The 132,351-nt window shown below is 51.1% G+C and overlaps 6 protein-coding genes across 9 annotated transcripts; 4 read left to right on the top strand and 2 right to left on the bottom strand.

Moving 5' to 3' along the window:
- The first annotated feature begins 273 nt into the window (after nucleotides 1-273).
- PDRG1 (p53 and DNA damage regulated 1) lies at nucleotides 274-7,492 on the top strand. The gene is made up of 5 exons (XM_047771368.1): nucleotides 274-458; nucleotides 2,005-2,080; nucleotides 3,086-3,160; nucleotides 5,195-5,275; nucleotides 5,844-7,492. Exons 1-5 carry the CDS (start codon nucleotides 372-374, stop codon nucleotides 5,924-5,926), a joined length of 402 nt encoding a protein of 133 aa, XP_047627324.1. The 5' UTR covers nucleotides 274-371; the 3' UTR covers nucleotides 5,927-7,492.
- Nucleotides 7,260-60,039, bottom strand: TTLL9 (tubulin tyrosine ligase like 9). Its single transcript, XM_047771367.1, has 15 exons — nucleotides 59,948-60,039; nucleotides 57,068-57,111; nucleotides 48,921-49,013; nucleotides 46,148-46,259; nucleotides 45,006-45,191; nucleotides 32,395-32,463; nucleotides 31,444-31,518; nucleotides 29,796-29,886; nucleotides 28,195-28,235; nucleotides 27,251-27,338; nucleotides 18,880-18,938; nucleotides 17,731-17,927; nucleotides 15,684-15,797; nucleotides 14,386-14,510; nucleotides 7,260-8,607 (listed from the first exon to the last, which is right to left on the bottom strand). Exons 1-15 carry the CDS (start codon nucleotides 59,960-59,962, stop codon nucleotides 8,531-8,533), a joined length of 1,386 nt encoding a protein of 461 aa, XP_047627323.1. The 5' UTR covers nucleotides 59,963-60,039; the 3' UTR covers nucleotides 7,260-8,530.
- Nucleotides 60,040-67,789: 7,750 nt separating this feature from the next.
- On the top strand, nucleotides 67,790-77,209 carry LOC125122702 (dual specificity protein phosphatase 15). The gene is made up of 7 exons (XM_047771373.1): nucleotides 67,790-68,051; nucleotides 68,798-68,831; nucleotides 70,334-70,416; nucleotides 73,226-73,275; nucleotides 74,130-74,204; nucleotides 75,557-75,728; nucleotides 76,585-77,209. The coding sequence occupies exons 1-7, from the start codon at nucleotides 68,031-68,033 to the stop codon at nucleotides 76,855-76,857; spliced, it is 708 nt and encodes a 235-aa protein (XP_047627329.1). The 5' UTR covers nucleotides 67,790-68,030; the 3' UTR covers nucleotides 76,858-77,209.
- A 2,970-nt stretch (nucleotides 77,210-80,179) lies between these two features.
- Nucleotides 80,180-91,326, top strand: LOC125122701 (interferon regulatory factor 4-like). Of its 4 annotated transcripts, none has more exons than XM_047771369.1 (9): nucleotides 80,180-80,664; nucleotides 82,442-82,534; nucleotides 86,446-86,635; nucleotides 86,970-87,067; nucleotides 87,888-87,999; nucleotides 88,118-88,183; nucleotides 88,967-89,329; nucleotides 89,873-89,991; nucleotides 90,221-91,326. In XM_047771369.1, exons 1-9 carry the CDS (start codon nucleotides 80,491-80,493, stop codon nucleotides 90,311-90,313), a joined length of 1,308 nt encoding a protein of 435 aa, XP_047627325.1. In that variant the 5' UTR covers nucleotides 80,180-80,490; the 3' UTR covers nucleotides 90,314-91,326. The 4 variants fall into 4 exon arrangements, with proteins under 4 accessions (XP_047627325.1, XP_047627326.1, XP_047627328.1 ...); XM_047771372.1 differs by lacking the exon at nucleotides 82,442-82,534 and adding an exon at nucleotides 82,855-82,942 and having other exon boundaries at nucleotides 80,633-80,664; XM_047771371.1 differs by lacking the exon at nucleotides 80,180-80,664 and adding an exon at nucleotides 82,855-82,942.
- A 295-nt stretch (nucleotides 91,327-91,621) lies between these two features.
- FOXS1 (forkhead box S1) lies at nucleotides 91,622-94,370 on the top strand. Its single transcript, XM_047771374.1, has one exon. The coding sequence runs from the start codon at nucleotides 93,126-93,128 to the stop codon at nucleotides 94,116-94,118; it is 993 nt and encodes a 330-aa protein (XP_047627330.1). The 5' UTR covers nucleotides 91,622-93,125; the 3' UTR covers nucleotides 94,119-94,370.
- Nucleotides 94,371-104,620: 10,250 nt separating this feature from the next.
- On the bottom strand, nucleotides 104,621-117,998 carry MYLK2 (myosin light chain kinase 2). The gene is made up of 12 exons (XM_047771375.1): nucleotides 117,680-117,998; nucleotides 116,723-117,200; nucleotides 115,558-115,859; nucleotides 113,657-113,762; nucleotides 112,704-112,797; nucleotides 111,978-112,087; nucleotides 111,740-111,881; nucleotides 108,274-108,344; nucleotides 108,035-108,163; nucleotides 107,399-107,551; nucleotides 107,138-107,270; nucleotides 104,621-105,559 (listed from the first exon to the last, which is right to left on the bottom strand). Exons 1-12 carry the CDS (start codon nucleotides 117,729-117,731, stop codon nucleotides 105,479-105,481), a joined length of 1,851 nt encoding a protein of 616 aa, XP_047627331.1. The 5' UTR covers nucleotides 117,732-117,998; the 3' UTR covers nucleotides 104,621-105,478.
- Between the last annotated feature and the right edge of the window lie 14,353 nt (nucleotides 117,999-132,351).

Below are 132,351 nucleotides of genomic sequence, written 5' to 3' on the forward strand. Positions count from 1 at the left end.
AAGAACTATACGAAGGGAGGGAGAGGTTAGGAGACATCATAGCGTATACAGCAGAAACTGGCACAACACTGTAAGTCAACTATAATTTTAAAAAATTTTTTTAAGTAAAAAAAAAAAAAAGCAGCAGCATAGCCGACCATGTTCCCTTGGCCTGCAGGGGGCGCTCTAACCCCGCCCCCAAAGCTAGGCCCCGCCTCTCGCGTTCAGCTAACGCGCTTGCGTTGGAGCCTGCGCGCCACCGTTCTTCTTTCAACTGCGCGTGCGCGCCGGAAGCCCCGTCAGAGCTGCGCGTGCGCAGGCAAAGCTAGAGCCGGGCTGTGGCGGAGCTTGTTAAGAGTCGCGGCAGAGCAGAGTCGGGGCTGGAGCGCACTATGCTGTCGCCCGAAGCGGAGCGGGTGCTGCGGTACCTAGTGGAGGTGGAGGAGCTCGCCGAAGAGGTTCTGGCGGACAAACGGCAGGTAGGAGGCTGATCCGCGAGGCTGGGACCCGGGTTCGGAGGTTGGGGCCTGGTGGCGAGCGCCTAGGGAAGCGCAAGGTGCGGAATCGCTCCAGCTCAGGCTCTCCAGGAGGTGACCTAGGCTTTTAGGCCAATGGCCGTGACGACAGGCTGGGCGGCTGTGAGATTATGTGGGTTAAATGAAGCGCCGCGCTTCATTCTGCATGTATTACACGGGGGCCTCCCTGTGCTAGGCATTCCGTCTCTTCCATCCTTTCTCTGCTCCCTTGCCCTACCTTCCCGATCCCGACCTATCACCCCTTTGGGCATTTGATTGATCTGAACCCCTCTTTCAAAATGCGGTTCCTGGGCTCTCTCCCTGAGCTGGGCTGCACCGCCCCAATTCACACTCTGAGTGGAGAAGAGAAACAGAAAAGAGGCCTGAGTGGTCTTGGGATCACGCAGGGATGGGGATGTGGGAGGAGCGTGGGGCCCTTGCCTTGGAAAGCCATGCAGACCTGCCCTGGGAGTTTGGGTTTGGTACTAATAAAGATGCAAAGGCTTTGAAAAGAGTTCATGGGGAGAAGAAGAATGATCTAATGGATTTAGGGTTTGAAAGATCCCTTTGGCTGCTCTGTAGAGAAGAGAATATAAGGGGCCAGGGACTAGTGAGGGGCCATTGCCATGGGTGGGGTGAGGGATGGCTTTGAGCCAAGGTGGTGGTGTTGGGTCAGAAATATATTTTGGAGATGGACTTAGGCTTCCATGATCATTAGGTATAGGGGTGAGGGAGTGGGAGAAATCAAGAAAGATTCATGACTCTTCATCTCCAGTTAGAAAGATTGAATGGTTGGTCCCTCAGGTACTTAGTGAGAATGGGAAGACTTGGGGAAGAGCCTGTCAAACACTGCCTCAAGGTATGCTGGATGGTAAATAGCAGTTTAAAGTTTATTGGGTCCTTACTGTGGGTCAAGTACTGTGCTGACCTACTTAGTTCCTGGGTTCATAACCGATGAGGTGTATACTGTTCCTATCTCCATTTTTCAGAGAAGTGAAATAACACAGCTTAGAGTGGGCAGCACCAATCAAACCTGAGTATTCAGCTCCTTCAGGCAGTGTACTGTACCACTTCCTCACTTCCTTAGTAGCTATTGTGCTGTTATCCCCATCTCAGTGCCCCCACTCTGCTGTTCTGGTGTAATATTGCTGGGTTTCTTGTGGTACTAGGTGAGAATCAGCTGGAGGAGCTTGTCCAGGGAGTGGTTTTCACTCCCCTGGTGATTCTGAAATGCCCTAAAGTTTAAGAACTGGTGCTCCAGTGGATAATAAAAAAACAAATTGTTTGGTCCTGAAACATTTTTCCTGGGAAGACACCTGCACAAAGCATTGTCTTGAAGGACCTGGCAGCTAAGTGGGGGAAGGAATACCTTCACACAGCAGGGCATTGGAATTAACCTAGCAGTGATGCCCTGGTTTTGTTTCTGTTCGGTTTTAACAGCTCTGGTCTGTTGGGAGTACAGGCCCGGGTAAAAGGTGGCTGAGTTCCTTCATGCCCCTGTGCTTTTCAGATTGTGGACCTGGACACCAAAAGGAATCGGAACCGGGAGGGCCTGAGGGCCCTGCAGAAGGATCTCAGCCTCTCTGGTAAGCCAAGACTTCCTCACTGCAGCCCAGGAGGCCTGTTCACTTTTCTTTCTAAGGCCTTTGACTTAGCCCTGATAGAGACCAGGCAGGAGGCCAGAGGTGTGTGACACAGCCCATGGAGATGAGGAGACAGTATCCCAGTTCAGACCTGGACTGTGGCTCAGGATTTTAGCCACTCACCTCAGAGACAGGTTGTTAGCTGCTGGCTTATGAGTGACGGCATTGGAAAAGTGCTGGGGGCTATAAAAACAGTACAGTTTCTGCCCTTGTGCACGCACCTAAAGATGGGTTAAACAGCATAAATACAGAAGTGAAAGTCGTGAGAAAGCTGAAGAAGGAATTGGACATGGGCTTGGTATTGGAGAAGGGGATGTGGCTCCTTAGATGAGGCCAGGTGTTGTGACATAGCGTGTGATGAGGCTGGAGAGATGGGCAGAGGCCAGGCCGTAATGAAGGGCCTTGGGGCCAAGAGTTTAAAGTGCACTTGCTTCTGGCCTCACGAGAGTAAAAGCCTGTGGACGCTCCCCTGTCCTTTCCTCTCCCCTCCCCCTCACTCATAACTCCACCCTCCTGGTCTCCCCTGCTGTTGCTGACACCCCGGCACACCACTGATCTTTGCTGTTCCTCATTCCTCTGCCTGGCTCGCTCTTTCTCCGGATGTCTGCAGAGCTCACGCCCTCACTTCAGGTCTCTGCCCAAATGTCACATCATCAGCGAGGCCTTCCCAGACTGCCTGGTATCAGTGACAAGCCCCTCCCTCCTTTGGCGTTCCCCATCTCTCTTACCCTGCTTTATTTTCCTCGCCGAAACTTGTCAGGGTCTGACAAGTCATATTTCTGTTGAGTATCTTTACTTTTTTGTTAATTTCCTCTCCTCCACTATAACATAAGCTATGAGGGCAGGAGCTTTGTCCTGTTCTTCTGTGTGCTCAACCTCTAAAGCAATGCCTAGCAGATAGCAGGCACTTAAAAACATTTGTTGAAAGAATGACTGTTGCCATTTCAGAAGATGTGATGGTTTGCTTCGGGAACATGTTTATCAAGATGCCTCACCCAGAGACGAAAGAAATGATTGAGAAAGGTAAGGCCTCCTGGGCACGAGGACACCCCCCCCACCTCCCCCAGCCTTGGTCTTAACCCAGAGCTGAGAGTCAGGCTTTGGGCAGCTTGATGAGAGGTGGCAGTGTGTATTTTAATCCTTACTCTGCCACTGTGAGTTATTTCCTCATCTCTAAAAGGGGTCACGTGTGTGTAGCACAGTTGTTATGAAGTTGAGATAAAACAGTGCCTAGCACAGTGCTTGTTTATCAGTGAGGAACAAGTTGAACTGCAAATAACAGAATCTCACAAATTGAGGCTTAAGGAAATAGGGTTCTTTTTTTTCCTTATTTTTAAGGTAGAGGGCTTTCTCCATATATGGCCCTGCCTTCTTTTTTTTTTTTTGGTGGGGGGGGGGTTGTTTTGTTTTCTTTTTAGGGCTGCACCCTCAAGATGTGGAAGTTCCCAGGCTAGGGGTCAAATTGGAACTACAGCTGTTGGTCTATGCCACAGCTACAGCAGCGTGGGATCCGAGCCACGTCTGCGACCTACATCAACACAGCTCTCATCAGTGCCAAATCTTTAACCCTTGAGCAAGGCAGGGATGGAACCCACATCCTCATGGATCCTAGTTGGGTTCGTTACCGCTGAGCCACAGTGGGAACTCCCCTGCTTTCTATTTCGGAAATAAGGCCATCCTCCTCAGGGACTTCTGCTGATACCTCATTGGCCAGAACTAAGGCCCACGGCCACCCATAGCTGCCAGGGAGCCTAGCAGAGGAGCTTTGCTTTCTCACATCCCCTGCAATAGTGACTGGGTTGAAAATGGAGGTTTGGGGAGAGTGAACCTCTAGGATGTGCCACAGCCTGGGTACACACCTCATGATACTCAAATTTCACAACCACAATCCTGGAGGCTCCTTGGAGAAGCATCGTAAATGCCAAAGGTCAGGCTGCAAATGGTTCCTTGTCTGGGCAGGATACACATGTTCCCGCCCCCTGCGAAAACATGTGGGCCAGGAGGACCAGCAAGGTTGCCTCTGTCCCTGAGGACAGGGTGTCTGTCCCTGTTGAAATTCTAGCAAAGGAAACTAGGTCAGTTCGGAGGAGATGCTTCCAGCCGTCCCACTGAAAAACATACACTGATGTCATGGTTATAAAACTAAGAGCTGTCATTGCACGAGGGTAGAGGCTGGAGGCCAGGTAGACTGAACGTTCAGAGGGCATGGCCTGCCTGGGCTCAGGGTTGGGTCCTTGGCTCTCTTGGTCGAGATGTGATCTTGTCACTAACCCAGGGGGTTCCGAGACATCATCATCTCTGCTTCTCAGGCATGGACGCAGGCTAAACAAGCTTGTGCAAGACTGTGGTTACTCATTTACAACAAGAACCCGAACCACTGCCCAGGCCAGAAGGCTCGGCTGGTCAGGGCTTTCCCCCACCCCCATCGGAAGAATGAAAGTCTGTGGGGGAAGACAAGCTGGCCAGAATGAGCGAGTGAAAACAGAGCAGGTGGGGTTGGTTGGGTGGCGCCAGCTGGTTGCACTTCTCACAATGCATCTGCCTTCTGGTGCGGTCCATGCGCTAAGATGGCCTTGTCTTCACTAGCGTGGATTGGGCTGAACGTTCAGGTCGCAGTTACCACAATCCTGCCTTTGTGAAAACTCCTCCCCTTGCTGGAGGTGGGTCCATAAAATTCTCAGCTACCTGTTTTCCATCCATCTTAGGGTAGGCTGGGTCTATGTTCTTTTTGTTCCTAACATTTGCATTTTCCATAATTTCACTTTGGGAGGATGACCTAAAATCCTGGGGTTGCCTTCCCCATCCTCTGGCCAGGGTCCTTTGTGTAATGAAAACAAGGTGACCCTCGAGTCCCGAGGCTGGTGTGCTCATCCCTGGTCTGGGCCCACTCAGTGTCCCTTCTCTAGCCTTTGGTTTCTTCCTCAAGTGGTCTCCGAGACCCCCTTTTCCTTCCCGCATGCTGAGACCTCGTGCTCTCAGGGGGGTTGGGCGGAGGCTGGCATCCTTGAATCTGTCTGTAGTATAACCTCATCTTGTTTGCCATTCTCATTTTTTCAGATCAGGACCATCTGAATAAAGAAATAGAGAGACTCCGGAAACAACTTAAAGTGAAGGTCAACCGCCTCTTTGAAGCCCAAGGTATTGGCCTGGGGGCTGGGGCTGGAGACTGGGAGGGGAAACCACCATCAACACGGACTTGGAAGGCAGGGCTGGGCAGGGAGCCCCTGCAGGTGGGCAGTGGCCCAGACGGCCCGGAGTGGTACTGAGTCTGTGGGCTGTGGGCAGGGTTGTCTTGAGCTGTCCAGAGACGGAATGGGCAGGAAGTTTGTGGGGTCTTACTCCTGTCGCAGGTTTTTTTCCAGGCGCCAGGAGTGGCCTGGGGTATCTCACATTTCATGCCAGGCTGCAGTGTGGGGGACCCGGGTAGCTCTGACTGAGGGTCAGAAGGTCTCCGTCAGGCGGCCCAGGTTAGAGGTGAATTTCTAGGGAAACCTAACCACTCCGGATTGGTCACAGTTCAGCAGACATCTCAAGGTTCCTGGGCAGCACTCATGACCCTGCAGGTTCTTGGTGACTAAGGAGTGGAAGTCAATGCGTGTCGTTCCGTGTGTTGTAGAATTTGAGGCCCGTCTCTGTCAGACCTCCAGGGCCAGTAGTTTGGACAACAGGAGGCCCGGCTGTCTGATGAGTTGTCTTCTCCCCCTAGGCAAACCGGAGCTGAAGGGTTTTAACTTGAGCCCCCTCAACCAGGATGAGCTTAAAGCTCTCAAGGTCATCTTGAAAGGATGAAACTTAAGAACCAAGATGGGGGACCTAAGACCAGCCCGCCCCCCACTCCCCACCCTGGGATGGTGGAAGACCCAGGACTCTCCAGCTTTGAAACCTGCAAGTGCAGGATCTGCCCTGCAAGGGGACAGGTGTGAATCTGGCCATAGCCCCCGTACGAAGCTTCTTTGTCTGTAGCACTTGGCTACTTGGTGATGACAGGAGGGAACCCTCAGCCTGCCAGTATCTGCCGGGCCTGACCGCTGGGGCTGGATGGACACAAGACGCATTGACAGGCCCTGGCGGCCACCAGTAGGTGGGTGGGGGCAGTGCCCATGGGGGTGTGAGAATGACTGCATCAGGCACTTCTCAACAACAGCCTGCTGTTAGCTGGGCCTGGCAGGGCAGAAGAGTGGGAGCGTCATTCCGGCATTCCTCTCAGAAAGGGGGAGACACATTTCCAAGCAGCGTGTGTAACGGAATTGGATAAAGCAGGAGGCTCACAGGTGGCTTCTGAATGAAGGACAGACTCTAGGGGCTCCGTGGTTCCCCAGAGCCATCTGTGGGGCAGATACCAGCCCCCCACCTCCATCCCGGCCACCTCCACTTTGGCCCGTTTTCCTGCTTGCCCCCAGGACAGAGCCCAGAGTGATGCTGCTTCTCAACCCGTTGCGGCTGCTCTTTAGTCAGGAAGGCCTTGCAGAGTCCTGCACTGCTGCTCCGTTGTCCAAGATGCACCCCCACCGGTTCTGAAAGCAGGTCTGGGCCAGTGCTGCTCACAGTTCCCTTCCGCCTTCAGGGTCTATGACCCTATGGTGAATGTGCCCTGAGAGGTGGCGTTTGTGTGCCTGGGTCTCAGTAAATGTTACCGAAATGAATGAATAGCAGCTGCTAGTGTTCACTTCGTTTGGTCCTCAGTTGAGGGCCTGCCACTCCGTTTAGGGTGCCGTCTACGGAGGGGCAGTGATTCCTTCTTGAAATGATGTCAGGATTAGACAGGCAGAAACAGCAGATGATGGTGAAACCGAAAGGGCACTCCATGTGGGTCCAGCCACTAGTTATATGGGGACACAGGCTGGCATGGTCTTAGGTTTTCTTGAATCTAGAAATTGGATTTTTAAGTTGAGTTTTCTGTTTTTTAACTATTGCTGATTAATTCAGAAACTTTTTTAAAGCTTGGGTATTGGCCAAACAAAATGCTTTACATAAGCTTTTTGGTCCGGACCTATGATTTTGCCTTCTCTTAAGATTTCGTAGTAGAAACTTCTAGGTTTTCCCCATGATATCCCTAAGTAGGCAGGTGGACTTGGAAACTAAATGTCCACAATAGACTTAAGACATTAAGAATTCTAAACAGTGGAATACTATACAGCTGTATTCAAGGATGAAGACACTTTGAGCATTGCTTTTGAACAAACTTCAAGATACAGTACAGTGAGAAGCAAGGACAATGACTAATAAGCTCGTAATTTGTGTGCAAACAATGAATGTGGTTCCCTCAGAATAGAAACTGCATGTTTGGGACACAAGGGTGCGAGGGGACATGTTGCTGTTATAGTGCATATTTTTAAATAAAAACATAAAAAAGCAGAGAGTTGTGTCATTTACTTTGGAAGATACTGTCTGGTGTGACTGCCTGGCTCACAGTTGCTCTGTCTGCATGTTACCTCTGCCTCTGTGGCCCTGTGGATGCAAGGCCTGTCAGATTCTTTCTCCTAGAGACTTGGAACCCATGCCTGGGGTTGCTGGGACTTGCCCCACTCAGAGGCTTGGAGGGAAGTCCCCACACTGGAGGCAGGAGGCCCTCGTAAGCCAAGAGGAGGTGTAGGAATGTGGAAAATGCATTTTTACTTGTGCCTGACTCCCCAAGCCTTCTCTTTGCCTGCCAGCTCAAGGCTTTCTGGGCTAAAGAGCTTGGCTCCCAGACTCAAACAGGAAGGCCGAGAGAGACACCTAGGTCACCCAGCTGACTTAGAGAAGCTCACATTTGCAGAGACCCTCACCAAGCAGCTCTGCCTTCCTGATCCTTACCTTGTCCACCTGAGAAATGGGGATGCTCTGGCTCACTGGTTTTAGGTGGTTGGGGGCGCTCAGTGGGTTCCCCAGACAAGGATGGCAGGATGTGATTGGAGCTCAGTCCTTCCCCAAACCTGCAGTAAATGCACAATCTAGTAACCGCTTGCTTTGCAAATGCAGCTTGCGACGAGTTCCCTTGCTCCTGAAGGATCCCTGGCCCCCTGAGAGACCTCAGAAGGTCAAAGCCAGGGAGACTTGGCCGACAGCACCCTCTGAGCCAAGCCTGGAGCCTAAAGATTCTCTGAAAGGGGTCTGTTCCTTTATTAGATATAATCTCTCAGGGGCAGCAGAACTTGCTGCATTTGTCCTCATTGAGCCTGATCGCCAAGCCAGCCAATCTGTCGAGGTTAAAATCTATCCAGTCCCGGAGATAGGCTCTCTGCTGGGGCAAGATGCCCAGGGTGGGGTGGGGGCATCCAGGGGGACGGCAGCAAGCACCTGCCAGGCCGGAGGGAGAGAGGCGAGTGCTTGGAGGTGCTGCTGTGCTGGAAACTGGGAGCAGAGCAAGGACTGGTTCGGCACCTTCAGGGTTTCTCCCCTCCGCATTGGGGATTAGTTGGAAGCTTTCTTCTGGCCTTGAAGGGAGCGGAACAGCTGCCTCAGCTGTTTTTTCCGATCGTTGACACAACCTGCAAGCAAAGTGGAGTGTTGGCTGCGCTGGCCTGTCCCTGGTAGAGGGGGCTTGGTGGTAGGGGAGGGGGGTGGCCTGTCCCTGGTAGAGGGGGCTTAGGGGGATGGGGGAGCCTATGCTCCTGCTCCCTGGTGGGAGGAGAGCAGAAGCCACGCAACCACGGATGGCCTGTGGTTTGCATCCTGGCTCCACTCCTGACCGCCATGGCCCTCAGGCAGGTCATTTACCTCTTTGAGCCTCAGGTTCCTCATCTGTAAGACAGGTACCGGCTTTAGGGGATGAATGTTAGGATCATCAAAAGATGGTAACATTCACTGGGGGCTTAGCTCCAGCCCGGGCTGCCTCAGGTATGGAACGTGGATTAACTTATTGAACCTTCCCAGGAACCACGTGTACAAGAGAGAACTGAGGCTCAGAGAGGGTAAGTAACTTGTTCCAAATCACACAGTAAGCAGCAGGACTGAGGCTGGAGCCCAGGCTATCTAGTCCTAGAGGCCAAGCTCTTTACCCTTATCCCACATTGCCTGGCTTTGCTCAGTGAAAATCGAAAATGCATTTAAAGCTGGCACAGTGCCTGGCACCTAACTGGCTTTTCCCTTCCCTCCCTTTCTTCCCAAACCCAAACCCATGGGTCAGGCACATCCAGCTAAGAGATGAATTGTCTCCACAAGTCGCCCCTGCTCTCGTGGAAGTGTATCCCAGGTAGTCCATGCTGAGAGCCTGATGTGACCTCCTCTCTGAGCACGTTCAGCGCTCCTAAGACCCCATCAATCCCGCTGCGCCATAGCGGGACCTCCTCTGAGCACGCTCAGCGTTTCACACTTCCTTTTGCTCGCAGAGCTGATCCCTGAGGCAACTCCATGGTCATTTAATCTTGTGCCATGCACACTGATGGCACTCATGAATACTGACTGCATGACTGAATCCCCAAGGGCACACAGCTAGTGACCTGGAGATATCTGCCATCTTTCTCAGCACGGCAGAGCCCCAGCCCTGCCTCCTAGGCACTCAGCAGCCGTCAAGGCTTCACTGAGCTGAGAGCCCACGAAATGCATCCCCAGGGTTTTTCCAAAATGAGTTCCATGCAACCCTGGCTTTAATTCTAATTAGCTCGTTCATAACTCCCAAGCCTTTGCGTCCAATGCAAATCTCTTCTTGGAATTCTAGACTCATCTCTGAGCTCATCTGTTGATCTTTTCACCAGGGGATCTCCCGACACATCTTTAACTCATTTCATCAGTATTCTTCCCACCCCCAGCCAGCTCTTCTTGTATTCACCACCACTGGCCCAAATACTCAATTGCAGACTTAGGAATTATTCTAGAGACTTCTGAAACAGTGGCTCTCAATGTAGGTAGTGCTTTAGAATCATCTGGGAGCTTTCAAAAATACTGATGTCCAGACCAACTGAATCTATCTCTGAAAGGCATTGTTTTTTGTCTGTTTTTGTTTTTGTTTTTGTTTTTGCCTTTTAGAGTCGCCCCCGTGGCATATGAAAGTTCCCAAGATGGGGTCAAATCTACGCTATAGCTGCTGGTGTACACCACAGCCACAGCAATGCCAGATCTGAGCCTCATCTGCAACCTATACCACAGGTCAAGGCAATGCAGGATCCTTAACCCCCTGAGCAAGGCCAGGGATCAAACCGGCGTCCTCATGGCTGCTAGTCGGATTTGTTACCTCTGAGCCACAATGGGAACTCTCAGCATTGGTATTTTTTAATGCTCCTACAGATTCCGATATCCAGCCAAGGTGGAGAATCGCTGCTCTAAATCCTTGCTACTCAAACAGGGTCTGGCAGCATTGACATCTGAGGTAGACAGTTAGCAAAGGCAGCTTGCACCACCTCTCTGCAAAGGGACTTTGCCACTCCTCCCATCAGGAGGTGGAGTCTATTTCCTCGCCCCCTGAGTCTGGGCTGGACTAGCTTTGGCTCATGTGTGGCAGAATGACACTGGGATTTTCTAAGCTTAGGCCTCAAGAGACTTCGTTAAGTCTTCTCTCGCCTTCTCAGAACCCTGAGACTGCCCTGTGAAGACCCTGGGGCAGGACTGCTGGAGGATGAGTGGCCCCCTGGCAAGAGAGGCACTGACAGTGTCAACCACCACACATGTGAATGAGGCTCTCCTAGGCCATCGTGTCTCAGCAAATCCATCAGGTGCCTGCAACCCTAGAGCGATTCCAGGCAACACCTGAAGAATCATAAGCAAAGAAGTGAGTCGTTTTAAGCCACGAGGTTTGGGGAGGGTTTGTTACACAACAGTAGTTAACTAATAGGGCATTGTGTGGGAGCTTTTTAGATATGCAGACTCTTAGCCTCCGCTCTAGACCTACTGAATCATAACTTCATTTTAACAAGATTCCCAGGTGATTGCACAGCTTGAAAGCACTGAATAGTCACTGCATAGTCACCCTCCAACAATACAGTGTGGCAGCCACTAGGGGTCTGTTGTGGGAAAACCATTCACAAACCTCCTCTCCTTTGCCTTCCTCAAGGCAGCATATTTGACTTCCTAGGCTTCCCTAAGGCTCAGATGCCCATGTGACCCAGTTCTGGCAGGTGACATGTCAGCAGAAGTGCCTGACAGAACATCCATTTTGGAATAAAGAGTCAAAGCTTGAAGGAAAGTCTTTGGCCTTTGGGCCTTCCTGTTTCTTCCTGCCTGGAACAAAGACATGGTGTCTGGAGTTGGAGCAGCCATTTTGTAGCCATGAAGCAACAAGCATGCTTACAGAGGCAACACACTGAGTGTAGCAAAGCAGAAAGAAGAAAGAGCTGGGTCCTCGGGCATTGTCCAGCCATTGTGTCCAGTCCTGTGTGATCTACTCAATGACTTCCTATGGCTCAAGACAAATCAGTTCCTCTCTATATAACTATTAGTTGGCTTGTTAGTTGCTTGCAGCCAAACCCAATTCCAAATCATGTCAAATCCTAAAACATACTTAAAATTTCTTTTCATCAAAAAAGAAGGAAAAAATGCCACAAACAACATTGAAAAAGCAAAATGAGGGAGTTCCCATTGTGGGTCAGTGGGTTAAGAACCCAGCTAATATCCATGAGGTTGCAGGTTCAATCCCAGATTCTGCATTGCTGTGGCTGTGGTATAGGCCAGCAGCTACAGTTCTGATTCCTGGGAACTTCCATATGTCTCAGGTGCGGCCCTAAAAAGCATTAAAAAAAATAATAATAATTTAAAAAAAAGCAAAATGAGGGTGCTCCCTGGTGGCACAGTGGGTTGGGGATCCAGTGTTGCTGTTGCTTCTGTGGCTTTGGTTGCTGCTTTGGTGTGGGTCCAATTCCTGGCCCAGAACTTCTGCATGCCATGGGCACAGGCAAAAAACAAACAAACAAACAAACAAAAAGAGCAGGAGTTCCCATCGTGGCGCAGTGGTTAACAAATCCGACTAGGAACCATGAGGTTGCGGGTTCGGTCCCTGCCCTTGCTCAGTGGGTTAACGATCCGGCGTTGCCGTGAGCTGTGGTGTAGGTTGCAGATGCGGCTCGGATCCCGAGTTGCTGTGGCTCTGGCGTAGGCGGGTGGCTACAGCTCCTTTTCGACCCCTAGCCTGGGAATCTCCATATGCCACGGGAGCAGCCCAAGAAATGGCAAAAAGACAAAAAAAAAAAAAAAGAGCAAAATGGCAAGCTCAGGAAAATGTTTACAATAAGTTTGACAGAGGAATAATATCCTCAATATATTAATATCTAAGGCCTTTATAAATTTAGTAAACTGCAAGCCCATTGAAAAATAGACAAAGGCATAGACAGCTTACGAAAGAAGAAATGCAAATTTTAAATCTAAAACCTCATCCGTAATCAATGGAATGCGCAGAAAACAAGTCAATGTTTTTACCTATCAAGCTGGCAAAGGATTTTATTGTTGTTGTTTTCAATTCAGAGCTGGTAAATTTGTGTAATCTTTCTAGAAAGCAATTTGACTGTAATGAGTCCCTCCTTTTGACCCAGTAACTCAATTCCTAGGAATCTGTCCTAAAGAAACAGCCAGAGTTTCAGCTGAGATGTATGTGAGAGGAGGTTCTCACAGTATTATTTATACAAGTGCAAAATTGAAATCATGCCAAGGGCTCAATTATATGAGATTGGTTTCATAAATTTGGGAATATTTTGCAGCCGTGGGTAATTTTTTCAACGGGGCCAGCTTGCCAAGCATTCAGGTTTTGCAGATTAGAGTTCAAGTCCCGGCTCACCCCTTATAACCAAGACCATCAGCATGTTATGTAACATCTGGAGACCATTTCCTCATCCTGCAATAAGAAAAGCTGCCTAAAAATGAAATGAGATAACATATATAAAATAGTTAGCCTGGACCTGGCCATAAAGTGGCCAAAAGAGAAGCTCTTGCTAATATCGTTGAATGAGATGGAAAATGCCATGTGGAAAAGTTAGACTCAAGGCTCCAGCCCACTGCCAATTTCGTAAAAGAAAAAGGATGAATATATGCATTTTTGAAAACCTGGAAGGAAATACACCAGATTGTTAAAGATGGTTATGTCTGGATGTTTTTTTATTTCCTTCTTTAGTTTTCAAATATCCTACAATGAGTGTGAAAAAAAAATCTCTTTTTTCCTTTTGCGGCCCCAAGCTCGGCATATGGAAGTTCCTGGGCCAGGGATTGACTCTGAGCCACAGGTGAGCAACGCTGGATCCTTAACCCACTGCTCTGGGCTGGGGTTTGAACCCACACCTCTACAGAGGCAACACTGGATCCTTAACCCACTGTGCCATGGCGGGAACTCTGAAAAATTTTTAGTCAGGGAAATTTTTCACCTTTTAAAAGCCAATTTTTTTTTTTTTTTGTCTTTTGTTGTTGTTGTTGTTGTTGTTGTTGCCATTTCTTGGGCCGCTCCCGTGGCATATGGAGGTTCCCAGGCTAGGGGTCGAAAAGGAGCTGTAGCCACCCGCCTACGCCAGAGCCACAGCAACGCGGGATCCGAGCCACGTCTGCAACCTACACCACAGCTCATGGCAACGCCGGATCGTTAACCCACTGAGCAAGGGCAGAGACCGAACCCGCAACCTCATGGTTCCTAGTCGGATTCGTTAACCACTGCGCCACGACGGGAACTCCTAAAAGCCAATTTTAAAGTCAAGGCCTGAGGTCTTTAATTTCTCTTAACAACATACTATGTTTTTGCTTGTTTGCCACCTCAGCCTTTGAAGTCCACCTCCTAACAGATTAATTAATAATATCTCTATGTGCTGGGGAGTATTTTAGGCATATACTGAGATAGAAAATGTTTAATCTGTTTTACGGATGAGGAACAGAGAGGTTGAGTAGAAAATATTCAATCTGTTTTACAAATGAGGAACGGAGAGCTTGAGTCCCTTGCCCAAGGTCACACAGCTGGTAAACTGTAAATGAAATTATTATTATTTGTCTTTTTAGGGCTGCACCCATGGCATATGGAGGTTCCCAGGCTAGGGGTCCATTCGGAGCTACAGACACCGACCTACACCACAGCTGCAGTAACTCGGGATTTGAGCCACATCTGCGACCTACACCACAGCTCACGGCAATGCTGGATCCTTAACTCAGAGGTCAAACCTGCGTCTTCATGGATACTAGCTGGGGCCAGGGATTGAATCCGCATCCTCATGGATACTAGTCAGGTTCGTTAACCACTGAGCCACGGTGGGAACTCCAATGTCAATCAAATTAAAACAGTCTCACCGCTGTGCCAAGCTACCGCTTAGACTGCTGGGCGGCTCCCATGACTCAAAGCCAGCGCCCACTCCCCACCTGGCCCCACATACCAAGGTGCGTGTTGGTCACAAAGTTCCCCATTCCTGACAAGTCGGGAGCTCCCTCTTCTCTGCTGACAGGGCCATCATTCCACATGAGGTCAAAGCCTCCCACTCGCTTCTCCCGTCCTGTGAGTCTGCATGGGCAGGAGACAGAAACGGTTAATGAAGGTGTGCCTGGTGGGGGCTAATACTCAAGCCAGGTCCCTGACCCCCCCACACCCTCTGGACCCACCCTGTCAGAGTACCTTCTTTTGTCCATCCATTCACCGGCCGTGTCCCAGGCGCCCACACAGGCCTCCCTCAAAAGGGGTCATCCCCCATTTGTTCCCAGACTCCCTCAGTAATGTGCACCTACTTGCATTTTCTGATTTAAAGTCTGCTGTCATTCCCAGACCACAGACTCTATGAAGGCAGGGACTAGATCTGTCGTGCCCTTTACTGTGTCCCCAGTGTCTGGCTCATATCAGAGACTCAAATGATTGTCGAATGAATAAGTGATGCTGCATAGAGTGGGCACTTGAGGTTCTGCCACTTAGCATCCATTTCACCTTCTTTTAGCCTAAGGTTTCCTGGGTTTTTCCTTTGAAAACTAGACTCCCTCTCTCACTCTCCTGGCTCGGGGGGGTTGACACTGCCCTCTGGGAAGTGGGCACAAGACTGGCCTGGTCAATCAGAGCCACAGTGACTGGTTCAGGGATGGGCATGTGACTCAATCCCCACCAATGAGCAATGAGAGTCAGCCCTCAAACTTTCGCTGAAATGATTGGGAAAAAAACTAATGCAGAGGAAAGAGATGAGGAAGAGGAAAGTGAGAACAGACCAACCAACCAACACCGCCTGAGCCATTCCTGAAGCCAAGCTCTGAGTCTTTCCATTATATACACATTGTTATATCAATAAATAGCCTCTTATTGACATTTTATAGACAACTTCTAGATGTTTTACAATAAATTATCCTGGTAAATTAATCTAACAACACTGAGAAGTAGATAGATGTGAAGCCTCCCCTTTTACAGATGAGGAAACTGAGGCCTAGAGAGGTGAAGTGACTGGTTCAGGGTCCCACAGTCAGGAAATGTTGAGGAAATCCTGCTGGACCGAATCTCAGCTCAGAAAGCTGTAGCTGGCACTACGCTGCCCGGACAGGGCTGAGTCCCTGGGCCAGGATCCAACCTCGTGGGGACCTCTCAGTTTCTCCATCTGTAGAATGGGGGGAGGGCAGGGGTGGGCAGAGCCTCCGAGGGCCTGAATTCTCTGTCTTTCTAATGGGAGCCCAGAGAGTCAGGTACGAGGATGCCCTCCCCCACCGGGCCTCCATGTCCACGACATGCAGGGTATCTTCCAGGAGGCAGGTCTTGAGCACGTAGTCCTCCTGGCTGCTGGCTGTCAGGGATGGGGACGCATTGACCTCCAGGAGCCACCTGGGGAGGGAGGGGAGAGGAGGGTCTTAGGTTACCTGGTCCCTGGGGGCCTCAGAATCTCACTGAGGTCAGCTCTCTCTCCACACTTCCATCTGAAGAAAGCTTTCAGTGACTAAAACTTTTGAAAACAACCATCACAAACTTGAAATCCCCACTGGGGCCCTGCGGTGACTTAAATGAGGCAAGTTGGTGAGGCTAAGACGTTGTTGCCCTCGAGCTCGTTACTGCTTTTCCTTCTTCCAAAAGGTCTGTGAGTGCAAGAAAAACTTTCCTTTCCCAGCTCAAGTTTGCCTATAAATGGCAACAGGGCTGCCATGCCCAGGGCTGGGCAGTAGGGGGGGAAGGGCGGAGCCTGTGGTGGGCTGGAAGGAGGCTTCCATGTGTACAAGGGCAGTCGTGGCAGCTCTGGGAGGGAGCTGGCCCTGGGAATGTGAGCCCAGAATTTCGAGATCCTCTGAGTCTTTCAGAATAGCCAAATCCAGATTTTTGTATAAACATCTACCAGTGATCAGACCTGCAGTGTATGTAGCACAGAGAATTCTACCCATAGATTCTGTGATGATCTATGAAGGAAAAGAATCTGAGAGGGAATGGATATGTGTATATGTCTGACTGGATCACTTTGTCGTACAGTGGAAATTATCACAGCCAAACTTTAAAAAAAAGAAGGAAAAAAAAAAAAACAACCAACCGAGGTCCCGTTGTGGCTCAGAAGGTTAAGAACCTGACTAGAATACACGAGCATGCAGGTTTGATCCCTGGCCTTACTCAGTGGCTTACGGATCCGGCATTGCCGCAAACTGTGGCATAAGATGCAGCTGCGGCTCAGATCCGGTGTTACTGTGGCTGTGGTGTAGGCTGGCAGCTGCGGCTCAGATCTGGTATTGCTGTGGCTGTGGCCTGCAGCTGCAGCTCTAATTTGACCCCTAGCCTGGGAACTTCCATATGCCCAGGTAGTGCCTTTAAAAAAAAAGGAAGGAAGGAAGGAAGAAAAAAGAAAACCAACAAACCAAACACAAACATTCTGAAAGCCAAACTCAAAGTGTCTGCAGGCCAAAAGCAGTCCAAGGGCCTCCAGCCTTTGAACTCTTGCTTTGTGCAACCCTGTCATTTTACAGACAGGAACCTGGGGCACAGACAGGGGGAGGGCTCACCCAGCAAGGCCGTGGGCAACTAGGGCCTCCTTTCCACTATCTTCTGCCTCCTGCCAAGCCTGTTCCTCCCATCGACGTCCACTTTAATGCCTATGGCACATCTTGCATCCCAGGGGCAAAGGAGAGAGATCTGCTGGTGCTGGGCCCCTGTTTTTTCTTGAACTTGGGTCCAACTTAGGTTTTTCTCAACGGCTCCTACACCTGGCTCCGAAAGCCCCTCAGCAGATGTACAGTGACCCTGGGGGGGTAGTTGGGTCCAGGAGCCACTGTGCTGGTGGGAGCAGCTCAGCCCAGGAACGTGGACACTGAGCCTGGCTTGGCCTTGACTTATTTAACTGCATGACCTCAAGCTGCCTGGACAACCCCACTGGGCTTCTGTGCCCTGTTATATCGGGTGAGGGCCATCACTGTGTCCCCTGCCAGCTCAGGCTTGTTCTGCTCATCTGCCCAATCTCCTCGTGGGCACTGTGGGAGGGTACCAAATTCTCGACAGGGATCCGCATGGTAACAGTAGGCCCGTACATGGCACTTGGCATCCTCAAAGCACCAGGACTAACAGAGGGAAGGCTTCTTGCCTGGAATGAGGATGGTGGGGGGGGATCTTTGCTGCAGCAGGTGCTTAGGAAAGGCCTCGGTGCCAGGCATGGGGCTCCACGCCTCATTTCAAGCCTCTAGGCACAGGGACCACTTTCGAGGCAGGCAAGCTGAGGTGCAGAGAAAGGACGTGTGTCCAGCTAGGAAGCAGCAGAGCTGAGGTCACACCCCAGCAGGCCACTCACGGCTTGAGGTCCTGGTCGATGAGGATGTCATAGCCATAGAGTTCAAAGCAGTGCTTGTCGCTGATGATCACCTTCTGCACGCTCTGCAGGCTCCTGATGAAGATGTTGTCCATGTCGCTGAAGAGCGTCTCCACGGCCTCGGGCCCGTGCTTGGACGCCAGGTACTGCCGGAAGCGCTGCAGCATCCACTTGCAGCCCTGGGGCCCCCATAGCCGGGTTGGGAGAGGGAGCCTCCGTCACCCCGGACCTGGCCTGCCAGGACCCTCACTTACTGTCAGCACAGCCCTTAGGTTTGGACAAGAGGGTCCCAGCCCTGATCCTGTGATTAAGAGAAGCCCCCGTGGGGCCCTCCCTGGGGAGCCGAGATTCTGCAGGCCCAAGGGGACGCATCCACACAGAGCCTGCGCCTCTCTCTCTAGAGCATGGCCTGGCTAGCCACCCCACCTCTCTGGAAGTCCCTGCCCGAGTGTCCCGCACAGGCCTCTTCCCTGGGCCTGCCCTCCTGACGACAGACTGCACTGGCCAGGTGTGCACCCCAAGGCTCAAGGAATGACCAACAGGTTGCCGTCTTGGGTGAGTGTATGCGTGTGTGCATGCGTGTGTGTGTGTGTGTGTGTATACGTTTGCAGGAGGCCCCCACGGTGTGGGGTGGAGCTGGGGACCATCTCTCCCTGTGCTCCTCTGTTCTGGCTTTTAACTCTGAGAAACCTGAGTGTCCTAAACATGAACCTGGCCTTACAGCTGAAAGAAAGAGAGAGAGAGAGGGAGGGAGGAAGGAAGAAAGATGATAGATAACAGATGATGGATGATAAATAGATACATAATAGATGATAAATAGATAATAGATGATAGATGATAAATAGAAAATAGATGATAGATAATAGATGATAAATGGATGGATAGAGATAAAGAGTCTAAAATATAAGAAGATACAACACATTTTGTTAAAGCCTCTGATAGTTTGATTTGTAACTTTTAAATACTTAGACGCAGGCTGTGTGGGCCTCTATTTGTACTCTTGCCCTGGGCCCTGAAATGGGGTGATCCGACCTGGCTGGAGAACTGTCCTGGGCTCCCTGGCACCTCGCGTCCCCACTCAGCCCAGGTCCGGGAGGTTGTACCTGGAGGGCGGAAGCCCAGCTTCCTCACCTTCTTTGGGTGGTAGTCAGGAGATGTCTTTTGCACGGCGACGTTGGTGAGGTGAACATCTAGCAGAGGTTCGTGGTCAAGGGCCAGAGCAGACAAGAAGGGTGAGTCCTGCTCCATGAGACCCCCAGGGAGCAAACTGCGACCCTTGCTTGGGACTCAATGGGGGGCAGGCTGCAAAGCAGCCCAGCGGTCATGTGGTGGGGGAGGGCTTTGGAGTAAGATGGGCTCAAGTCCAAATCATGCCATCTGTCTTTACTGGCTGTGGGCGCTCTGAACCTGTTTCTCCAGCTATTAAGTAGCGACACAGGGTAGTATATCAACCTCCCAGGTGAGCTGGAAGATCAGATAAGAGGCTGTGTAGAAACACCTCGTACAGTGCCCAGCATGGCTGATATTATTAGATTAGGGTTTTTCCACTCAAGAGGAGAGAATCCTTTCTGACAAGTAGAGCGACCAAGTAGAGACATTCTGAGGACATTCTGAGCTCTCCATCACTAGGGGGCCTCAGGCTGGGTGGCCACTTTGTGGCACTATCAGAGAAGTGACCCAGCACTGGGGTGGGGTCAAGATGGCCTTTGAAGTCCCAGCGCCGAGAGTCTGCCTTATGGTAGCATCGCCATCAGCAGCACGTTGCCACTTACGGATGCTTACCCGATCATCTCATTTGTCCCCCAATCATTCCCATCTCACAGAAGAGACCGTCCAGCCTCAGAGAAGTTAAGAGTAGCCCCTCATGGTACATTCCCCCTGCCCCCGCATGGCTAAGCAAGAGGGATCCCCCGACCTCGTGAAGTGACAAGAAGTAGCTTGCTGAAGACTTGCTGGGATACTTCATAGCAGGGGAGGTAGAGGCCCTAGGTCACTGACCCAAGTCTAAGTCCCCTAAAATGTATGTTTCTCCATGTTTGTGGCATCTCAGACAAGGCGGTGTGGCTTCAGCCTCTCCAGAGAAGGTGAGTGTCCTCATTAAGCACTGTTTTCCTAGAAGGTCTTCTTCAGAGCTTTGCGACAACTTTTTTCCCTCGCATTTGTCTGAGAGTTTTTCTGCCTTACTTCCGAAAGAAGAAGCACATAACAAACCACTAAATAGGAAGAGAGCCCTTACATTTCTGGTCAATCGATTTTCAAAAAGGGTGCCAAGGAGTTCCTGTTGTGACTCAGTGGGTTAAGAAGGACATAGTGTCCCTGAGGATGTGGGTTCGATCCCTGGCCTCACTCAGTGGGTTAAGGATCTAGCATTGCTGCAAGATGTGGGGTACACATGCAGCTTGGATCCGGTGTTGCTGTGACTGTGGCTAGACCACAGCCACAGCAGCTCTGATTAGACCCCTAGCCCTGGAACTTCCATATGCCGTAGGTGAGGCCACAAAAAGGAAAAGAGTGCCAAGGCAATTCAGTGGCAGGAAGCATAGACTTTTCAACAAATGGGGTGGGGATGCCTGGATATCATGTGTGAAATATTGAAATTAAACCCTTTCCTCACACCATGGACAGAAATTAACTCCTCATGGACCATGGGACCGAAATACAAAAGCCAAAACTATAAAGCGCTTAGAGTAAAATTTGGAATAAGTCTTTGTCACTTTGTGTTAGGCAGAGCTTCTTATAGGTGACACCAAAAACACGGGTGACAAAGGAAAAGGTAAATTTAAAACTTCTGTGCTTCAAAGACATTATGAAGAAAATGAAAATATGGGGCAAGAAGATTTTTAGGGCAGTGAAAATACTCTGTATGATACAGTAATGATGGATACATGTCATTACACATTTATCCAAGCCCATGTAAACTATGGACTTGGGGTGCTTATGTTGTATTAATGTAGGTTCATCAATTGCAGCAGATTTACCACTCTGGGGATTGGTGTTGATAACGGGGGAGGCTATGTGTGTGTGGGCACAGGGCCTGGGGTCTGTGGAAAATCTCTGTACCCTCTTCTCAGTTTTGCTGTGAACCTAAAACTGTTCTAAAAAAAAAAATGCCCTATAAAAAAAAAAAAAGGACAAACCACAGAATGAAAGAAAATATTTGTAAATCATGTATCTGATAAGAGAGCAGTATTAAAAATACATTTAGGGAGTTTCCATTGTGGCTCAGCAGGTTAAGAACTCAACTAGTATCCATGAGGATGCGGGTTCAATCCCTGGCCTCGCTTAGTGGGTTAAGGATCCGGCATTGCTGCAAGCTGCAGCATAGCATAGGTCACAGATGCAGCTTGGATCTGGCGTCACTGTAGGCCGGCAGTTGAAGCTCCGATTCGACCCCCAGCCAGGGAACTTCCAAATGCTACAGGTTCGGCCATAAGACAGACAAACAAACAGACAAACACACAAAAACATTAAGAAACTCACAACTCAACAATAAAAAAGACAACCCAATAAAAAAATGGGCAAAGACTTTGAGTAGAAATTTTTCCAAAGATTTACAAATGGCCAAGAAGCCCACGAAAAAGATGCTTAATATCATTCACTACCAGGAAAACGCAAATTGAAACCACTTCACATCGACTAGGGTGGCTAAAATAAAAAAGGACAGATAATAACAAGTGTTGAAGAGGATGTGGAGCAAATGGAAATCTCATACCATGCTGGTGGGACTGTAAAACAGTGCGGAGCTTTGGGTAATAGCCTACTGGGTCCTCAAAATGTCAAATATAGAATTACTATGTGACCAGCAATTCCACTCCTAGGATATACCCAAGAGAAATGAAAACATATATTCACACAAAAACCTGTACACAGTATTCACGGCAGCATTATTCCTAACAGTCAAAAAGTGGAAATAACCCAAATGTGCATTAACCAACAATGGATAAATAAAATGTGCTATATCCATACAATGGAATATTGCTTGGCAATAAAAAGGAATGACATACCGATACATGTGACCACATGGTTGAACTTTGAAAGCGTTATGCTTAATAAAAGAAAAAAAGATACAAAAGACCACATGTTGTATGAATCCATTTATGTGAAATGTCCAGAACAGGCAAATAGAGAGAGACGAAAGTGGTTGATAGAGCTGGGAGGGGGGATTGCAGGGAAATGGGAAATGACACCTAATGAGTACGGGCTATCTTTTAGGGGATGGTGAAAATGTTCTCAAGCCGATTGTGGTGATGGGCAAGTGGCGATGATAAGAACCACTGGGTTATATGCTTTAACTGGTGAACGATGCGCTATGTGACTATGTCGCAATACAACGGTTTTTTAAAAAAGAGAAAAGGAGGATGTCCAGACCAAGGAAGCTACTGGCTTGAAGAGGGGAACTCGCTCCTTCGGATGGAGGAAGGACCCACATTTCTCCTCCCCACAGGCAAATGCCTGTGGGGAGGAGAAACCGGGGACTTTCCTAGTTTCGGAGAAGCAGCGGATAAAAGAGGAGACTGGGTGACTTGGTCTGCTGACCTCAGAGCCTCCTCTCTCCACAGATGGACCTGAAACCAAGTTCCAATGGATCAAAGAGCTAAGTGGCAAAAAGAAAACTCAGTGTGAGCAAACAACTGAACCAGTCCCTAGTTAAGTGGAACTGATGAGCTGTGAAAACTTCGGGGGGTAAAGAATTTTCTTAGCTTAGCAACGATGGCAGAAATCACAGAGGAAATCAGTGGACACAGCCAACTCTATGAAAAGGAAATTAAGCAGACGTCAAGGCAAAAATGAATGGCGGACATGATCAGAGAAGAGATTTGTAATGAATATGACAGGCTAACGTTTTGTCACAAGACGATTCTGCATGAATTGTTAACAATAAAATTTTATGACACTAATAGATAAATAGATAAAGGATAGGAAAACATGAAAGAGAAAATATCACTCTAAAAGACCATCTGGGAATGTGCCCAAAGTGTCTAGTAATAAGAGATACACAATTGTAAAGGGATGTAAATGGGGGGGAAATGCAAATTGGAAGAGATGCAAGTTCTAAGACAAGAATCTGCTTCCCCATCAAGTCAGTTGCATTTTTAAAATCTTTTTATTAAAAAACAAATGACCAAAAAACTCAGAATTCCTGTCAAGGCTCAGCGATAATGAATCCGACTAGCATCCATGAGAACTCGGGTTTGATCCCTGGCCCGGCTCAGTGGGTTAGGGGATCCGGGGTTGCTGTGAACTGTAGTGTAGGTCGCAGAGGCAGCTCTGATTTGACCCCTAGCCTGGGAACATCCATAGGCCGTGGGCTTGGCCAAAAAAAAAGAAAGAAAGAAAGAAAACCCACAGAATAGTTATAAGAATAGTATAATGAATGTCCATATATGCTCCACCTACATGTGCCCCCTGTTTCAGAAACATCCTATTAAATAGATTGGCCCCAGTACTGGGCATCTGGGGTGAAATGGGACCTGTCAATGGCAGGGTGAAAACATAAATCTTCCAGAGAGCAATCCGGGAGTTCCTGTTGAGGCTCAGTGGTTAACGAACCCAACTAGCATTCATGAGGACTTGGGTGGGATCCCTGGACTGGCTCACCAGGTTAACAATCTGGCGTTGCCATGAGCTGTGGTATAGGTCGCAGATGCGGCTTGGATCCTGCATTGCTGTGGCTGTGGCGTAGGCCAGCAGCTGTAGCTCCAATTCAACCCCTAGCCTGGGAACCTCCATATACCTACCCGAGGTGCAGCCCTAAAGAGGCCAAAAAACAAAAACAAAAACAAAACAGAGAGCAATCTGGCCTCATGGCCTTAACACAGTGTTTATGCTTCTGTGACATCATACAAAGAAAGAAAATGTTTACTGTAGTAAAAGATTTGTGTAAAAATGTTTCTTTGCAGCATTAAATTCCATAATAGGAAGAAACTGACTACTTTCCAATGCCTGCTGCCCAGAGGACTAGTAAACTAGTTAATCTACTCATTAGATTTGTATGCTTTGTAACTAAAAAAAAAATGTTTATAAGGAAAATACTTTTGTAATGGTCAGGGAAAAAGAAGTTTTATTTATGCAATGGGATCGCTCATATATAAAAGGCAAAACAACAAGAAAAAAATCTGGGAAGAAATACATCAAGAGTTAGTAGTTATTCCTAGAGAAGTGTGACTAGAAAAGGTTTTTTTTCCTCCCCCCCTTGTACATTTCTGCATTTTCTGATTTGTCTTTAAAGAGCTATACTGCGGTGTACTTTTATTACAAAGCCCAGGTCCTTTAAATGTTCCATTGTCTTTATTATGAAAGTAATGCCTATCAGTTGTAAGAACAACCCATAATATAGAGAAATGTGTGAAGCTGAAAATAAGTGTTTCCTGGAGTTCCTGTCGTGGCTCAGTGGTTAAAGAATCCAACTTGGAACCATGAGGTTTCGGGTTTGATCCCTGGCCTCTCTCAGTAGGTTAAGGATCTGGAGTTGCCGTGAGCTGTGGTGTAGGTCGCAGACATACCTCGGATCCAGCGTTGCTGTGGCTCTGGTGTAGGCCTGTGGCTACTGCTCCGATTCGACCCCTAGCCTGGGCACCTCCATATGCTGCAGAAGCAGTCCTAGAAATGGCAAAAAGACAAAAAAAGAAAAAAGAAAAAAAAAGAAAGAAAGTGTTTCCTGACCTGATTCTAATCCTCTGCATTTTTCAGAGTTAATAGATGGGTGACTATCCTTTCACACTTTCTTCTAAACAGGAACACACTTCCCTCAAAGCAAAAATGGGCTTATAAGCATCCTAGTTCTATCACAGATACATTTCCATGACATCCCAACACACCTTGTTGTATTCAACAGCGACTCGGGGTCATTCATGGAAATGCTTTCTATTCATCTCACTGACTCTCCAGGGTGGGTTAAGCTGTTTCTGCTTGTTTACTATTACAATGTTGCAGTGAATATTTTTGTATTTGGGTATAGGCATGTATATATTTGAATAATTGTGTGTAAACTATATATATGTATCATACATATTTATTTAAAATCAGGTTTAAAATATATTATTATACATTATTATTTTGTGATCCAAAGTTGCGTTATTATTTAGGGGTTTTGTTGTTGTTGTTGTTTGTCTTTGGCCTTGCCTGTGGCATGCAGAAGTTCCCAGGCCCGGGATCGAACTCACGCCACAGCTTCGACCTGAACCACAGCAGGGACAATGTTGGATCCTGAACTCACCGCAGTACCAGGGAAATCCCAAGAGTTGGTTTAGTATTTTAAAAGTTGGCATGTACTATCTGAAGCAATTATGGTAAAATATTAATATCTGCTAAATCTGGAGGGTAGATGAATAGATTTCTGTTAGTCTTTTCTGCAGTTTCCTATAGAATTTAAATATTTCAATATTTAAAAATTAAAAATAATTAAAAGAAGTGGAAAATTATTTATATGCGCTCACTGTGAAAACAGAAAAGCCTCATTAAACAGAAGCTAGACCTGGGAGAGGCCTTTGTTTAATAAGGCACCGTGGTGTCTGGAGATAAGCAAACACTTTTAAATGGGGGCAGGGGGACCCCTAACATGTACTGAGTAGTCCCTCTGGGTTAGGCACTGAGGCTTTACATGCATCATTTAATTTTAATAAAAAATGAGGTGGCAAAAAATGAAACTAAAATAAATTTGGGAGTTCCCGTCATGGCTCAGTGGTTAACAAACCCGACTGGTATCCATGAGGTTGCAGGTTTGATCCCTGGCCTCGCTCAGTGGGTTGGGGATCCGGCGTTGCCGTGAGCTGTGGTGTAGGTTGCAGATGCGGCTCGGATCCCGCACTGCTGTGGCTCTGGTGTAGGCTGGAGACTACAGCTCCAATTCGACCCCTAGCCTGGGAACCTCCATATGCCGTGGGAAGCAGCCCTGGAAAAGGCAAAAAGCCAAAAAGCCAAAAAGCCAAAAAAAAAAAAAAAGAAAGAAACTCTGAAGCTGGCTAAGTAGAAAAACAAATTGTAGAAAATACTCAGGAGGGCCTAGGCCCATTCTAACATGGAGGGAATGCAAATATATCAGCTTGGGCAGATACTTAATTGAATGATGAAATTAAGGCAGAGCCATGTGAAATGGCTAAAAGCACCAGCTGGGTTGCCCAAGCCAGAAGCTTGGCAGCATTGCTTGCCATTTCCATCTCTCCCATGTGCAGGTAATCTCGTTCTGCTGATTTATCTCCTAAATATTTCTGGATTGTCTACCCCTTTTCCTCTAATGCTCAGATCTAAAAGTCGAGAACAATTTTTTTTTTTTTTGTCTTTTTAAGGCCGCACCCATGGCATACAGAAGTTCCCAGGCTTGGGGGCGAAACGGAGCTGCAGCTGCCGGCCTATATCACAGCCACATCAATGCCTGATCCGAGCTGCGTCTGCAACCCTTACCACAGCTCATGGCAACACCTGATCCTTAACCCACTGAACAAGGCCAAGGATCGAACCTGTGTCCTCATGGATACTAGTCAGGTTTGTTACCACTGAGCCATGATGGGAACTCCTAAAAGTCAAAAACAATTTTTGAGGTGTATATTTTAACCAGATGATACATTCACATGGTACAGGTCGCAGTGTGGTTGGGGGAGGGACGGACTGGGGCTTTGAGACTGGCATGTGCACACTGAGGTATATGGAATGACTGGCCAACGGGGACCTGCTCTATAGCACAGAGAACTCTACTCAATATTCTGTGATAATCTATGTGGAAAAAGAATCTGAAAGAGAGTGGGTGGGTGTCCATGTATAACTGACTCACTTTGATGTAGAGCAGAAATTGTCACAACCTCGTAAATCAACTACACTTCAATAAGACGTTAAAAATAAAAAAATTAAAATGTATATTAGGAATATCTCCTTCCCACCCCATTCCCCACCCACCCATTTCTCCCCCAAAGGCAAATTCTATCTCCAGAATTTATCCTGTTGGATGAAATCCCCGAAGGGAATTACTAGGTCAGAGGACCTATGCATTTGTCTTTTGATAGGCATCTGCCAGATTGCCTCCTAAGTGGCTGTACCAGCTCACACTCCACCAGCAAGGTATGCAGTCCCTCGGCCTCGCCAATATAGTGTGTTATCAACTTTTTAATATCTGCCAATTTGCTTGGTGTAAAGGGCATTGTATTCAAGGGAACGAGTGAGCCAACGACTAGGCACATAAAAGGATGCAAACATTCTCCAAAGAGGCTCAAAGAGTCCAATCCTATGAACATGGATCAATGTGAAATGATCATCAAGCAGAGAAGCTTGGAGTGGAGTTGCTCTGAGCAGAGCAGAGATGCTCCCTCGGATCACTGGGGGATCCGCCCCCACCCAGGACTGAAAGGGACCAGGTCTGCTGTGATCACAGCTGTATCTCCTGTGGCCAGACCAGAGCTGGGCCCTCAGCAAACATCTGTGGAATGAATGAGTTCTCTCTGGACCAGCCAGGGGACATGCTGGGGCAGGCTGCATGGGGGATGCTGGGGGTGGGGAGTGGCTCCCAGGATACACTGGTCGTCGATGCTGTTCAGTGTGAAGCGGGTGTTGGAGAATCGGGCGAAGCCATCCCGGTATAACCAGGCCCGCAGTGGGATGTACTGGGTGGAGGCGGGAATGGAGAGAAAAGGGTAGGAGGATCACTACCGGCACTTTCGCACCTCCGAGCTTTTGCACCTGCTCTTCCCCCAACTGGAAAGTTCTGCCTTCTTTCCCACATCAAGCAGCCTTCAAGAATCTGCTCAATCTTCAGCTTCCTTTGTTTGATCCCCGGGGGGTGGGGATGGGGGCGGGGAGATGCAGAAGGGGACAAAATTCATCGGCCTCTTCTCTGCTCCACCAGGTGTAACATCTGCCCGCTCGGGGTGTGTACGTGTTTCCCATCAGACGGAAAGCTCCAGGAGGGCAGGGGCCGAGCCCGTCCCAGACAGCCCCATATCCTGTATCCAGCATAGGTTTTGCGCCAGGAAGGTTTAAGTGTTGGTCGAATGCATGGGTGGAGGGAGTATAGCAATTTCTTGGCTGAGAGTAGGCCGTCTGGATCTGAATCCCAGCTCTGCCCCTCCCCAGCTGTGTGAGCTCAGGCAAGTCACTCAACCCCTCTGATCTGTCTTCTCATCTATAAAATGAGGCTAATCAAAGAACCCTGGTTATTAGGAGGACTGAATGAGATAAAACCTGCTGAATTCTGGACCTGGTACTTAGTAGGCGCTCAATAAATGCTGGCTGTGCTCATCATGGATGACTGAATGAATAAGGAAGGAAGGCAGAGGGACAATTCAGATTCTGGGGCCTTGAGATGGCAAAGCTTGAGTCTGTTTACCCAACCCCGGACTCTCCCAGGTAGGTAAAACCAGACAACTAACACAGGTGCCCCCAGAATGGCTTCTGCCCCCATCCCTGGTCCAGCTGCCCCTTCCCCACCTCTGGAGGAGGGGGCCTGTCTTGGTCACTCACCGACATCACCAGCACGTAGACACGCAGGTCAAACTTCCGGCCTGTCAGCCAAGAAAAGAATGAATCAGTATAACAAATATTGATTGTGTTGCGGCCACTGTACTAGGTTTGGGGGATCGAGCAGTAGACAGGCAGACGTGAAACCCAATAAAACCACAGGAGGCCTCGGGTGGGAGGAGCTGAGTGAGCAGAGGCCCCAAGGGGAAGAAAGAGCTGGTCCAACGGCAGAGCAGGAGACCAAGCCAGTGAGGTCGACAGGGGCCAGGTCAGGTGCAATTTGGGGATTTTGTTCTACCAACTATGGAAAGCTACTGAAGGGTGTCTGATCCCTCTGGCGACTGTGTTTGGAGTGGAGTGAAGGGGACCAGAACAGCGGGCATCAGTGAGGAGGCTGGCACGGTTGTCCCAGAGGGAGAGGACAGTGGCCAGAACTGGGATGGAAGGGACCAGGCAGATGCAGGAGCTGTGTGGGAGCTTGATGAAGAACCGGATGGGGGAGGGGAAAAGAGGGCGGACCCAGAACAGTCTCCCGCTGCCAGCTCAGCTGCCAGGGCTGGAGGGGCTGTGTCCCCAGGTGAGGAGGCTGGGGGATGCGCCAGTTGGTGTGACAAAGACAAGGGCTGGACGTTAGTCCTGTTGGATTTAAGTTACCGAGGGCGGCCTGAGAGGGCGTGTCACAGGCTTCGGGGCATCGGGGTCTGGGGTGCGGCGGGACAAGGTCTCTGCTGAAGACAAAAAGCTGGGAGACAATGGATCTGGATCATGTTCCAAGCCATGAGAAAGGAGGGGCTCACTGGGAGAAGAGACCCAAGGACTGCCCCCGGGGAAGGACATTGCCCCAGGAGGTGACAGGAGGCAAGTGACATTGAAGCTATTCCTTGAGGGCCCTTCAGAGCGCGGGCCCCTCTCAGACAAGACCCTCCCGAGTCACGCCCCTCCTCCCTTGCAGCCTGCGGTGTCTGTACTTCTCAGCCCCGTGCAGGAACCGCAGAGGTAGAGACAGCCTGGGGAAATCCAGGAAGGCTTCGTGGAGGAGGCTGGTTCCACCTCAGGCCCTTGGCCCTTGCAGCATCCTCTCCCTCCAAATCTACCCACAGGTGACTCCTAGTTGAAATTCAGGTTCAGCTCATGCAAGTCACCTCCACAGAGAGGCCCTCCCTCAGGTTCTGCCTGATTGACTTCATAACACCCACACACACACCCGCTCCCCGCTGTGTGGAACCATCTTGCTTTGTTTCCAGTTTACTGCCGTCTGCTCCTCTGGGGTGTGAGAGAGCAGGGTGGGCAGCCAGCACCGAGGATGGTGGTTGGCACGAGTAGGTTCTTTAAGTGTTTTTTAGATAAACGCGTGCAGGAGTTGGTTCTTACAGAAGGAAGAGGATTTTAGTGAACCAGGAAGGGAGAGGGAAGGCCATGCTGGGCAGAGGGATCCCTGGGGGCAATGGCTAGAAGGTGTGGGCATGCAGGATGGAGCGCCACCATCTTTTCACCCCTTCACACCCCATGTCAGGCTGAGCCCACAATGGGCTGCTAATTGAGGTTTGTTGATTGACCAACTGACCGTTCTGTGGAAGGGCAGGGAGCAGAGACAGCCATCGTACCTCCTATCAGGTAGGGATTTTCAATGTAACGCTGAGCTACATAGTTCTCCACTGGAATTTCATCTTTCTGATCTTCAGAGCTTCTTGTGTCCTAGTTGTGATAATAATTGTTGTTAACATTTTTGAGCATTTCCTGTGTATGAGGCATTGTGGTAGGCACCCTACTTGAGGTCCTTAAATCAACCCTGTCAAGAAAGTACTATTGTTGAAGTCAGCCGTATAATGAGACACCAACATCCAGTGCTTCCACTGACATGTGGAATCTGAAAAAAGGACAGACGGAACTTCTTTGCAGAACAGATGCTGACTCACAGGCATTGAAAAACTTATGGTCTCTGGAGGAGACAGTTTGGGGGGTGGGGGAATGTGCCTGGGGTGGGGGGATGTGCCTGGGCTGTGGGATAGAAATCCTGTAAAATCAGATTGTTATGATCATTATACAACTACAGATGTGATAAATGCATTTGAGTAATAAAAAATTAAAAAAAAAGAAAGTATTATTGTTTCCCCCATTTTACAAATAAGAAACTAAAGCACAGAGAGAGGGAGTAACTTGCCCAAGGTCACACAGCCAATCAGTAATATAACTGGAGAGTGGACCTATAAGGGCTAGAACTTGGGCATTTAACCTCTAGATCTGTGTTGCCCAAAAGGGCAGCCACTGGCCACATTTGACTATATATATTTATATTTAAATTGATTAAAAGGAAGTGACGTTACATGAGATGACATGGATAAACCTTGAAGGCTTCATGCTAAGTGAAATAAGCCAGACATAAAAAGACAAAAATTATATGATTCCACTTATTTGAGGTATCTACAGTAGTGAAATTCATAGAAACAGAAAGCAGAAGGGTGGTTGCCAGGGGCTGGGGCAGGGGGGCAGAAAGAGGTTAGCGTTTCATGGACACGGGTGTCAGTTGGAAAAGATGAAAAAGTTTTGGAGATGGACAGTGGTAATTGTTGCACAAAGCTATGAAGGTACTTAATGCCATTGAATTGGACACTTAACTATGATTACGCTTGCAAATTCTATGTATACTTTACCACAATAGAAAAGGAAATAAATGAAAAATTCAATCTTTTAGTCACACTAGCCTCATTTCAATGTCGGACATCAACATGTCGCTAGGGGTCAAGGCATCGGAGACCACAGGTGTGTGACATTTCACCACTGTAGAAAGTTCCACAGGTCAGGGTGCCTGGAGCACCACCCAGGCCCCCAAACACATTCCTTTCCTTTCTCTACCTGCTAATCCTTTGCAAACCAGCCCAGCTCAGGAAGAACAGCCATGTTCCTTCTCTGTCTCTGTCTCTGTCTCTGTCTCTGTCTCTCTCTCTCTCACACACACACACACACACACACACACACACACACACAGTACCTCACCACCTGCGAAGCTCTTCCCCACCCATTGTCTCCTTCCCAGTAACTTTGCGAAGAAATCAAGACCCAAAGGCAAATGTCACACACTTAGTGAGGTCACGCACCAGCCAGTGGCCGTGAGCACTGGAACTCAGGGCTTCCGGGCTCAAGCACAGAACTTTCTACACCTACCATCACCCCACCCTCAAGCGGCTTCAGGATGAAGGCAGGATCAAAGCTCTTCTCTTTCTGGGACTTGGATCATCCCCCATCTATACTCACGTGGCTGCCAGAGGGGTTGATGGCGCTCCGGGAGGGCTGGGCCTCCAAGCTGGTGAGCTTCTTCCCAGCGGTGCCCTGACAGTTTCAAGGGAGGAACAGGGGACACATGGCAGAGAGAGGAGATTCCTTTATTAAGCACCTGTGAGCTGCTGGTGCAACAGGTGCTGGTGGAGGATGAGTTCTGCCATCCTGCTCCTCACACCCACCTGGCACCATGATCATCTCTAAGGCTCAGAGGGGTTCGGCAGTTTCCCCACGACCATACAGCTGCTGAGTGGCAGAAGCAGGATGGGAGCGGGGATTTCTACTGAGCCTGTTCTTGGGACAAGAGTGGGTTTGGGGGAGGGAGGGAGGGAGCTGCTTCAGGCTCAGTTGAGGACCTAGAAGAAGACTTAGCCAAACTCTGCAGCCAGGTGAGCAGGAGGCCCCGGAAAAGAACGACTACTATTCTCTTTGGCACGTTAACTCACTGCATCCTCAGGGGTACTATTACTATCCCATATATGAAGTCACAAAGAGGTGAAATGACTTGCCCAAGGTCACACACTTATTAAGTGGCAAAGTCAAGGGGTTTTTTTGTTTGTTTTTGTTTTTTGTCTTTTTAGGGCCACACCTGCAGCATATGGAAGTTCCCAGGGTAGGGGTTGAAGCTACAGCTGCCAGTCTACACCACAGCCACAGTGGCACAGGATCCAAGCTGCATCTGCGACCTACACCACAGCTTGTGGCAACAATGGATCCTTAACCCACTGAGCGAGGCCAGGGATTGAACCTGCAACCTCATGGATACCAGTCGGGTTCTTAATCTGCTGAGCCACAATGGGAACTCCAAAGTCAGGGGTTTTGGGTCCAGAGACCTTTGCACATGGGCAGGCCTGTGGGCAGAGCTCTCTGCCAACTTCTGGTCCCTGAAAGGGCAAGAGAGGGAAGAGGTGGGAGAGACGAGCTCACCTTTCTCCAGTCCATGATGTCCTTAAGCCTCCGGAAAAGGAAAATGCCCTTCCCCTGTGACCGGGCTACCTGGGGTTGGGGGTGAGGGCAGAAAGGTTGGCTCTCAGCTCTGTGTGATTCCCCGTTGGGCCCTGGGCTGGGGCCCCTCCCCAGCATTTCTCTGTCTCCATCTCCCCCATGGGCCCCCAGCTCTCCCTGGAGGAATGGCCTAGCCCAGCCCTGGAGGGGCTGGGATGGCAAAGGTGCTATAAGCCTGGTGGGAGGGAGAGAGAGAAGTGAGGAGGAAAGTGAGAGACAACTTGGCTCATGAAGGCACACAATTGCATGAATAATACAAAGGGGCAGACAATTAAAAAACCATTTCTAACAGTCCTGGGAACATATCATCCAATTCTTTTTTTGGAAATCAATTTGCCTTCCTAATTAGATTTTACTTCAGCTAATACTGAAATCAGTCTGCCTTTACTGAATCCCAGCATGGATAATTCAAAGCTTCATGGAGTCTAGGGGCTAGAGGAATCTTTAATATCATGCAGAGCAGCCAGAAACCCAGGCATTGCTCCCTCGGGGAGATCGTTCTGCACCGATCACCCGCTGGCCTTGCATATTCATGGTGCCAGAGGGCTCACTGCCCTCCCTCCCCCACCCCGACAGCCCACTCCCGTGCAGATTAGCTCTATTAAGCAGTCATCCAAAAGGTATATATTAGGTGCCTATTGTGTGCTTAGCTTCATGCTATACCAGGAACACAGACCTCATGGAGCTTCCACAGCCTAACCTGTGTTGAGCTAAAATCTGCCTGCCTGATTCTGGCCTGTAGGGCCTCCTAGAACAAATCTGATTCCTGGGCTCCAGAACGGCCCTTTGTTATCCACAAGCACTGAACAGCTCCCCTGAGTCATCTTTCTCCAGCATAAAGGCACCCAGCCTGTGCAAACTCGTCTTTCCCTCTCATCGCCTCTGAGCATGGCCTGGCTGGTCAAAGCAAGGCTTTCTGCACAACGTGAGGCAGGTGGAGCCATCAGGCAGGGCTATACAGGTTGTCCACTGCCAGAAGGGCTCCCAGTCCTGGGCGCGGTGGGAAGTGAAACCCGGCCCTCCTCTGCCCACTTGCGCACTCTGGTTCAGGGTGGCCTGTGCCCAGAAGATGGGGTGCCCAGAAGACTGGAGCACTGGCAGTGGTACAGGGGCAGCCACACGTACACGGCTGTTTTGGACAGCAACTACTCAGTGTGCATCAAGGGCTTCCAACAGTGCACAGGCCCTTCACGAGAGAAGAGAGATGACCCAGTGTCAGCAATGAAGCGCACTGACTTCATTAAATTTCAGGAAACACACACAAAAACCCCAGTATGATAGCACTGCACACTCCCTGGGAATGGCTACAGTTAAAGGCAGACACTACCAAGTGTTGGCGAGGAGGTGGAGGAACTGGTGCAGTTCATGCACTGCATTGTGTGGAGCAGCCTCTACTCAAGCTGAGCATAGGCACCACTGTGACCCAGTAATTCCTTTCCAAGGTCACAGAAACACATGAACATGGGCACCCACGACATGGATGGGAACACCCAAGCAGCAGGATTCATAATAGCTCCAACCTCGAAACCCTCCAATGGATAAATATTCTCTCAATGGAATAGTATACAGCAGTGATTATTAAGTTTATAATTACCCACCTCAGGATGGATGAATCATATGAACCTAATGTTAAGAGAGACCCGATGTAGCTGTACTGCAGGATTCCAATTATATAAAGTCCAAAAATAGACAGAAGGAAGCTACGCCATTGGTAACTGGGGCTAGGGCACTGGAAGGGTTCTGTGTGTAATCTTGGGTGCTGGTGTTCGCTTTGTGAAAGTTCTTCAAGCTGTACCCTTAAAATCAGAGCTGTTTCTGTCTTATCAAACTTAAAAATTTTAGGTTCTTGAAGAACAAACTTGTGGCTGCCAAGGGGGAGGGGGAGAGAAGGGGATGGATTGGGATTTTGGGGTTAATAGATGCAAACCAGGAGTTCCCGCCATGGCGCAGTGGTTAACAAATCCAACTAGGAACCATGAGGTTGCGGGTTCGGTCCCTGCCCTTGCTCAGTGGGTTAACGATCCGGCGTTGCCCTGAGCTGTGGTGTAGGTTGCAGACGAGGCTTGGATCCTGCATTGCTGTGGCTCTGGCATAGGCCGGTGGCTACAGCTCCGATTCGACCCCTAGCCTGGGAACCTCCATATGCTGCGAGAGCTGCCCAAAGAAATAGCAAAAAAAAAAAGGAGTTCCCATCGTGGCGCAGTGGTTAACGAATGCGACTAGGAACCATGAGGTTGCGGGTTCGGTCCCTGCCCTTGCTCAGTGGGCTAACAATCCGGCATTGCCCTGAGCTGTGGTGTAGGTTGCAGACGCGGCTCGGATCCCGCGTTGCTGTGGCTCTGGCGTAGGCCGGTGGCTACAGCTCCGATTCGACCCCTGGCCTGGGAACCTCCATATGCCGAGGGAGCGGCCCAAGAAATAGCTAGAAAGACAACAACAACAACAACAACAAAACAAAACAAAAAAAGAAATAGCAAAAAAAGACCAAAAAAAAGAGAGATGCAAACCATTGCCTTTGGAATGGATAAGCAATGAGGTCCTGCTGTATAGCCCTGGGCTCTAGTCACTTATGATGGAGCATGACGGAGGATAATGGGAGACAAAGATTGTACATATGTATGTGTGACTGGGTCACTTTGCTGTACAGATGAAAATTGACAGAACACTGTAAACCAGCTATGATGGGGGAAAAAAATCACTTAAAAATTAAAAAAATAAAATTTTAAGTTCATATCTTTCAATGGAGACTTCTTTTGGTTGACTTCCCTGTAGCCACTCCACTGCCTTTTCTTCCTGGCTGGCAAAGCCCACCTCTCAGGATGTGGAGGCTGGAAAGACCAGATACTTGTTTTCCCAGCCTCCCTTGCAACTAATGGAAACCACGTTACCTGTTTCGGCCAATGAGACCTAAGGAGATATCTTCCAGGGGCTTCAAGGAAAGAATTTCATCCTAATTAAAAATTTTAAGGTTGGGGAGTTCCCGTTGTGCCTCAGAGGGTTAAGAACATGTCATAGTGTCTGTGAGGATTCAGATTCAATCCCTGGCCTCTCTCAGTGGGTTAAGGATCAGGTGCTGCTGCAACTGAAGCACAAGTTGCAGAAGTGGCTTGATGCTGCTCTGGCTGTGATACAGACCAGCAACGCAGCTCCGATTTAACCCCTAGCCTGGGAACTTTCACATGCTGCAGGTGCAGCTGTTAAAAAAAAAAAAAATAGGGTTGGGGAGAGATTGAGGGGTCAGGGGAAAGAGAGAGAAAAATGCCTGCCCCTCGTTTGAATGCTATGTCTGAGGAGGTGATACTTGCAACTACTGTGGCCATCTCACATTGGTAAGGTGACAGGTTTGACGACAGAAAGCCAACACACTGAGGGTGCAGAGGGGACAGAGAAGAAGCCTGGCCTTTTTTTTTCTTTTTAACTGCACCCATGGCGTGCAGAAGTTCTTGGGCCAGGGATCAAACCCACGCCACAGTGGTGACCCGAGCTGCAGCAGTGACAACACCGGATCCTTAACCTGATGAGCCACAAGAAAATTCCCAAGCCTGAGCCTTTAATGGCACCGTGGAGCACATCCCCAAACCCACAGCTGCCTACCTCCAGCTTTTTGTTTCTAGGATAATGAAAAGCTTTTATTGTTTAAAGTCTTGTTAGTCACTGACATGCCTGTTCTGGGAGATGCACTCTTAAGGAAATAATCCTCAAGAGTGGAAAATAAACTTCCTGCTTAGTGACATATCAGAGTTGTTAAGACTGGAAATCACCTACTATCTGGCTCTGGCAGACTCATTTCCAAGCGCAGTCTCAACCCTATTCCCAGTCCCATATGTTTTCCATGGCCTTGCTACCCCTCACCTTCCGCCAAGAGTTCAAGTCACTGACCCTTCCCCTTGAATCTGGGTGAGGCTTTAGGACTGTCTCGAGGAATCATGTACAGCAGAAGTGATGCTGTGTGAATTTCAATGCTGGATCATCAAAGGCAATACAGCTTCCACGCGGCTTTCTCTTTGGGGATAGTCACCCTTGGAACCCAGCCACCATGCTGTGAGGAAGCTCAGGTCACATGGAGAGGCCCACGTGGAGGGCAGCTGAGCCTTCCAGCCCTCAACCCTGGCTGAGCTCCCAGGCAACAGCCAGCACCAACTTGCCAGCAGAGCTATAGCCAGCCAGCTTGGCAGCAAATCAATCCTCCAGCCTTTGGTAAAGCCTCCCTGGTAGATGCTGGGGCAACAATGAGCCTCCCCTGTCAAGTGCTGCCCAAGCTGGAGGCTTATGAGCCAAATAAATAAGAGATGCTTGTCATTTCAAGCCCCTGAGTTTCAGGACATAGCTACAGAAACAAAACTTTAGGGGATGGTTCCTAATAATGGTAATATTAGCAGCTAACACTTCTCAACTATTTCCTATTACCAAGCACACATGCCTCATTAAAGCTTAAAAAAGGATTTACACACATTGCCTCATTAAAGCTTTAAAAAAAAAACCCTGTGGAGTTCCCATTGTGGTTTGGCAGATTAAGAACCTGACATAGTGTCCTTGAGGATGCAGGTTCGATCCCTGGCCTTGCTCAGGTTAAGGATCCGATATTGCTGCAAGCTGCATAGGTTGCAAATGTGGCTTGGATCCAGAGTCCCCATGGCTGTGGTGTAAACCGCAGCTGCAGCTCTGATTCATCCTCTACCCTGGGAACTTCTAAATGCTGCACATGCAGCCTTAAAAAAGGAAGAAAAAAAAAAAAACCCTGTACAAAGCCATTATTTATTATTATTATTATTATTATTTTTTGTCTCTTTAGGGCCACACCTGTACCATATGAAAGTTTCTAGGCTAGGGATCCAGTCGGAGCTGCAGCTTCGGTTTACACCACAGCCACAGCAATGTGGGATCTAAGCCTCATCTGTGACCTACACCAGAGCTCATCGCAACTCCGGATCCCTAACCCACTGAGCAAGGCTAGGAATCGAACCTGCATCCTCCTGGATACTAGTCAGGTTTGATACCGCTGAGCCACCACAGGAAGAACTCCCTGAAGGCATTAATTTTATCTCCACTTTGCAGCCAAAGAAACCAAGGAACAGAGAGATCAAGCACTCTGCTCAAAGTTACCCAGCCAGTAATCAGGTGACAAATCCAGTTTGGTTAAATCTGTGTTTCACAAGCTTGGGGCTCCTACAGCTCCTGCAAAGCACCAGGGAAATGCACAGAATCACGTGATCAACATGGTGTTTATCTCTGGGAGCATTGATCTTACTTGATAATTCAGGAGGAAAACTTTTATATTATTTTTATTAAAAGATCCGTTATTAATCAGAAAACAATATGAGTGGATTATTCAAATGAACCACACGTTCATTTTGCACCACCCATGGCCACTCACAGCCCTCGACCCCTTGCCTTGCCCAGGGGGGCCATTCTTTATGGGGCATTCACTGGATGCAGCAGATGTGGTTGGTGGTCTCCCCCCAGCAACCATTCCCTTTTTTCCCTGCCAATGGAGCCCCACCTGGGTCTCCTCTTCCCAGTGACCTGGCCCTCTGGGGAGGTCTGAGCACTCACAGTGGTCTGATGGCCCTGCCATGTGATGAGTTCAGGCCTGAGCCAGCAGGACGCCAGGGGAAATCCGCAGCAGGGACTTCTGGGAATTTGTGTGTCTTCCACAAAAGGGCCACAAGATTGGAGTATTCCCTTATTCCTGTGGCAGGTGGAGATGTGAGAGGTGAACCAGAGCTGCAGCAGCCTCGTTGTAACTAAGAGGAACGGTCAGCCCACCGTGCTGGGAATTGATGATGCTGCTGAGCTGCCCAGTGAAGCATCCCTGGAGTCGACTGTCATCATCAAAGGAAATTCCCTGGGGTCTGTACACTTGGATAAGAAAACATTTTTCATCTTTATTTTCATTAACCCCTGACCAGATTTTCGCATTTCCTTCCATTAAGAATGCAGGCGAGAAATTTTAATAATCTTACCCACGCCTGTGACTTTGCTCTCCAAAGACATCACAGTTATTTTCATATCACATTACAACTGTTGCTGATCTCTAGCTCCAAATACTGTTTATACTCATTCTGACCTTGAAATGATGGTAACTATTGGGCCTGCTGTTAGACTTCTCTTTAATTGTTAATGAAAAGCACATATATTCCTACGGCATAAAGAATGTTTTAATAGTCTGCGGTGACTGTGAGAAAGCACCCGCAGGGCTCTAACTGCAGGAGAGTGGCTGACAGAGTGCCAGCTGCTGCGGCTGAAAACCAGCCCTGCTTGCCAGGCCAATGACAGGGACACGAAGGCTGACCCCCTCCTGACAGCGAGGGGGTTGGGAGGCCTCAGCCTGGCCTCAATGATCTTCCCTTGGGCCTCAGGGCCAGTTAGAACCTTCCACCCACACTTCCTGCCCTATCTCCCTCACCAGGGTGCCACTTGGTGGTGAGACGGCTCCCCCAGCCTCCTCCCAGCTCCCTCCCGCTTGCCTCCGGGAAATAACTCTGGCCCTGGTGAGTCTTGTCTTGGCATCTGTCTCTCAGAGGACTCAGACTAACAGCTCGTAACTGTTTTTCAACCTAGTTTCTTTCTTTCTTTTTTTTTTTTTTCCCCGCTTTTTAGGGCCGTACTCCCTGCATATGGAGGTTCCCAGGCTAGGGGTCGAATCGGAGTTACAGCTGCAGGCCTAGGGCACAGCCACAGCAATGTGGGATCTGAGCCACGTCTGCGATCTACACCATTGCTCCTAGAAACGCTGGATCCCCAACCCACTGAGAGAGGCCAGGGATCAAACCCACAGCCTCCTGGATCCTAGTTGGGTTCATTAAATGCTGAGCCACAAAGGAAACTCCAACCTAGTTGCTTCCTTATATAATCTAACATACTTTATTTTATGCTGGGGAGTTCTCTGCTGTGGTGCAATGGGATCAGCCATGTCTTGGGAGCGCCGGGACACAGGTTTGATCCCCAGCTGGGTGCAGTGGGTTAAGGATCTGGTATTGCCACAGCTGTGGCTTAGGATGCAGCTGCGGCTCCAATCTGATCCCTGGCCTGGGAACTCCACATGCCATGGGGCAGCCAAAAGGGAAAGAACAAGAAAAACAAATTCCCAAAAACCCCACTATTCTGTGATGGGGTCCCCACATTTCACCGGATGCCAAAGAGGCACGAGAAGAGTTCAGAGCCCTTGCCTTCCTGTTTGCGCTACTGTGAGTTGGGTTTTCTGTTATCTGCTTTCCAAAACACACCAGTTCTTAAGAGATTTCAAGTGAAAAGGTGTGAGAAGGAGTCCCCGTTGTGGTGCAGTGGTTAACGAATCCGACTAGGAACCATGAGCTTGCGGGTTCGATCCCTGCCCTTGCTCAGTGGGTTAACGATCTGGCGTTGCCATGAGCTGTGGTGTAGGTTGCAGATGCGGCTCAGATCCCGCGTTGCTGTGGCTCTGGCGTAGGCCAGTGGCTACAGCTCCTATTCGACCCCTGGCCTGGGAACCTCCATATGCCGTGGGTGCGGCCCAAGAAATAGCAACAACAACAACAACAACAAAGGTGTGAGAAGCTGGGGTTGGGGCAACCTGGTATATGAGAAGGTTAAACCTTGGCACTTCCTGTCCTGCAGTTTGGACAGAGGCTCCCAAAGCCCAGAACAGCCCATGGTTCCCAGGAAGCTCACAGCCCTGGGTGAAGTGTGACAGCAGCTCTGCAGTCACACAGAGAGACTGACAGACAAGCCAGGACCCCGGGAGCCCAGCAAGGGAGGCTGGAGAAGCGAGCATGGTCCTAGGATCTGGGTCCCGTCCAATTCCCTGCCAATCCGGAGCGCCTGGGCTGGTGGCAGGGCAGCACACTGAAATGGAAAAAAAATGTTTGGATTGAGGCGATGTTTACACTAGTCTGGTGGTGTGGGAAGAGAGGTCCCTTTAGGGTGGCACGAAGGGGATGACACTGCTTGCTCCCTTCTGAGTCCAACTCCACTCCCTCTTTCCAGAACTGTTTTGCTGCCACCGAAGAGGAAGGGGCAGGCGTGGCAGGCCCTGGGGAACCATGCAGAGAGGACATCTGAGGGAAACCTGGAGATTATTGTACTAAGTGAGGTTGGTCGGACAGTGAAAAAAAAAACAAAAAAAAACACCATGTGATATCACTTGTATGTGGACTCTTTTAGATACAAATGAACTTGCTGCAGAACAGAAATAGACTCATAGGCTTTGAAAGCAAACTTATAGTCCCCAAAGGGGACAGGTGGAGGGAAGGAGGGATGGACTAGGGGGTTTGGGCCCGGCATGTGCACACTATCATATATGGAAAGGCTGGCCGACAGGGACCTGCTGTAGAGCACAGAGAACGCTGCCCAACATTCTGTGATCATCTATATGGGAAAAGAATCGGAGAAAGAGGGATGTGTGTATTGAACTGAATCACTTTGTTGTACAGCAGAAATGATCACAACATTGTAAACCAATTACGCTGCAATAAAAATTTTAAAAACGAAGGAAAAAAAAGACATCTGAGGGAAAAGGCAGGCCAGTGGCTGCCTCGGCTGGCCCCGCCGTGGCAATTATGTGAAAACCCTTGTGTGTGGCTGGACAAGGACCGACTGGGTCACAAAGACAGGCCCTGTGGGAAAGCAGAGGGATTTGGAGGGCTTGTCCCTCCATTTTCCAAGTTTAGGGCAACGTCCTATTTTTTACCATTTCCCCACACCAAGAGGAATCCAAACAACAGGACTCCAGAACTAACGATTGAGCCCAGTGGGTCTCAGAGTGTGGTACCCAGACCAGCAGCATCCTCGTGACCCCTGGTAAGATGGTCCATTTTATGTGTCAACTTGGCTGGTCAGTGGTGCCCAGCCATTTGGTCAAACACTCATCTAGTTGCTGTTGTGAAGATATTTTATAAATAAATGTGATTAACATGAGTAAACTTCAAGTAAAGGGAATCACTCTGGAGGAGGTAGGTGAGCTTCAGCCAATCGGGTGAGGGCTTAAGAGCAAACACTGAGGTTTCTGGAAAAAGAAACTATCCTGCCTGAAGACTGTAAAAGGGGAAGCCTGCCTGAGTTTTCTGCCCCCACAGATTTCAGACTTGCCAGTCCCCTCGAAATCACAGGAGCCAATTCCTTACACACACACAGACACACACACACACACACACACACACACACACACAGACTCACAGACACAGACACACAGACACCCTAATGGTTCTAGTTCCCTGGACAGCCCTGATGGGAATTTGTTAGAAATGCAGATTCTCAGGCCCCACACGACTGCATCTGATCTCTGGGGGTGGGTGCTTGAAGGCCTCCAGAAAATTCTCAGGTTTGAGAATTACTCCTCTCTAGTCTCACTCCTCAAAGTGTTGTCCGTGGACCAGCCCCAAAGGCATCACCGGGAGCTGGTTAGACAGGCGGATGCTCAGGCTCCACCCAGACCTGCTGAATCAGGCTCCGAATTCTAACCAGCTTCCTGAGGATTTGTGAGCGCATTCAAATTGGAAAGCCTGAGCCCATGCTTCCCAGGGGCAGGAGGAAGAGACGGTGTTGCCCGGACTCTTGGAAATACCAATAAAAAGGGTCAGTCATTGGGCACCTAAGTGCCAAGCCCTTTACACAGGGTGTGTAATTCATGAACACAACGTGTACACATTTTTTTTTTCCTTTTTAGGGCCACGCCTACACCATACGGAAGTTCCCAGGCTAGGGGTCGAATCGGAGCTGCAGCCACAGCAACGCAGGATCTGAGCCGCGTCTGCAACCTACACCACAGCTCACGGCATCACCGGATCCTTAACCCACTGAGCAAGGGCAGGGATTGAACTTGCATCCTCATGGATACTAGTCCCTTGAGCCAAGACAGGAACTCCACAATGTGTATAAATTCACTGAATTCTCTCACAACCCTGTGTGGTAGGTATGCCTGTAAATGTCACTTGACGGATGAGGAAATGGAGTGAGAGGAGTTGAGTAACCTGTTGAGGGTCATGCAGCTTGTAAGTGGCGGATCACCCACACCCCGCACAGGGCGCCTCAGGGATTCAAGAGTGAAAACGCTAATACAAGCGCGCGCACGCACTCACACACACACACACACACACACAGGCACACAGGCACACATGCGCACACACACACACACAGCCAAGATTCCTCCTCCTAATTACAGCTGTCATTGTGTCTGCCGCTAACAAAGGCCGGGGGCTGGGAAAGGAACAACTTAATATGCAATTGCTTGTTCTCAATTAGCACAAATTACCACTTGTCTGAGAAGAGGATGCTGGGAGTTGGAATCCGCCCTGGGTTGCCCTGTTTGTCTGCCTAACCCCCTTCAGAGCCCATCCCATTGGCTTCCTGCCTTCCCGGGAAGGGGACATAAGCCTTCCAGCAGGCCTCGTGGGGTGACATCAGGAGGCCTGGATAAACCTCAGCTCAGTCCCCTTTGGGAGCATCCATTGTTTTCCATGAGTTCCCTCCTCCACACACTTGTGTTTTGACTAAATCAGCCAACACTGGTGGGTCTCCAGCTCCACAGAGGAGCTGCTCCCACCCTCACCAACCTTCCCGGGGCCCGGCACGTTCCCAAGCCTGGAAACTACTAGGGGCTTTGGATGATGCCATTCAGGGCTATGGTGGTGTTGTCGTAAGAGACTGGCCCTGGCATGAGGCAGGGCTAAGGGGTTGGCAGGTGCTCTGCCACTCTTGCCCCTCCACTTAGTTTCCTTCTTTCTTTCTTCCTTTCTTCTTTCTTTTCTTTCTTCTTTCTTTCTTTCTTTCTTTCTTTCTTTCTTTCTTTCTTTCCTTCCTTCCTTCCTTCCTTCCTTCCTTCCTTCCTTCCTTCCTTCCTTCCTTCCTTCCTTCCTTCCTTCCTTCTTTCTTTCTTTCTTTCTTTCTTTCTTTCTTTCTTTCTTTCTTTCTTTCGCTTTTTTAGGGCTGTGCTCACGGCATATGGAGCATATGGAGGTTCCCAGGCTAGGGGTCAAATCAAGGCCAGGGTTCAAACCTACATTCTCGTGGATACTAGTCAGAGTCATTTCGGCTGAGCCACGACAGGGCCAGGAACTCCCTCCATTCAGTTTCTTGATGGCCCAAGGGCTCTCTCCAGATGCAAGGCCTTCGTGCATGCAGTTCCCTCTTCCTGGAATGCTCTTCCCTATCTCTGCCCTTCTTCAGGCCAACTCCTCTGCCTCCTTCAGGTTGAAGCTCAGTACTAATTCTTGTAACAACAATTATCATTCATTGCTATACCATAACTCATTTAGTCACACAACATTATCCCCTAGGTACTGCAGTTACTCTCTTTGCAGATGGGGAAACCGGGGCCCAGAGAAGTTAAGTAATCTGCCTGAGGTCACCCAGGTACAGCTAACATTTGACCAAGGGGTTTGGCCTCAGAGCCACTCTCTCACTTCTGTAGAGAAGACTGCTCACAGGCTGGGGAAATCCTCTTGATGTTTCCTCTGCTGACACCATTCTCTTTGTTAACACTCGGCACAACTGTGACCATACATGTATCCTCTGCACCTTGTCTGCCCTGGAGGAGGGCAGAGACCCATGTCTGACTTGCTGAGAGCTATAGCCCCGCCATCTAGCTCTGTGCCTGGCACATGGCAAGTGCTCAGTAAGTATTTGGGGGATGCTCAAATAAATAGGACTCAGGCTCCTCATCTTTAAAATGGGGCTGGTAGGAGTTCCCATTGTGGCACAACGGAAACGAATCTGATGAGTATCCATGAGGATGCAGGTTTGATCCCTGGCCTTGCTCAGTGGGTTAAGGATCCGGCATTGCTGTGAGCTGTGGTGTAGGTCAAAGACACAGCCCAGATCTGGCATTGCTGCAGCTCTGATTTGACCCCTAGCCTGGGAACCTCCATATGCCACCAGTGCGGCCCTAAAAAGACAAAAATAAATAAAATAAAATAAATAAAATAAAATAAAATGGAACTGTTAATACCTCCTCCTAAGGACCATTATGAGAACTGTAAAAACTTCCCACGGCCTGGCCATTGTTTTCATTCATAGCAAAAAGAGAGGCTCTGGAGTTCTCGTTATGGCTCAGGGGGTTAAGAACCGGACTAGTATCCATGAGGATGTGGGTGTGATCCCTGGCCTCACTCAGTGGGTTAAGGATCCGGCATTGCTGTGAGCTGTGGTGTAGGTCGCAGACATGGCTCAGATCCTGCGTTGCTATGGCTTTGGTGGAGGCCAGCAGCCACAGTTCCAGTGCAACCCCCAACCCCAGGAACTTCCATATGCCATGGGTGCGGCCCTAAAAAGAGAAAAGAGAGAGAGAGAGAGGCTCTGGATTCCCTTCCTTGGTGTCCTGAGGATCACTCGTTTATCTAGTGAACACTTTTGAGCACCTACTACGTACCAGCAGTCATAGGTGCTGGGTTCACACACTGCAGAGAAGAGGAGGTGATGTCAGCACTTTAGGGAAAGGCAGATGGTGCATCTAAGCCTGAATTCCCAGGCAGAGTCCTGTCCTGAGATGTGCGAGAGGAGGAGCCCTGCTCTGGGGCCCCGGACATCCCCCCGCCACGCCCCCCACACCGGGCACTCACAGGCTTCATGATCCAGGTGATTCCCGGGTTTTTGCGAAACTCCTCTACAAACAGGTGGTACTCGCATGGCATCTCAAAGGTTTTGGGGAAGAAGTCACACTTGGCTGCCTCCAGCTTTCCTGCCTCACGTTCCAGCTGTTTCCGGAACCGCTTCAGGTTCTTTACCATGTAGTTCTTGCGGGTCAGCTGGGCGGCACAAGGGCAGGCAGGCTGTTGGCGTGTGTGACCACTGCCTTGCTCCACCTCCAACTCCAGCCATCCCACCGGCTGCATCCCCTGCAACCCCCATTCTTTGTATGGTAAGAGTGAAAGTAACTTGTACTGAGAGCCTGCTATTCGGTAATTATCCCCACGTTACAGGTGAGGAAACTGAGGCAAGGCAATGTTGTCGGTTGCCCGGAGCTCTCCAGCCTACAGGCGGCACAGCCAGCATTTGATTCGGGCCTGTCTGACTTCAAAGTCCTTGTTTCTAACTGCTAAGCTGTGCTAATCTTTTTTCCTTGGTGGAGGGTGGGGTGTGAAGGACCAAAAAAATAGCTTCACTGCTTTGCCAGGCAAAGGAGGCCACAGCTGGCTAATGCCCTAAAGACATTGCCCTCCCTTGGGAGAGATTAGGAAGTGGTTTTATAGTTTGGAGTGGAAAATAGGGCCACAGATAAGGATCAGGGTAGATGCAAGCTTGTATTCTTCAAAGCTGGTGTTTAATGGTCCCGGGACTGGTCCTGGTGGTCCTCCTCCTTTCTGCACTAAACTTTTAAAAATCTCCCACCAGTGGCCTCTCCAGCCCCATCTTTGTGGTCTGACTCCTCCCAGACCTCCCTCCCACCTCCAGGCTCCAAACAGGTCCACCTGCCTCACCCCGATATCCCATAATCCCTCAAACATCCTGCTCCTTCCGCCTTTGCACCGGAAACCAGCCAGCCCACGACCTCAACCCCCAGCCCAAGATGGCCTGTTCGTTAGGCCTTAGATCCTTACCCCCTCGCCTTATTCAGCTCATCATATATCTAGGTCACATATACCCCACCTGGCCTGACCCCCAAATTCCCTTACACTTTTCCATGCTGGTTTGTACTCCCAAACCAGCACCTACTTGTGGCTACACCCAGTCCCCTTGTCCCCCTCCCCTGCTCCCAGCTCACCTCGTAGTGGTTTCGGAAGTGGCTGATCCGCACATGCTCATCCATGTAGGTGTGGTCGAAGTTCTCCCGGAGCCAGCTGACGTCACACCAGTAGAAATCCCACTCCCCTTCACTGGGGGCCGGGGTGGGACAAAAGTCATGCCCTGAGACCCTCAGCATGCTGGGGGGGGGGGGGTTCTGCCTCCCCCTCCCACCTGCCCCTAAGGTGCAGCTGAGAGGGAAGCAGCAGGGTGCCCATCAGGAGTCTCAAGGAAGTGTCCCTGGGCCACCTACTGCTCACAATGTGCTTTGTGACGCTGGAGTGAAAACTACAGAAATGTGCCTATAAAAATCCAGCTGCTGGCTTCCTTTGAACGATCAGCAGATCTGACCATCCTGAGCCCAGATGCCTCCCAGCACCCACCACCCTAGGGCACACCCTCTCCAGATCACAGTCCCTACCATGTATGGCCTGTGACAATTGGCCAACTCTGGAAGCATCCACGTAGGCACCCCTGAGCCCACATTACTGAGCAATGGAATTAGGTAACTTTATAAACTTTCCCCAGTTTAAAAAGCCCTCCTCTCACTGAATCCTCAGAGCAGCTCCCGAAGTGACTAACATCATGCCTGGAGCCCTAAGACAGCGACAGCCTTGCTCACGGAGGAACCAGCAGCCTCAGGATTCACACCCAAGCCTGCACGACTCCAAATTCAGACCCTGTCCTTCACCATCAGGCCAGAGAGGGGGACAGGAAACCAGACCGATCTACCAAATCCAGACACCACAGAGCTGTGGTGCACAGAAGAGGTGCTTGAAAAAGGCGTGACAGGGGAGCTCTCATTGTGGCTCAGCAGGCTAAGAACCTGACATAGTGTTGGGTTTGGTCCCTGGCTTTGCTCAGTGGGTTAAGGATCTGGTCTTGCTGAAAAGCTGTGGCACAGGCTGCAGATGCAGCTCGGGTCCCACATTGCCATTGCCGTGGCTATGGTGTAGGCTGGCAGGTGCAACTGCTGATTTGATCCCTAGCCCAGGAACTTCCATATGCCGCAGGTGCAGCCATAGTAGCTGCCATCATCAGCATCATCATCTCTGTAATATGCCCCCAAAGCACCCAAGAAAGGACCCTGCCATCTTAAATGACCCGTACTACAGCTTGCCATCAACAGCCAATTCCTAATTTTTCTTGTGGGACGATTTATTCAAACTCTGTCTCCCCTGCTAGGCTCCAGCACCAGGCAGCAGGCATCATGGATTCAAGGAACTCATTTGTTCCTTCATTTACTGAGAGGCTGCTGGGACAGGGAGGATGAGCCTGGGACTCACAGACAGCCAGACAAGGTGCAAACTCTAGCTCAAGTCCTTACTAGGTGAATGACCTCCAACACGGTATTTTGTGTGTGTGTGTGTGTCTTTTTAGGGCCAATCCAGCATAAGGAAGTTCCCAGACTAGGGGTTGAATCATAGCTACAGCGGCCAGCCACAGCAACGCCAGATCCAAGCCATGTCTGTGACCTCACTACAGCAACTCCGGATCCTCAACCCACTGATCAAGGCCAGGGATCAAACCTGTGTCCTCATGGATACTAGTCAGGTTCATTTCTGCTGAGCCACAACGGGAACTCTCAACATGGTTTTTCTTTTTGTTTTTTTCACTTAGTGTGTCCAGTTTTTTCATCAGGAAAATGGGGAGGATAATAGCACCTACTGGAAGGTTTTCTGGAATGATTTAAAGAGGTCATGCTTGTAAATTGCTGAAGAGTGTCTAGCAGGCTTAGCTATTGTCAGGTAACAAATACTGACTGAGCAGCATGGCAGGGCAGCTGGTTGCCCTTAGCCCTCATACCTCTGCTCCCTCTGTAACAGAATCCCCAGTGTTTCCCCAGGAAAAATATAGTCTACATTTTCCAGAATAAAGACAACATTTTCCTAGATTCTCTTGCAGCTAGATATGGCCACAGGGCTAAGTTTTAGCTAATGAATGTGAGGGACTTCTGGGTTGTGTCTTTCGAAGGTAGGACATACTTTTCCTTGTCTCCTTCCTACCTCCTGCTGCTTGGAATGTGGATGCAAGGCTGGAGCTCCACTTCAGACCATGAGGACGAGGGACTTACTCAAAGGAGAGCAGAGTGGAAAGATGGAAGCAGATGGGTCCCACGTTTCCATATCATCTCTAAGCCTCCTATAACTGGACTCCAGTGGGAGGGATAAATAAACTTCTAGCCTGTTGAAGCCTCTTTGATTTTGGGTCTTTCTTACAAGCTTCCAAATCTTAACCCTAGTATTAGCACCTACCGTGTGCCAGGGATGGCATGCCTGCTCATCTCAGTATTCCCAGAACCCAACACGGGAAAGAAAAGGTAGGCTTAGGGGTCATATAACTTGTTCAAAGTCAAAGAACTAGTAAGTAGCGAGGACCTGCCATCACCAGATTTATCCAGCAGGTCTGTGACAGCTGCGTAGAGAGCTATAGGACCCTGGCTGTGGAAGAGTCAAACTGAACTGAGTTTGAATTCTACTCTGACACTCACATGCTATGTGACCTTAAACGACTGACTTAATATCTCTGAACATAATTATATCTTGCTGGATGGTTGTAAGGCTTAAATAAGACAGAGATGGCATTCAGCAATGCACCTGACACATTGTGAATGCTAAATAAATGTTGGCCCCTCTCACAGTCAGACCGAGACAAGTCCCTGTGGCCACCAAGGGAACTAGGAGAAAAACAAAGGGTGAGCAAGACCTGTGAGACAAAGGGAAGGAGAGATGAGGCTTGGGGGTGTGTCTTACTCCTTCACTTCCACCCATCCTGGCCTGTTGCGAAGGACGTCCATGAGAGTATTCATGAGAGTGGTCTTGAACCGGATTGATGCTCTCTGCTCTCTGCAAGACAAGGCAACAGAACGCTTGCTCAGAATCAACTCTTTTCCTAGGATGGTCCAGAGTAAAAAGAGAAAGGAAGAAAGGTCAAGTCGCATACCTGGAAATGCCAAAATCTAGAATTACTGAATTTCAGAATTTAGCATCACAGCATGAAACCCTTAAAATAATCAAATTGAGAACTACAGAATCTTTGAATCATTGAAAAATAATAGCAACCATTTTCTTCATTGCCTCCTATGTGCAGACATGGTCTGGTTGCTTTACATAGGCCATGGCTAATCCTTAAATGTAAGTGCTTGCAAATCCCCCTTTCTGTCACTCATTTGAGAAGATGGAGTGGATATACTTTTCCATCTCCCTCCTACTAGTCCAACTAAAACCCCAGGACGTTAGATATAAAACAAACATAAGAAGACCACGAAGGAGTTCCCGTTGTGGCAGAGCGGAAATGAATCCGACTAGTAACCATGAGGTTGCTGGTTTGATCCCTGGCCTTGATCAGTGGGTTGAGGATCTGGTGTTGCTGTGAGCTGTGGTGCAGGTCGCAGATGCAGCTCAGATCCCGCATTGCCATGACTGTGGCATAGGCCAGCAGCTGTAGCTCTGATTCAATCCCTAGCCTGGGAACCTCCATGTGCCACAGGTGCAGCCCTAAAAAGACGAAAAACAAAAACAACAAAACAAAACAAAACAAAACAAAAAAACCCAACCACATTTGAAGAACATATAAAGAACACAGGAAGAAAGCAAAGATGTCCACTCTCACTACTCTTATTCAACATAGAACTAGAAGTTCTAGCCAGTGCAATCAGGCAAGAAAGGGGATACAGATCAGACAGGAAGAAAGAAAACTGTCTCTTTTTGCAGATGACTATGTAAAAATTCCTAGAGAATCGAAAAAACAACTCACAAAGTAAAAGGTGAGTTCAGTGAGATTATAGGATATAAAGAAAACATACCAAATGCAATTACATTTCTATATATTATCAATGAACACATAAACACTAAAATTAAAATGCAATTTACAATTACATTTATTTTATTTTAATTGTCTTCTTAGGGCTGCACCTGTGGCATATGGAAGTCCCCAGGCTAGGGGTCAAATTGGAGCTGGCCGACACCATAGCCATAGCAACGCTAGATCTGAGCTGTGTCTGCAACCTATACAGCAGCTCATGACAACAACAGATCTTTTAACCCACTGAGTGGGGTCAGGGATCGAAGCTGCCTCCTCATGGATACTAGTTGGGTTTGTTACCACTGAGCCACCTTGGGAACACCTACAATTACTTTTTAAAAGAGGAATAATTAGGAGCAAATCTAACAACGCAAGTGCAGGACTTAGGTACTGGAAACTACAAAATGCAAATGCAAAAAATCAAAGAAGATCTAGATAAACTGAGAATCCTACCATGTCGATGGAATGAAAGACACTGCAGAGTAGAGATGTCAATTCTCCTCACATTGGTGTGCAGATTTAATGTGATTCTTGGGATCAAAATCCTAGTAAGGTTTTTTGGAAGATATAAATAAGATAATTCTAAAATGTATATGGAAAGGCAAAGATATTAGAACTGGAATATCTAAAATGATTTTGAAAAAATAAAATGCAACCAATTTCAAAACATCATGTAGCGTTGCCGTGAGCTGTGGTGTAGGTTGCAGACGTGGCTCGCATCCCGCATTGCTGTGGCTCTGGCATAGGCTGGCGGCTACAGCTCCGATTCAACCCCTAGCCCGGGAACCTCCATATGCCGCAGGAGCGGCCAAAGAAATGGAAAAAAAAAAAAGGCCAAAAAAAAGAGAAAAAAACATCGTGTAGCTACAGTAATCAAGACTGTGTGGTATTGGCAGAGAGACATAGACCAAAGGAACAGAACAAAGAACCAAGAGATAGACCCACACAAATATGTCCAACTGAATTTTGACAAATGAACAAAAGCAATTCAATGGAGGAAGAATAGCCTTTTCAATAAATAGTGCTGGAGCAATTGGGTATGCATGTGCAAAAAATGAACCTAGGCTTAAACCTCATATTTTATACAAGAACTCACTCAAAATAGGAGTTCCCATTGTGGCTCGGCAGTACCGAACCTGACTAGTATCCATGAAGATACGGGTTTGATCCCTGGCCTCATTCAGTGGGTTAAGGATCTGGTGTTGCTGTGACCTGTGTGGTAGGTTGCAGACAAAGCTCGGATCCCATGTTGCCATGACTGTGGCGTAGGTCTGCAGCTGCAGCTCCGATTCGACCCCTAACCTGGGAATTTCCATATGCCGTGGGTGTGGCACTAAAAAGACAAAAAACTAAGTATGCAACTGCTACATAGCCCATCAATTGTAAACCTGAGCATTTATACCAGTGAAAGGAAAACTAATGCGCAAGCCCATACTTGAATATTTATGACAAATTTACTGATACTAGACCCAAACTGGGAACAACTCAGATGACCTTCAACAGGTGAATGGTTAAGCACATGATGGTATAAACACTCCATGGAATATTAGTCAGCAATAAAAGGGAATGAACTGTTTATACACTTGACAATCAGATGTATCTCTAGAGAATTATGCTGAGCGAAAAAGGCTAATCCCAAAAGGTTAGTATGTATTGCATGATTCCATTATAAAACTCTTTGAAATGACAAAATTATTAACATGGAGAACAGATTCGCAGTTGTTGGCAGTTAAGGATAGGGTACTTTGGGAAGGGGAGGGAGGGAAGTTGGGCGGGGAAGCGAAGGTGGCTATAAAAGGCACTATGAGGGAGCCTTGTGGTGATGGAGGTATTGCATATTTTGACTCTATCAGTGTCAATATCCTGGTGGGACACTGTGCTATAGCTTTATTCCATGTTACCATTGGGGTGAACTGGGTAAAGGGCATGTGAAATCACTCTGTATTACTTCTTACAACTGCATATGAATCCACAATTAAAAATTCAATTTTTAGGAGTTCCCGTTGCGGCTCAGAGGTAATGAACCTAACTAGTATCCATGAGGATGTGGATTTGATCCCTGATCTTGCTCAGTGAGTTAAGAATCCAGCATAGCTGTGAGCTGCAATGTAGGTTGCAGACACATCTTGAACATGGGTGTTGCCGTGGCTGTGGTGTGGTCCGGCAGCTGCAGCTCTGATTTGACTCCTAGCCTGGGAACCTCCACACGCCGTGGGAGAGCCCCTAAAAAAAATTATTGCCAAAAAATGCTAACCATCGTCTAAGCCCATAGTGAGTTGTTGCAGTAACATAAAAGATCGCTGATCTCAGATTACCACAATAAATAATAATAAGGAAAAGGTATGAAGTATTGTGAGAATTACCAAAATGTGACAGACATGAAGGGAAAAATGATGTTGGAAAAATGGCACCAAGACTTGGTTGATGCAGGGTTGTCACAAACCTTCAATTTGGAAAATATCTATGAAGAGCAATAAAGCAAAGCACAATAAAATGAGGTTTGCCTGCACATGTGCACACACACACAAACACGCACACATATATATGTGTGTGTGTGTGTGTGTACACACACATACACACCCACACACATATGTGTGGGTGTGGATGTGTGAGGGTGTGGAATTTTTTGGTTTTCACTATTTTTATACACAATATTCAGAATGCAAAATAAAAGTATAAGACATTCAATAATAGAGCAGAAAAACGTAGTGTGTAATCAAGAGGAAAGACAGCCAAACTAGGTAACCCCATAAACAACTTGTAATTATTGGATAAGGACTTTAAACAGATATTGTAAATGTGTTAAATAAAACACATCAAAAGGTGGATATAATGAGTAAATATATGATTTATTGTGGAAAAGACACTGAAATTCAAAAAAAAGAAAAAAAAAACCAAAATGGAAGACTCTAGAACTGAAAACTATAATGTCGGCTATTGAAAGTTCATAGGATGAGCTTAACTGGTGACTGGACCGTTGTTTAAGAAAGGATAGTGGAGTTCCCGTCGTGGCGCAGTGGTTAACGAATCCGACTAGGAACCATGAGGTTTCGGGTTCGGTCCCTGCCCTTGCTCAGTGGGTTAACGATCCGGCGTTGCCATGAGCTGTGGTGTAGGTTGCAGACGCGGCTCGGATGTTGTGTTGCTGTGGCTCTGGCGTGGGCCGGTGGCTACAGCTCCGATTCAACCCCTAGCCTGGGAACCTCCATGTGCCGCGGGAGCGGCCCAAGAAATAGCAACAACAACAACAATAACAACAAAAAAGACAAAAAAAAAAAAGAAAGGATAGTGATGTTAGTCAAAGGGTACCAATTTCCAGTTATAAGAGGAATAAATTCTGAGGACCTAATTCCAGCATGGTGACTATACTATATGATACACTCAAAAGTTGCTAAGAGAATTGATACAACAAAAACAAAATTGTAATCACATGAGGCGAAGGCTGTGTTAACTAACCTGATTATGTAACGAGTGTGTTATTGCTTTTCAAATGAATTAAGAATTTTTTAAAAATTTATCACCTAAAATATCTAATATGGTGAATGTTGATGAGTATAAGCCACAGAACCAAAAATTAGAGACCACAATAATTTTTAAATTGTAAAGGATTCCGAGCTCAAAATTCAAAAACTACCACTCGAAAGTATTGAAGTATTTAAACTTAATCCAAAGCAATCAAGAGACACAGCTTCAGGAGTTTCCGTTGTGGCGCAGTGGTTAACGAATCTGACTAGGAACCATGAGGTTGCGGGTTCGGTCCCTGCCCTTGCTCAGTGGGTTAACGATCTGGCGTTGCTGTGAGCTGTGGTGTAGGCTGCAGACGCGCCTCGGATCTCGTGTTGCTGTGGCTCTGGCGTAGGCCGGAGACTACAGCTCCGATTGGACCCCTAGCCTGGGAACCTCCATATGCCTCTAGAAAAAACTAACTAAAAAAATAAAATCAGGCAAATACCAAGTGTTTGCAAGAATGTGGAGAAATGATAAATATCCAACAAAACACCGGTGAGAGTGTAAATTGGATAAACTTTTGAGGAGCAATTTGGCATATAAAAGCCATCAGCTACTCCTACATACATATTGGACTGGCAAAAATCTAAAAGCTCGAGTTTTGGCAACAATATGCTAAATGGAAACGCCTCTTCTTTTTTTTTTTTTTTTGGTCTTTTTGCCTTTTCTAGGGCCACTCCCGCGCGGCATATGGAGGTTCCCAGGCTAGGGATCGAATCGGAGCCGTAGTCACCGGCCTACGCCAGAGCCACAGCAACTCGGGATCCGAGCCGCATCTGCAACCTACACTACAGCTCACGGGAACGCCAGATCATTAACCCACTGACAAGGCCAGGGATCGAACTTGCAACCTCATGGTTCCTAGTCGGATTCGTTAACCGCTGAGCCACGACGGGAACTCCTGGAAACTCCTCTTCTGATGGCAGAAGTCACCATAGAGAACCACATGGCAGTGTTTAGTAAGTGCATATACTTGCCACCAGGCAGTCTAGTCTAGCCCTATACCCTACATAGGCACTAGGCAAAATATATGTACAAGGATGTTCCTTCGTAATTGTTCATATTTTTATGGAAGTAACCTGCAGCACACGCTTTTGGCTCATCTTTATCTCTTGCACATTCACCATCCCTGTGCATGCCAATTGGAGGGCTTTCCTCTACCAGCACCTGCAGCTCTTGACCTGGGGGCTTTTTCTAGCCCCTAGTCTGCTCAGCCTGTGCTTGCAGTAGATGTGAAGTACCAGGGAGTGAACTTCCCTCCCCTAAGAGCATATAACCAATCATGACTGCAGCTGAAGGACAATTGATGGACACATCCTCCAGCCCTCTCATCACTCAGTTGGGGTAACTCTACAGTGTGCTCTATACTCTCTCATAGGAGTCCCTGATGGGATGGAGACCCACTTGCCCACAGCAAGAACCCATCAATAATGCACCTTTTATTGGTTCCTTTCCCTTAGCTGCCTGACTTCCCCGCTTCCCTGCCAATGCTTACTGGAACCACCTTCCATGTAAAGACTTGCTCTCACATCCTTGTCTCAGGGTCGGCTTCTGGAGGAAAGCAATACTAAGGCTCAACCTAAGTGCCTTTCAAGAGGAAGATAAATAAATAACTTGTGGTATGTAATGGAATATCTATATATCTATATATAGATATAGATATAGAGTTTATAAAATGTATCCAGAGCTACACGCACCAACATGGACAAATACTGAGAGTACAATTTTGTGTGACAAAAGCAGAGTGCAGAATAATAATGGCATAATGCCACTTGTGTAACTTGTATTCTTAGCCACTCATGCAGCCAGGGTGTCCAGGTGACACAATTCTGGTCAATAAGATGAAAGCATAGACTGCTCAGAACCGTGGGTTCCTGCAAAGCGTTTGTACCCTTGATGGGTTTTTTGTGGTTTTTTGTTTGTTTGTTTTTGTGTTTTTAGGGTCAAACCCATGGCATACGGAAGTTCCCAGGCTAGGGGTTGAATTGGAGCTGAGCCACAGCCACAGCAACACTGGATCTGAGCCACGTCTGTGACCCACACTACAGCTCATGGCAATGCTGGATCCTTAACCCACTGAGCGAGGCGAGGGATTGAACCGAGACTTCATGGATGCTGGTCGGGTTCATTAACCGCTGAGCCACGACAGGAACTCCGTTTGTTCTCTTGACAAGAGTGAGATAGCCTGAGTCTTCCCTCCCCTGCTTCTTCCCATCTTAATCATGATGTGAAAGCCGTAGCTGTAGCAGCCACTTGGTGTCCATCAGGAAAAGGTCAAGATAATCACAGGTACGAGCTCTGACATGGTTGAACCCCTATACCAGCCCTTCTGACTCTCTGTTACATGAAGAGGGAAAGAACGCAAGTTTTAAAATTTACCATTAATTGGGTTTCCTCTTATTTATAGTTAAGCACATTTCTAATTGATATCTGCCCTCATAAAATAGATAGTGAGTCGTATTAAGAAAAGGGCTCTTTGTTTTGTTGGTGTGTAAGTTCTGGAACAGAACTGAATTGCTCTGCCTGCAAACATGAAAGGTTTGATAGTGGAGAGACAGAGTCAGTGGGGAGAGAAAGACGGCAAAGGAGATGGAGGGGTGCCGCACGAGAGACGGGTCAGAAACCACACAGGCCCTCCCCGTGGCGGTGCAGCCAGGAAAGACTTTAAAAAGGATAGCAATATCTAATAAAATAGGGGACAGAAGAATCTCAAATACATGCCATGGTCTGTGCAATGTAAACTGCCTCTTCCAACTCCCCACAAAAATCTTCAGTAAAGTCTACATTGCTCCAGCCTGCTTTGTGCACGTGGATTCTGTGTGCTGAATCCAAAGATGTGCTGAGTTCTGCATCGAGATTATTATTTTTTTTGTCTTCTTTTTTTTTTTTTTAAATCTTTTAGGCCTGCGCTCATGGCATATGGAGGTTCCCAGGCTAGGGGTGCAATCAGAACTATAACTGCCAGCCTATGCCAGAGCCACAGCAACTCGGGATCCGAGCTGTGCCTGCAACCTACACCACAGCTCATGGCAACCCTGGATCCTTAACCCACTGAGCGAGGCCAGGGATGAACCCGAGTGCTCATGGATGCCAGTCGCATTTGCTAACTGCTGGGTTCGCAGGGAACTCCTGCGTCGAGATTACTGATGCAGAGTGAAGCAGAGGATCAGAGTGGAGTTGACATTTGAGTTATTCAGTCAACTTCACACGGTTGTTCAAGGAGGCAAAAGAGCACATTTAGATACAACGTAGGTCCTGAAGACCAACAAGCTCTGCCACTAACTGATCCTACGGTCTTGAGCAAGTAACTTAGCCTCTCTGAGCTTCAGATTCCCCATCTGTTAAATGGACTTAGCAGCAGTATCTACTTCAAATAATTATGGTAAGTATTCAAGATATATAAGTACAGTGACTAGCCCTGGCCTGGCACATACTAAGTGCTCAATAATTGTTTGTTGTTGCTGTTGTTGCTGCTATTGTTAATATTATTATAGAAGGGGGAAGGAGGGATGGACAAAGGGATGGATGAATGGAAGGAAGGAAGGAAGCAGTCAGCTCTGTGTATATTGGATTGGGTAGGATCACTCACCGCTCTTTTCCCTTTGGCAATCCATGGACCTTGTAATTTTGAGTCTGCAATGAGAAAAGCAAAATGATGTAACTTTCTTCAAATCTATCTTGTATTCCCAGCTCAACCTACTGCACAAATTAAAATACTCAAGCTATCAAACTCAACACTGCTCAGATGCTAAGGTCCAGCCTGGCCAAGTTGGCACGGTCATGCTGATGACGAGTATAGTGAATGTCTGGTTTTCAATCTTCCAAAAGTCCAACTACGAACCCCAGTTTGAGGGCTGAACTCAGCAGGATACGTAAGAAGGATCTGGACCTTCTACTCTAACCTTGAATGTTTGATCCTCCATGGTCCAGGAGGAGCTGAGTCAATGACTCAGGGCAATGTTAATTCCTTCTACCCAAAATGTTCTTTCTAAATCCTCAAAGGAGGGGGGTTAGGTATTAATCTCCTCCGAAACAGTTCGGACCTTAAGTCCTAGTAAGACTGATCCCTAAGGCAGGTGTGAAAAAAAGAAATCAAAATCAGACCAATGCAGAATGATCCTTGCAGCTTGGACAGACTTTGTCATCTGTATTCATTTTCTGTGGCTACATAGCAAATTATCACAAACTTAGTGTATTAAAAGAATATAAATCTATATCTCATGGTTTCTATGGGTCAGGAGCCTGAGCATGTCTTCACTGGATCCTCTCCCCAGATCTCACAGGGCTATAGTCAAGGTGATAACTGGGGTTATATTTCTCCTCTGGGGCTTGGAGTCCTTCTCCAAGATTCTCTAGACTGTCGGCAGAATTGTTACTTGGGGTTGTAGGACTGAGGTCCCTGTTTACTTTCTAGTCATTGGCTGGGGACTACTTTCAGCTCCTAGAGGCCACTTGCAGTTTCTTTCAAAGTGGCCCCCACGGGCAGTTTACAACATGGATGTTTTCTCTCTTCCAGGCCAGCAGGAGCATTGTCCCTCTGATTCCCAACCCTCCCCTCGTCCAAGTCAACTATGATGGAATAACATAATATATTGTAATCATGGTAGTAACTATCCTATCAAATTCACAGGCTCCACCTGTGATTTAGGTAGGCTATCTTAGGAATCTGCCTACTATATAATCCTACCCCCCAAAGAGCCAGTGGAAGGGGATAGAGAACACAGCTTTACAAAACTGGCAGAACTAAGTGCCCCCCCCCCAAAAAAAAGCAGATGATTTTTTTTTTTTTGGTCTTTTTGCCATTTTCTTGGGCTGCTCCCTCGGCATATGGAGGTTCCCAGGCTAGGGGTCCAATCAGAGCTGTAGCCACCGGCCCACGCCAGAGCTCATGGCAACGCTGGATCCTTAACCCACTGAGCAAGGCCAGCGATTGAACCTGCAACCTCATGGTTCCTAGTCGGATTTGTTAACCACTGAGCCATGACAGGAACTCCAGCAAGGGAAATTTTATCCCTTTTGTCCATTCAACCCCTCGAAGTCCTCCAGCATTATCCAAGTAAAATATTTTTTATTTGCTCATATTTATGTATGTTTATTCAGTTGCTCCAGGGTCTTTACTTGAAAGACTTTCCCTTTTCTCACTGAAGTCCTTTGGCTCTTCTGTCAAAATTCAGTTGCCTGTGTATAGATGGATCTATCTCTAGACTCTAGTCTGTTCTATTGACTTATTTGTCTACTCTTAGGTCACTATCACTCTGTCTTAATCAGCTTTCTAGTAAATCTTGAAATCAGGTAGTACAAGTCCTCCAACTTTTTTTTTTCAAGATTGTCTTTGCAATTTGAAGTCCTCTGACTTCAATATAAATGTTAGAATCAGCTTGCTAATTTCTACCCAAAAAAGTATATTGATATTTTTATTGGGATTGTATTGGATGTACAGATCATTTTGGGAAGAAGTAACATCATAAATTATTGTATTCATCATTCTATGAATATGGTCTATCTCTTTATTAATTTGTCTTTAATTTATTTCCATAATGTTTTCTAGTTTTCAGTAGAGAAGTCTTAAACTTTTAAAATTAGATTTATTCATAGGTATGGGGTTTTTTTTTGCGATGCTATTATAAGTTTTTACATTTTCATTTTCCAATTAAGTGATGATGGTATATTGTGGTAAACAGAATAATGCTCCTCAAAATGTGCCCATGTTCAAATCTATAAATATGTTATATTACATGGCAAAGGGAAATTAAGGTTGTAGATGGAATTAAAGTTGTGAAGCACCTGACTTTAAAATAGCGATTATCCTGTATTAACTGGATGGACCCAATGTAATCACTCATCTTTTGCTGAGTGATTACCCTCAGGAGGGAATTAAAGAAATGGAGGTGGAACACGTGTTAAGAAGCAGGCTGAGGTGGGAGACCTGGATTCTAGAGTGATTCATTCCTCTCTCTGCGTCTAATCTTTTCCACTTTTGAAATGGGGACACGGATGGGCCTGTGCACTCCTAGAGGGCTGGGGCTTGTCAGATTCACCTCTGCGTCCCCATTGGGCAGCACTCTGGGCTCTCCTGGAAAAAGACACTAATTAGCATTTGGGAGATGGATGGATGAGCCAGTAGCAAGAAGGCTGTGGGGTGACTAGATCTGACTAGATCTCTAAGAGCTTTTCCAGGTCAGGAAATCAGAAATTCTGAGCGTCCCTCAGGGTCACGAAAATCGCCCAGTACAGTTTAGAATCCTAGAGTTACGTAAATTTCCCGCCAGCAAACTGGGTTCCTTGGACTAGCGCGGAAACTCCGGCGTCGCGCGGCATGCCGGGACTTGTAGTCTTTTCTCTCATTTCATCATTTTCTTCTCATTCTAGCCGGAATCCCTCCTCGAAGGACTCCTCAACTTCTAAACCCTCTGCGTTTTCCCTCCCTCTCTAGGGGCGATGAAACATCTGGATCGAGGGGCACTCTTACCTTAGGTCGCGACATGATACGATTCCCCAGGGCCGGCTCCAAACCGCCGCGGAGTCCAGCTCCAGCCTGTGCGTCTCGTTGCCAAGGTGACGGAGTGACGCTCTGCCGCTCTGATTGGATGAGGCAAGGGCACTCCTTCCCGCGCAGCAAACAGAGCCGAGCCGATAGTAGCCGATCGTAGCCGGTGCTGGCCGAGGTGGCCGAGACCTTTCTACTCCCTCAACCTTTCTTTCCCAGCCCCATGCTTCCGCGCCCCTGGGGCACACCAGGCCAGAGACTGACTGCCAGCCGTGGGCACTCACTGCCTAGCGCCTCCTCTGGCTGCACCCAATAGCGCTGCATCTGAAAAGTTGTCAGCTTCTGACCAGTGCATGGATCTAAGTTTCCTTACACGGTCCTTCACTAAATTACCTGCTCAGTTCGTCACATGGCCAGTCATTTCTGGTCCCTTTCAATCACTCTTTAATTCTTAGGCACCAACTCTACGCCAGGACTCACCTCAACGCTGTCTACTAGTGCCCACTCTTCCCTAACCATTTGATTCATTCTCTCCCCTGCATATAACCCCAAGTGGCAATTTATTCGTTATTGCACCCTGTATTGGCTCTTTGTCCTTCCGTGCCTTGATTCCACTCTGCCAGGGGAGATAACTATTAAAAATTAGAAACTATTTAAAATTTTTTGTTGTTTCGTAGCAACAAAAATATGTTATGTAGGAATATGTCTAACAAAATATGACATTTCATTAAACAACAAATTTTTATTAAGCATCTGCTCTATGTCCTGTGCCATTCTTGACTCCGAGGCTATAGCAGTGAACAAAACCAACAAATATTGTGGAGTCTATATTCTCATAGAGAAAACTACAAAATATTATTGAAGAACATTAAAGAAGACATGAATAAGTGGAGGGATATACCATGTACATGGATAGAAAGACTTGAGGTATCATAAAGACATGTATTTTTCCAAATCCAATTAGGATTATTGAGAGCCCTTGTCAAACCAAAACAACAAAGTGTATGTTTTGAGGAAGAGAGATATTTCTTTGTATATCAATCCCATTACGGTGCATGGAGAGGCAAATATTAATGTAATACAATAGGGATCCTAGAAACAAACACAGGGGTGTGTATACGCGTGTGTGTGTGAGAGAGAAAGAGAACCTAGTGTACAGTAGAGAGGTAGAGGCATCATAAATCAGTAGCAAAAGGATGAAGAACTCAATAAATGACCCTGAGAAACTGGTTTTCCATAGGAGTAAAAAATAGATAACCAATTCTAGTGGATTAATGAATAAATATGGCAGAGTTCCCGTTGTGGCTCAGCAGTAATGAACCTGACTAGTATCCATGAGGATGCTGATTCCATCCCTGGCCCCGTTCAGTGGGTTAAGGATCCAGCACTGCTGCAAGCTGCAGTGTAGGCAGAAGACATGGCTCAGATTTGGCATTGCTATGGCCTGGCGTAGTCCAGCAGCTGTAACTCCTATTCGACTCCTAGCCTGGGAATCTCCATATGCCATGCGGCCCTAAAAAGACAAAAAAAAAAAAAAGGAAAAGAAAAGAAAAAAAATTAATATGGCAAACAAATATTTCAGTTAAGAGCGCCAACTCCCAAGCAGTTGAAAAACCAACCATAACTTTAGAGTCAGCCCTTCCTATCTGTATTCCCCTCATCCTTGGACTCAACCAACCTCCAACTGTGTAGTACTGTAGTATATATTTATTGAAAAAAAATCCTGGCGTTCCCTAGTGACCTAGTGTTTAAGGATCTGGCATTTTCACTGCTGTGGCTCTGGTCACTGCTATGGCTCCAGTCACTGCTGTGATACAGGTTCCATCCTTGACCTGGGAACTTCTGCAGCATTAGCCAAAAAGAAAAAAGAAAAAAGAAAAAAAATTCACACATAAGTGGATCTGCTCAGTTCAAACTCATGTTATTCAAGGGTCAACTGCATATACATTTTTTTTCTTTTTAAGGCTGCACCTGCAGCATATCAAAGTTCCCAGGCTAGGGGTCAAATCTGAGCTGCAGCTGCTGACCTACACCAGATCTGAGCTGCATCTGTGACCTATGCTGCACACTCCTATGTGGGGCTCTTAAGCTACTGAACCACAACGAGAACTCCATATGTGTATGATCTCATGGTGGTGAAGGGTTTCTTTATAAAGCATTAATTCAGAAGGGAAAATTGATCTGTGGCTCTCTCAAAATTTAAACTGTCATATAACAAAAGATACCATAAATTGGATTAAAAGACAAGCTACAGACTAGGAATAAAAATCTGCATCATATTTAACAAAGGGCTAGTATTCAAAGAACTCCTGCAAACCATTAAGAAAAAGACTCTTCCCCCACAACCTACAAAAGAAAAGTGGACAAAATATACAAAACAAGGAAATTTCAGCAGAAGAAACTCAAATTGCCAATAAGCAATTAAGATACATTAGGCAACATAATTAGAAGAGATGATTTCAAATATTCAGCTAGTCAAAAATTTAAACATATATCAATTCTAAGTGTGAACATGTCGGAACAACAAGAATCCTTATATGTTGCCAGTACACTCACACTTTGGAAGGCAATTTGGCGATATCTTGTAAAGATGAAAAGATACACAACTTACGACATGGCGATTCCACAGCTGGACGTATATCCCATAGGCTTTCTGAATACAGTCTCACAATCCATAGAGTGCCTTTCATTTTGCAGCTAATGTGCAAGGTGACAACCTTCCCTAAAGAAATTCTCACACTTGTGCATGGGTTGCAGCCTTCTTTATATTAGTGGAAAATAATAGAAATGACACATATGTCCACTAGTAGGGTGATGGACAGATAAAATGAGATATATCCTAATAACAAAATATTATACAATGATAAAAATGAATGATCCAGCCCTACATCAGCATGGAAATATCCCCCAAACTTACTGTTGGATCAATAAAAGCAAGTTGTAGAATGATAAATTTTTTTTTTTTTTGGCTGAGCCCTCAGCATGCGGAAGTTCCGGGGCCAGGGATTGAACCCTTGCCACAGCTGTGACAACTGATGGATTCTTAACCCACTGAGTCACCAGGAAACTCTGATAAATATTTTTAAAGGTTACAATTTGTGTTAATTATGAACACATATACAAAAGTATATTCTGTATACTTATGAGTATTATAGGTATTACAAGTTTAAAAAAGCAAGACTGGAGGGAGTTCCTGTTGCGGATCAGAGGAAACGAATCTCACTTGTATCAGTGAGGACGCAGGTTCAATCCCTGGTCTCGCTCAGAGGGTTAAGGATCCGGCATTGCTGTGAGCTGTGGTGTAGGTCGCAGACTTGGCTCGGATCCCACATTGCTAGGGCTGTGGTGTAGGCCAGCGGCTACAGCTCTGATTGGACTCCTAGCCTGGGAACTTCCATATGCCTCAGGTGCAGCCCTAAAAAGACCAAAAACAAGCACGCAAACAACAATCAAACAAAACAGACTGGAAAGATGCACACTCAATTCATGATAGTGTTGCCTCTGGGGAGAGAATGAAAGAGGAGGAGAGAGGGAAGGAAATTTCAACAATGTGAAGTTTATTGGGGATTTTTTTTTAACAACACAGTTGAAGCAAATAGGTCAAAATATTCTTATCTGGATTTGTTTTTGTTTTTTTTACAGCAGTAGGAGAAATTCAGTACTACCACAGAGGAAGTTTAGCAGGCTTTGGGAATGCAGAACAGGGGGGTGTAACCGACTCTAAGGGGGTCAGCTGAGACTTCCGGGAGGAAATGGGAGTTCATCTGGTAAAGGGATGGGAAGGACATTCCAGGCCGAGGGAGTGGCACTTACAAAGCCTGGAAGACACAACTGAGGAAATGAATGCAGATCAGTGACCAGGAAAGAGTGAAGAGAGGAGAGAGGAGCCGGCCAAGCTGTTTTTCCTGTTTCCTTTTCCACAGATGTGGAAACAGAGCCCTGATGAGGGGAGTGGAACCCAGACCCCCTAACTCCCCGTCAGGTGCTTTTTGATAATAATAATGACATAGGGCCACACCCGTGGCATCTGGAAGTTCCCAGGCTAGGGGTCCAATCAGAGCAGCAGTTGCCAGCCTAGGCTACAGCCACAGCAACGTGGGATCCTAGCCGGGGCTGCAGCCTACACCACAGCTCACGGCAAGGCCAGATCCTTAACCCACTGAGCAAGGCCAGGGGTGGAACCACATCCTCTTGGATACTAGTTGGGATTCGCTTTCACTGTGACATAGTGGAAACTCCCTGTAGGGAGCGCTTTAAATGTGTCCTTGCATTTAATCCCCAGACAGACCTAGAGGGATTTTTCTTCCTCATTTTACAGATGGAAAAGCTGAGGCCCAAGGTCATTAAGAAATGTGTGGAAGGTCACAGCGGCAAAAGCCAGATCCCACAGGGCCTTGTGTGCCATGCTAAGCAGGTTGGACTTTTTCCAAAGGCATTGGGGAGTGTATTAGATTCCTGTTGCTGCTGTAATTACCACAAACTGAGTGACTTACAGCGCAAATGTATTAGCATACATTTCCGAGGTCAGACGTCTGACACGGGTCTCACTAAGCTACCATGAAGGTGTCGGCTGGTCGGAGTTCCTTTTGGAGGCTCGTGGGAGAGAGTCTGTTTCTCTGCTTTTCCACCTGCCTTCCTCGGCTCATGGCCCCCTTCCATTTTGGAAGCCAGAACTCACAGCCCTCTGACCTCTGCTGTAGTTACCACATCCCCTCTGACCCGCCTTCGCCTGTCTCCCTCTTTCACCTCCAAGGATTCCTGTGATTACACTGGACCCACCCAAACAACGGAGGATCATCTGATCCTCTCCCATCTCACGGTCAGCGGATCAGCCACGTCAATTCCATCTGAGGCCTTAATTCCCTCTTCCCACATAAGGTAACATGTTCACAATTTCCAGGACATCTTTGGGAGGATCATTACTTTGGAACCACTGAACGCACGATTTTAAGCAAGGGAATGACAAGGTGAGAACAGCATTTTAGCATCTTCATATTATTGGTTTTATACAACTGTTACTTCGTGACTCATTTAAGGCAAATGGGCTTTGTAACAGCTAACGCCTTCAAAGGCTGAACAGCACACAGGGATTGAATGTGCTGAATCTCATAACTACATTTTTTTTCATGGTTTTTAATCTAATAGAGTTCTTTCCGGCATGTGCATTGATTATTCCCCTAACAACCTAGCAGAGCCACAAAGGGCTGTGGAAATTGCCCCTATGTGAATGTGGAGCCCGGGGTATTTGGTGACCTGCCCAGGTTCATAGAGCTGCTAAGATCAGGGTCATAATGAGGAATTTATCTTCAGGCTCCTTTTTTTGGTGTTTCTTTATGCCATCCACAGGGTGGGGCATTCTGGGAAACAAGTCAGACAGTACATCTTTGGTGCAATCGTCCATGTATAACCTGGGGCCCAGTAAATATTTGTTGAATGGATTAATAACCCGGCTTTCCCTTCTGAAGCACAGATAGCAATTCTCAAGGCAGGAAAACGTGGAATTATCCTAGGACTTCTTCCTTTTCCCTATATCCAGTCTATCTGCAAGTCAGCTGTGCTGCCAAAATACTAACATATGCTCCGTCCAACCCCTTCTTTCCAGCTTCTGGGCTCCCACTTTGTCCCAGGGCACCTCATCTCTTGCCATCTCTCACTATCTCACTCAAACCCCCTCTAATCTACCCTGCAGATAGGTGCCAAGGTGATCCGTGTAAATCAGATGACACGGTCTCTCTAGCTAAATTTTCCTTTTGCCTTTCTGTCGCGCCGAGAAGGAAACCCTAAACCCCCCCATCATGGCCATACGTGATCCTGCATTCTGGGCCCCCCTCTCCCCTTCCGCCTCATTCTTACCACCTCCCCTTGGTTCCCTCCCTTTCAACCCTGCTGGCTCATCCCAGAGGCCAAGCTTTCCCACCACAGGGCCTTTGCTTGTGCCGTTCCTTCTGCTGGAAATCTCCTCACTCTTTAAACAGCTGCATCCTTCCTATACATTGGGTCTTATTTCGAAGGTCACCTCTTTAGAGAAGTTCTTCCTGTCCTCCATTTTGTTTCTGCCATAGAGAATCGTCACCATTTGTAAATGCTTTGTCTGTTTGCTTATACTATTTGCCTTTCCTCCCAAACCTGATGTCCAGTGTAGAGCTACCAGCCACATACAGCTATTAAGCATTTGACATGTGGCTAGTCTGTATTGAAGTGTGCTCTAGGTGTAAAATAAACACTGAATTTTAAAAACAATACAATTAAAGGAGTGTAAAATATGTTACTAATAATGCTTAGGAGTTTCGATTGTGGCTCAGTGGAAACGAATCTGACTAGCATCCATGAGGACGCAGGTTCGATCCCTGGCCTTGCTCAGTGGGTTAAGGATCTGGCATTGCCATGAGCTGTAGTGTAGGTCACAGACGTGGCTTGGATCCTGCATTGCTGTGGCTGTGGTGTAGGCTGGCAGCTGTAGCTCTGATTTGACCCCTAGCCTGGGAACCTCCATATCCCATAGGTGCGGCTCTAAAAAGACCAAAAAAAAAAAAAATTTAAATATGGACTACACATTGAAATGATACTAGTTTGGCTTTATTGGGTCAAATAAAACCATTATTATTTCTATTTTTTATTTTATTATTATTATTTTTTTTTGTCTTTTTGCCTTTTCTGGGTCCTTGGAACTTACCATTTAGTTGGTGCTTAGTGAGTATTTGTTGAATAATAAACCAATTTATTATTGTTTAATAATAAACAATAATTTGAGCTGAGACAGACAGCCTCATGAATATGAGAAAGAAAGAGACACCAAAGAAATCATTCTATTTTTCTCCAGTCACTGCATCTCAAACAGGTTCTGTTGACTCTTTCTCCCATAGTCACCTGCTACTATAGATGGGGTGGGGGGCAGGTGATGCCTGGAGGAGCAAAGCTGGTTCAGCCGCTTCTATTTGTGCACTCTCAATTACTTTCCCTTCTCTAGCTTTCGTCCTAGTAGCAGGAAGGGCTGACCTCAACACACTAAGACACAGTTAGGGTAACTGGGACCCCAAGGGGTGAAGGTCAGAGGTGAATGAATAGAGCCTGGAACTCTGGTCTCCAGACTCACCTTCTGGGACACTTGCGTTTAATTATACCCTTTATCCCAACCCTCCCTCATCTCCCTCTCCTCACAAGTACCCCTGATTTAACGGGGCCCCTAAGCAGAGTTATGGGGCCCCAATAACTCTGCCAGCAGAGCTGACCCAGATGGCACCATCCTCAGAGGCCAAAGTGGATGGGAGGATGGCTGGATGAATGGACAGACAGACGGACGGATGAATGGAAGACGTGTAGGATGAGAGGACAGACTGCTGACTGCGGGGGAGGGGGGATGTGGGGGATAGGATCGTGGGGGGGGCAGGGTATGTACTAAAGGAAGGAATCACCCACTTTTCTGATCTAGAAGAGAATCTGAAGATCAGAGATCAGAGGACCCCTAGCGATCAAAGTCAGCCCCCATCACGTTTCCACTGGAAAACCGAGGCCTAAGGAGCTGGGCGTTTTGCCCCAAGGAGGCCCGCAGGGAGGTCTAGCCAGAGCCGGATCTGAGTCTCGGAGCCCGCGGCTGGGGGCTCTCTCCGCCCCGCCCCCCGCCCCGCCCGCGCCTGACAGTGCCAGGGTGGGGGGAGCGCCCCCGCCCCCACCTCCGGAGGTCGTGGCCCCACGCGGCCCCAACAAGCTGCCGTTGTCCCGCGGGCCCCGGGCCCGGCACACTGGGGCTTTGTCCAGCCCCCCGCCGCGACCCAGGGTGGGGGGGCGGCCCACATGACCGAGGGGGTAGGAGGAGCCTGCGGCGGCGGTGGCAGCGGCGGCGGCAGCGGCTCCATCATTTCCCTCCCTGGCCGGGGGTCGGCGGACGGCGGCGGCAGCGGAGGCGGCGGCGGCGGCGGCTGGGCAGGGCCGGGCGGGGCCGCGGACGCCAGGCCCCCGGTTCCCCGCCAGGCTGCAGGCGCCCGGCCCGGGCCGTCAGGGCAGCTGTGACCCTTGCGCTCTGCGGGCAGCGAGCTGGGGGTGCGCCCGGACCCCCGTCCCCGGGATCATGGGGAATGGCATGACCAAGGTAGGGGGCCCGATGGCGCAGCCCGCACCTGGCCGCCCCCAGCCTCGGCCGGGCGTCCGCCTCTGACCTTCTGGCTCTCGCTGAGTCTGTGGGTCTCTGTCTGTCTGGGACTCTGAGATCGTACTTCTCTGCCTCCCTGGGACTGTCTCTCTCTCTGACTCTGTATTTCTGTATCTCTGTTCAGGTCTCTGTCTCTCTCCCTGGGCTCTGGGTCCCTCTCTCTGCCTGTTTCTGAGACTCTTGTATTTCTTCTGCTGTCTTTCTGTGGCTCTCTGTCACCCTCAGACTCTGTCTCTTCCTGAGTCCCTGTCTCTGTCGCCAAGTGTCTCCTCTCCCCTGTCATTGTCTCCCTGGACCCTCTAAGGCTGCGTTTCCAGCAGCCCCGCCCCCCCCCAATGCCTCTGACGGACCGTCCACCTGCCCCAGCCTTCCCACCACCTCCTCCTCAGAATCCCCCTCCACCCACCTTGGCAAGTCCACCTCTCCCTTTGCCCCCTCCCCTCTGCTCCTCCCACCCTCCCTCCTTAGGCCTTCAAGCTCCTCCATCCTCTTTCCTCTCCCCCCACCCAAGCTGGCCTCCCTCAGCGCTCCCCCTGCTGCCCTCCCCAGACCCCTCTCACAGAGAGTCCAGACCCGCAAGGGGAGGCAATTGCTCCCTGAGTCCTAAGGGCCAGATGCCCTTCATGGGACTGAGAGGGGCGTTGTGCACCCCTACCCCCTGACCCCAGCCTGTCTCTCTCCTGTAGGTACTTCCTGGACTCTACCTCGGAAACTTCATCGGTGAGCACTGCCCACTCTGTCCCAAGGCCATGGCATGCTCCTTGTCCCAGGCCTGTGTCCACCATTCATGCTCTGGCCCACGCACCCTGGACGTGCTCAGGAATGGGGCCGGGGGCAGAGAAGCCATGCCAGGCTGGGAGTGGGGGAAGAACTCATGAGGAATAAGGGCCGCGTGGGTGGAGGAGTGTCCCCAGGGCCCAGGGCTCAGAACTCTGGACCCTGGGCCAGTCTCTGCACCTGCTCTAAGCCTCAGCCTCTCCTTAGGCACCCCTGCCCCTAAGGATTTTTCCAGCCCCCGGGGTTCCAGGTTGAGGAAGCTGGAAACACTTTCCCGCACAACCTTTTCCTCAGAGGAGACCTTTCTAGAGACCAGATTCTAGATCAGAAACTTCACTGGCCAGCACTGCCCGCTTCTGTCCAAGGCTACAGCACTCTCCCTGTGCTGGGCCTGTGCTCAGAGAAGGCAAGTCCTGGGCTGGGGCGCCCCAAGGCGGGAAAAGTCACTTCCATGTGCGGAGCCAGAGAAAGCTTCAGAGGGGCAGAGCTTTCCCATCCATTCCTGTCCCCCACTGGGCTGAGGAGCTGCTCCCCTAAGCCCTGGGAGCTCCATGTTGACTTCTGAATATTTGCTAATAAGGTCTGAATCCTTTTTAAGTGTGTAGCCCCATGAACTTGACCCCACAACCCCATGCCCAGCCAAGGCTGCACACAGTAAACACTCAGGAAATGTGGTGAATGAGAACATGGGCACGTGGAGATAGTGTTATTTACTCTGATTATAAAAGGCCTGCATACCCTGGGAATCCAGCCCCTGGAGATGGCCACTGATAGCAGTGAGAGCTGTAGCCCTGGATCATTTTTCATATATCTTTGGAGATACAGATGTAATATTTAAAACAGAAATGGAAGCCTCTTCTGCATGCTGTTCTGTAACCTGTGTTTCCCATTTAATAATATACCGTGGACTTGCGTGCACATCCACACAGAGAGCCCTTTTTAGTGGCTGCACAGTATTCAAGTCTGAATCTACCATTATTTATCCAGTCCATTTTTGGGTTGTTCCCATGTTTAACTATTTCCGCTGTGTTTACTGTTATAAGCAGCACTGCAGAGAACATCGCCTTCTCCACACAGCTTTCTGTGTGAGTTAACCCTTCTCTCGGAAAGATTCCTTGAGGTAGAATTGCCTGGGCAAGGGTATGGCAGGGAAGGGTGTTTGTGATGGAAAGAACAGCAGGCTGGGGAGGGGCTGAGCTGTTACCTGTGGGCGCCCCCGTGGCAAGACTGAAGCTTAGGGGTTTGGAGGACCTGTCATGCTGGAGCAAGAGGTGGTGAAGGAGCAGGGAGCTGACAGAGGGGGGGTCTAGGTGGAGAGGGAGGAATGAGGAGAAGAGCAAGGCGGGGACACCCCCCCCACCCCCCCACGCCCCCGCCTGCACTTGGCCATCGGAAACATGCAAGACACATGTGCCAGACTGGCTCAAGCATCCTGTTTCTTTCAGATGCCAAAGACACGGATCAGCTAGGCCGGAATAAGATCACACACATCATCTCCATCCACGAGTCACCCCAGCCTCTGCTGCAGGTACTCCTTATCCCCATCCCAGGGTTTCGAGCATAAGGGGGCTTCAGACCCCCACAGCACCTATGTATCACCTATACTGGCACATAGGCCTTCCTGACTCATGCGAACTCACTTGGTTGGAAACAAGCCGGTTTTACATTAGCATCCCGAGTTGCTCCCTATCTGGCAACTGAGCACCACCAGAGAGGTAAAGTAACCTGCCTAAGGTCACACATCCAGGAAGCTAAGGAGCTGGAATTTGAACACAGGCCATCTGGCCCCAGAGGCCTCACACCAAACCTGAAAAACTGCCCGGAGGGGGCTTTGCATTGTCCAGCTGAATAGATGATCCCAGAAAGATGGTTCTGGGAGTCCCTGTCGTGGCTCAGCAGAAAATGAATCTGACTAGCATTCATGAGGAGGCAGGTTCCATCCCTGGCCTTGTTCATTGGGTTAAGGATCCGGTATTGCTGTGAGCTGTGGTGTAGGTCACAGACAGGGCTCCGATCTGGTGTTGCTGTGGCTGTGGCCAGCAGCTACAGCTCCGATTTGACCCCTAGTCTGGGAACCTCCATATGCTGCAGGTGCGACCCTAAAAAGACCAAAAAAAAAAAAAAAAGTTGGTTCTGGACTTTGTGTCTTACCTGTGACCTGGTGCTATGATTTCACCTCTCTGGGCCTCTGATCCCTCAGGCCTCTCTGCTCCAGGGGGCTGTTGTGAGAATACAAAGAATTGTGGGATGGTGAAGTTGCTTTGTGCACAGCTCGGCCCCCACTGTGTTGTCAAGTCCTGGAAAAGAGGGGGTGAGGGTATTGTGACCCAGAGGAAGGAAGCAGGAAATCCAGACCACGTGTGCCGGAGTCAGGAGGTCTGAGTTCACATCTTTACCAACACACCTGGGCACAGGACTTTACCTCTCTGGACCTCAGTTGCCTGATCTGCAAAAGGGGACTTTTTTTTTCTTTCTTCTTGTTTTAGGGTCACATCTGTGGCATATGGAAGGTCCCCAGCTAGGAGTCAAATCAGAGCTGCAGCTGAGGGCTTCACCATAGCCACCCCAATACCAGATCCCAGTTGCATCTGTAACCTATGCTGCAGCCCCGATCCTTAACCCACTGAGCGAGGCCAGGGATGGACTCCACATCCTCATGGTTACTATCTGAGTTCTTAATCCACTGAGCCACAACGGGAACTCCGAAAGGGGACTTTTATAGCAGTACCTACCTCTCTGGGTTACTGAGAGCCACAGAATAGGTGCTCAACAAATTACAACTGATAAAATAACAAAATTAATCATTTTCATCCCATAAACTGAGCCCCTTCCTCTTATCTGTTACAGTCTGTGTCACCCACTCAAGGGAAAGAACTGTGGGTGGGAAGGGGCTCTGGAGATCTGAGCTCCAGACCAGGTGCTGTCACAGATTTGCTGTGTGACCTTGGGCAGGGTCCTTCCCGTCTCTGGGTCTTCGTTTCCCACATGTCAGATTTGATGGTTTCTAAGAGCCACCTCCAATAATCTGTGGTTCTCCGTGTCATTCGAAGAAGAAATTTACAGGTCAGTGGAGGTCCGATTTTGCATTATAGGGCAGGCTGTTTTGAGAGTATTTGGAGTCTGCGGAAACTAGAGTGCATGGGGAAGGCTGTCTAGGTGTGACTGTATTTACAAACGAAATAACTGCTGGCAAATTGAGTCCCCTTCCTCCAGCAGCCCTTCCCTCTTCTCATGAGAATCTCCCTCTCCATCTGTCAGTGAATTTACCCGTCAGGGTTTAATAATGCCCTGTAAACCCAAGGCCAAATGCATTGCAAAGTGAAAATGCAAACCTTGCAAAAGAGGTAGGATGGTGTGCCCTTGGGGAGAATGCGTTATGGAGAAGGGCTGGAATCTCACAATCCCACATGAAGCCACTAACTGATGAGGACCTGGCCAGGGGTCCCTCAGCCACTGGCCGGAGGTGAGCCAGAGCCTAGAAAAGAGTCATTTGACTATCAAATGAGGTCCTTGAAAAGTGATTCTTAGACTGTGGGCAGAACCTCTCTTCAAGATCTTGTGTGAAGGTTAGACGTGCAGGGAAGGATGCTGAACAAGTTAGTTGAAGAAATTACTGACAATTCAGTCCTTCGTTATTTTCACGATTAGCACATAGTTTTATAATTGCAATTCATGAACAAAAACTTATCTTCATAGTTTTTGTTTCTTTTCAAGATAATAAGATCTGCTTTGCCCTTCTTACTCTGTAATTTTGTAATCCTCATATAGAAGGGAGTCACTTCAAGTGGCCCTTTGCCAGCTTTTTTTTTTTTTTAAGGGCCAAGCCTGTGGCATATGGAGGTTCCCAGACTAGGGGTCAAATCGGAGCTACAGCTGCCAGCCACAGCCACAGCCACAGCAACGCTGGATCCGAGCTGCGTCTGCCACCTATGCCGCAGCTCACGCAATGCTGGAATTTTAACCCACTGATCAAGGCCAGGGGTTCAACCCGCATCCTCGTGGATACTAGTCAGGTTCTTAACCTGCTGAGCCACAACAGGAACTCCCCTTTGGCAACTTTTAAGTAAAAGGTCCCTGGATCCTTTTTGGCCAGTCCTTGTGCCCAGGTCACCTAAAGAGTTAGGATACTATCTTCTCAGAAGGTTCTGGAACCACAGATGGTCAGAGCTGAGAGGCCCTCAGAGAAGGTGTCTACCCTCTTTGGACAGAGAGGACAACAGTGGCCGAGGGAGGGGCAGGAACCAGCCTGGGGTCACGAGGTGCTTGGGAGGCCCAGACCAGGGTCAAGGGGTGCAGTCATGGGCTCCCCACTGCCTATGTGTGTTTTATACTTGCAGGACATAACCTACCTTCGCATCCCAGTGGCTGACACCCCTGAGGTACCCATGTAAGTTCCCCTGGATGGGCTGCTACGTGGACAGACAGCTACCCCCTGTGGTAACAGGAGGAAGGCTGTGAGGTGGCCCCTGGCCAAGACTCCTTAACCTTCTGCCATGAGATGGAGGGAGCACCCTGTACCTCAGGACAGATGCCCTGGTGGATCTGAAAGGGTCAGGCTCAGCCTGCTCCTGGCCTTGGAGTTAAGGTCCCCAGTTCGGGGCCAGGCTTTGCCGTTTACTTGCTGTGTGACCTTGGACAGAGGAAATGGGTGGGTGGGGGTGGGGGACTCTTAGCTTGAAGGAGGCTTTCAAAGACCAGAGGGCGGGGGCTGAGGGCCTTCCCCCCACAGGGCACGGGGGAGGGGGGGGCTCAGAAAGCAGGATTTTTGTCTGTGTTATGAGCAGTAGCGCCTCCCAGTCTGGAAGTGACCCAGACAAACACTCCCGTTCCTGGGGAATCTCGCTCCCAACCCCCTTGCTCACCCTTATTGTCCCCAAGTGCTCCGACTGCAGATCCCAGAGGGGCGGGACTCCTCCCACCCATTTTCTGGACAGGTCAAGATAAACCCTCCGTGCAAATAGGATCCACGGGACCCACTGGAGAGGTGCTCCTGCCTCTGGTGGGATTTGCCACGACTGGCCTCTCTCACCGCCTGAAATGCCACTGTTAACTGCTTCCCCCCACACATGTCCACCTGAACCGAGGCTGGCCCCCATTCACCGCGCGTGCTGGCTGACCTGAGAACCCGGGGCTCTTTGTCTCTTGCCATCCTGTAATCAGGGAGGGGGACAACTCCTAGGAGACCTGCCCCCCCCCCGACCCCCGACCCAGTTCTCCCTATCCTCTTGCTTTCTTCTCTAGCAAAAAGCACTTCAAAGAATGTATCAACTTCATCCACTGTTGCCGCCTCAATGGGGGAAACTGCCTGGTGCACTGGTGAGTGAAGAGGGAAGGGGGGGGGGGTAAGTAAATGGCTGTTCTTTCCCGAACACGCCCTCATCCTATGGGGAAGGCGGAACCTGGGATGGATCTTCTCCAGCCTGTCACCATGCATCTGACAGAGGCTGATGGATGGCTCAGATTGAGGCTTGTGTCCCTTATCTGCTGTGTGGCTCTGGCCAATTAGCTGTTTCTTGCTGAGACTCAATTTTCTCATCTGTAAAATGGGGAGAGGAATGTTAACCTGGTGGGCTACTGGGAGGAATAGGCGATGTCATGCAGGTAGCCCAGCATCCTCCAATAGTTCTGGCTCCTTCTCCTCCCCTCTGGCTTTTGAGGCAATGGTACAGGGCAGTGAGGAGCCCCAGGCTGGGAGATGAGACTCCTGAGTTTTCCCAGGGCCCCCTGGCCCACTCAATTTCATGCACCCCATAACTTCTCACTATGTCTGGCTCAGGGCGGCCCTGCCTGAGCCCCAGCCATAGAAAGAGCTCCTCCAGCCCATCTCTCCCAACCCCCCTTTCCTTGCTCCAACTGCACCAGCCATCTTCAAGTCCACCAGGATCCCAGTGGTCTTTGTACACTGCCCAGAACATTCTTGACAATCCTTACCCATCTTTCAGGATTCAGCTTGATGTCACTTCCCTAATCCTCTACACCCCCTCTACCAGATTGTATACCTCTTCCTACGCAACCTCCTAGTCCCCAGACTCACCTTCAAAGATTTGTCACCTCCTGAAGTTGTTTCCCTGGTTAGTGTCTGTCTCCCCCAACTGTATTGTAAGCCCCAAGATGGCAGAGACCATTTTATTCCCCACTATGTCCCTAGTACCTGAAAAATCAGATGATCAGGGAGTTCCCATCGTGGCGCAGCGGAAATGAATCCAACTAGGAACCATGAGGTTGCGGGTTCGATCCCTGGCCTCGCTCAGTGGGTTAAGTATCCAGCGTTGCTGTGAACTGGGGTGTAGGTTGCAGATGCAGCTTGGATCTGGCGTTGCTGTGGCTCTGGTGTAGGCCAGCAGCAACAGCTCTGATTCGACCCCTAGCCTGGGAACCTCCATATGCCGTGGGTGTGGTCCTAAAAAGACCAAAAAAAAAAAAAAACCTGATGATCAGGAAATGTGTGTTGAATGACCGTTTGAAGTGATGTTTCATTCGGGCCTTTGGCAGAGAAGAATGCTGGGCAGAGGGAATGGCATGGGCAAAGGCCTGGATGTGGGAAGACATATCCTGGCAGGTTCCTTGTGGTTGGAGCTCAGGAGGCAAGAATGTGAGAGCTGAAGTAGAGGTGGGGTGCCAGGAGGAGATTGAACCTTCCCCGAAGCCTTTGGGGTGGGGTGTCTCAGCTTTGCAGGCATCTCCCGAAGCACCACCATCGTGACAGCATATGTGATGACTGTGACGGGGCTCGGCTGGCGGGACGTGCTTGAAGCCATCAAGGCCACTCGGCCCATCGCCAACCCCAACCCAGGCTTTAGGCAGCAGCTTGAAGAGTTTGGCTGGGGCAATTCTCGGAAGGTAGGGGCTGGGGCTGGGGCAGGGGCAGGGGCTTGGGCAGGGGTAGGAGACTCTTCTTACTTGAGCTGAGTACTGACTGGAAAGAATTTAGCCTGTGATTTAGACCTGGCAGAAAGTTTTTCCAGGGTCTTAAACTTGTAGCCCTTGACCTAACCTAGCCCCTAATTTGGATGGCCAGATGTTTTCTTTTCCTTTTTAATTTAGGATTTGAATACCTGTGGGCCAGATAATGACCACTTCAATTTGGCCAGGTCCCAGCACCACCTGCTCTACCTGCCTGAAACCTGAAGGCAGTTGACAGTTTGGCTCCTTTGGGGAAAAATGTCTAGTCCCCGGGGTCTTGATGAGGCCAAAGCAGTTCCTTCTCTTGTGCCCACAGGGCAGAGGGTATATAGAAATGTCAGGAACTGAGCCCTCCCCCCACTCTCCCCGCCCCCCCTCCCAACAAGAGATGAGAGACAGAGAGAGAAGCAAGTGCAGGCTGGTGCGCCGAGGCTTATCTGCAAGGCTGCATTAGGAAAGAGGCAGACAAGGAAGAGGGAGGCCCTTGTGAGCTGAGTTGCTGCACAGGGTGGGGAGGGGTTAATGTGGCTCCCACTAGGCAGGTGAGGGGTCACCTTAGTAGGTTTGGAAGATGAAGTGTCAAAGGGGAAGGGGGTTCAGGAAGAGGGAAGGGACGCACAGGGAGAGGGGCTCAAGGTGGGGAGATGGAGGCTCAGAAGGGAAGCGAAGAGGATGCTCAGGAAGGGGAGGGGCTTAGCGAGGCGTGGGGAGCTGCCGAGGGCGGAAGCTCTGAAGACTGGGGAGGGGAGCCGGTCCCCGGTCCGGCACCGACCCCGCCCCCTCTCCACCGCAGCTTCGCAGGCAGCTGGAGGAGCGCTTCGGAGAGAGCCCTTTCCGCGACGAGGAGGAGGTGCGCGCGCTGCTGCCGCTGTGCAAGCGCTGCCGGCAGGGCTCTGCGAGCGCGGCCGCTTCCCCGGCGCCCAACTCCTCGGCCTCCGAGGGGACCCTGCAGCGCCTGGTGCCGCGGATGCCCCGGGAAACCCACCGGCCGCTGCCGCTGCTGGCGCGCGTCAAGCAGACTTTCTCTTGCCTCCCGCGGTGTCTGTCCCGCAAAGGCGGCAAGTGAGGATCCCGCCCCGCCGTGGGGTCCCTCGTCCTCCCGACTGGCCCCCCTTCGGGGACTGTCTGGGCCTCCCACGGCCATCAAGACGGGCCCAGAGTCTGTGGGAGCCCTGCGGCGACTTGATCCCCGCCCTTAACTCCTCTTCCCGCCTTGCTTGTCTGCGTCTGCAGTCCGTGCGTCCTCCATCTGTGTGTGTGGCTCTGTGTCTGGGCCGGCCTGCTGCAGCCACTTGGTGCCTTAGTCCTTGGGCTGGGGGAGGGTGCCCCCAGGGGCCCTCCCCCATTAAAGGCTGCGGGAGTGGGAGTGGGTGGGTGGGGTTTGGATGGGCCTGGAGGATATTAAAGAGCCACAGAAGCTGCCTATCTGGTCGCCTCCCAGTCATTCAGCAAAGGCCAGGCTACAGGGCAGGAGCCTGTAGGAAACCGGAATGGGAGGGGGGGTCACATCCCCTGGGACTCTCAGTAAACTGCAGTCTTCAGGGCTGAATCCACTTCCCTGACCCTCCACCTCTATCTCTCCCTGGAGCCTGGGTCTCCCCCAGAAAAGACCCCCAGCTGCTCCTGCTCTCTGAACCCCCTCCCCTGGCTGAACCTCTGCCCTCCTCCCTGAGCAGGCCCCTCCTCCACAGCCCCCTTCCTTTCCCTATTCACGAAGCCTGGCTAGCAAAGTTCTAGCAGTAGTGCCTCCCTCATGCCTGACTTTTTACTCCAAAGAGTTCACTTAATCCTCCGGGAGGAAACAGAGGCTCAGAGAGGTCAGGCCGCTTGCTTGAGGACACACAGCTACAGTAGGGGAGGCTGGGTTTGCACCTAGGCAGTCTGTGTCCCAAGAAGCTTCTTGTCAAGAAGATTCTTCTGGTCTTGAAGGTTTATTGGTGGGAGGATCTCCAGCTAGTGGGAGTGATCCTTCCCACCTAGAGTTTACATTTTTATTATTATTATTTTTTTTAGGGCCGCACCTGAGGGATATGGAAGTTTCCAGGCTAGGGGTCAAATTGGACCTGCAGCTGCCAGCCTACACCACAGCCACAGTAACTCCAGATCCAAGCTGCATCTGTGACCTACACCACAGCTAACACCTACACCATACCACGCCGGATCCTTAACCCACTGAGCCAGGCGAGGGATTGAACCTGCATCTTCATGGACCCTAGGCAGGTTGCTACCGTTAAGCCACAACGGGAACCCCTTCCCACCTAGCATTTAAAGGCCAGGACAGCCACTGAGGAGGGAGGCCCTCAGGACAGCCCAGGAAAGCAGCAGACTGCTACTAAGATGAACAGGTGTCATCCAAGCTGATTTTTTCCTCAACTAAAATTAACTTAGAGTTAAGAAGGATCTGAAGTTGCTATGTAATAATCACCTGTATGGGATTCTTATAATGCACCAAGCACTGTATTCAGGGCTGTGAGGGGGCCCAGATTCCAGCGTTGGGGGGGGTGGGAGGATGGATGAAGTTACCTTCACCTGCTGCCCAAGCTCCTACTCTGCACTCATGGAACACAGGTTCATTGAGTACCTACTGTGTGTCAAGCATTGTGCTGGGCACCGAAGACACAGCAGTGAGCAAATCTCTGCCCTCATGTTGCCACTGTTCTGGTGGGAAAGACACTGGATAGACAGATAAAATATATATATTTTATCACACACACACACACACACACACACACATGTATAGTGGTCGTGGAGGGTGAACCATTGTGCTATGGGGGGAAACATTCCAGGCAGAGGGAACAGTAGGTGAAGAGGCCCTGAGGTAGGACGGTTTGTGACAAGCAAGGTGGCAGGACTCAGCAAGACAGCAGGGTGCCTGTGGTCCTCCTGGCTGGTCAGTGGTACCACCATGCACCAGGTTTAAAACATCTTTCTGTTTCTGCTGGTGTCGCTCCCTGTTTGAAAACCCCCATCCCTATCATCCATAGGACAAAGGAAAACACGTTGATCTGATGTTCCAGGTACTTCGTGGTGCTCCCCCACTTCCATCTTTGCTTTCACAACACTCTGACTCAACAACAGCCATAATAATACCACTCACTTATTGAGCACCCACGATGGGCCAAGCAAAGTGCTAGGCATTTTCCCTACATCTCATTGAACCCTCAAGCCACCCTATGAAGTAGGCATTGCTGTTTAACAGAGGGAGAAACTGAGGTCGGTGCCCCAGGTGGTCAGCCAGCAAGTGATGGGGCTGGGATTTGCATCTAGGCAGCCTGGCTGTGGACCCATCCTCCTCATGACTATGACGCTGCTCCGCAAAAAAAAATGAAGAGATTGCCTGACACAGTCAAGCCCCCTGCTTAGATGTAATTCTTATTCTTGCATTGAATCGTATGAGATCCTTTGTGCCCCACTGGAGCCCTACGGTTCTTTGTTTGAATCCTGGCGTGACTGCAGAAGTGTCAGAACTGGGTGGCTGCTGCCATATGAGGACAGAGAGTGGGGAGCATGAAGTCCCCCAACAAGTACACATGAGGGACGGTGCTCTCAGCCTCTGGTCAATGTCGCCGGCCTCCAGCTCTGTGCTTGCTGCAGTGAGCGGTGGCTTCTCTCAGAGCTTCAGTTTCCCCAGGTACACAGCAGGGGGTGGGGGCATCGGAGTCACCTGACCTCTTTCATATCACGACCTCCCTCTGACAACTTAATGAATGATATAAACCCCAGAAAAATGCATAGGGATGAAAAAATTGCATCCACCTTTGGGAGAGGGGGGTCACAGACCTCAGGAGGAACCCATGAACTCCAGGTGCAGCTGTTGGGAGGCAGTGAGGAGGGGAGGCACTGTGTGGGCTCCTGGGCTCTGGGAACAGAGTCACAGGTTCAGATCCTGGCTACCCCCTGCACTAGCTCTGTGACCTCAGTCTTCTCCACAATGAAATAATTATACTCATCTCACATGCTGTTGTGAGAACCAATTGAGACACCACAGGAGAGGCCCAGCACCCTGGCGAGTGGTCAGGAAAAGGGGACCCCCGATATTTAAGGAGATATTTCTCCAGGTGTGACCCAGGGACCACCTGGATCAGAATCCCATCGGGGAACTTGTTAAAAATGCACGTTCCTGGGCTACTTGCACAGAAAATCTGATTCTGCAGGTCTGGGATGGAGTGTGCATTTTAAACCAGTCTCTGCCTCCCAGTTATGCTGGAGTTAGCTTGAGAAGCACTGTGCCTTTGCAACCTGCACGGTCCAGATCCTGGAAAGAGTCTGACTTTCTGAGAGGTTGGAAAGAGCAGAAAACAGGTGCAGGGGTGGCGCCAGGGATGCCTTTGGGTGCCGGTCGTCGCCCCTCCCACTCCGGGACGGGCAGAACCTTGGCTACCCCATCCCGAGCCACGCAGTGGATCTTGCCGTCCCATGGGGCCGCTAGCTGTCCCCTACGCTAGGTCCGACTCCCTCCAGGCCGGGCGACATGGGGAGGGGCAAAAGAGCCTCGGGGGAGTAGAAAGGAAAGTGAAACTGCCCACGAGACTTTCGCTTTCACCGCCTCCGGGCGCCATCCAGGTGGCCCGGCACTCCCCGGTCGCGCTGGAGTGCAGCCGCCGCGCGCCCCTGAACCGACCCCTGGCGCACCGCGTCCCCAGTGGCCGGCGACCTCTGGCGGAGGGACGAAGGGACGGTCCCAGACAGCAGGCCACCCATGGCGGGGGCCGGGGGTCCCCTGCGCCTTCGCGACTGGCTGGTGGCACAGATCGAGAGTGGGCGCTACCCAGGGCTGCGCTGGGAGGACGCGGGCAAGACCCTCTTCCGCATCCCCTGGAAGCACGCAGCCAAGCAGGGCTACCAGGCGCAGCAGGACGCCGCGCTCTTCAGGGTAAGCGGGCGGCAGCGCGGCCCGGGAGGGCTCTTCAAGTGCGTGGTCGCAGCGCCGGGACGGACCGTGCGCTGGTCACCTGGGACGACTCGCTCAGCCTTTAAGCTCAGTTGTCTCTAGGTTGAGAGTGGCATTCTCTCTCGGGATGGGAGACCCTCCCACAGCTTCTTAAAACAGAATCTGCCCAGGGCTGCAAGTCCTGAACCTTCCCCACCCCTCAGGGGACTTCTCCTCCCTCCCCACCGGGAAATGAGACGCCGCTGATGGGAATTCCCTCCGCTTCCAACCCCAAACGGCCAACCCCAGAGGCTTGGGGACATTTTCTGTGCTTCCCCAGCACCAGCCCATCTCATTCTCTAGGGATGACCTCCCTTTCGTCAGTCACCGCTAACTTCCTCCAAACTGGCTCTTTCCCATGAAGATTTTAAATTCTGGAATCTCCCCCAAGCCCAATTAGTAACCACCCCGCATACCAGGCCACCCGCTACCATCCCAAACACCAGAGCCACCTCCTGCTCCTGCTTCTCTGGCCTCCCCTCCCCTTTCACAGGGTAGAGCACCCAGAAAGGGTCTTGTGATCATCAGCTACCTCGCTCCCTCACTCATAGCGCCCCAGTTCCTCCGACCTCTGCAGTCTGGTTTCTCTCCCTCCTGCTAATGTCTCTAATTGCCAAATCCAGGGGTGCTCTCACAGTCATATTCTTGGACCTCCGGGTGGGTCTGGGTGGGATAGACCCTCCCTTCTCCTTGAAACACTAATAACTTGATTTCCAGAATCTCAGGGTCCCCACGCCGCCCCAGTCCTGACCTATTTTCCCCCTACATTCCTGGCCCCTGCTTCTCAGCCTCCATCTCCGCCCTCCTCTTTTGGGGCTCTCAGCATTCACTCCGGGACCTCCTTCCTCTGGTCCCACTGCCTCCTTTCACAGCCTCAGCCTGGAGCCCAGCCATTCCCAGCCTCCCCTCCAAGCCCCAAATCTGTTGGTCTAGCAGCCCCAGACGGCTCAAACTCAGCATGTCCTCAGTACTACACTCAGCAGCTCCCCCCTAAAAAAGTCTGTGTTTCCCAAAATGGAAGATGGTATGGATCACCACGCAGACCCCTGATTCAGGCACCCAAACCCTGGCCACTCCCCTCTCTTCCAGTCTCCTTCTAATCCATCTCCAAGGCCTGCTGGCTCTTCCTGCAGAACTGCTCTTCTGTCCATTTACTTGGACCCATTCCCACCATCTCTCACCAGGACAACTGCGTTCCCTGCTTCCCCTGTGCATCAGCTCTTCCCTCCGTCCCCAAGAGGAATCTTTGTCAATGTAAATCTCGTCTTGGCACAGCCCTTACTCACACTCCTTCCATGGCTCCCCTTGTTCTCGTGATAAAGTCCCAACTCATGACCATGATCTCAAAGCCCTGTGTGAACTGCTCCTCCCTGGCCCTTCTCCATCTCTCTCCACTCCTTCTCCAACTTTAGACCTGGCCCAGACAGTTCTTTCAGTTTCTAAATGCATCCTGTCTGTCTCTCTCTCTCCATGAGACCTTTGAACTTTCCATTCCCCCTGCCTGGAACACTCTCTCTTCTTCCCTTTCACTCCCATCATGCTCAGCTTAAACAGCTCCTCCTCAAGACCATCTTCCCTCATTCTTTCATTTGTTTAATGCATTTATGATGCTCTAACTCAATGCTTCTCCCAAGTCATCCCTGATGTCCCTTCTGCTTCTTCCATCGGAACAACTTTCCCTATGAACACCAAGTGCCTCTTATGAATCTGCCTCCTCTAGTTGCTGGAGGGTGATGACCCTAAGCACGATGCCTGGCCCCTAGAAGGAGCTCAATACTTACTGAACGTGTGGTTCCTGGCCTACGCCTTAAGGGTATGTGCTGTTCAGAAGTGGAAGAGTCTGGGGACTGGCCCCCCCTATCCCTCCCTCTCGGGGCTGCCTTGACCCATCTCTCAACCTACTGTGGACATGCATTTGGGACTCCCTGGCTTCACATCCTCCTGTTGCCCATTGCCCACGGGATGCATGCCTTCCAGAACGTTCATCATCCAGCTTCGCTCTGTCTCTTCTTTCTTCATTCCTCTTCCTCTTTCTCCCACCGCATTCAGTTGATCTTCATCATTCACGGATGCCATACTTGCAAATTCGATTACTCGCTATAATTATTTGTAATCCCCAAATCAATACTCCAGGCACTTTTGGAGCCGTTCATAGACAAGCAGAATGGGGGAAAAAAAATTGAGTCACCAACGTGCGTGTTCCCAGCTGAGGATGAACAAGGTGATAACTCTAGTTTCAGCTCTTCTACTGTAAACAGAAGCCCTTTTGCAGCTCATATTTGGTTCTATGTTTTACATATTTTTGGGCTTTTTCTTGGTGATTTCACTCTTTATAATGGCCCCCAAGCCTACCCAGGGCTGAAGTGCTGTCCCATGTTCCTAAGAACAAGAAGGCTGCGATGTGTCTTTCAGAGAAAATGCGTGTGCCAGATATGTTTCTTTCAGACACAAGTACAGTGCTGTTGGCCATGAGTTCACTGTTAACGATCAACAATTTATATTAAATAAGGTGTCCTTAAACAGATACACACATAGGAGTTCCTGTCATGGCTCAGCGGAAACAAATCTGACTAGGAACTGAGAGGTTGCAGGTTCGATCCCTGGCCTCGCTCAATGGGTTAAGGATCCGGCGTTGCCGTGAGCTGTGGTGTAGGCCAGCAGCTATAGCTCCAATTCAACCCCTAGCCTGGGAATCTCCATATGCTGTGGGTGCGGCCCTAAAAAGCAAAGCAAACAAACCAGAAACACGCATAGAACAGCTGATGAAAATGGTATGACTAGGGGCTCACAGGAACCTAGCCTTGTAGTTCCCTTAGGAACTAACTCAGGGTTCACGTAAATTTTACCATGAATAACAAGAATCAACTGTACACATATCCTCAGACACAGATACCAGCACCAGCCACACCAGGCCGATCACTGTCCCCTGAATGCACCACATCCTTCCATAACTTTTCTCAAGCTGTTCCCCTGTCAGGAATGTCACTCCACCTGGCAACTTCCTAGGCATCCTTCAAGGCCCAGTTCAAGTCATTCCACCAATATTTATTGAGTACCTCCTATATACCAGGCACTGCTCTAACTAAGCCCTTGGGGACACAGCAATGTCCCCAAAGACCCCTCTCTCACTGTGATGATAGTACCCTGTGCCTTGAGCCCAGGTTCCCTTTGAGTTAGAGCATCCTTAATAGGATAAATGAGAATTGCAATAAATAAGCACTGTATGCCAAGTGCTATGCTAGGCACCTTACATAGACTGCCCATCTTACACCCACCACAATCAGGCGAGGTTAGGTATCCGCACCGTTGATAGACAGCAAAATTGAGCCTTAAAGTTCTCACCACTGACGGGTAGCACCAACGTAGAAACTGTGGCTTTCTGTCTGGTGTCCAAGTTTCCCACTGAGTGTGATTTTTCCGTTAACCTCCCCCCGCCCCTGCCCTGAATGTGATCTGTGCGAGCAACACATCTCCTAGTGTCCTTCCATTTCACTCCTCTGCTTGACTTTTCTTGACTCTATCCGACCTCAGGACCTTTGCACTTGCTGACCCTTCTGCCTAAAACAGCATTCCCCCAGCTCTTTGTCAGACTCCACCCTTCTTTTTAATCAGGTGTCAGCCCAAATGCCACTTTCTCCAAGAAGCCTTTTCTGATCACCCTCTGTAAAGCAGCCCCTCATATTTCTTCAGATAGATCTTTAGAGCATGACCCTGAATAAAATAAAAATAAGACACAGAATGAGATCTACAACAGTATGATACATATAAGGTGAGAATACATACAAAACATCAATGCCCACTTTGCAAGAAATCATACAAACCAAAGATATTCATTAAACATATTAGAGCGACGGCTATGGTAGGAGAACTTGCTCTCTGTCCATCTAATTTGTTGCTCCTAGATGCTTCTGGATGGTGCATAGACTCTATAGTGGGCATCTAATATACACACACACCCATCCACTTTCCCAGGAATGGACACAAGTTTGCTTTCTAGACCTCAAATAACACTGTGATGGATCTGCTTGCCCTGGTCCCCTCATGAGGCTCTGTGAGAATTCCTTTGGGACTGGAATTTCTGCTCACAGGCTATGCTTATACTCATTTGGCCTAGGCATGCCTAATTAACCTCTAGAAACACTGCACCCATTCCACATCCATCAGCAGTGTCCATATCCCAACCAATTCCTGGCTTATGCAGCTGGCTAAGTGTTGCAAGCTTACAGTGATATCTCATATTTTTATTTGCATTTCTCTGGCATTCATGAGTTTCAGTAGCCCCTCTTAAGCTAACAGGCTTCCGGCTTCCTCTTCTGTAAACCACCCATTCTTGTCCTTTGATAGAGAATATTTTCTTTAGGGGATCCTGTCTGGTCCTTGTTGATTTGCAGAAGTTCCTACATATTCTAGATCTTTGTCCCTTGCTGATTTTAGACATTGCAAATGTTTTTTGCCTTAGGGTTCATGCCTTTGAAATTTTGTTCAAGAAGCAACCTCTGCACCTAGAAGATTTTCTCCTACATTATTTTCTATTAAGTTTACAGTTTTACCCTTTACTTTTGGTTTTTTAATCATCCAGAGTCTACTCTGTATGTGACAATGGGTAGGGTTCTAGTTTTATGGCTCTCCAGAGAGCAAATCATTACTACCATTTTTTATTTATTTATTTATTTATTTTTGGTCTTTTTGCCTTTTCTAGGGCCGCTTCCCACGGCATATGGAGGTTCCCAGGCTAGGGGTCGAATCAGAACTGTAGCAGCTGGCCTACACTGAAGAGCCACAGCAACGTGGGATCTGAACTGCATCTACGACCAACACCACATCTCACGGCAACACCAGATCTTCAACCCACTGAGCGAGGCCAGGGATCAAACCTGCAACCTCATGGTTCCTAGTCAGATTCATTAACCACTGAGCCACAACAGGAACTCCGTATATGTAAGATTTAACAACTGTTTCCTAGACAATTGACTATGTGAAAAGGCGTGGAAATTTATTCACATGGGTAGGCAGACCTTAAAGAAAACTGAGTTTGGCGTGGTCCTCCTTACTCTGGACCCTTCTGTAGGACTAGAAGAGCTAAGAACACCCTTGACTGTCCTGCTGGGGCACCTGGGGTCTTTTTTTTTTTTTCTTTTTACAGCCACGGCAGCATCATATAGAAGTTCCCTGGCAAGGGTAGAATTGGAGCTGCAGCTGCAGGCCTACCACAATGCTGGATCCAAGCTGCATCTGCGACCTACACCGCAGCTTGTGGCAACTCCCGATCCTTAACCCGCTGAGCAAGGCCTGGGATTGAACCTGCAACCTCATGGTCCTAGTCGGATTTGTTAACCACTGAGCCATGATGGGAACTCCGACTACTATCATTTTATATCCCATCATCCTATTGATATTTCATTTCTCACAATCCATAATTTGGAATATAGTTATTTCCTTTTGCTGTCTGTGGCCGCTTTCTCTCATTAGACTGGGGTTCCTTGAGAACTGGGACCATGTCTGTGCTGTTCCCATTCAGTCCCTAACTTGGGCCTGGCACATAGCAGGAGTTCAAGGAATTTGTGTTGGATGAAGGGAGGGGGGAAGAGAGGGAGGGATGGAGGAACAAAGGGACAGAAAGGCACAGGGAGAGAAGGATGGGCGATAAGCAGCCTTCAGCCCTTGGCGTGGCAACAGCCCCCTCTCCCAGGCTATTCCTCCCCAAATGCCCCTGCTCATCCTCAGGCCTGGGCCATACACAAGGGCAAGCACCTAGAGGGCATTGACAAGGAGGACCCCTCCACCTGGAAGACTCGGCTCCGCTGTGCCCTCAACAAGAGTGCGGACTTCTGCGAGGTGCGTGAGCGCAGCCAGCTGGACATCTCCAACCCCTACAAGGTGTACCGGCTCGTGTCCGATGGTGCCCATGGCCCAGGTACCATCATACCCCTGGAGGTAGCAGCTGAGGATGGCTCTCTGGGCAAGAAGGACCTCACTTTGCCCATCTGTAAAATGGGAAATGATGGCTTTAAACTCATGGGCTGGTAAACATAGCAGGATCCTTAGGCCACCCAGTTTCTCTCCCCATTTGAGAAGGAAAGCCCAGAGGAGGCGGGGGGGGGGGGGGAGAGAAAGAGAGAGAGAGAGAGGGAGAGAGAAGAGGCGGGCCTTGCCTGAGGTCATGCAGAGAGCGGGGCTCATCTCAGACAAAGTTGAGGGGGCTCCCCTTGGGGCCCAGGAAACCACAGATTGTCTCCTGCTTCATCCAGTTACCAGGGCTTGTGCTCCCCATAAAGAGGAAGGCATTCCCCAGAGCCAGCAGGAGCCCCCTGGAGAAGGGACAGAGCCGGCCTGCAGGACAGACCAGGTCAGTGTGTCCTTCCAGCCCGCATGGCCCTTCCAGCCCAGCCACCCCCGACCCGCTCCCTGATCCCCAGTGCACTTACCTCGTCCTCTCCACCAGCTCCTGCCTGTCTCTGTCCCGATCCTTCCAACAGCTCCACTTCCTACCTCTACTCCATCTCTGCATCATTTTCTGCTCTTTCATTCCATTCTCTTTGCCTCCATCATTTCTGTCCCATCACCTTCACCATCCTCATCTCCATCACTCCATCTGCACCGACCCTATTTTCTCAGCTCATCCCCCTCGCTTGTCATCACTGGGTCCATGCCTCTGTCCCCACTCACCCTATCAGATCCAGTTCCATCACCATATTCCCTTCATCATCATCACCTCTCTCATTGTTGCCAACTCCCCATCATCTCTCTCTCCATCATGGTCTGTATCATCTTATCATTTCCACCTCATCACCTCCCCCTCTTCATCTATGGTTCTTTGCTCTGCCCTCATCCCCCCATAAGCCTGGTTCACGCCACTGTCCCTAGTGCCCTTATTCCACTGCTCTGTTCCCCCATCTCCATCACCCCTCTCCACATTCACTCCTAGCATTTCTCTCTCTGTCACGATGAGCTTCATCTCCGACCACATCACCCCCAACAACCCATCAACTCTCTCTTTGCCTCTGTAGGGGAAGGGTGTGAGCTCTGAAACCTCAAAGTCCCTATCAACCCCAGCTGGCCTTTAGTCTTGTCCAGACCTCCCTGTGCCTCAGTGCAGACTGTCTGGGAACTCCTGTGGCCCACGGGCCTCCTCTCCCACCTTCACAACCCTTTCTCCCAATGCTCAGGATGGCTCCAGATTAGCCACAGAGGATAAGGACAAGGAGCGGCCCCCCAGGCTGGCCCAGCAGGGCTCCCCACCACCAGCTGCCCTGCTCCCAGGCCCTCTGGCTGATCACCGTAAGGACTGGGTCTCCTCACCCACCCCTGCCTCCTCCCAGGCCTCTTCTGGGACCTTGATTTGGGGTCAAGGGACCCAAAATGAGGTGATGCCTTACTGCTTCCCCTCCTTCTCCAGGGTACCAAGCCCAGGATCCTGCACACCCCTGGGGCCTCTTGCTCTCTGAGGATTTCGGCAACCCTGGTGAGGAATCAGAACGTCCTCTCTTCCGACCTCTATGCAGAACAGAGGAGGGCCCAGGGTTGGGGCCAGATAGATAGCCTGTCTCCCACCCAAAGGCCCCAGCCCAGACTCCAGATAATAACCAAACCACTGCTAACATTTGTTGAGGATCTAGCTTATGCCAGGCACCCTTCTAGGCTCTCCCCACAGATACTGCAAGATAGATACTGCCGTTATCTCCATTTTATAGATGCAGAAACCAGACACAGAGGTTAAAATAAGAACCCGGCTCAAGATGGCACAGTTGGTAACCCTGGGAAAGTTACTAACAGGTACAGCGAGAGATTAGTATCCAAGGGCCTGGCTGCAGAGCCCACAGCCCTACCCACTGAGATTTTTTTTGGCTCTTCATATGGAAGCCTGCTGTTATGCTCTTGCTGCCATTATTATTATGTCACTGCTGCCGTTATTATTAGCGGTAGTAGTATTTTTGTTACTATTAAAATATTTGCTGGGAAGACACTCCTAGAATCCCAGAAGTTGGAGCCTCCTCAGTGCCATGCCCCCCTCCCACTGTGCTAATGGCCCCAGACCCTATGCTTTTGAAGTTCAACTACCAGTTGGTTTATTACTAGAAGCTGCTATTACTTATTACCACCACCACCACCGCCGCCACAAGAATTATCATCATCACTTATCTAGAGGGGGAGCGTCAAAAATTCCCGAGGTCGGGGAGAGAAGGACGTGGGATGCAGGGAGCTGGCGTCTCCAACGCCGGGCGCGCGCCCCCTGCCTTTTCCACAGATTGCTGGCTGCACGTGCGGCTCTTCTACGGCGCCGAGCTGGTGCGCGAAGCCGTGGCGCGCACTGCCGAGGGCTGCAGCCTGAGCCCGCGCGCCGCCGCCGAGCGCCTGCTGGGGCGGCCACCGCGCATGGCACAGGTTCGCTTCCCGGAGCCGCCGCCGGGCGCCCGCGTGCTGCGGTGCCTGCTGCCGCACTTGGAGCGCGGCGTGCTGCTGTGGGTGGCGCCCGAGGGCGTCTTCGCCAAGCGCCTGTGCCAGGGGCGCGTGTACTGGCGCGGCCCGCTCGCCCCACACCGCTCGCGGCCCAACAAACTAGAGCGCGAGCGCACCTGCCAGCTGCTCGATACGCGCCGCTTCCTAGCTGGTAAGAGCGCGACGGCGGGGCCGCTGGCAGCACGGGGCAGAATGGTCGGGCACAGGGGCGGACAGAGGGGACTGGGTACCCGAGATGTGAGCGCCGGGAGATGGGCTCGAGAATGCTGGGCATGCGATGGACCTGGAAACAAAGGATATGATGCAGAAGCCCCCAGAGTGGGAACGAATATGGGCACAGTTACGGACATAGTGGTATGGGAGGTGTGGAAGCCGGGCAGGCTTGGGGCATAAGCATAGCACTTGGGCACTTGTCATAAGGCATTAAGCATAGGCGGGCACTGGGAGCACTGACCACCAGATAGGCATAGGTGAGTGGCAGTGAGCACAGGGGCATGAGTCAGGGAACATGAAAACTAAAAGTGGGAGCAGATGTGGGACATGAGGCAGGTGCCAGGATGCAGAAGTGGGCCTAGGGCAACGGCACGCAGTGGGGATGTGGCCTTACCGGACGTGGGCATGGGATGTGAGCACAAGGTGGGCACGGGTGGAACGCCCCATCCTGGCCCAGACCCCACAGTCTCCGTGTCCGTAGAACTGCACGCCCACCTGCAGGATGGCCGCCCGGAGCCTGAGTACCAGATCCGGCTGTGCTTTGGCGAGGAGTACCCAGGGCCCCCGGACCAGCCCGAGGAGCGTCTCATTATGGCCCATGTGAGTCACCTCCCACGCCAGCAGAGGACCACACACTCCAGTCCCTTCCAAATGGCCTCTCACTGTTCCCCCCAGTCCCAGCTCCGCCCCTGACCTGCCCTCCGACCCTCTGATCTCTAAGACCCTGGTGAGGGGGGTAGGGCTCTCACTAGGGCTGCCGCTTCCCACCAGAACATAGGGGGCGATAGCGGAGAGAATTGGCTCATTACCCCACCCCCACCCCCTGCAGGTGGAGCCGATCTTCGCCCGCGAGCTCCTCCTACACTCAAAACGCCAAGGCCGGGTCCCCAGCCTTGAACCCCCGAGAGCGTCACTCACCTGATGACACAGCTGAGCCAGCCTTCGGTGGCTGCTTCCACCTCCCGTACCCTCTAAAGCAGCCCCCCCCCGGCCCCAGGGCGCAGATCCCACCCAGGGACTTGCCGCCGGCTGAGCCAGGGGACTTGCGGTTTCGCCCCATCCATCGCCCAGGTAGGATGAGACGGAGGAAGCCAATCCTGGCCTTCAATCCCTCAGCCTCTCAGCGCGGAGAGGCAGGGGAATCCTGAAAGAAGGTGTGTGGGCGGACAGCTGCGCAGCTGAGCCGGGGGCATCAGGCCTGAAAACCAAACTTGATCTTGAGGTTTAAGAAACAGCAATTAAGACAGAAACAAGGCTTTTATTTTTGAAAGAAACCAGCCTTTTTTGTTGGGAGCCCAGCATGCCTCTAGTGACTTACCTAAGGCAGACCTCACCTGTGATTGATATGGTTTGCTTAAAGCTGAGTTTACCAATAATTAGATCCTCAAGATGGTTTAGACTGGGGTCAGCCAGTAAGAGGAACCCCTGACCTCTGAGGGGTTCTGAGTTTCCAGACCCTCCTTCCACCTGTCACCAGTCTCTCTTCTTCCAGGATGGGTGGGGAGTCGTGAGGAAAGTGCAAAACGGTGGACTTGGTCTCCAAAGATTCTGTCTTTGGAGAAGCTGAGGCAGGCCCCCAAACACAGCCCCAGGACAGAAGCCAAAGTGGGAGCCAGAAGTCCAGCCCCTCCCCAAGCGCCATCAATCTTTGCAAACTCTAAGTTGTAAGTTCCTTGAGAACTGGGAGGGAACCCCTCGCCCAAGAAGGCAGTGACCCTGCCTTGTCGGTAAAGTTACTGTTTTCCACCCCAGATATCAGACCTTTCACCTTTTCTGATTTCTGACCTCACTTATAAGAATTCTCTTACAGATGGCAACATAAAAAAATAGCTTTTAGTGATACATTAATAAGCCACTTTTATGGAGGGAAACCTCTATGATTCAACAAAGGAGAGAAGTCAATCAAACCACTATTTCTAAAAATTTATTTATTTATTGGCGTTCCCATCATGGCTCAGTGGTTAGCGAACCCAACTGGCATCCATGAGAACGCGGGTTCGATCCCTGGCCTCCCTCAGTGGGTTAAAGATCTGGCGTTGCTGTGAACTGCGGTGTAGGTCGCAGACATGGCTCAGATCTGGCATGGTTGTGGCTGTAGGCGTAGGCCAGCGGCCACAGCTCCAATTCGACCCCTGGCCTGGGAACCTCCTTATGCCGTGGGTGAGGCCCTAAAAAGACAAAAAGACAAAAAAATAAAATTTATTTATTTATTTTGCTTTTTAGGGCCACACCTGTGGCATATGGCGGTTCCCAGGCTAGGGGTCAAATCAGCAACGCCGGATCATTAACCCACTGAGCATGGGGCTGTCCTCTACCCCTGCCCCTCATAGAGGAATGGGGTTAAGGAGTTATAGAATCCTGGTTGAAATCACAGCTTTGTCACTCACTTGCTGTGCCACCTCAGGCAAGTCACTTAACTTCTCTGAGCCTCAGATTCCTGATCTACTCACAAGAAGTTATCAAGATTTATGGAGCAGAGTTAATCGGAGAAGTAAATGCCGAGAGGGGAGGGAAGGGCTCATGGACAGTGACACACGGTAGGTGTCCACTGACTTGTGTAAGTCGCAGATGCTGTTCAGATCCCGTTTGGCTGTGGCTGTGGTGTAGGCTGGCAGCAATAGCTCAAATTTGACCCCTAGCCTGCGAACTTCCATATGCCGAAGGCGCGGCCCTAAAAAGCAAAAAAAATAAAGATGGGAAACTGAGCCTCAGCCAGAGACTTGGTTGAGAGCCTCTTGGGAGGGCGGCTGTCTCTGACCAGGTGTCTGTCCTCCCCACACTCGTCACGAGAGGGCGCCAGGGCTCAACGAACAGGGTTGGGCCCGCCCTCATCACCACCCTAGGCACCCCACCCACTGTGGACCCCTCGAGGAGAGCAGGGAACAGTGTGACCCCAGAGTGCTCTGCCCTCCTGTGGGGGGAGAAAGTCGAGCATGGGCCTGGAAGAGGAGGAGGAGGAGAAAGGGGGAACTAGAAGTGGGGATTCAAGGGGCCCTCGAGGCTTTTCTCACAGAAACTCCCAGTTCTCCGGCTCAGACACGGATTCTACCTCTGCTCTCTCGTGAGCATGCATGTGTGTGTCTAACGCCCTCTTTCTATCTCTGCATATTTCTTTATTTGTCTCACTCAATGATTCTAACTTTTTCTGTACTGTATCTCTGTGTGTGTCTAATGCCCTCTTTCTATCTCCATATGTTTCTTCATTTCTCTCATTCAGTGTCTCACTTTCTGTGTTGAGTCTGTGTGTGTCTCCCTTTCTTCTGTCTCCGTCTAATCATCATCTCACTTTCTGTCTCTGCCTCTATCTTCTCTGCGTGTTCCTGTCTCTCTCTCAGTGTGTCTGCCTCGCTTTGTCTCTGTCCCTCGGTCGTTTTTCCCTCTCTCCGCCTCTATCTCTTTTTGTTTCTGCCTCCCTGTTTCACGTCCTGGCCCTCCTCACCACCACCAGCACATGTGGGCTGAGGGTCTCAGGCCCTTCCCTCCCATCTCCTCACCCCTGGCAGCTGCTCACAGCTTCCCAATCCTGGCCTCTCCTGCCCGCCCCTCTTGGGCCTTGGGGGAGGGGGGCGAGGGAGGAAGGGAGGGCAGCCCGGTGGGCCCACCCCTTTTTGCCTTTCCAGGCTGGGAGGCTGGGCCAGTGGGCCTTTTAACCAGCCTGGGCAGGCTGGGCCGGACACCAGCCCTGGACACGGTGCCTGGCCTCCGCGGTTCCGGCAGCCGCCAGCCCTGTCAGCATGCAGCAGCAGCCCCCACCCGGGCCCCCGGCCCCTGCGGCCGAGCCGACCAAGCCTCCCTACAGCTACATTGCCCTGATTGCCATGGCCATCCAGAGCTCACCGGGGCAGCGGGCCACGCTCAGCGGCATCTACCGCTACATCATGGGCCGCTTCGCCTTCTACCGCCACAACCGGCCTGGCTGGCAGAACAGCATCCGCCACAACCTGTCACTCAACGAGTGCTTTGTCAAGGTGCCCCGCGATGATCGCAAGCCCGGCAAGGGCAGCTACTGGACGCTGGACCCCGACTGCCACGACATGTTCGAGCACGGCAGCTTCCTCCGCCGACGTCGGCGCTTCACCCGGCGCACAGGTGCCGAGGTCGCCAAGGGCCCTGCCAAGGCACGCCGAGGAGCCCTCAGGGCCACAGGCCAGGACCCAGGAGCCCCCGACGCTGCGACTGGCAGGCAGGGCCCCTTCTCGCCGGAGCTGCCGGAGCCCAAGGGCCTGAGCTTTGGGGGTCTGGTGGGGGCCTTGCCAGCCAGCATGTGCCCGGCAACCACCGATGCCAGGCCCCGACCCCCCTCGGAGCCCAAGGAGATGCCCACATCCAAGATGGCAGGCCCAGGAGAGCTCCCTGTAGCCACCTCGTCTTCCCCGTGCCCAGCATTTGGCTTTCCTGCCAGCTTCTCCGAGGCCGAGGGGTTTAGCAAGGCCCCTGCACCCATCTTGGCCCCGGAAGCAGCCGTCGGGAGCAGCTACCAGTGCCGGCTGCAGGCGCTGAATTTCTGCATGGGAACTGACCCGGGCTTTGAGCACCTCTTGGCCTCAGCAGCCCCCTCCCCTGCACCACCCACTCCTCCAGCCTCACTCCGGGCCCCGCTGCCTCTGCCAGCTGACCCCAAGGAACCCTGGGTTGCAGGCAGCTTCCCTGTCCAGGGAGGCTCGGGCTACCCTTTGGGGCTGACCCCCTGCCTATACCGGACGCCAGGAATGTTCTTCTTTGAATGAAGCCAGCTGACCTCGGGCTGTCCCCCACCAACTGCACCCTCCAGGCCGAGCCTGACTCTAGGATCTGGGGAGCTCTCAAAGGACGCAGGCCTGGCAAGCCAACAACAGCTGGGACAGGAAGCCGAGATTGGAGTGGTGACCCCTCAGCCAACCCCCAGGGCCTCGGGACAGACTTGGGGGTGAGGGGAAGCAGGGCCCCATTGGGACTTACTCTGTGGCTCTCGGGGCCAATAAAGCCAGTGTGATGATGAGGGTCAGTTTGCTGGATGGTTGAGGGCTGAGGGCCAGGACGCCTGGTTCCATGGAGGGCTACCTGCGTATGGTTGTGGGGTCTGATGGCAGGGGCAGGGACCCCTGATGGAAATGTCTTACATGAGGCCTTCTCCTGTGGGGGACTTTCTCAGGGAGTTTCCCAGGAAGGCAGAGTAAGAGGGGAGCAGGGGGTGGGAAAGAGAGAGAGGAGGGTTGCAACCAAGAGAGACACCCCGGGCAGGAGTGAGGCTGGGCTGGACGGAGGGCTTGATTCTCCAGCCCCCAACCCTGTGACTCAGCATCCCTCATGATGAGCAGTCAAGATAACTGTGACCATTGGTGGCATTTATTCTGTCTCGGACTGATAGGTGTCCTCTCACTGAATGCTGGGTGGTGTGGAATATTATTTCCAGTTTACAGCAGTGGAAACTGAGGCTCCGAGTTTGAGGCTCACATGCTCCAGCTCCAGATGGCAAATGAATGGCAGAAAGGAAATCAAAACCAGGTCTAGCTGGCTCTACCCCTGCCCGGCGATTTAAGTGAGGATTCAGCGTGGCATGCAGGATGTCCCCCAGGAAGGAAGGGTCTTTTTTGGAGTCTTGGCATTGCAGGGCTAAAAAGGCGCCCCTTGCACAGAGACAGGGAACCCAAGGCTCAAAAGGCAGGCCCCACTTCCCTTGTCTGGATTTCCCAAATGCCTGGGGGACCCGCCCTGAGCTCCCAGCTCTCAGAGGTCTCCTGGTGACTCTAAGAAATCACCTCCCGTGTGGGGGAGTGGCTGGCCATCTGGGTGCAGATGAGAAGAAACTGAGCCCTGACCTTTGGCTTTCTTTAGCTGTCCCCTTGGGTGGAAGCAGAAGAAATGGGTGTATCCGTGGCCCCCATCAAAGGAACAGACTTAGGGACCTGAAACCTCACTGTCCCCACACCCTCCAACCCCAGACTTGTGGAGGCTTTCTTCTGGATCCTTGGTCTCCCCACTGGAATGTGGGTTTAGGGACAGAAGAGAGGGCCAAGGACACTGGGACCAGACCCTTTCTGGTCTTTGCTGTAGGAGCCTGGAGGGTCTTATGTCCCACGAAGTGATACCAAGCAGGCTGGAGTCCCCTTTATCAGGCAGGCAGCCCAGTCCCTCCAGAAGCCCCACCTTGGGCAGGCGGCCACGCTGGCTTCGGTCTCTGCGGCTCCCTCCTCCCTCGGCAGGTCCCCTGGGGCCTGGGAGGAAGCAAGCCTGGCTGGATAGCCCCAACTGTCTGGTTCCCACAGACTCCAGAGCCGGGTCGGAGGGGGACCTGCAGGGGTGGGGGCTCACTGCGGCTGTGAGGGGTTGGAAAAATGTCTGGCCAGCTGTGGGGACCCTCCCAAGCGTGCATGCCAGAGCCCAGCCTGGAACCCATGGAGCCATGAAGGGACAGAGAGTGGGTCTGTCCTGTTGCACTTGGGCAGCCTCATGGCTGAAAGGGGAGGGGATGGAGGCCCGCGTGTGGGGTTCGTACCACGGTGTGTGCATGGGTGTGTCAGTATGTCTCAGGGTGTGTGTGTGTGTGTGTGTGTGTGTGTATGTGTGTCAGATGCACCGAGACAAACAGTTACAGGGACCGGGGCAGATTCAGGGGGGCGGGGTTCTTTCTCACTTGGGTCAGGGAAAGAGGCCTCGGCCGGGCACTGTTCCCTGTGGTGCATTCCTGTGGAGACTTGGTGACCCCGGGCCCTTCCCAGCCTGAGTCCTGAGCTAGTAGGAGGATGGGAAGGCTGTTCCAATGCCGGAGCCCAGGCCTCTGCCCCCCTCCCCCGCCCCCGCGCCCGCCCGGAGAAGATTTAGCCTCTAACTGGGGCGGGGGCTTGGAGAGAAGAAAACTGCCCTTGCCCCCCTACACCCTTGGCCCCGGGGGACCATGCAAAAGTCTCATCACACTCAGCTGCACGGACTCAGCTTGGGGCCTGAGCCCCCTCTCCATATCCCTCTTTGGCCCCCCATATAGTTCAGAAGTGAAGAGGGTCGCTCAGCCCCAATCACCAGACAGGACCCTGAGCTCCGAGCCTGCCTTAGACATGCTGTGTGAGCCTGGACCAGCGCCCTTCTCTCTGGGCCCGGACTTCATTCCCTTTGCCCGGGGGCAGGTGGAGATTGCAGGGTGGGGGTAACGGGCAGCCTAACTCTTTGAATCCAGATCCCGAGGGGCGTCGGACCTGGGGGACAGGCTGGGAGGGAGCCCCTCCCCAGAGGTGCTGGACCAGGAGGCCCAGACACCATGATCTCATGCTGCCCTCTGCTTGCTGCCCAGCCCGGGGACCCCACCCACTGGGCCTCCTGCCCTCACATTCTTTCCATGACCCACAGACACCCTCTGGCTCCTGCCTGACGCTCCCCCCCCCCCACCCCTACCCCCACCACCTGACAGGAGGGACAGTGCTTTGCCTAAGCTGGGCAGATCCAGAGGGGGCACTTGGCACAGGTGGAGAGACCGAGGCCAGAGAAGGTAAGTGACATGCCCAAGGTCGCACAGCAAGATAGGAGCCGGTGCCCCTCTGCTGCTCTTAAGAGGACTCATCCCATCCGACTCTCCTCACCGGAGGCTTGTCTGCCTCCAGCAGGGGACACCCAGCCCCGACTCCTCCTCCTCCTCCTCCTCCTCGACAGCTTAGAGCAGAAAAGGGTGCCGAGTGGCCTTGTAGAGTTAGGCTAAATCAAAACCTAAAAGGGTGGGATTGGTGGTACTTCAGAATATGCCAGGGTTTTTCATCACAGCAGCTCAGATTCTTGGAATATCAGAGTTGAAAGGGCATCTCCTGCCTGTTGGCTGAATCCCCTCTGCACTGAGCTGTGCATATCACGTGGATTTCCAGGAAAGGGGAGCCCCCTACCTTCAGAGGTGGCCCCTTCCCGCCCAAGTTTGGCAGCTCCGAAAGGCTGTCAGGAAGTTCCTCACCTGCTGGTCCTTTGGGCTCTGCTCTCTCTGCCTCCAGGGAGCCCCCCACCCCCACCCCGGTTCCCCACCGCCAGGGCTGGGCCTTCCTCAGCCGCTCCTCCACCCGCCACATCTTATCTCAGCGCCTCTCCGCCCACCCGCTTCCTTCCCTGGTTTAGAGCATTCCACCGCCCAGAGCTCCAAGCTCCTTCCCACACCCCAGACAGCGCCTGGGCCAGGGCGGGAGACCCTCTCCCTTGGAGGGAGGGCACTCCGAGGCCACCGTGGTGATGAGGAAGACGGGGGAGGTTGTGTCGGCCAGCCTGGCACGTCCGCCTCCCTGGAGTGTACAAACCCAGGAATTCAGGCCTCGGCCAGAACGCGCCCTCCCATCACCCCTGAAAGGCCAGGCTGCCAGAAGCTGTCGGTAGGGCAGCTAAGAGCAGGGGCTCTGGACTCCAGCCGAGGGGGCTCAGATCCCAGCTGTCACTTCCTAGCTGTGCCACCTTGAGCCAGTTGCTTCCCCCTCTGGGTTTCCCTCATCTGTAAAATATGGGCACTAGCAGGACCTGCTTCCGTGGGACTGTTGGGAGGATCACGTGAATTAATGTTTGCAACGTGCTCTGAACAGGATCTACTACATGCAACCTGCCGTGTAAGTGTTTAGGTAAAATAAATAAATATTTGAGCCCTGGGGGCTTGTCTCCTTAACCTGATCTACCACCCAGGAGAAGGTCTAGCTGCTGTCGAAGGTGGAGGGATGCAGGGGGAGGGGAGGCTGTTATACACACAACAAAGCTTTGGATTCATTCCTGGCATCTTCCCTTCTTTGCTGTGTGACTTTAAGCAAATAGATTCACCTCTCTGAGTATGGATTTCTTCATCTGTAAAATGGAGGAATGAGTGGGAGGTGCCGTCGTGGCGCAGCAGAAATGAATCTCACTAGTATCCATGAGGATGCAGATTTGATCCCTGGCCTCACTCAGTAGGTTAAGGATCTGGCACTGACATGAGCTGTGAGGTAGGTCGCAGATGGGGCTCGGATCTGGTGTTGCTGTGGCTGTGGTGTAGGCAGGCAACTACAGCCCCGATTAGACCCCTAGCCTGGGAACTTCCATGTGCCTCAGGTGCAGCCCTATGAATGAGTGAATGAATAGATAAATAAATAAATAAATAAATAGGGTAAGAGGAGTTCCCATTGTGGCTCAGTGGGTTAAGAACCTGACACAGTGTCCATGAGGATGCGAGTTTAAACCCTGGCCTCAATCAGTGGGTTAAGGATCAGGTGTTGCTGCAAGCTGTGGCATAGATCTCAGATGCGGCTTGGATCCAGCATTGCAATGGCTGTGTTGCAGGTTTCCAATTCAACCCCTAGCCCTGGAACTTCCATATGCTGCTGGTGGGTGCATAAAAAGAAAGAGAAAAAAATGGGGTAATAATATCAACCTCCAGGACTGGGATATGGGAAACCTCATCTTGCATAGTATGTGTATAATTCAGTCAACAAGAATGAAATTGGGAGTTCCCACTGTGGCACAGTGGGTTAAGAATTTGACTGCTGGGGCTCAGGTCACTATGGAGGCGTGGGTTCAATCCTTGGCCCAGTGCAACGGGATCCGCTGTTGCCACAGCTGAGCCTAGGTCACTCAGATTCAGTCCATGGCCCAGGAAATTCCACTTGCCATGGGTGTGGCCATTAAAAAAAAAAATGAAATTGGACACCTGAAACTAATATGATAGTGTCTGCCAACTAATGGAACACAAAACAGCCCAGCTGGAGGGCCTTGTACCCTCAGCCCAGTCCTCTGTGCCCTTTTTTTGCACCTGGCAGGAAAGGTCCCAGGCCGCCCCCAAGGTCCAGGTCCCTAACCCCTGGTTCCCCACCCTGCTGGCAACTAGGTGGTGACTCAGGGAGGCAGCGGGCGGGGCTGAAGGAAGTGGTTCCAGGCTAAAAACAGACCAGAGGCCCATTTAGCCTCGTTGTCAGCCAGAAGCCTGCCTGTGGTCCCTGGAAAGGCCAGGGCCGCCTCCTGCAGACCAGAGCCCTCCGGTACCCTGATCTCCGTGGGAGGCAGACCCTCCCGCCCTGAGTTAAGGCAGCCGACCCCATGGTCACATGTTTCCACTTCTCAGCCTCTGTGCACTGTTCCCTCCGCCTGGAATGCTCACTCCCCACCGGCTGACTTCTCAGCATCCAGAGCCCCAGTTAAAGATCACCTCCTCAGAGAAGCCTGCTGCCACCCCCTTATCTGATTGAATGCACCTAGATTTTTCTCCACCTTGCATCCTATTTGTTTTCTCCACTGGCACCTGTCACAATACAGAATCCCGCATCTCTGTGCCTATTCATGTCTCCTGGTGTCTCTCGGCCTTAGAACATAAGCCTCAGGGGGCAGGGGCTGGGTCTGCCATGCTTTATCCACTTCCCTAAGCCGCTGGCTGGCCTAGAGCAGGCCCTCAATAAAGGTTTGCTGAGTGGATAAATGGATAATCCATTTGCCATGGATTAAATCTCAGAGAACCACCACCCCCCCAGGGGCTCCCTGGCTCACTCAGAGCCAAAGGCCAAGTCCTTACAGGCCTGTGTGATCTGGCTTTGGCTTCCCCTGCCCTCCCCTGCCTCGCTCCAAACAGCCTTTGCACTCGCTGGTTCTCCGGCCTGGAACCATCTCCCACAAATACCCATAGGGCTCACTCCTGCCCACTCTTCAGTCTTGGTTCAAACCTCCTCAGAGAAGACCCGTGACCACCGCATCCCCTGTCTGTCCTACCATCTCATTCTAAATTCATTATTGCTGTCCAGCATCTGTCTCCCCAACAGAGAGAAACTCCAGGAGACCAGGGGTGTTTGTCTGTTGGCTGTTGTCCCCAGCACTTCAAGCAGTATCTGGAACAAAGTCGTGGCTGGAGACATCGTTGTGGAACAAGCAGAAGCTCAGCAGACTGGCCTAGTGCTCAACTGGCCGGCGCATCTCATGTCCCTTTTATTTTTCCGCCACACCCGCAGCGCGCGAAAGTGCCAGGGCTAGGGATCGAACCCGCGCCACAGCAGCGATCTGAGCCGCAGCATTAACAACACCAGATCCTTCACCTGCTGCACCACATGGGAACCCTCTCATGTCACTTTTGCATTGACCCTGGGAGGCAGGTACTATTATCCCATTTGACAGACAGGAAACTGAGGCTCAGAGAGGGCAAATAAGTAGATGTGAACCCCATTCGGCCTGACCTACACCCGGTCTCTCTGTCATCAGCCTGTCTCCCTGGAGGTGTATGAGGTCTGCAGTTCCCTCCTCTTGTCCCCACAATCATCACAGCTTCCCAAGCAGACCTGGCCCAACCTCTCTCTGGCCTCCCTGCCTCCAGTTTCTCTCTCCCACTCACAGGGATCCTTCTAAACCACAGATCTGACCATGTCCCTTCTTTGTTCAAAACCTTTCCATGGGGGAGTTCCTGTTGTGGCTCCCTGGGTTATAAACCAGACTAGCATCCATGATGATCCCTGGCCTTGCTCAGTGGGGTAAAGATCCATCATTGCTGTGAGCCGTGGTGTGGGTCACAGAGGCGGCTTGGATCTGGCATTGCTATGGCTGTGGTGGAGGCCGGCAGCTGCAGCTCCGATTCTACCCTTAGCCTGGGAACTTCCTGGGAACTTAGCAGGTGCAGCCCAATAAAGTAAAACATAAAAAAGGAAAGAAAAAAAAAAAAAAAAAACCCCACCAAAAACCTTTCCACGGCTTCCTATGGCCCCAGTTCAGCCTGGCATTTGAGGCTTCTGTCAACTTCTCTAGATTGATTTCCTGCCTCATCATATGCAAAAGCTCCACTGGGATGACAAGCTTGTTCTCAGCTCCCTGGAGCGGCCTGGAACACCCCCTTCTCTCTTTCTGGAAGAGGCCTCCTCCTCATTTGCTCTAAGCATGGAAGTCACTCCCCCTGGAGAGGAGAGACCAGCACCTAGTGGCTTCTGCCATGCCCTTCCAGCTCCACTATGAGCCCCAGCCTCCCCCTGCTGGGGTCCCAGAGGCTGTGAACTCTCTGAGGGCCAAGACCATGACTAATTCATCTCCAGTCTCTGGCTTAGGGCCAGGCCCAGAAAAGGGCCTCAACAAATAGGGATCGGATGTGTCTGAAGTCAGACCGCCTGCTTTGCATCCCACCCCAGTACTGACTGGCTGGGAACCCACGGCCTTGTCCATAGAGTCCTTGTGCCGCAGTTTCCTCATCTGAGAACTGCTGGTAATGAAATACCCAGTCACGGGGTGGGGATGAAACGAATGTACACATGGGAGTCCCTGGGTGCAGGGCTTTGTGCTCCATAAATAACATGGGCGAGAGTGAAAGAAGGAACAGGTGTGCGGGCAACTGCACAAGCGGGAGCTCGGTCCAGGTGGGCACATCCTTCAGGATGGCCCTGGTCACTTCATACCCTCGGGGCAGCCCTGTCACTGGCTGAATCTTTTCCCACAGCTGCCCTGCTGGGTCCAAGGTGGCCGGTGGAATTTGAGGCCACTGGACGCCGACAGGAAAAGGCAGCGTCACCAGCCCTGGTGTAATCCAAACCAGATGCGGCCTCAGACCCATGGGGGTGGTCACTGTGGGCCTGGCCAAGGCCCAGAGGCAGGAAATAGTCTTGGAGGAACGCGCTCTGGGCTGGGGCTGGGACCAGTCAGGAGGAGCTGGCCCGTTGAGGGCATTAACCCTTCTCAGCCCGTGAGGGGGACCCCAGGTGCTGTGCGGGAGAAGCTTGTGGCCCTGGGCTCCTGGGGGTACCGCGCAACTTGCAGGGAAGATCACAGCACGGGGGTTGTGCCAGACACCATGGCAGGGGGAGCCCACGACACAGGCACCGCGGTGGGCAGGGCCCACCAAGCAAGGGGCAGGGCATGGCTGTTGTCTGTCATCCAGGACTTGTGGAACGGCAGACCCAGACCCAGAGCTTTAGTCCTGGCTCTGGCCCCCGCTGGCCAGCCCACAGGAGCATGGACCACTCCTTCATTACGGCAGCTCTGAGGTTGCTGGGCCTGGGCGCTCTAGTGAAGGTCACGGGTCTGGGCCCCTGCCTGCAGCGGGACTGAGACTCAGTCCTTCGCCAGCGGCTGCCACCCAAGCTTCCTCCTGGACGAGCTCTGTGGCCCTCGGGGAGCAAAATCTCTCTGAAACCCCATCATTTCCCCATCCATATCATCAAGTCCCCATCCTTCCCCTCCAGGAACCAGGGGAGGCCCAAAGGAGGCACCGGATGAATCCAAAAGAACTGTCTAAGATGTGCTCCCAGGAGGGGATAGAGACAGAGGCCATGGTCAGCCCCGTTCCCTGGTTCTGAGTGGGCTTCCTTCCCAGGACATGTTAATTGGCTGTGTGGCCTTGGGCAGGTCCCTTTCCCTCTCTGAACCTGTTTCCTCACCCCGGAAATATGGTGAATGAGCTCCCTGTCCCAGCGTTCGATTGTCACAAAGGCCCTCACAGAGGAGCATTAGAGGACAGTTGTCATCTGCGTGTGACAGAGGAGGAAACTGAGGCTTGAACGGGGAGTCCAGAGTCCCGGGTTCTAGTCCCAGCTGTCACTGCGGAGGAGACGTCTCGTTTTGGCCTCGGTTTCCCCAGCTGGAGCCGGGCCCTCGTTCTCTGCACTGGCTGGACCTCATTTCCTCACCCCTCCACTATGGCCATGACTCATCTCTCATCATCACGCTGTGTGGCCGAGGCTCAGGCTGGGCGGGGGCCAGCAAGGCTGAGAGAACTCAGAGGAAACCACAGGCCTGGCCCAGCTGGCAGGTGGCGGGCGGGCAGGCGGGCGGACAGGCGGGCAGGGAGCCACGGCCCAGGGGGCCTTGCCCATGAGCACATCTCCCACCAGGAGCCCCAGCCAGGCTCCCTAGGCCCCCCAACAAGCTCCAGCAGGCTCAGCCCCTCAAAGTCCCCCATACCCTGCCCCATGTGGCACCTGTTGCCGTGGGAACTCCATACCCATCTGCTGAAACAGAGCAGGAGTGGGAGTGAGGACCCCGCCTTGCCCTCCAGGCCAGTGATCAGGGAGGCAGGCAGAGAGGGATGAAGACTGAAGGTCTCTCTGTCCAAGAGTACTCGGAGGCAGACAGTGTCGCTGTTAAGAGCAGGGGCTCTGGGCCCAGACTGTCTGGGTACAAATCCTGGCTCTGCCGCAGATGAGCTGTGGGACTCGGAGCGAGTGGCGTCACTTTCCTGAGGCTTGGCTTCCTCGTGGGAGAAATGGACGTAACTCAAGTGTCCATGGTGCCGTCACGTGAACGGCCGATGTGATCGCAAACGCACAGAGCTGGGCCAGGGTGGGCACCCAGTAGGCGCTCCATGCATGTGAACTGCTGTGAACCTCAGCAGGTGGATCAGCAGGTGGACAGGGTGCCCCAGTTGGGCCGGTCCCACTTCTGACTCAGTTGTCCTCACGGTCAGCAAGGCTGCACCCTGTCAGGGTTAAGCTCTCTTGCCCTCTGGGTGGAGCCCCTCCCCTGCATGGCAGGCCTGGGCGAGGCCGGCTGGGGCCTGTCAGGAAAACCAGAGGACAGCTCTCTCCCCCAGGCCTCCCAGAAGACCCCCATCACTGCAGGGCCCAACTTCTGGCTCGACCTGGGGGCCAAGCTTCTGCTTCCCCCTTGTGCTGGTGAGAGGTCCGTGGGCCCATAGGCAGAGCCTTGCTCTGGGAGAGAGAAGATTTCAAGCCCCAGCTTCCAATTTGTTGAAAAGCCTTCAAGTTCCTTCCCCTCATATGCCTCGGTTTCCCCCCTGTAAAACAGGAATTATATCTACCTCACAACCTTGCTGTGGGGGGTAAATGAGTTGTACATACGAGCGTTGAAATAGAGCCTGCATCCAGCAATCGCCCATAAATTCTGGCTGGTGTGGGGACCTCCAGCTCACAAATGGACAAACTGAGGCGCGAAGGGGGGGACCACTTGCCCAGATCACACGCTGGGCAGTCTGGCTTCTGAGGCCGCGTCGGTAACACCAAGTGCTGCTCAAATGCCTGCCCCCTTTGGAGTTCCCATTGTGGCTCAGCAGTAACGAGCCCAACCGGTGTCCATGAGGACGCAGGTTCAATCCCTGGTCCCCAGCACTGGGTTAAGGACCCAGTGTTGCCGTGAGCTGTGGTGTGGATCACTGACGTGTCTCGGGTCCCCGCCTTGCTGAGGCTGTGGTGTAGGCCGGCGTCTGCAGCTCCAATTTGACACCTAGCCTGGGAACCTCCATATGCCACAAGTGTGGCCCTCAAGAGCAATAATAATAATAATAATAAAGCCCCTGGCCCCGCGGTAGTCCTCCACCTGTGACTGTCCCCAAGTGCACACACACAGAGGGAAGGAGGCCACTTCCAACCTGTACATTTATTTACAAGGCACAAGCTGAGAGCAGGTTGGGGGCTGCCCGACGGCCCTCCCCCTCCTCCTGGGCCGCGGCTGACCCTGGGGAGGGGGCCCGGAGTGCCTGGTTTGGGCTGGCTTGGCCCTCAGGCAAGCTCGGGGGTGGTCTCCCCTGTCCCCTAGGCCTCGCCCCCTCCCCCTCCGCCAGGCCTGGGCAGGGCGTCCTCTCTCTCAGGCGGAGTTCCTGTGTGTTGGTGGTCGCAAGGAAGGTGGGCGGGGGGCCGGGCCCAGCCAGATGGTGTGTGCCGGGCCTTATCTGTTGGGATTGGGGAGGCGGGTGGGGGCACGGAGGTCCTCTTTCACAAAGCCTGCTCTGTCTCCCCTGGCAGCTGGGCCTTGGGACTCGGCTGCGCTGCCTTCCTGCCCCACCAAGGGCCTCCCATCCACAAGGGCGGAAACCCCACACGCCAGGACCCCCAGCCCTCCCACTCCAGCTAGGAGCAAGCCCAGGCCAGGGATGCCCCAGGTGAGGCCAAGCAGGGGTCACCAGAGCAGCAGTTCCAGAAGGGGGAACCAGGCAGGAACAGCAGGGCCCGTGGCATCTGGGCTGTGGCTGTGGTACCGGAGCCCTGTCTGGGGAGGCATTAGCAGGATGGAGTCAAGGCCACATCTGAGGCGGCTCACGTCGGGGAAGCAGTCACTGCGCGGGGGCATGGGGAGCCCCGAGCCTCCCAGCCTGGCGCAGCCTTGTCCTGGCCAGCCTGTCCCAGGGATCTGGCCTATCTGCTCCGGCCTTCTGGGCTGTGTGGCCTCAGCCCCGGCCAATGTGTGGCTGCATCCAGGCCTCAGCTGCTCCCAGGGCTCAGACCCCCAGAGCCATCAGTGCCCCCGAGCTGCTGATCTTCTTGAAGCGGTTGGCAGCGCTGACAGCAATGAAATTTTTCTGAGGGATGAGAGAGAGGGGTCCCAGTCAGCTGCGGGCCCTGGGGAAAACTGTCGGATGGCTGAGTGTCTCCCAAGGTCCCCTTCATTCCAGGAAGACGCGATGCCAAGCAGGGTGCAGTCCCAAAAATGGCCACAGGAGGCGCCACTCCCTCATTCAACAGACCCACAGCCAACCTGAGTACCACCCTGCTAAAGATGCTCCAGTGGTTCCTATTCCTTTTCCTTTTTCTTTTTTCTTTTTTCCTTTTTACACCCACACCTGCAGCATATGGAAGTTCCCAGGCCAGGGGTCTAATGGGCGCTACAGCTGCCAGCCTACGCCACAGCCACAGCAACGTTGGATCTGAGCAGCATCTGTGACCTACGCTACAGCTCACAGATATGCTGGATCCTTAACTTACTGAGCGAGGCCAGGGATCAGACTTACATCCTCATGGACACTATGTTGAGTTCTTAACTGCTGAGCTACAACAGCAACTCCTAGTGGTTCCTATTTCCCTCCAAGTAAAAGAGAAACCCCTCACCGTGGCCGAGTCTCTCCACACCCTGCCTCCCGTTCCTCTTGGACAAACTCCCTTACCCCCTTGCTTATTCCACCCCAGCCGCACTGGCCTCCGCACACTCGCCAACCTTGCTTCTGCCTCAGGGCCTTTGCACCAGCTGTTCCCTCTGCCTGGGACACTCTCCCCCCCCCCCCACCCCGGTACCAGCACCGCTCAGTCCTCAACTCCTTCAAGTTCTTGTTCACCTGCTCCTTCTCAGGGTGCCTTCCCTGGCCACCCTATTTAGAACTGCAGCCTCTCTCCCTGGCACCTCTGACTGCTCTTTTTTTTTTTTTTTTCTAGAGCCCTTCCTTAACCCCTTTTTGTAACTCCCCACTCCCAACCAAAAGTAGGTCCACACAGACTGAAATCTTTGTCTCCTAGACCACCGGTGTATCCCCAGCACCTAGAAGTAGTAGATGCTCAAGAAATATTTCTGGGAGTTCCCGTTGTGGCTCAGCAGTAATGAACCTGACCAGTATCCATGAGGACACGGGTTCGATCTCTGGCCTCGCTCAGTGGGTAGGGGATCTGGTGTTGCTGTGAGCTGTGGTGTAGACATGGCTCAAATCCCACATCGTTATGGCTGAGGCATAGGTTGGCAGCTCCAATTCAACCCTGAGCCTGGGAACTTCCATATGCCACAGGTGTAGCCCTAAAAAGACAGCAAAAGAAAGAAGGAAAGAGAAAGGAAGACAGAGAGAGAGAGGAAGGAAGGAAAGAAGAAAGAAAGGAAAGAAGGAAAGAAGGAAGGAAGGAGGGAAGGAAGGAAGGAAGGAAGGGAGATTTGTGAAGTGAAGGGAGGAAGGCTGTGATGGGGTCGGAGACCTTTTCTTGAGTCTGAGTCACAAGGGATGCCCTCCTCTGGGTGGAGGGGGTGGCTGGAGGGCCACCACCCAGGTCAGGAGCCAGCCCAGGACAAAGAGAGAAAAGCCAATCCTGTTTTCCAGACAGAGCCGGCCGAGGCAGGGCTGGCGGGGCCAGAATGCCTCCCGCCCTGCGTCCTCCCTCCTCCCACCCTCAGCCCGGGGTACCTTCCAGCGCCTCTTCATGAGGTATTTCTTAAGCAAGATCTGGGACTTGAGGCGGCGGTTACAGCGCTTGGCTTTCTCTGCCAGGTTGTTGAGCCAGGGGTGGGCGAGGCACTGGGCAGCGCTCATCCGGCCCCTGCGGGGAGGGGCAGCGTGGTGAGGGTGGGCGGCCAGGGCACGAACAGGCACGCATACACACACACACACACACACACACGCACAGGGCTTGCACACACAGGGTTTGTGTCCTGGGGTGAACCTCACCTCTGGTCCTTGACGATGAGGTTGGAGACAAAGTCTTTGGCCTCGTCTGACACGGCCTCGAAGGTCTCCTCGTCGAAGTACCAGTTGCCCGACAGCACATTGTTCAGGGTCTCCGTGTCGTCATCTCCCAGGAAGGGGGAGAGGCCGCTCAGCCTGCGGGAAGCGGGTGGCGGGGGCAGGGAGGTGAGAGTGGGTCGGGGAAGGGGGCAGATCCTGGGAAGCAGCACCAAGCCCTGAAAAGACCTCCGGCCTCTCAAGTAGGACAGACCTGGGTGTGAATCTGGCTGGGTGACCTTGGGCAAATCACTTCCCCTCTCTGAGCCTCACTCTTCGCATCTGCAAAACGGGCAAAAGCATCCCAGCTTCCCAGGGTTCGAGTGAAGAAGAGGAGGGATGAGGGCACTGGGTCATCAAAGACCCGCTGGCCAGAGCCCTGGATGGGATGCTATGCCGGCAGGGGGGCCTTGGTTTCTCCGTCTATCAAATGGGTACCAAGTTTGCTTTCCTGGTTCTCCCCAGCACGCCCCACACCCAGCAAACCCCTGACGGAAGGAGTGGGGAGGTAGAACCAAGCTCAGCCTCCGCTGCCCCCGACGTGCCCCAGCCCTGGAAGCACCATGCTCCCTGGGGACGCACAGCATGTAGGTGATGACACCCAGGCTCCACATGTCTGTCTTATCGGAGATTTGATCGTAATTCACCACCTCAGGGGACAGGAACTCTGGGGTCCCGAAATTCACCTTCAGCTTCTCTCTGGGGTTATACCTGGAAGTGAGAGCAAGAGTTCAGAGCACAATCCCCAGCCTGTGCCCAGGCACCTGCCAACCTTCCCCACCTCGGGCCGGCCCTGCCCTCCTCCCCCACCCAGCTGGTACCTCCGTGCCAGGCCAAAGTCAATGATCTTCACCAAATGGCCCGTGGTGTTGACGCATAGGATGTTCTCTGGCTGAGGAGAAGGGGGTGACCTGGATTGACCTCTGACCCGGCTCACCCTCCCTCCCCAGCCAGGTCCCCCCAAGTCCCAGGCTCCCTGGATCAGAGGCCCAGGCCGCCAGAGCCGACAGCCCATCGGAGACCCTTGGACCTGCCTGCTCCAGGCACAGAGGAGGATCCAGAGGCCCGAGCAGGGCTCTTCCAGGGCAGGGACCGTCTCCTCCAGGCCTCCTCGCTCCCCACCCTCTGCGTCTAACAAAGTGCCCAGTAGGTGCTCAGCCAAGGCTCCCAGGACTCCTGTGCTCCAAGCACAGGTGAGCATGTGAAGTCACCGCAAGGCTAGTCCCTCCCGCTCTGGGCCTCCATTTCCTCTTCATGTGACTCAAGGACACAGGACTAATCTGAGGTTGCAGGGCAGAAACGGTTTCAGTAGTTAACAATGGCGAAAGGGCAGATTTTGCACAAAAACCCTGTTTCCTGATTTTCAGCACCTCCTGAAACAGAGGAAGCCCCAGGCCGACGGCCACGCACAGCTTGGAGGGGGCTGCCGCTGACCCCTGAGCCAGGGGACAGGCCTCCAGTTCCTCCCGCCCCGACTGTTGAATGGGGTCTGTCCTTCCTCTGGGCTCTGTGAGCATCTGATTTGAGGCCCCAGACGATAGGCTTTCTGCAGGTCCCTTCACACCGCTGCCCTCCCTCAGAACAGGATGCTAGTAACTTCAGTAGCTCAACCGGCTGCTCCACGGAGACAGGGGAAGGAAAGAGAGGCCCCAGGCTCCAACTGGGAGGGAAACAGACAGACCAGACGTCCTCTGGGGGGACACGGGGCTTCCTGAAAAGCCATGCAGCCGGAGGCCTGGGGAGCGCCTTCGGGCTGTGGTTCACCCAACTTATGTGACCGTGACACCTTTTATTGATGACACATTTATTGCTATCTTGAAAAAAACACATTTTAGGATACAGAGGCTTGAGGCTGAGCTTCCTCCTGGGCCACTGCAGTGTCATCGAGGGCCCCAAGAAAATGGCTTTCGTGGGAGGACGGCAAGCTCCAGCGCCACCGCGCCGCAGGCAGCAGCTCTGTCCAGAGACTCCGGAGCCCCCCTCTCCCTCTCCTTCCCCTCCGCCCTCCCACATCCCAACCACCACAGATCAGGCCGGCTCTATTTTCAGAAAGCGCCCATCATCTGACCACGTCCCAGGCCTCCCCCACTGCCGCCGCTTCCAGCCCCCGCCGTCTCTCTCCTGGCTTCTTATGACCGCCTCCTAAAGTCCCTGCAGCCACAGTGGCCCAACTGAAACCCACCTCCTCACCCTCCTCGCATCCTCACGTGTCAGTGGGGATGACAACGGCCCACCAGACCCAAGGACTAGTGTACACGCTGAACAGCTCTGACTCCCGGCACGCGTGGACTGGCAGCCCGTCTGAGACCTCCACTGCTCTGACCCTCGCCTGCTTCTCCAGTTTCACTTTGTATGTCTCCCCTTTACTCTCATGTGGGTTAAAATGATCTAGGAGTTCCCACTGTGGCACAGGGGGTTAAGAATCTGACTGCAGCGGCTTGGGTTGCTGCAGAGGTGCAGGTTCGATCCCCAGCTAGCCATGGTGGGTTAAAGCATCTGGCATTGCCACAGTTGTGGCTCAAATTCAATCGTTGACTCAGAAACTTCCATATGTCCTGGGTGTGGCCATAAAGATTTTTTTTAATGATCTATTCATTGGGTTACTATTGCATGAATGTTTGTTTTCCCCACTGACCTGCAGGCTCTGTGGGACAGGGGTGTCCTCATCACCCCCATGGCAATGCCCACACCCAGCACTGTGCACGGCAGCACAGGCGCGGGTACTCTATACGTATTTATCAAATGAATGAATGGAAGCACCATCCGCTTTGCCAATGGGTGTTCAGATTTCATCTTTTCCACTAGCCTGGCCTCTGATCCCACAAACATTAACACCTGCCATTAGACGAGCATGCCCAGCCTCGTGCAGCTCCGCACCACAGCCAACACCACTCAGCTTCAGACAGCCACTGCCAGGGGATCAGAGTGGGTGGGAGGCTGGAGTTCCCATCATGGCTCAGTGGTAAACCAACCCAGCTAGTATCCATGAGGATGTGGGTTCAATCCCTGGCCTCGCCCAGTGGGTGGGGGATCACAGAGCTGTGGTGTAGGTCACAGACACGGCTCAGAACCCACATTGCTGTGGCTGTGGTGTAGGCCAGCGACTGCAGCTCCAATTTGACCCCTAGCCTGGGAACCTCCATATGCCATGCGTGGGACCCTAAAAAGACAGAAAAAAAATTAAAGAGTAGGTGGGATGAGTAAAATCTATTTGCTCTCCCTGACCTGCTATGTGCAAGGTACCGAGCCGGGTCGGTATAAGAGGATATAAACATTCTTTTACTACATGTTTTTGTTCCTGCGCATCATGTGCATATTTCTGCAGGGATACAAAATCCATGCATGTGCTTTTTTGAATCTCCTACTAGAACATAAGCTCCATGAGGGCATGTGTTTCTATCTGTTTTGTTCACCACTGGATCTCTGCCACCTAGAACACTGATTGGCATATAATAGGCCCTCCAGAGATAATTTGTGGAATAAATGAACAAACATTCGGGAGTTCCCATTGTGGCTCAGCGGTAATGAACCTGACTAGTACCCATGAGGATGTGGGCTCTATCCCTGGCCTCACTAGTGGGTTAAGGATCTGGCATTGCCATGAGCTGTGGTGTAGTCTGCAGACGCAGCTCGGATCCTACGTTGCTGTGGCTGTGGTGTAGGCTGGCCTGGGAACTTCCATACGCCTCAAGTGCAGCTCTAAAAAAAAAGAACAAACATTCAAAGCGCCTATCAGGGGCCTGCACTGAGGCAAGAGCTTTTTTTTTTTTTTTTTTTTTCCGCCACCCTGCAGCCTATGGAGTTCCCAGGCCAGGGATCAGATCCAAGCCACAGTCTCAACTTGAGCCGCAGCTGCAGCAACACCAGACCCTTAACCCACTGTGCCGGGCGAGGGATCGAACCTGATTCCCATGACTCCCAAGATGCCACTGATCCTGTTGCACCACAGCAGGAACTCCTGGAGCTTCTGCAACACTTAGCAGCGAAGACACCAAGTGTGGGGCTCCCAGGACTGCAAGCGACCCTTTTCAACAAGCGCTTCGTACTAGACTAGGAGCTCCCGAGGGCAAGACCAAGTCTTTTTTGCTCTCTGAGGTGACCCCAGCTCCTGGTACTTAGTACCCCCTCAATAAACCCTTTTTGAATCTACTGATGGAAGGAAGGAAGGAGGGAGGGAGGAAGAGAAGGAGGAGTGGGAGGATGGCGGGCTGGCTGCCCCCAGCACTGATCTCAGGTGGTGGGATGCTGCTCCCGCCCCCGCCTCCCGGGAGGCCCTGACCCCAGTACCTTGAGGTCCAGGTGCAGAACCCTCATCTTGTGCATGAAGAGGATCCCATCACAGATCTGCCTGACAAACACCATGGTGTCCACCTCAGTCAGGTGATAGTCCTCATCCACAATCCTCTCGAACAGCTCGCCGCCCTCGATGCTGTGTGCACAGACCCCTCTACAGGCTCGCTTCCAGACCCGCCGCCACCCCCAGCCCGGGCCCCCCCCCCGCCCCGGCCCTGCCGCTGGCACTCACTACTCCATGAAGAGGACGATCTCGTGCGGGGTCTCGATGGCCGCGTAGAGCTGGATCAGGTTGCGGTGGTTCAGCTGGTTCATGACCTCGATCTCAAGCAACACCATTTCCTGGGGACCCAGGACATCAGCGGTACCACCCAAGAGTCATCCCTCCCTGTTCTCCGCCCTCCACACCTGCGCCCTTGGCCAGGCTTCAAAGCCTTCATTCAGGAGATGCTCCCCTGAGCCCGTGGGTGACAGGGAGCCTCCTCTGTGCACCCCCCCCCCCCCCCCAGCCGGGTTTCCTAAGTTACAGCTCTCACCACACCAGGCTGCGAGGTTGCCACCACCTCCTCACAGACCCGACTCCCTCGTTCCACATGAGCCTCTGCCTCTTCATGCACTCATTCCTTCATTCATTCATTCCTTGAACAAACACTGCTCTGCATCAGGCCTATTTCCCCGGGGCTCTCCGAGCAGGACCACATGGGCTTCCCTTTGGGACCTCTAGTGCCCATCACAGAACCTGGCCCAGAGGGGATCTAACTAACTGAGGGGTCTAGCTTAGGGTCAGGGGCATCAGGCCCCCGTGGCAGGGCTGTCCATCTGTCTGTCTATCTGCATGACAGCTCGGTGCATCCAGGTCCACACACCAGGCCCGTGGTGCAAACGTGTGGGTGGAGGGGGGTGAGAGGCAGGCACTCCAAGAATCCCCGCCCCCTCCCACACAGCCAGCCCCCACTACCTTGTCTTTGGGTGTCTGTTTCTTGATGACCTTGGCTGCCAACTTGAGCCCTGTGGCTTTCTCGGTGCAGGTGCAGACAGCTCCAAACTTGCCACTGGAGAGAGACGAGGCTGGGAGTGAGGGAGTTCCAAGGGGACAGGGGAGGGGGGCTGGGAGATGGGGGTGCACACCTCTGCCAGCTCCAATCGCCTCCTGAAGCCGTGAGCTCTATGCAGGGACAATGGCTGAACCACACAAGCCATGGGCCCAGGAAGGGTAGGCTCATGGAAAGACGGCCCCATGGAGTTCCTGTTGTGGCTTAGCAATAATGAACACGACTAGGATCCATGAGGACTCGGGTTGGATTTCCTGGCCTCGCTCAGTGGGTTAAGGACCCGGCATTGCCACAAGCTGCAGTGTAGGTCACAGATGTGGCTGGGGTCTGGTGTTGGCTGTGGCTGTGGCGTAGGCCAGCTGCCGCAGCTCCAATTAAACCCCTAGCCTGGGAACTTCCATACGCTGCAGGTGCAGCCCTGAAAAGCAAAGCAAAACAAAACAAAACAAAAAAACCCAAAGAAAAAGAAAGACAGCCCCTGATGTGTGGCAGGCAGGGGTACCAGGCCCTCGGGTGGGGTCGGCAGGGAGGGGGGGGCACCTTCAGGACTTTTAACAAAGCAGGAATCACCTTGAGGGGGTCAGTGTGGTGCCTAAACTGAGACAGACAGGAAAATACTATGTGCCTCCCATGGGAAACACTGAATGGCCAATGGGGTGTTTGCGTGAGTCAGTGACACGGGTACACACCAGCCACGTGACAGTGGCAAGTGACAAGTGTGACCATGTGGGAAAAAGTGGGTCCACGTGGCTCATGTCCAATTGGAGTGTCTGGGCCTCACGTGGGGAAGACACGAGGCCTGGAGCTCCGGGCTTTCCCACCAGGGTGGAGGGGCCAGGGGCTTGGGCCTGGCACTCACCCGCCCAGCGCCTCCTTGGAGTTCAGGCTGAATTGGCTGTTGACATTCCCGCTCCTCAGCTCCACGATGCGGTGGGGGAAGGGGGCCGGGGGTGGCGGGCAGTCATCTGGGGAGCAGAGGAGAGCAGTGCGTCACAGTCAGCACAGCCCTGCTGAGGACACTCCCGGCGCCACCCCTCCTGCCTGGCCTGGGTGATCCAGTGATACCTGGGGGACAGCTCGCTCCAGGATGGGGACTAAGGGGCCCAGTCTCCAATTTCAGCACTGCCACCGACACACAAAATGGCCTTGGGAAGCCTCTGCCCCTTTCAGAGGGAGGCTCAGCCACTCCCCCTCCCAGCACAGCAGTGGGGATGGGTGATTGGACTTCTCAGACCCTCCCATATTATAAGGCATGAAGACTCCACCCCAAACTAGCTGTGTTTCCGTTAAAGGGGAAAAAAAAAAAAAAGGTGGCGTTCCTGTCGTGGCTCAGCAGGTTAAGGACCCAACATTGGCTTAAGGATCTGGTGTTGTGACAGCTGCAGCAAAGGTCGAAGATGCAGCTCAGATCTGGTGTTGCCCTGGCTGTAGGCCTAGGCTGCAGCTGCAGCTCCTATTCTATCCCTTGGTCCAAGAACTTCCATGTGCCACAGGTGCAGCCATAAGAAGAAAAAAGGAAGGAAAGGAGGGAGGGAGAGAGAAAAAGAGAGAGGGGGAGAGAAAGAGGGAAAGAACGAACGAACGAACGAACTATAGTTTGGAGTGCCTTCATAAGTAGGGGTTACTATGTCCGATGGGATAGGCATGGAACCTGCCTACCATTCTCTGTGATAACACTACCAGCTGGCGCCACCTATAGATGGAGCGAGTGTCCAACCCGGACGTGGCCCAGGGACGGGGGTAGGCGGGGAGAAGCCTGGGATGGAGGTGTTTGTTTGGTAGGGAAATGCTGCCACCTAGTGACAATTATGGGGAAGAGCAGGCCCTGGCCGCCGACAGGCTGAGTCATCAGGAATGGAAACCTCTTTAAAAATAGCTAGAGGCCGCAGGGAAGCCGGGCTGAGATAAATCAAACAGCCCTTGGAGGTTGTTCAGGTCCGTCACTCGAGGATGTGATTTCTGGGCGGAGCGGGCCGGGAGGTTTGTGCGGCTGCTCAGGGGAGGAGGCAGGGCTCCTGGCTGCCGCCCAGCCGCCAGGCCCTTCCACCCTGTCTGGGTGGCACGCTGCCGCTCACCAGGCAGGCGGGCGGGTCTCCCAGGGCACCTCGGCCTGGAGGACGGGGGTGTCAGAACACTCTGGGCTCTTCTGACCCCATCTCACCCCACCCCCAGCCCTGCTGCCTCCCTGCCCAGGCCCTTTCCCTATTCACCTGCTCGCCAAGCTCCTTCATGCTCAATGGTTGCCTGCGGCCCCCTGAATAAACCACCATCACTTAAGGCCGCTCCACAGTCCTGGCCCATCTCACGTGCCCAGTTTGGTCATTGCTTCTACGCACTGACACCTGTGCTGCTCAGCTCATGTACCCTCTGTGGCTCCCATGACCCTCCTTACCCATCCATATAACTACCAAAGCCTGGCATCTGAGCCCTTCCATAGACTGACTTCAAATTCCACTGTCCAGAGAATTGGTGCTGCACCAGTAACATGTCTGATTTTTTTTAAACCCCATTAAAGAAAGTGAGCTCTGGAGTCAGGCTGTCCTGACAGGTCATACCCTATCCTAGCCATGGGTTCAGGGTACTCCACTCCCCTTCCTTGAGCCCCTGTTTCCCTGTCTATCACAGGAGACTAGGAACTAGGACTTCCTGGGGTTGGGTGACACTTAGATGGATCGGACTGGGTGAGATGCCTCAGGGAGACAAGGGGAGACACCGGGAGCCCCCGTCCCCTCCATCGGCCCCATGGCAGCCCCGGCCTACCCAAAATCTGGAAGCAGTCCTCCTCCCTGGCTGTGAGACTGAGGGCCTGCCCCGCCTCCGATCTCTCCGAGGGACCGACCTGGAACTCGATCCCTCTCGAGGTGTCCCCTTGCACCTTAGCCTGGCCAGCCTGGCCCGGGGCCTTTTCTTCTGCTTCCTTCTGGCTGCTGTCCTGGACGTTCTTCCCTCCTTCTGCTTCCTTGGCTGGTTCAGCATCCGTGGGCTCGGGGGTCACGGGCACCCCTTCAAAGATGAGCTCTGATGCCTCATCTGGGGGCTTCTCAGCCAACAGCTTCTCAGGGCTGGAACGTGAGAACACAGAGGGGAAGCCTTCAGCCGCCACTGCCCTGCCGGTGGGTCTCCCGGAGTTCAGCTGGAGCTAATACAACCCTGTCCCCACCCCAAACACAGGTGGTAATGCATCTACATACAAAATCAAGGGATGTTCATTCCTTAAAAGTCTGTAGTCGTTATCTTGACTGTCAGTGCCCTAATTGATCATTAATAACTATTCACTGGGATTGTTAATTTGGTTAATCCTTATGTGCCTAAATTAGGAAGGTTACAGAGCTCTGATTCACCAAATTGTGGCAATGCCATTGATTCATGTCCTAATGATGTTGATGCATTGATGTATATTGCTACCTCATTCAAACTGATATGGTCAGTGTTAGCATTGTGGTTTTACAATCAATCATTAATAACCTCATTAATATGACTGGCATTCAGGTAACTATAATGGATTGCACCCTAAGACTGGTGCTACGTTTTGGTTCTAAAAGTATTAGCAATGATCTAACGGTCTGGTTATTAGCCATCTTTTCGTATTATACCAATCCTTATATTAAGAAGATGGGTTATCTTTTCCTCCTGCAGTCTCATTCCTGCCCTTGGTGAGACCCATGTTCACGGGGTAAGGGGTATTCTGGGCTCCATCAAGATGCCTGGGAAGAGGTCTTTGTGGACCTCTCCTGCCTGACATTCCAGGCTTCTATGAACCATCATGAAGTCCTGGTTTCTGCAGGGAGATCAGAAAGTCAGGCTAATGCCCCGGGCAGAGGGACCTGCCAGTCAGAAGGACCCAATCCAGCATCGAATGTGATGACTGTGCCTGGGACAGAGTGGCCGCAGAACCCCTCCCTGCTCCCAGGCAGGGCCCATTCACCTGGAGATGGCAGCAGGGCAGCTGGGGCTGTGCAGGAAGGCAGGCGAGCCCCTCCTGGCCGCTGCTTGGCCCTCTGCTGCCTTCTTATGCACCTTGGACTCTCCGGGGTCCTGGCTGCCTGGTGTCCCTTGCTCTGCCTCGGGCTTCTTGACACTGGCCTCGGCTGTTGCCGTCTCCTGGGGCAGGGCTGCCGGCTGCCCAGCACTGCCTTCCGCAGCCCCCCCACCCAGGCTGCCTTCTCCCTCGGGGCCCTGGCCACTGGATGAGGCTTGAGCCGAGGCACCATCCCCTTTCTCTGGGGCCAAGCCTTCCGCATCTTTCTTCAGGGTGAGTTGATCAGGTTCTTTCTCTGGGTCTGGGGGACCATGTTCTTTCTCTGGCTCTGGGAGATCAGGAGCCTTCTCTGGGTCTGGGGGACCAGGATCCGTCTCTGGATCTGGGGGCGCAGGGTCCTTCTCTGCAGCCGGGGGTCCTTCATCTGCAAGGAGGTGAAACACCAGTCAGGATCCACCCTCCCACCCCCACCCCTTCCCCGGCCAGGCTGGCCAGTGACCAGCTCTGGGTCCATGTCCTCACCCAGGACGCGATTTGCAAGCACTTGTCCCACAGGGCTTCTGGGGCCACTTCATGGGCTCTAGAGATGGGATGCTTGGAGATTGGGGGTCCCGTGGGGGAGGCTCTGGTCCCCTGCTGGGCCTCGATGCCCCTGCTGTCCCTTGCCCTGAGGGTTTAGTGTCACCCATGGGGACTGCACGTTTCCCAGTCTCTCAGGGGAGGGCTTCACGTAGGCCCTTGACCCAGCTCCACCCTATGCAGAGATGATTCTGATTTCTGGGTCTTCCATGTGCCATGCAAAGAGGCCTCAGGCACAGAACCCCCACCGAGGAACCAGCCCAACTCTGGCTCCAAACACCCCTTCCCAAGCTCCTCCCTCCATCTCCGGCCCCAGCTTGGCACCTGTTGATGGGCTCTGGACTCCCAGCTCGACTGCTCCATTCTCTGTCGCCATGAGGTCGGGAGGCGTGTGCTTCTGCTTGTCTAACTCAAGTCTTTCTAGCTGCAGAAAGAAGAGAAAGGTGTGTCGGACTGCTGGACTCCTCCTCCTGTCTGGCCAAGGGGAGACCAGGGCCAGCTGACTGAGGGTAGGAAGGTGCCTGGAGCAGAGAGGGGCAGCCTGGTGTCCGTCTGTCTCAAGGCGGCTGCCCGGGAGCCGTCCTGGGGCAGTTGTAAGGGACTGGGCTGGGTGGGCAGAGGCGGAGGCAGGGGCGCAGGCAGGGGAGGCGGGGACGGGGGAGAGGATCTCTTACACCAGGGGCCATGCAGCTCGACTGCCACCACCTGTCACTCTTGGCCCCCGTTCAGAGGACACGGCATTCTTCCCATGGACCGACTGGGGGGAGAGCGGTGTTGGAACAAGCGGGAAGGGAAAGAGGGAGGGGAGCACCTGGGGCCCTTGGGGGTGGGCAGCCTTTTCCCAGGCCTTGCCTGGTACCGCTGGCTTGAACAGGATGGGGGTGCTGGATGAAGAGATGTTCTCAGGAGGGCTGAGGGGCAAGGCTACGCCCAGGCCAGGCTCTGGCTCTGCCCACATCTTCCGGGGTGTCCCAGATCCTGTTTAGAATCACCCAGGCCCGGGGGTGATCACCTCAGCGCCCAGCTCTGTGCCCACCAGCCTGCCCCTGGCCTCTGGTCCTGCTTGGAGCACCTTTGGGTAAGAAACCGTCTCAGGGGCACTTGCTCAAGGTCCATGGGGTTGAAGGTCTTTTCTTTTTCTTTTAATAATGAACACAATAGGTTTATTTATTTTTCGTGTGCACTTTGAGGTTCTCTTTCTTTTTTTTTTTTCTAGCTATTTCTTGGGCTGCTCCCGCAGCATATGGAGGTTCCCAGGCTAGGGGTCTAATCGGAGCTGCAGCCACCGGCCTACGCCAGAGCCACAGCAACGCGGGATCCGAGCCGCGTCTGCAACCTACACCACAGCTCACGGCAACGCCAGATCCTTAACCCACTGAGCAAGGCCAGGGATCGAACCTGGAACCTCATGATTCCTAGTCGGATTCGTTAACCACTGCGCCACGACGGGAACTCCTTCTTTTCCTTTTTAAACTTTTTTTTTTTAATTTATAGTTGACGGCTTTTTTTGTTTCTTTTTTTTTTTTTTTTGTCTTTTTAGGGCCGCACCTGCGGCATATGGAGGTTACCAGGCTAGGAGTCGAATTGGAGCTATAGCCGCCAGCCTACACCACAGCCACAGCAATATGGGATCCTAGCCGTGTCTGTGACCTACACCACGGCTCACGGCAACGCCAGATCCTTAACCCACTGAGCAAGGCCAGGGATCGAACCTGCAACCTCATGGTTCCTAGTCGGATTCGTTAACCACGACGGGAACGCCTTAATTTTTTAAAATTATTGTTCACTTACAATGTTCTATCAATTCCTGTTGTGCAGGAAAGTGAACCAATTTTTTTTTCTTTTTCTCACATTATCTCCATCAGGTTCCATCACAAGTGATTGGATATAGTTCCCTGTGCTGTACAGCAGGATCTCTTTGCCTTTTCTTTTGACAGTGTCTTTTTCCAGAGCTCCTGGGAGATGGAGGCCACCCCCAAGCAGCTCTGAGAGGTGGCCAGTGCTCTCATGCCCCTCGCCTGAGCTGACCCAGGTCTTGCCAATAGCCCACCTGGGAGTTCCATTGTGGTGCAGGGGAAATGAATCTGACTAGTAGCCATGAGGATGCAGGTTCGATCCCTGGCCTTGCTCAGTGGGTCGGGGATCTGGCATTGCTGTGGCTGTGGTGTAGGCTGGCAGCTGCAGCTCCAATTCAACCCCTAGCCTGGGAACTTCCATATGTCATGGGTGAGGCCCTGAAAAGATAAAGAAACAAAAAACTAAATGAATTTTCCAGGGTTCCCATTGTGGCACAGTGGAAACGAATCTGACTAGTATCCATGAAGATGCAGGTTCAATCCCTGGTCTCACTCAGTGGGTTAAGGATCCGGTGTTGCCATGAGCTGTAGTGTAGGTCACAGACGTGGTTCTGATCTGGCATTGATGTGGCTGTGGTGTAGGCCAGAGGCTACAGCTCAAATTCGACCCCTAGCCTGGGACACTCCATATGCCTTGAAGGGATATGGCCCTAAAAAGACAATATAGGAATTGTCTATATTCCCACCTGGAAGGAGGGGGCTGGTGGAGACCTTTTCCAAGGATCCTGCACTACAATGTGACCCAGGAGCCATCCAGCCTGAGATGTTCAAGCCAAGGTGGGCGGGGAGAGGTATGATCCAAAAGGCCTTCCATCACTCAGGGGCTGTCTGCCCAGAGCCTTTCTACAGGGGCACCTTGGAACTGGCCCCAAGCTGAGTGCTTTGGAAATAGCTCTGGGCCCTGACTGTGACCCATCCAGTCACTCCAAGCCCACCTCATGGCCCAGCTCCTCTAATTACCCAATGGGGGGACAACTCCCACCATCAGCTGAGAGATGGAGTGGGAAGTGGCTTGAGGATACAGCATGTCTAAACAATGGAAAAATGGAGTTCCCTTGTGGCACAGTGGGTTAAGGATCCACCATTGGCACTGTTGTGGCATGGGTTTGATCCCTGGCCTGGGAACTTCCACATACCACAGGCCGGCAAAGAAAGAAAAAAAGGATGGGAGGAAGGAAGGAGGGAGGGAAGGGAGGGAGGAAGAAAAAGAATAAACAATGGGAAATTGCGTAGCTGTGAAAAAAAAGATTGAGGAAGCAGTGAATGAACTGACATGAAGCAACCTCCAAAGTGGGGGGAAAGCCAAGGACAGAAAAGCATGCAGAGACACTATTATTTGTGCAAAAGAGGGTGAAATTTATAATAGTTAGCATAATATGTATATAATACATGCATTTTCCCTTTATACACATGTAAATTTCTTTGGCAGGATAAACAAGACCCTGGGGAGCAGAGGTGGGAGAGAAATGTCACTGCATACCCTTTTACTTTTTTGTTTGAACCCAAAACCATGGGAACAGACTGCTCTTCAAAATGAGTGATGTTGCAAACTACTGCATTTGGAGTCGATAAGCAATGAGGTCCTGCTGTACAGCATAGGGAACTATATCTAGTCACTTGTGATGGAACATGATGGAGGATAATGTGAGAAAAAGAAAAAATACATATATATATGACTGGGTCACTTTGTTGTACAGTTGAAATTAACAGAACGCTGTAAATCAACTAAAATGAGAAAAATAAAAATCATATAAACTTTAAAAAATGAGCGATGTTTTCTTTTTTTTTCTCTCTCTCTCTCTCTCTCTCTCTCTCTCTCTCTTTTTTTAGGGCCTCAGGTGCAACATACGGAGGTTCCCAGGCTACAGGTCGAATTGAGGCTGTAGCTGCCAGCCTATACCACAGCCACAGCAATGCAGGATCTGAGCCACATCTGTCGTCTACTCTGCAGATCACGGCAACACTGGATCCTCAACCCACCAAGCAGAGCCAGGGATCGAACCTGCATCCTCATGGATACTGGTCGGGTTCATAACCCGTTGAGCCACAACAGGAGCTCCCCTGAGTGATGTTTTCTTAAGTGAATAAATGCTGGGGCTGTTGGTCCAAGACTAGCCAGAAACAGAATTGGGTCTCCTTCCCCAGTCCTGCTACCTTTTGTCTGCTGTTCCTCCTCGACTGACCTGGCCCTCCCCTCTTCCATTTCTCTCCTTCGAGGTCTAGTTGACAGCCTGCCTCTGCTAGGAAGAAAAACACTAACTACTTGCCACGTGCCCCAGGCCTTGTTCTAAGTGCTCCTGTGTAGATTCACTTGTGGGATCTTCAGAATCCAATGAAGTAGGTATAATTACAGATGGGGAAACGGAGGCACAGAGAGGTTAAGTATTGACCCAGAGCCGTCGGGCTTGTAAGGGATGGACTGGATCTGAACCCAGGTTCTCTGAAAGGATGGGAGCTCCCATTTTTTGAGTGCCTGCTGTTAGCTTTATCCATTGTCTGAGAACATCATCTTGATAATAACTCTATGGGGATCTTTTATCCTATTTTCTCGATGAAGACAAGAGCATCCAAAGGGGAGCTTGTCCAAAGCTGTCCTCCACAAGGAAGGGAGTTGGGCCAGAAATGTGCTCCTTCACAACCCAAAGTCCTCCTTCTTCCCCAGCCTGTGCCCCACCCCATCTCCCTGCTGGGTATCCACTTTCTGGGTGTCATGGCACTCTGAAGGTTGAAATGCCTCATGCCTGTGCCTGTGATCTGGACTCCCAGCCCTCCGTTTGGCCATCCCCACAACACATTCTGGTTTAGCTCGCAGTGTTGGACCCCCCTCCTCTGGCTCCTTCAGTTCTGGGCTGATCCCACCACTGACACCGTCTGGGAGCCCCTCAACACGGGGGCTGTAGGATGCTCATGTGTCCTTGGCACAAAGTGTGCTTGCCAGTCAGTGTCTGATGAGTAACTGAGTGACCAGCAAGGCTCTGGACTGGGTTTGTGGGATGACTCTACCGCGATGGCCCTTACTAACGTCCCCTTGTTTTGACTGTGGTTATCAGTACTGATCATTATTGAATAAGTGCCCACAAAGGACCACTAAGGGCTCTGCCAAGGGTTCTGACCAGCTCATCAGATCTTCACAAGGGACTTTAAGCGCCAAGTGCTAGTCCATCTTTAAGATGTGGAAACTGATGCCAAGAGGGGGTAAGAGGCTTGTCCCTAAGGTGACAACCATTGAAAAACTTCAAGCTACCCAGATTCATATATAGAGCCACCTCCCGACAAGACTGAAATCCAGGCTGTGACAACATCAGAGACTCTAACTGCTGTACGTGTTACTGTTGATTCCTAGATAATAACTGGCATTCCTCGAACTCTTTTTTTTGTTGTTGTTGTTGTTGTTGCTATTTCTTGGGCCGCTCCCGCAGCATATGGAGGTTCCCAGGCTAGGGGTTGAATTGGAGCTGTAGCCACCGGCCTTCGCCAGAGCCACAGCAACGCGGGATCCGAGCCGCGTCTGCAACCTACACCACAGCTCATGGCAACGCCGGATCGTTAACCCACTGAGCAAGGGCAGGGACCGAACCCGCAACCTCATGGTTCCTAGTCGGATTCGTTAACCACTGCGCCACGACGGGAACTCCAGCCTCGAACTCTTTCTAAATGAGTTGTTCAATCCTTATCGCAGTCCTGCTGAGCAGAGGTTGAGGAGCTCTGGCTGTGAAACTCTGAGGCTCAGGCAAATGCCTTCACTTGTCTCATCTGTAGGACGAGCACCTTCCTCCCAGAGGGAGGTATGTGAAGCATTTAGAGCAGTGCATGGGTACATAGGGAGAACTGTATCAATGCCAGCTGTTTCATCCCCATTTCACAGATGTGACAGGAGAACTGAGTCAAAGGGCAAAGTCATAGAGTTGGGCTTGAACTATCTAACTCAAAGCTCAGCTCATAACTACTCTGCTCCATCGCTTCTCTCCTAGGATTCCGGGGAGCAATTAGCGAGCACCTGTACGAAGAGTGCTTGGCACAGTACCCGCAGCACTGCAGGGTCTCGATCACATGGATGCCCGAGGTAGAGGGCTCAGCCGTCCCTGCAGGCTCCTCCACAGTGCCTCCTGCTGAGATGAGGACCTGGCCTGCTTCCGGATCCGCAGGATTGCCCGCGGCTTGCTTGCCCGCCTGCCCGCCTGCTGGGGCTGAGCTCAGCTCAGCCAGCTGCTCCCTGGGTGTCCCCATGCTTCTTCTCAGAGCTCCCTTGGAGGCACCGGGGTGGGGCCCAGGGAAGCCTCTCCCACCCAGCTGGGGGCTGCCAGAGCCCCTGCCCACCCTTAAGACGGGGTTTTCCTGCCCTGCACCAGCTGTGCTGCTATCCTCCTCGCCTCTACAGGGGCAGGGCAGGAAGTAGGGAGATGCCAGGACCAATTAAACCCGACGGGGGAATTAAGGTCAGCAGGATGCAATTATGCCTGTTGGATTTAACAAGGCCAGAGGGAAGGTTTCTCCAGCCAGAGTTCACGGCTTCTTAGGCCTCTTGCCCTGGGTGGCTCTGCGTTCCAGAAGCCTGGGCTCCCAGGCTCACACATCCCTGGGAGAATTCCTTGGGCTTGGAGGGGTTAACTCCACTTGGGCACCACTTCTTTGGCTCCTGGAGGAAATGGACCCAGCCAAGAGGCTTTAAAAGGACCGGCTCAGAGGAGACATTTCCCAGCCTGACCCTCTCCCTGCTCGGCTGTGATGGAAAATCCAGGGAGTTGAGCAACGACCTTTCTGACTCCAAAGAGAGCAGCCAACTCCCCTCACGACTTTCCCTCCGGTCTTGATATGGGAGCCGCTCAGGGCTGTTTCCTCCTGCCTCTCCCACCTTGGGGCCCCCGAGCCGGGAGTTTGGCAGTACCTCTCGGCCCCCAAGAAAGTCCTGGTAAGGCTGCTGTCCTTACTGCAGACCCTGCCCTTCCCTCCAAGGCTGGTAAGCAGAGATCTATGGACATTCTGTGTGGCCAATTGGATGTAGATTTCTCTGGAAGCTCACATGACACTGTTCCAGCCCAGAATTGTAAAGTTGTATTGCTAAAATTATTACTGAGTGTCCTACCCTGTGGCCAGGACTAAACTCTTACCTTTGGGGACACAGAGATGGAGCTGGGGGAAAGCTAGAGAATCACCAGATAAATCATTTTAGATGAAAAAAGATTGTAATCATTCATGAAATGGGATCCTTTTTTGTTGCTAATATTTCTACAGAAAATGTCTGGAGGAATATGTATATATACACACATATACAGATACATACAGATGTGAGAGTAGAGGTGATTTTTCTTCTTTGGACTTTGTAAAACTTTTTGAAATGACCATCTGTAACTCTTAGAAGATGAGTAATTCAGAATATCAATATGAAAACAGATTTCTACAATTGAAGACGGAAAATGGTAAGAGCTACATGAGATCTAAAATGCTATGGGATCTCAAAGGCAGAGTTTTGGGGCTGATGATCGGGGCTGACTTCTCAGCTGAAGGCATGATGATGGCACGCTTTCTCAGCGCCTAGTCCCCAGAGTCTGTGTAAAATGGGGCCCCAGGAACCTGTCCTCATAACCAGCATTTCAGGTGGTTTTCGTGCGCTCCCCAGCTTGAGAACTCACGAGTCAGGGGCTTTGAGGCACTCCTGGGGCAGTTGGCAGAACACTCCCAGCACACACACCCCCCACCCCTAGCCTGGGCTGTGTTCTCAACCCTGATGCACATAGGAAACATCTGGAGAGCTTTCACCTCTGAAGTCTGAGCCCCTCCTGAGCTCAGACCAATTAAATCAGAAACTTTTAGGGGGCGGGCAGAATGTTGACTATTTCTCAAACCTGCCCAGAAGATTCTGATGTGCAGTAAGATTGAGAGCTGCTGCTCTGAGGCTCTCCCTGGACAGGAAGCTCACCTGTTTCCCGGGAATGCCCTCCCAAGTTAGGGTAAAGCGGTGTGCATGGCAGGCGTTCCCCTCTGACCTGTGCTGTGTGCACTGTCCCAGGACCTGGGGTTCAGGTGCTGGCTCAGAACAGACATGGGCCATGCCAGTCACCCTGATATACCAAGAACCTAGTACAAAAAGTGGTGCTTCTGGAGTTCCCATTGTGGCTCAGCAGTAACGAATCCGACTAGTATCCATAAGGACGCAGGTTCAATTCCTAGTCTCGCTCAGTAGGTTAAGGATCCTATGTTGCTGTGGCTTTGGCATGGGCCAGCAGCTGCAGCTCCTATTCAACTCCTAGCCTACAAACTTCCGTATTCCACATCTGCAGCCCTAAAAAGCGAAAAAAAGAAAAAAAGAAAGAAAAAGTGGTGCTTCTGTTGTTAGTGATAATAGTTGCTAATATCTATTGTGCATTTACCATGGGGCGGATACAGATATTAATTCCTTTAATCTTCACAGCAATGTTAAGAGGTGGATAATATTATCGCCCCTGTTTTTAAGAGGAAACTGGGGTGCTGAGGAGTAACTTGTCCAGGGTTTGAGAGGTAGGATTCCAGTGGGACCAAGATATAAACCAAAGCCATCAGATTCAGAGCTCTCACTCTTTAATGATCACTCCCTTACACAAAATAAATGCCTGCTGCAAAATGAATTTGTAGGTGAGTGAAGGATACTTAGATTATGTCATCAACTTGGTTGCCCCAGAGCTTGACATACATAGGTGCTCTGTCAATGCTGAATAATAAATGCTCCGATTTGGTAGGGCCCTGGAACAATGAGAAACCAAGACCAGCCCCTCCTTCACTCTTTCTCCCTCTCCCCCACCCCAGCCCAACTTCTCTGCAGCAATAAACAGCGAAGCCAAAAATAGCCATCTAATGACGTTAGAGGAGCAAGGTCATCTGAAAATTGCCCATGGCCACTGGACACCTCCCTATAGGATCAAGTAGCAGGAGGGTACCCCAGGCTGGTGCAGCTGTTCCAAGAACAGGAAACAGCCCAGGAGCAGACTTGGAAGCACCACCTCATGATGGCAGGGCCCTCGTGAAGGGGGCAGGGGACAAATGCCAACACTCAAAGGAGAAGCAAGGCCCAAGTGTGAGTGCAGACCCTGTAGAAGAGAACTGGACTTTGTCTGCACTGGAAGTCACTCCCGTCACACGATCCCAGGAAATGGCTCAAAAAGCGGGGAATGCATGTTCTGTCCTGGTGCACCTGATGGCTTCCTGGCCCCCCACTATGCTATTTATAACGCCGCGGGGGCTGGGGGCGTCTGCTGAACTGGGTTACCATACAAGCTGGGGTGCATGGCAAGTTCTAAAAGGCTGCCGGGAGAAGAGGGCCCCGCCTGGGATGGCGAGGGGGCATCCAAATAAGGATGAGGAGTGGGCAGGGGCAAAGCCCCTCTGGCTGCAGTCCCCTGGCACTCTGACCACCTTGGCTTTCATCCAGGCCTGCCGAGGCTTGTGACCTGACGGGCAGCTGCCGTATCCCTGACAAGAACGCAAGCATCCGGCACGGTCCGAGGAGATGCCTGCTGGGTGAAACTAGAGAGAGGACCTGCTCTGAGCATCTGGGGAGCATAGCTGGAGCTTCCCACAGCAACGTCAAGAATTCTGTGAGGACTCCAGCCCAAACTTGCTCCGAGGTCCTGAGCTGCTGGCCCTGGCGAGTGACAGAAACAATCTCTTCTTCATCCAAGGGGCCCTGTGATCAAGTGTCAATTATCTTATCTTCCAGGAGTTCCTGAGAATGCCCATCCCCTCAAGGGCTGCAACTGGCGCGGTGCAGAGGGCCCTTGAGGGCACAGACCTGGGTCCAAATTCTTTTATTTATTTTCTTGGTCTTTTTGTCTTTTTAGGGCCGCATCTTTGGCATATGGAGGTTCCCAGGCTACGGGTCTAATCGGAGCTGTAGCTGCTGGGCTATGCTGGGTCCAAATTCTGACTGCCATTTACCAGCAGTGCGACTTTGGGAAAGTAACTTAAACTCTGAGCCTCAGTTTCCTCCTCCGTCATATGACTTGTTGGAAGGACCTATGGAAAAGCATTCTTCCTTCGGTCTTTATTCTGGTAATGGAGTCTTGGCTAAGGGGATAAACACCTACTCAACCAACTCAGCAGCTCTCCCAGGTAACATGAACAGGCTGCACAAATATGATGCCCAGGGAGCTTGGAGGGGAGGTGTGTTTTCTCCTCCACACGGGCTCTGTTTTGGCCTGGGTGCTGAGGGTCACAGAAGAGAATGGCTGCTGGCTCCCTGGTCTCTAGAGACCTTTTGAGTTGGGAGACCTGTTGTCCATCCAAATAATGTACAACTAAGAGTCAGGGAGCCTACAGTGTAGACACCCACCTCCAACCAGTAAGAACACGATTTCTGTAAGGTCAGCTCAAATCCCTCGCCTCTCTGCTTGCACAAACTCCCACGGAGCCTCCTTCCTGAGGAGTGTCTCTGCTCCTCTCGCTGGCTGCTGACTCTAGCAGCTGCTGGCCCTGTCCTGTCAGGCTGTTAGCTTTGTGAGTAAACAGCAGGGGCTTCTGGCAACCCCTGGTGACACACACCCACTGACAATTAATATTGAATATGTGACTCAAGCAGGGCCACACTGAGTCACACTGTCCAATAGGGATGAATAAGTGCCCATTGTGCTCCCAGAGTGCTCTGGGGTCATGTTAAAGCTAGGAGCAAATTCTCATCCATGGAACTGGAGGAATGGTCCTTTCCAGAAACATTGTTTTAATTTCTACCAGGAAGACACTGAGACCCAGAAAATGTAAGTGACGTGTGCAAGGACATAAAACCAGAAGCCACTCTCCCAATCTAGGGTTCAAGCCACTAATTTTTGTGTGCCTTCAGAACAAAAAGAGTCTAAGTCCCTTTGACCATAAACATTACAAAAACTGAGTTGCAGCGGAGAGAAACAGAAGAGCAGTAAGACGAGGGGAGACGTCCTTAAACTCCCTCTAGCAGCTGAAGAACCCGCTATTAGCAACCTCACATCATGGAAAAGCCAAGGATGGAAGGGACTTCCTTGCTGGAGTCTGTCAGAATTCATTGAGCATTCTGTACAGTCTTTAACTGGTTCCAAGGTCAAGAGAAACATCAGAAAATATGTGTGTGTGTCAGAGGACATTATTCAGGGATTAGTCCCCTGGAGTGATGTGGGCTAGATTTCCTCTTCCAGAACAACCCTTGGAAAGTCCTCAAGAGCTAGCACTCTGGTCTCCAGCATAACTTCATTTAAGTTGAAATAGAAATCTAGCCTGCTAGGGGTGCCCTCTTGCAGTGACGGAGCAGCTGACTATAGAAAAATATGTCAAACTAGGACGAATGTGGTTAGAACAAATTGTCGGGGAAAAAAAGCTGAAAACATTCCAGCTGAAAGAGCCTTATTTATTTTTCTCATTCAGTCACCTCTTTGACGATATGGAAACTGAGGTCCAGAAAAAGGGAGTGCCTTGTTAAAGGTCAGCCGGTGTGCCAGTGCCAGGAGGTGGATTATATTCCCTGCCTCTACTCTTCCCAAGACACACCGCAGCCCAGCTAGAGTTAAGAAAGACAAAGGGCGTTTCCTTTCAAATCTGATCTCCAGGCTCTGAGACAGCCACCTCCCGTGTACGTCTGTCTTAAGATGTAGAATTCCAAGACTTTAAAACCACATACCTAGAATTCTCTCCAGAAAGGCTTTGCTAAATGCCGGTGAACTCTTCTGCTGGGCACCAGTGCCAGTAACACTGACATCAGGTCAGCCAAAGAGAGCTTTCCAGTGTGCAAGTGTGTATGCCAGAATGTCGTCATTGACTATGCTTTTGGGAGGGACTTACATTTTAATAATTTAACTTAATTACAAAGATTGACTAAGTGGTTTGAAACAGCCATTTAAAGTTTAGAGACAGACATAATACATTAGGGGGACAAAGAAATCTGTCCTATAAATAGCCTAGAAAAATCTTTTGCGAAACAAACCTTTTCAATGGGGAGAAGCAAACTCAGAACACAGGAACAATATGCTGCTGTTAGAATTGGTATTTTCAGAGTATGCAACAATACGGGAAAACTATTTGCGTTAATACTATGCAAAATGAAAAAAAGGAATACTTTGTATGTCAGAAAAACTCTACACTGTAGAAAAACACACTAAAGTTTTAGGGAGTATGTCAGCGTAAGGCCACTGACTTTTCATCGCTCCTCACCACTAAGCGTAAAAATGCTGTCCCAAACTGCTTTTCATATTGTATTTTACAACTACTCATTGTTTAGTATTTGACCCACTGAAAACTACATCTCCCACCCTTGCTCCTGAAAGGAGTCCTGAGAATATCACTGGTACCAAAATAAGGTAGGCAACAATTTTTAGCCCATTCACACACCTGCCTGTGAGGTTCTGGGATACCAGTCCCACAACGACATGGGTTTAGACAGATCAGACAGGCCAAGTTTTTATTTCCTTTCTGTGTCATAAAATTTTAAGAAAAGAAGAGAAGGCAATTGATGCTTTAGGGCTAGGCAGTCTGGTGAAATAATTCTTGACAAAACCTAGTATTTTCCTAAGCCCCTCCAACAATAGTTTCTCGGAGTAAAATGTCAGCATTTGTCAAGCCCTTTCAGGAAGCTGCTGATACCTTCAGTGCTTAAGAGTCATGCTTTGACGTGAGCCCAGCCTCTTATTCTCTTGCAAGAAAGAGAAGTGCAAACACGATGAGGTATTTCTGGTTTTGACATCTGTAACCTTTGCTACAGAAAGTAGAGTGGGTATGCAGGAATACAAAAAAAAAAGGAAAAAGTGTTTGTCCCCAGGCTTCTTTTTTATAGCAACTACACTGGCTTTAGCTGGATAACAAATTGTCCTGGAATTCTTGGCATTGGAGCAAACATTTCAGCTCCGTGGTTACGCCTTCGTCACTGCTCAAAGTACTGCACACTTTAACCTTCCTGCTCTTTCCATAGGCTTGGGTTTGTCCCATACCCAGGAAACTTTATATGTTGTCTAAACTGAGCATCCCAGCAGGCTGCAAGGCAGATGGCAGCTCAGGATTCAGAATGTTGACCGACTCCTACCTGGATCCACACCACCAAGCTATAACTCAGCCTGCCTGTGCAGAAATAGGAGCCCGGCCACGTGGCTGACAGCTTTTTTAACTGCTACTCTCAGCAATGAGGAACTTCCCCAGCAGTCAAGATTCAGAAAGGAACTGAAAAGGAAGCATGTCAAGAGCTACCGCAGGGGATATACAGGTCCGACCGGATACTCAAGCCAATAAGCCCCCAAGGCTCAGCTAAGCCAGGGGGAGCTAAAAGACTGGGTATTGCCAAGCTGCCCTCAAGCCCTTGGGACCTCAGGTCATTAGCCCAGGACATCACACAGAGGAACTGGACATCTGCCTTCAGGTCACTAGATTCTCATAAGAAGCTTCATACTTCAGCCAGGCAGAAAGCTAGTACACACCTGAGGTAGCACCTGAACCATATCCTTCAATGCAGAACATATGAAAGAGCAAGGAACAGAGTATAAATTATGACACTATTTATGGAAAAACAAAAGGGAGCAGGTGAAGTCATCTCTGCAAGGGAACATACTTGGCAGCACTGACTATCTCTCGGGTGGGAACTGAACTTGTAGCTTTTGAATTTTGAATGAAGTGCGACACTTACGGAACAAATTAACATTAAAGGAAATGCATAATGCTACAATCTCATTGCTATAAAAAAAAGGAAAATGCTGGAGTTCCCATTGTGGCAGTGGTTAACAAATCTGACTGGGAACCACGAGGTTGCTGGTTCGATCCCTGGCCTTGCTCAGTGGGCTGAGGATCCGGCATTGCCGTGAGCTGTGGTGTAGGTTGCAGAAACGGAGTTCCCTGGTAGCCTAGTGTTGTTGCTGCTGTGGCATGGGTTCAATCCCTGGCCTAGGAACTTCTGCATGCTGCAAGCATGTCCCCCGCCCCAAAGGAACTGCAATCTCACCTCCAAGAATCTCTAAACTCCTGAAGCGTTTTATCTGTCTGTCTCACATTACTCAATTACATCGTATCTCGTGTTACAATTGTGTAAGTCGACTTACCTCTATTCAATGCTGGAGCAACTGCCACTGCAGCCTGTCTACTACTCAAGCTCTACTTTCCAAGGACAAAATTCTATGGAAAAGAACTGGTAAGGAATAAAACAGCAGTCAAGATGGCAACAAAGCAATTACATAAGAACAAAATGATCAAAGTAAAAGTGAACGATGACCTTGTATTAATTAATCAGCACAAGACTATTAGTAATGGGAAACTATAACAAGTTAAAACACCGAGGCGTTCCCGTTGTGGCGCAGCAGAAACGAATCCGACTAGGAACCATGAGGTTGCAGGTTCGATCCCTGGCCTCGATCAGTGGGTTGAGGACCTGGTGTTGCTGTGAGCTGTGGTGTAGGTCGCAGACGCGGCTCGGATCTGGTGTTGCTGTGGCTCTGGCGTAGGCTGGCGGCTACAGCTCCAATTTGACCCCTAGCCTGGGAACCTCCACATGCTGTGGGTGTGGCTCTAAAAAGCAAAAAAACAAAAACAAAAACAACCCAACACTAAAAACACAGTCCTTCTCAGGTATTGCAGAAATTCCAACAATCTGCATGTCTGCAGGTGCTAGGAGCTCTGCAAACTTGCCAAACAAAGTGTGGCAGCCAGATTTCTCAGAACTCAGTAAATTCCTATTGGAGGGCATGTTCTTTGTTTAGGAAAATTCTGGGGTAGCCTCTGACAATTCAAAGAGAAGCTCCCTCCTGGACAAGGCCTGAAGGGACAAAGAACTTGAATTTCTCTGCAAAAGAAAAGCAAAGATTGAGTTTCAGGAGAAATGGGAGGCTGTACTAGAAAAATGAAGGTCATGTGAAGTGGTGTAGAAAGAAAGAACTGACTAGACAGGTTGTACTGAGAGGCAGACAGCCACTGGGAAACTGAGAGACATTCTGGGAAGTAAGAGACAATGGATGTCTGCATCTCCATTTTAAAAGCTATTTGGTCTAAAGTAACACAATCTCTCTTGCCTCTCAGAGACCACCACGCATTACCACCCTGACGTGGGTGTGCCTTTAGGCAGTAATCCAGAATGGAGCAAATGGAGTGGACGGACTCCATAGGTCCATAATTCTCAGTAACACTCTTCTAAAAGCCCCAACTTGAGGGCCAGATTTATTCTTCTGCTTGAAACCA

This window comes from Phacochoerus africanus, chromosome 3 (assembly GCF_016906955.1).
Source record: "Phacochoerus africanus isolate WHEZ1 chromosome 3, ROS_Pafr_v1, whole genome shotgun sequence".
Lineage (NCBI taxonomy): Eukaryota > Metazoa > Chordata > Mammalia > Artiodactyla > Suidae > Phacochoerus > Phacochoerus africanus.

Bases quoted from the DNA above. Each gene is read 5' to 3' on its own strand.
- LOC125122701 (XM_047771369.1), top strand. From the start codon at position 80,491: ATGGCGGGGGCCGGGGGTCCCCTGCGCCTTCGCGACTGGCTGGTGGCA. The intron at 80,665-82,441 runs GTAAGCGGGCGG...TGCCTCCTCTAG, and splicing joins AGGACGCCGCGCTCTTCAGG to TTGCTGGAGGGTGATGACCC. The intron at 89,992-90,220 runs GTGAGTCACCTC...CACCCCCTGCAG, and splicing joins AGCGTCTCATTATGGCCCAT to GTGGAGCCGATCTTCGCCCG.
- FOXS1 (XM_047771374.1), top strand. From the start codon at position 93,126: ATGCAGCAGCAGCCCCCACCCGGGCCCCCGGCCCCTGCGGCCGAGCCG.
- TTLL9 (XM_047771367.1), bottom strand. The intron at 45,192-46,147 runs GTGAGCTGGGAG...TGTGCCGCCCAG, and splicing joins ACTTCCGAAACCACTACGAG to CTGACCCGCAAGAACTACAT. The intron at 31,519-32,394 runs GTGAGCTCGTCT...TGAAACTGTCAG, and splicing joins ACATCATGGACTGGAGAAAG to GGCACCGCTGGGAAGAAGCT.
- PDRG1 (XM_047771368.1), top strand. From the start codon at position 372: ATGCTGTCGCCCGAAGCGGAGCGGGTGCTGCGGTACCTAGTGGAGGTG. The intron at 459-2,004 runs GTAGGAGGCTGA...TGTGCTTTTCAG, and splicing joins TTCTGGCGGACAAACGGCAG to ATTGTGGACCTGGACACCAA. The intron at 5,276-5,843 runs GTATTGGCCTGG...TTCTCCCCCTAG, and splicing joins CCGCCTCTTTGAAGCCCAAG to GCAAACCGGAGCTGAAGGGT.
- LOC125122702 (XM_047771373.1), top strand. From the start codon at position 68,031: ATGGGGAATGGCATGACCAAG. The intron at 68,052-68,797 runs GTAGGGGGCCCG...TCTCTCCTGTAG, and splicing joins TGGGGAATGGCATGACCAAG to GTACTTCCTGGACTCTACCT. The intron at 70,417-73,225 runs GTACTCCTTATC...TTATACTTGCAG, and splicing joins CACCCCAGCCTCTGCTGCAG to GACATAACCTACCTTCGCAT.
- MYLK2 (XM_047771375.1), bottom strand. From the start codon at position 117,731: ATGGCGACAGAGAATGGAGCAGTCGAGCTGGGAGTCCAGAGCCCATCA. The intron at 107,271-107,398 runs GTGAGGTTCACC...CCCTCCCCGCAG, and splicing joins CTCATCGTCAAGGACCAGAG to GGGCCGGATGAGCGCTGCCC. The intron at 105,560-107,137 runs GTACCCCGGGCT...CTCATCCCTCAG, and splicing joins TCATGAAGAGGCGCTGGAAG to AAAAATTTCATTGCTGTCAG.